The sequence below is a fragment of the Rhea pennata genome, chromosome 20 (assembly GCF_028389875.1).
Source record: "Rhea pennata isolate bPtePen1 chromosome 20, bPtePen1.pri, whole genome shotgun sequence".
In the NCBI taxonomy this organism is placed as follows: Eukaryota; Metazoa; Chordata; class Aves; order Rheiformes; family Rheidae; genus Rhea; species Rhea pennata.
In genome coordinates this window covers 701,959-824,925 of record NC_084682.1, presented here as the reverse complement: position 1 = coordinate 824,925, position 122,967 = coordinate 701,959, and the positions used below count along the sequence as shown (strand labels likewise).

At 51.0% G+C, this 122,967-nt stretch overlaps 1 protein-coding gene, 1 long non-coding RNA gene and 1 pseudogene across 6 annotated transcripts; 1 reads left to right on the top strand and 2 right to left on the bottom strand.

The window, feature by feature from the left end:
- The first annotated feature begins 8,857 nt into the window (after positions 1–8,857).
- Positions 8,858–49,661, top strand: RAP1GAP2 (RAP1 GTPase activating protein 2). 5 transcript variants are annotated; one of them, XM_062592257.1, is made up of 25 exons: positions 8,858–8,964; positions 18,904–18,939; positions 30,652–30,736; positions 34,804–34,839; positions 35,327–35,371; positions 36,014–36,046; positions 36,351–36,560; positions 36,676–36,779; positions 36,981–37,059; positions 37,200–37,253; positions 38,072–38,155; positions 39,148–39,248; positions 39,385–39,514; positions 39,725–39,880; positions 40,434–40,505; positions 40,727–40,813; positions 41,169–41,303; positions 42,105–42,242; positions 42,361–42,479; positions 42,666–42,779; positions 43,261–43,378; positions 43,665–43,788; positions 45,444–45,523; positions 45,794–45,832; positions 46,702–49,661. In XM_062592257.1, exons 2-24 carry the CDS (start codon positions 18,917–18,919, stop codon positions 45,800–45,802), a joined length of 2,136 nt encoding a protein of 711 aa, XP_062448241.1. In that variant the 5' UTR covers positions 8,858–8,964; positions 18,904–18,916; the 3' UTR covers positions 45,803–45,832; positions 46,702–49,661. The 5 variants fall into 5 exon arrangements, with proteins under 5 accessions (XP_062448241.1, XP_062448238.1, XP_062448237.1 ...); XM_062592254.1 differs by lacking the exon at positions 8,858–8,964 and adding an exon at positions 10,706–10,715 and having other exon boundaries at positions 42,361–42,476; XM_062592253.1 differs by lacking the exon at positions 8,858–8,964 and adding an exon at positions 10,706–10,715 and having other exon boundaries at positions 45,447–45,523.
- Positions 49,662–50,416: 755 nt separating this feature from the next.
- LOC134149569 (tapasin-related protein-like) lies at positions 50,417–55,994 on the bottom strand (annotated as a pseudogene).
- Positions 55,995–103,328: 47,334 nt separating this feature from the next.
- On the bottom strand, positions 103,329–107,681 carry LOC134149254 (uncharacterized). The gene is made up of 4 exons (XR_009960386.1): positions 107,593–107,681; positions 104,173–104,275; positions 103,502–103,559; positions 103,329–103,410 (listed from the first exon to the last, which is right to left on the bottom strand). It is a non-coding gene; the product is annotated as an uncharacterized LOC134149254 (long non-coding RNA).
- Between the last annotated feature and the right edge of the window lie 15,286 nt (positions 107,682–122,967).

Here is a 122,967-nt window from a genome sequence, read left to right as displayed (position 1 = left end):
CGGGGCCCCGCTCCCCCGGGGACCCCCCGCACCGGGGCCGGAGCTCCGCTCCCCCGGGGACCCCCCGCACCGGGGCCGGAGCTCTGCTCCCCTGGGGACCCCCTCGCACCGGGGCCGGGGCCCCGCTCCCCCGGGGACCCCCCGCACCGGGGCCGGAGCTCCGCTCCCCCGGGGACCCCCCGCACCGGGGCCGGGGCTCCGCTCCCCCGGGGACCCCCCGCACCGGGGCCGGGGCTCCGCTCCCCCGGGGACCCCCCGCACCGGGGCCGGGGCCCCGCTCCCCCGGGGACCCCCGCCCCGGGCCCAGGCTCTGCCCCGGCCGCGCAGGGCTCCCGCGGGCGCTGTCCGCGGTGCTGAGGGCCGCGGGCGCTGTCCGCGGTGCTGAGGGCCGCCAGCCCGCGCAGCGCTGCGGCGGCCGCCGCGCTCGGCCCGGCCGCTGCAGGCCAGGTGAGCTGCAGCCCCCGAGAGCATCAGCCACGGAAATACACTCAGAAATGTCCCGGGCAGCCAGTGCTTCCTTCAATTAAGGCCTGAGTAAAGGGAGCCATTTTGCATCAGGCAAAAAAGCTGGGGAACTCAACATCTGTTGGAAAATGAGCCATGTTTGTATCTCTTGTGGACTTTTCGGTATTAGCACAGTTCAAAGAGGGAGGGCAAGTTAAATGCGAGACAGTAACATTTTCAGTGAGGAAGTCAGTGGGTAGAAAGAGTTTATAAAAAAGCTTCCCAGAAGCTATGGTCGAAGAGGTGATGAGGAAAGGTTGTTTACTCAGATAGTTAGAGGACAGTAGTTAATAATTCTCCATGCCCTTTCATTTGTTATATCCGGAGCAGCTGGGACTCAACTTTCAAAGATTCATTATGTCTGTTTTACAGCAGGGGAACCTTAGATGAAGTGGCATGTTCCATGTCACATGGTGGTGAAGGAACAGAGGGAAATGGTAGAGTCCTCCCTGCATGTCTGCTGATCAGCTGCTGATTTCAGTCTTATTCCAGAATCTGCTACAGAGTTTGCAGTGTTTGCAGTCAGGTGCTCAGCCGGACTGTGCTGTCACCCTCATATTAAAACTGCTGCTGTTCTGTGTGTATCAGTCTCCAGTGTTCTTCCTACCATTACTTGCACACAACGTAGCACAAAAAATAGCATGTGAGAGGGTTATGAGGTCAGTTGGACAAACCTGGGTGACCTGCAGGATGCTGCCTGTGGTACCCTTTTGTCTTTCCTTGTCCATGTTTGCCCTTGGATGTTTCAGACTTTTGATCTAATACTGAAGTTATAACAAAGCATGTGGTAATATGGAAAGCAGTTTAATTTAAGTCTCAGAGTAGTTAGGCAGAAAGGAAAGTGGTCTAGATGTAATGTGATAGGTTTGTAACATCCCTGTTTATTAACGGTGAGACAATTGGATCTTTACCTGATGCAAACTGGCATGGTACAGCATGGCATGGTGCAGACTGCTGGCAGAGGAAGGCTGAGCTTGGAATCAGGATTCTTCTATGAAGAGTGAGTTACATTTACACTAAAACAGGAGTCATCAAACTGGGAGAAAAGGTGAGTGATCTACACACCCATATGTGCACATGCAGGTTCCTGATCTGCAATGAATTATTCAAACATCTCTGCTTAAGGCCCTAGCAAGTGTATTTGAGAGCTTCAGTGCCTCCTAATGCTCACTCATTCATGCTGACTCCTGTGTAGATCTCCTCCAGACTGGTTTCTCATAAAAAATGAGTTCTTTCTGGAATGACAAGTTGTTATGAGGTGATGGATTTTTGAGAGAGTATAGACTTTCCTATTCAGAGAAGTGTTGTCTCACTGGGATCACCTCTCCTCCATTTGTAATCATCAGATCAACACTTGCCAAGATGTCATTTGTCCATCTCGCTGCGGAGTTAGCCATGTTTTTGTGGGGGTGTTGGTTTTAATGTCTCGCTTTCACTTCCCCTAACACTTAGCTTATTTTAGAAGCAGGGAATTAAAGACTGGGAGGGAAGGGGGAGGGGTAGAAATGCATAGGGTGATTTCAGAGTGCATCATGTTTCACCAGATTTGTACATTTTTCATTGATTTTCCACTGACTAAAAGACAAGCCTGCGAACGATCAAGGTCAGACATTCAGGGACAGACAGCTGCCTCTTTAAATGAGGTCATTGCTCCGGGATACGATCACGCTGGAGAGAGGGAAGGCAGTGGAATACAATGCACCCTCTGCACCCAGAATAGCACGTGGATAAAGCACATTGCCTCTGTAGCGATTACCCAGCAGCTCGGATTCAGCCACCGCGCACAGATGCTGTTAATACTAATAACCTCTCTCTCACACACGCCATTACACAGCGAACTGGTTTAACTGGCAGCCTTTAGCTCTGAACGAGCTGGATTTCAGCTTTTTTGCCTGGGATATGTTCCAGCTCATGCCTCAGTGCCACTCATGCCACTCAGCTGATGCCTCCAGTGACTGTGATCTTCTGCACCCGCTGTCAGGCGGTGACCCTGCGCCATCCCCCTCCTCACGCTGAGAGCTGGGAGCTGCTCCACTGACAGCTTATGATCAACGTAATGAGGGAAATTTACCTTTATAAAGTGTTAGCACAAAACCTGCGCCTCGGAGCAGAGGAGCACAATGAACTTGGTTGTGCGCTGCCATCTGCCAGTGAATACCCAAATAATTATGCTGAGACACCTTCTAATAAGTGTGTGGCAGCCTTTAATCTTTTGACACCTTTTCTTCTCCTCCAGGCTTTGAAGGGAATAAAAACAAACTGTCAGAGATAGCTGGAAATGCCATTTCAGCGTCAGGAAGTTACAGAGTCTCTGCTGCCAGACGGTGTGCTGTGATCAGCTCCGTGCAAAGCTTCCCTCGGCGCCGGGACCGGCCTTGCGGAGCCCAGCCGGCAGAGCCGGCCTGCTCCCTGCCTGTCCCACCCCGGTGATGTCGGACTGCAGTGCCGCTTGAAACAGGGGCGATCCGCACGCTGCCGGCAGGAACCGCGCCGACACGCCGGCGGGCACTGGGACCACCAAGAGTCTTGCCCCGGCCCGGAGAGCCCGGCTGCCAGCGCGGGGTGCAGCGGGGGCCGTACCTGGGAACCCACCTCTCTCCGGACCCACCCATCCGGCTCCTCGCCCTCAGCTGGGTTTTGTTGCAGAGACTCACGGCTTTTTTTTTTTTTTTTTTCTTTTTAGAAGCCGTCTCATAGAAAGGACAACAGACACTAAAAGCATCTAAAGAGGTGTCCTGGCTGTTAACAGCAGCTCAGCCAGCACCGGGGCCTGCGCGCAGGCCCGCTGTCCGGCGCGTGCAGGGCTCCTTACCTGACACTGACCTCTAGCGGCATCAGCCCCGGTTATCGCGGCGGCGTCCGGCGCTTGCACACCCTCGGCTCCGCGCATCGCCCGGGCCGAGGAGCCCGCCGGCGCCCGGGAGGCGCGAGGAAAGACCGCGGTCCTCGTGCACTGGCCTTCTGATCAGTGCAGGGAAACAGGCACCCAGGCAGCAATTCAGGTCACTCCTGAATACATAAATCCCTCTTACTAGCAGCTATGGAAGCAGATGAGGACTATGAGCCTCTGAGAGCAAGGCTCCGATTAAATGAAGGCGTTTAATCAGTTCATTCCGAAAGCGACTAATACTGGAAAAAAAATCCCCTCTGTTCCCAGCATAAGCGTGCATGCACCTATGCACTTGCATTAAGCATGCCTTCAGGTACCCTTCCAGACCAAATGCATAGAATATTTTCAGATCACTGCTTTCCTCTCCCCCTAGATTGCTTATTAAGAGAATTTCTGCATTTAATTTAAAAATGTGAGTTTAACTTTGTCGCAAATATTATTTTTTCAGCCTAATTGAGTTGTGTGTGTGTGTGTCTTTTAATTGCTTTGAGGAATGTAATAAGAAGCTCCTTAAAGTAGTGCAGGGCTAAAAGCCGGAGGGTTTTGATAAATTTAACATTAGCTTAACATTTCCATTGGGACTGGAAAATATCAGAGACTTGCAAGGATATTTGCTTGAGCTAAATAATTCAATTTGTTGTTCTTCAAAGAGACGTTGCTTTGCACAGCTCACGAAGATGATGGACACAGTTTTCCTGAGCAATGCTGGGGCAGAGGGGGACAGGAGAGGGTGGCTTCCTATGGCTGGTCGCACCCTCGCGTGCTGCCCAGCTGAACTGGACAAGCTTGGGGAAATAATGGGCCAAATCTTACAGCCTTTTTTTGGGATGCTGGCCCTGAAGAGAGACCCCAGCTGAAACCAACAGGGCTTTGGTAGCACAACGGAGCAGACGAAAAGATGCCTGATACATTACCATGTATTTGTTATGTGAACATTATTCCATTTTTCTTATTTCCTATTGTATTAGAACTTACTTTCTTTTTCTTTTTTTTTCCAAAATAAAAAGTTGAGTTTATTCTTTGAATTTCCCAGGTCTACAAAAAACTTGGATGTGATGAAATAGGGGTGGGTCACTTCCCATGATTTAGGGGAGGAAAGGAGAGGCTTGTCCTGTCCTGCGTCCCCTCCTTTGGCGTGACTCCGAGCCCAGGTCCCCGCATGGGCCCCTCGCTGCCATCCCACCCCTGGCCTCCTGCAGCAGAGCTGAGCAGTGGCGAGGAGCTGAGGATGAAAGATGAGCGATGGGCGTCCTGGGCGCGGGGGGCTCCCTGAGCTAGGCCCCGGCCGTGGTTGTATCCTGCCAGGGATGCAGCGTCGCCGGTGAATGTCTCCCTGCAATGTCTGGGGGCAGCTAGGGATGAGCTCAGGCCGGTCCATTGGGACCGAAACTCTTCTTGGGCTTACAAGGTAGGAAATTAAGCATGAGCATCAGGTTTTGCAGAATGGAGATCAAATTATTTACATCTGCCCTGAGCTCTGATTCTGATCATGAAAAATATCAAACTACTGCAGAGCTGTTTCCTGAAGTCTGCAGGCAACTGATAACAGAGACTCGCTGAGATGTGATCTCACTTGCTCTTGGGCTCATTAAATCTGATTATTTCAGTACAAACAATTTCCTGATGACAAATTCAGCCGAAGCATCCAGCTATGTGGTCAGGAGAAGGCCCTGGCCACGGCCCCGCGAGAGCCTCCTCTCTGCTCAGGGAGCGGGCTCCCAGCTCTCCGGCAAGTGCCCTAACGCGGCGGATCCGTCTCAGAGAGGCCGGGGGGGCCTGGGGGTGAGGCGCTGCGGACTGCATGGAAGCAGCCTGTTTGGGCAGGTTGTTTCTTTTCAGTCTTCTGCCCATAATTTGAAAGAGAAGGCGGCTCCCTCCACAGGATAGGTCGCTGCCTAAACGTTTCAAGCCCTCCTGGCTGAATCCCCGGTTTTGCTGTTAACATCCTCTTATGTGACCTTGAGAAAGCCACTTGGCCTCTCTTGGCAAAATGGACAGAGCATCACTTTCCTTCTCAACAAGGGTGCTGCTGAGAGAAATGCATTAATGAGTTTTGGATGTATTTGGGTCCTGCAAGAATAGGAGGCCACAATTACCAATAATAGGTACTTACTTGAGGAATTAATGTTATTTAATGTAAACGAAGCTGATGCACTGTGAGTAAAGCATCTGAGAAATGTAGAGTTGTGCAATTATATTCTTAAAGTTTAGAAATCTAGGATTTAGGCCTGGAACATCACTTTGGAGAAATCGCTTCCAGCATGAGTCAAAGCTCCTCGAAATATTTTCTAAATATACTTCCAGTTTGTTTGCTAAACACAGTGGGTCGTCTGTAACTGAAATACACCAAGCAGCTCCCAGGACTTCAAAGTGGAAGTCGTGACTCACTCGGCCTTGGGTCCAGAGAAGTATAATTTTCATCTTCACATTCATAGACAACAAGTATGCAAATTCTGCTGGATTATTCATTTTCAAGGATGAGCAACGGCAGGCGACATAATCAGTGTGCATGGGGTAAATCCCGCTCTCGAGCGCCCGCCCCGGCCTTCGTGGCGTGACCGCCGGCGCCCGTCGTTCGGGGAACGGCGCAGGCGAGCGTCGGCGGGGCCGGGCAGGGTGCAGAGGGGCAGGCGGCGGGGGCCAGTTTCTGCCTCCGCCTCCACCTGCGACTGTTCCCAAAGGACTTCCCGATACTTTGTTCAGACTTGCTGAAGCCTGGAGGCTGGAACATGCACGTTTCCCTGCGGACGTCATTCTGCGAGGGAATACAGCTAGTCGGCGGGGGACTGCTCTCTGAAAAGTTACGTCTGCGAAGCCGAACGTGTTGGACGTCTGCCGGTGAGCACGGCCGGCACGCGGGCAAGCGCCGTGCGGCCTTCGAAACCGCTCGCGTGGGGAAGCGGCCGTGTGCGACGGGTTATGCAGCAGAAACGGGCCCGGGTTTGGAACCGGCACTAGAGCTCCTGCCAGGCGTCTCGGGTGTTTTCCCGCTGCAGGACAAGGGGAAGGAGCGTCTCGGAAACGCCAGGGAGGCCCCGGCGCTCGAGGAGGCCACCGAGCCGCCGTGCGCCCCCGCCGCGGGCCGGGCCGGGCCGGGCCGGGCAGGGTGGTGGCGGGCGGCGGCGGTGCCGGGCCGTGCCGTGCCGGGCGGGGCCGTGCCGGGCTTGCTGGGCGGGGCCGGGCGGGGCCGGTGGCGGTGCCGGGTCGGGCTGGGCCGGGCGGTGGCGGTGCCGGCCCGTGCCGTGCCGTGCCGTGCCGTGCGGTGCCGCCCCGCCCCGCCGCGGGGCCGCCGGGGCTCGGCCGCGCCCCCGGCACCGGCACCGGCACCATGGCCTCGGGGAAGGCGGCGGGCGAGCGGCGCTGGGAGCTGGTGCGCTGGTGAGTGCGGGGCTGGGGGCTCCGGGACCGGGGGAGGACTGCGGGGGGCTCCGGGCCGGCTCCTGCCCGGGGGGGTCGGGCTGGGGCGCAGCGGGAGGGGGCTGCAGTTCCGGCGGGGGGGGAGGCCGCGGCTGTCCCGGGTGGGGGTCCCAGGGGAGGAGCTGGGGAGCCCCGGGCGCTGGATGGTGAGGGCTGTCCCGGGGGTGCTCCGGCATTTGGGAGGCTCGGGGGTCCCGGCAGCTGCCCCGAGTGTTTCTGGCTGTTGAGAGGGTCGGGGGGGCGGTAAGTCCTCCGGGGGGCTGCGAGCGTTGTGCAGGGAGGGGAGAGGTGCGTGCGGCTGTTCCGGGCGCTGCAGCCTGGGGAGGGTCCCCTTGGCCGGGGGGGACGTGCCGAAAGGGGGCTCCCAGCCGGAGCGCTTCGGGGTCCGCGCTCCAGCACCCCGGTGCGTGCCGCGGCGGCCGTGTCCGCGGTGCGGGGCCGGCTGCCACGCTGCGAAGGGCCCTGAAGCGTCGCCGCTGCCCCAGCGGGACCTTGGGCGTTCGGGGTGCAGCAGAGGCAGGAGAGGGTCAGGAGACATCCCGCTGCTGGGAAATCACCCCCGCAGAAGGGGGGACGGCAGTGTCTGGGCACGTGGGCGCCCGGGTGCCGCTGCTGTAGCTGCCACTGGCAAGTCTCGGGGACGTGCACGGGACGTCCTGGAGGCTCGCGGTGGTCCTCGGGGGGCGAGGCGTCGCGGAGGCTGAGACCGCGCAGGCTTCGGCGCACGGGCGAGGCCGGCTGCGGCAGCGAGGTGGGGAGCGGCAGGGCCAGGCTGACGTGGGAAATGAGCTCTCTCTGTATTTTTAATTTTTAATAGTGTAGTGTGTGACGTCCGGAGCGTGTGACTTTTGAGCAGGATGCGGTAGTAGTGCTGCGGTGTGAATGGGATGACTTTCTGGGTTACAACCCTGCCGTGCTTATGTAAGCGCTGGAGCCGGGCCCGGGGCCGGGTCCCGCTCCCCAGTGCCGGCGCAAGGTGAGCGGCACAGCCAGGGCCGGTGCTGGGGCCCCGCCGGGGGCTGCAGCCCGGCAAACGCAGGGTGAACAAGCCGAGCGCCAGTCCCCGAGGGAGATTTAAAGCTGCTTCTGCTTCTTTCTATTTTTATTCCTTGGCAGTCCAGGGCTCTTTTTTTTAATGCACGCTTAGACCTGGAAAGTTTTAATGCTGCTTGGCTTGGCTGTTTTGCCGTCCTTGCTGCCTAGCCCTCCTCCGTCCTTTCCCAAAGCCGTTTGCCCGTCGCTGGCCTGGCAGAGGGGGCACGTGCAGGGCAGCCCTGGGAGCGCGCTGCGCTCCGTCCCTTAGAGCAGTGAAGTTAGGAGGGAGCGTTTCTCTGCCGGGGAAACTCCAGGAGTGCTTCTGCCTTACTTCTGCTGGGAGCGAGGGGTCCTGCCCTCGCCGTGAGACAGCGAGGCTCCAGGCTACGGCCGGGGAGTTCGGACGGGCGGCGGGCGGGGGCTCGGCCCCCGGCTTCGGAGGGAGCGCGAGTTCTTTTCCCTTTCCTCTCGGCTTCCTTTTTTCCAACGAAATGCGCACCAGAGGTGAAGTTACAAAGGTGTGCCGTGCGCGGGCCGCTCCGCAGCGGCGTGCACGGCTGCTCGCGGCTGGCGGCGTGTCCAGCGCGCGGGAGGCGTGCGCGGCGCCGGCGGCTGCTGGGCCTGAGCCGGGCTGCGGACGCGTCCGAGCGCCGGGGGCCGGGCAGAAGCAGGCAGGGCGCTCCTGCGCTGAAGGGCACGCGCCGCTTTAACTGAGACCGTGAGCTCATCACTGGGGATTATTTAATAAGCCGCGGCCGCTGGCCTGGGGTCTGGAATACCGCTGGAAAGACGCTAGCCGGGTCGCGGCACTGAGGACGGCGCGGGCGGGCGCTCGTGGCAGATCTGTGACTTTCCTGCAGCCCTTAAAACGCGCTACGGTGATCGTCCGGCTCGCAGGCTGAAGAGCTTCTCTGAGCCCGCTGCTCCCCGGGCCCTGCCTCTCCCTCTCCTGACACTGCTGCGCTAATAAATATTTCAGCCGTTCTCGCTGTTATTTTTAGGTACGTGCGAGAAGGCCGGTTTCGCATCGAGGAGAGGACGCTGACGGCTTTCCAGTGGCTGCACTCGCCGCAGCAGCACCGCATCGTCAGCCGGGCCGACCTGGGCTCGCCCAGCAGGTACGGCGTCGCGGCGCGGGCGCGTGCCGCCCGGGCGGCCCCGGGCCGCGGCCGGGGGCTGCCGGCTTCACCGCCTCCCGCGCGAGCCTCGGGCTCTGCGGAGACCCGTGCCCGTCCCAGCGCCGCAGACCCTGACAACCCCAGACATCACGGCAGCGGCGAGGGGTAGGAAGCCTCACGCAAGTGGAAACTACAAGTTAACCGCTCCCTCCCCCAAACTTTCTTCCAAATAGTCTCATGCTTTTTGGTCAGTCCCACAACCTGCTGAGGACCCGTTTTACCTATGTAACACGCTTGAGATTTACACTAAAAACCAATGAGGAGCCAGAGGCTGCACGTCTCAGTGACCGAGCCGCAAGGGAAATCTCCGAAAAATATTTGTTCTGGTTCCCCGATTCCCTTCGGCGCTTCAGCGCTTTCTTCCCCGGCCCGCGTGCGTCGCGGCTCTTTCTGCCCGCGACGCGCACGCGTTGCTGTCGTCCAGACCCGAGCGTTCTGCGATCAAACAGCGTTGACTCCACGCTTAATCTTGGTCCCCGCTGCTCCGCTTGGATTTTAGGGGCCGCCTGCTTGCACCGGCGCAGCAGGGAGCCGTCGGTGCGCGGACGAGCCCGTCCCGGCCGTGCGCGCGGCTCTGGGCGCTGTCGCGGATGCTGCCGGCGGGCTGCAGGGAGCTGGCGTGCTCCAGCTCCGGCGGATAAACCCTGCCTAGCACGGGAGACAACGGCCCTCCAGCGCCGCAGCGGGCGGGGAGCCGCTGGCGGGGATGCGGCCCGGAGCGCCCGTGCGGGCAGGATGCCGCGCGCTTCCCTGCCGGAGCGACGGACGGGGAGGGAAGCAGCTTTGCTTCTCGGCAGTGACGGGCTGAGCCGGAGCCGGGCGAGCACGCGTTTCGTGCGCCCGCGTCGGCGCGCGCTTCGGTCCCGCGGGGAAGCGCCTCCGAAGGGCGCGGATCCTGCTCCCCAGGGATTTCACCTCGCAGCCTGCGGGCTGCCCCAGTGCTCCAGCTCCGGCTGCAACGCGGCGCGAAACCGGGAGCGATGCAGCCGCGCGCCGCTTTTAAACCTCTGCGGTCGGCGAGGGCCGCGCTGCCCAGAGCCGCGCGGGCCCTCGCCAGGCGCGTGCCGTCGGACGCGGGCTCCGCGCCCGCCCCGGCCGGGCTGCCCCGCGCTGGCAGCGCCCGCTTGCCCTTTCCTCCCGGCGCTCCGGGTTTCAGCCCCGGCGGCTGTGCTTTTGGCCCGTCCCAGGCTGCGTCGTTCACTCGGCCGGGACAGACCAGCTGCTAAAGGGCTCCCGTGCAAGACGGAAGTCCGTTTCCAAACCTGAATCCGCAGGGTTTTGCTCCCTTGTTATTATCTCCCCGCACGCCGCAGCCCTTCCTGCCTTCCCGCCCACCCGGCAGGTTAAGGGGTTAATGCTCAGCTCGCGGCGCCCTGGCGAATAGCAGCCGCAGCCGCGGCGCCTGGTTTTTCCTCCCCGCCGACGGGGCCGGGGGCGGGCGCGAGCCCCCAGCCCCTCGCCCGGCCGCGCCGCCCAAGCCGCTCGCGGAGGCGGCTGCTGCTGGCGCGGCGCCCGGCGCCGGCGGCGCGCCGGAGCGGCGGCGCGGCGCAGCCCTCCGCAACCAGCCATGCGGTAGCGGCGGCGCGGCGCCGGGGCTGCCGCGGCTGCGGGCATCGCCTCGCTCGGCGCTTACCGGCGCTGGCGCAAGGGCTGCTGCCGCCCTGGGAGAGCAGCAAGGAAACCGAGGTGAGGTGCGTCGGGGCTGCGGTCGCGGCGTACGGCAGCGTTCGAGCAGCCGTGGGGACGGGAGCGTGACCGTGCCGAGGCGGCCGCGAACAAAGGGCGCCCGAAGCACCCGGTCGCCCTTGTTTCCCGGCTGGGCAGGCTCGTCCGAGCGGGGCGCGCGGCACCGCCGGGGGCCTGCTGCGGAGACACTCCGCCGCTCCGCTGCCCGGCCGCACTGCTCGGCCCCTCCGGCAGGGCTGTGCCCCGTGCCGAGCCGTGCCGAGCCGTGCCGAGCCGCGCTCACCCGTGCCGCCGTGCAGAGGAGGCAGCCGGGGCCAGGGACTCTGCCGCCCGGGGGCTGGTCCCCCCCGCCGGGTGCTGCGCGGCGCCGCGGGTGCCGCTCGCCCCCGTCTCGCCCAGGCAGCGGCGGGCAGGCGGCAGCGCCGGCCGGGCGGGCGAGAGCGGCGCCGGCGGCCCCCGCGCGCGGCACGGTGCCAGGCCTGCCGCGGCCGCCCCGCCGCCTGCGCGCCCCACTCTGCTGCTTTATTTAAGGCTGCTTGTTTTGGCATCACAAGGGACGTAATATCTGCCCGCACGGCACGATGTGCTGAGGACTGGCAGCGGGCCAGCGAGTCTAAATTCAGATCCGGCAAGAAGCGTGATTCCCGACAGCAAACTCGGCCCTTGCGTGTAGCAGCTTCCACAGATATTTCTTGCTCCCTTTGCTGTTGATTCCTCCCGAAGGGCAGCTCGTGATAACCACACCACGAGCACTGCTCTTCCTCCGTGCTGAGGTTTTATTGCTCCTTTGCTGTTGCACGGCTTTCCTGGGGCCAAGCCTGCCGGCGCGGTGCAGGGTCCTGGGGCTGCCTGGGAGCCCCTCCGCTTCTGCCGCCGCTGCTTCTGCCCCCGACGTCAGGCCGATCTGCTCGTCGCTGCTGCAGAAACAGGAACGGGACTTAACAGCAACATCACGAGGAGAAAATTTTTCCAGGAGCTAAAATCAGTTGAGCCTGCCCAGACCTCTTTCCAGTTTCTCAGGGGAGATGAATCTCTGCTCAGACTTAACATCTGCCTCCAGGCTGGATGCCAGACCAGAAGGAGCTGTTTGTCGATTCTGGCTTGGATGTAGCATAGATCTCGCAAAAGCCACCCCAAATGCTGTGAGATATAGGTGATATCAGCATGTTCAGGGAGGCTCGAAAAGCCTGAGTCAAAATCTTGTGTCTTGTTTGCAAAATTTGAGGAAGCCGCGCACACGTCGGCTCTGAGCGCTGCCTCGTGGCCGCGGCTGGCGGAGGCCCGGGCGAGCGGGGCGGCCGGGAGGGACCTCCCGGCCCTGCAGCTGCGCGGCACAGCCCCGGGGCGGCGGTGCGAGGGCGCGTGCCGCTCCGCCGGCGCCGAGCCGGGCATCGCCCCGGGCGCCCTCGTGTGAACGGCTGGGGGCCACCGCGGGCCGCTCCGCCGGCGCCGGCCTTCCCCCACCCCCTTTTGCCCCCTTGGGTTTAGTTTAAACGATGCTTTTTCCTCTCTACTGCCTCCCTGTCTCCGTCGGCTGCAGCCGTGTGAATGGGGCCAAGCTCTCTGCGTCGTGCAGCCCGGGACCGGCCTGGCTCTTGGGCTTCTCTGTGCCACGCCATGCCGCACTGCACTGCACCGTGCCATGCTGCACCGCGCTGTGCTGCGCCATGCTGTGCCACGCTGCACTGCACCGTGCTGCGCTGCACCGCGCTGTGCTGCGCCACACTGCACTGCACCGTGCTGCGCTGCGCCGTGCTGTGCTATGCTGTGCTGTGCCACGCTGCACTGCACCGTGCCGCGCTGTGCCGCATTGTGCTGCACCGTGCTGTGCTGCACCGTGCTGTGCTGCACTGTGCTGTGTTGTGCTGCACTGCACTGTCCCACGCTGTCCTGCACCGTGTTGTGCTGCGCTGTGTTCTGCTGCACCATGCTGCGCTGCACTGCACAGAGCTGCACCGTGCTGCGCTGTGTTGCACCATGCTGCACTGCACTGCACCGAGCTGCACCGTGCTGCGCTGCACCGTGCTGCACTGTGCTGCACTGAGCTGCACCGTGCTGCGCTGAGCTGCGCTGTGCCGTGGGGCTGGGGCCACGGCGCGGGCTGAGCGCCGATGTGCAGGTAGCCATGGCGACGGTGCCAGCACTGGCTTGTCTTGCAGAGTGCTCTTCCCACCTGTCATAGCAATCCATCTATAGATAATATATCACATCGTATATGTGTATTAAACACACACGTGGGTGCGTATATGGACATATACAGAAGAAGACTGTTCAGTGCCGACCCTCGGGAGAGGCCCCGTGCGCACAGGCAGCGATGCCTGTTGCTTGCTTGCAGCGTCCCCTGCCAAGCCGACCCGGCGCGGGCAGGGAGGCTGCGGCTGGAGGAGGCGTGGGAAGCGCGCAGGAAAATCGCCACGCTTGAGCAGGCGCTTCCTAAGGAGGAAGTTTCTCTAGGGTTTCTCCTCCCTTCTCTAGCAAGACGCAGCTCTAAGACGGATGGGCCTGAGAAATCAAGGAGCTCTTTACATTTAGTTTAAGAGTTTCGAGTTCAGAGTGAACCAAGAATAATCCGGTTAAGAGAGGCCCGACGCCTGTTTCTCGCAGTCGGCGGCCGGGCGCGGCGCCGCTGGCAGGGCTGCTTGCCCGCCCTGCACGGGGGGCGAAGCACCTCGCCTGCGCCGGCCTCTTCTGCGCACCCGAGGGGCTGTGTCCTGCTCCGAGAGCTGCGCGGCGGTGAGCTCCGGAGCACGTGGCAGGAGAGCAGGGATCTGTACCCGGAGGCACCGGCTGCATCAAATGTTCCTCCTCTCCCTTTTGAAAGTGCCTTGGAAGAAAAAAGATCAATACTGCAAAGAAAAGACGAATTAGCATTGGAGGATTGCAGCCAGAGAAACGGTCAGACCTATTGGTTTCTATTGCAGCTGCTGCCCTGAGTCGGCTCCAGCTTTGAAGGGCTTTGCCGCGTCTTCCTCGACCGCGGTCCTGCCGTGGCCTTTGCGATTCTGCTGCCTGCCGGCGGCAGGTCCCTGCTCCGCGCCCGGGCGACGGCTGGGCAAAGTCCCCGCGACGGCCCCGATGCGTCCCGGCCGAGCCGGTGCTTTTGGGGTCCCTCAGGCGCCCGCGCTCGCCTCGGAGCCGAGGGTGCCGCGCCGCCTCGGCGTGCGGGCTGGGAGGGCGCCGGGGAGGGACCCGGCGCGGCGGCGGCTGCTCGCCGGGAAGCGCTGCCGGCCTGGAGGCAGCTTGCTGGGAGGCAGCGCAGGCGTCGGCGCTGCAGCCGCCGGGATGAACTGTGCCGTGACCGCGGCGCGTGTGTGCACGAAGCGTGCTGTGACTGTGGTGCGTGTGTGCAAAGCTGGCTGTGGCTGCGGTGCGTGTGCACCAAGCACACCGTGACCATGGGGGGTGTGTGTGCAAAGCACACTGTGACTGTGGTGCGTGTGCAAAGCTTGCTGTGGCCGCGGTGCGTGTGCACCAAGCACACCGTGACCGCAGGGTGTGTGTGTGCAAAGCACACTGTGACTGTGGTGCATGTGCAAAGCATGCTGTGGCCACCGTGCATGTGCACCAAGCACACCGTGACCGCAGGGTGTGTGTGTGCAAAGCACACTGTGACTGTAGTGCATGTGCAAAGCATGCTGTGGCCGCGGTGCGTGTGCACCAAGCACACCGTGACCGCGGGGGGTGTGTGTGCAAAGCACACTGTGACTGTGGTGCGTGTGCAAAGCTTGCTGTGGCCGCGGTGCGTGTGCACCAGGCGCGCCCAGGTTCCCCGTCGCGCTCTTGCTCAGCCGGCCCTGGCGCTGGCTCCTCCCAGCCGGCGCTGGCACGGGATGATTTAGCTGCCGCAGGAACTGTGCGTGGCCACGTTGCCGCTGCGTTTCTTGGTAGTGCCTCTGCGATAGATGCATGAGCACAGACCTGTGCAAGCTGCAGCGCTCGTGGGAGCGTCACGATAAGCGCCGAGCGCGCGGAAGCAGCCCGCCTGCCTCGGTCCGCTATCGCTGTCCCTCGCCAGGCACAGGTGCCGCTGCCTGATGACTGCCGTCCGCTCCGCGGGGCGAGGACGCAGCCGCGCCGCCGCCGAGCTCGCCCCGCCGCGCGCCTCGGCTTCGGCGGGCCGGCGCGGCGCCCGACCCGGCGCTCCCCTCCCGGCGCGGGGCGGCGCCGCCGGCTGCGGCCGCGAGATAGCCGCTGCCGGCGGGCAGGCGCCGCGGGCCGGCGGCCCTCTGCGCGCCATCGGCTGCCGCGGCCGCTGTCGCCGCGGCCGCCCTCTGCTCCCCTTCCCTGGCGGTGCCTGGCGCTGCGGGAGGCCGTCGCCTCCCCGGTTCGGTGCCCGGGGGCTGCCGGGGGGCTGCGGCTTCGCCGGGCGAGGGCATTAAGAGCTGCCCGAGTCACCCTGTGCCGCAGGCCGCGGAGCCGGGAGGAACGAACCCGGGAGCAGCCGGGCAGCCGAGGACAGGCCTCGGCCCCCGAGGGCGCCTGGCCGGCGTTCGAGCGCCTGGCAGTGGGTTTGAGTTCCTGCATCCCTGGAAACCGGACCCGGTAATTTCTGCACTTTCATTTAAACAGGGCTCTGACGCGGGCTGGTCAAGAGCCACGCTGCGTGCCACGGCCCCGGCCGGCTGCAGACGCGCGCTTCTGCGGCCCCGCGCGCGGCCGAGGAGCCGCGGCCGCCGGAGCCGCCCGTCCCCGCGGCGTCGGCGCTCGGGCGAGCGCGGAGCTCCGGGGCGGGCGCCCGCCGCGCGCCGCCCCTGCCGCTCGGGGAAACGCGAGCTTGGCCGCAGAGGGTTGCGAAAAGCCCGAGCCGGGCTGGGGGAAGGGGGAGAGGAAAGGAAGTGACATGGTTTTCCTTTCTTTCCCCCCCCGGCGCGTGCACGCGGCTCTGGCGCTGCGGCTCCGGCCGGCAGCACGGCGCGGCGCGGTGCGGTGCGGTGCGGTGCGGCGCAGGCGGCTGCCTCCCGCCGCCGCGGCCCCGCCGCGCGGCACCATGTTCCAGCGAAAGCGCAGCGTCTCCTTCGGCGGCTACGGCTGGTGGGTGGCTGCCGCGTCCCCCCCTCGTCCCTGCAGGCTCCGCGGCGCCTGCGAAGCCCCCCAGGAAGGGCTTCGTCCCGCCGCCGCGCGGCCACCCCGGCCGGCACCGGGCGCGCTGCCGGCTCCTGCGCCGCCGCTCGCCGTGGAGCGCGGCTCGCGCGCCGGGCGGCCGTCGTGGCAGGCCGAGCCGCGGGGACGGGGCGCCTCGGCGTGCCGGCGGCACGGGGGCAGCGCGGCCCTCGCCCGGCGCCCCGCGCGGCTCCCGGCGCCGGCCGGGGCTGGGCTCCCGCAGGGCTCCGGGTGGAAACGCTGAGCGCCAGCTGAGCGGCGCTCCGGGGCCGGCGGGAAGCTCGCGGGGGCTCGCCGCGGGCGGACGCCGAGCGCTCGCTACGACCGAGTCCTTTCCGTTGCTTTTAACGGTTAGGAGGAAGCGCTCGGGCTCATTTGCGAGCTGCTCCTTACAAAACTCGCCTGTGCTTCCTGGGGGAAGAGGCCGCCGGCAGGCAGAGGGCGGCGGCGCGGGAGCGGCACACGGTGCAGCGGTGAAGTGTGCGGTGCAGCGGTGCAGCAGTGCACAGTGCAGCAGTGCACGGTGCAGTCACATGTGGTGCAGCAGTGCAGCATGCAGCGTGCAGTGCAGTGGTGCACAGTGCAGTGCAGCGGTGCAGTGGTGCACAGTGCAGCGGTGCACGGTGCAGTCGCATGTGGTGCAGCAGTGCAGCATGCAGCGTGCAGTGCAGTGGTGCACAGTGCAGTGCAGCGGTGCAGCAGTGCACAGTGCAGCAGTGCACGGTGCAGTCGCATGTGGTGCAGCATGCAGCGTGCAGTGCAGTGGTGCACAGTGCAGCAGTGCACGGTGCAGTGGCATGTGGTGCAGCAGTGCAGCATGCAGCGTGCAGTGCAGTGGTGCGCAGTGCAGTGCAGTGGTGCAGTGGTGCACAATGCAGTGTGCGGTGCACGGTGTAGTGGTGCGCAGTGCAGTGGTGCGCGGTGCAGTGGTGCATGGTGCAGTGTGCGGTGCGCGGTGCAGTGGTGCACGGTGCAGTGGTGCACAGTGCAGTGGTGCACGGTGCAGTGGTGCGCGGTGCAGTGGTGCACGGTGCAGTGTGCGGTGCACGGTGCAGTGGTGCGCAGTGCAGCGGTGCACTGTGCAGTGTGCGGTGCACAGTGCAGTGGTGCGCAGTGCAGTGGTGCGCGGTGCAGTGTGCGGTGCACAGTGCAGTGGTGCGCAGTGCAGTGGTGCGCAGTGCAGCGGTGCACTGTGCAGTGTGCGGTGCACAGTGCAGTGGTGCGCAGTGCAGTGGTGCGCAGTGCAGCGGTGCACTGTGCAGTGTGCGGTGCACAGTGCAGTGGTGCGCAGTGCAGTGGTGCACAGTGCAGTGGTGCGCAGTGCAGTGGTGTGCGGTGCAGTGTGCGGTGCATGGTGCAGTGGTGCACGGTGCAGTGGTGCGCAGTGCAGCGGTGCACTGTGCAGTGTGCGGTGCACAGTGCAGTGGTGCGCAGTGCAGTGGTGCGCGGTGCAGTGTGCGGTGCATGGTGCAGTGGTGCACGGTGCAGTGGTGCGCAGTGCAGCGGTGCACTGTGCAGTGTGCGGTGCACAGTGCAGTGGTGCACGGTGCAGTGTGTGGTGCACAGTGCAGCGCACGGCGCAGTGGCACCAGGCGCTGGCAGCGTGGGAACGCCGTGCACGGGAAGCGCCCGCGGCGGCCGCGCTGCCCGCGGCCCGGCACCCGCCCTTCCTGCGCCGCGGCCCGGCGTTGCCGGCCCCGGCTGCTCCGCGCTCCCCGCCCCGGCAAGGGCAGCGCCGCCAGGGCGGCCTGAGCCCCTCTCCGCTCAGCCACCTCGCAGCTGTGGTTTCCGAAGCAGACAGTTTTCTTGCTTGTTTTTTTTCCTTCTTTCTTCTGAGGCAGAATAACACCAACTGCCTTCTCCTCGTGCTCCCTCCCCGGCGAGAGCCGCTGCGCCGCGCCGAGCGCCGGCGCGCGGGGCAGGTCCTCCCTCGCCCGCGGGCCGCCTCGCGCTCCTGCGGCCGTTAAAACGTTCTGGCAACAGGTTGTTTTGCGCCAAGCTGCCTTAACGCTGAGCTCGGATTAATGATCAACCAGCTCTGTGGACGGGCTCGTTAAACATTAAGTGATAATTAGCGGTGCCCCGGCTCTATTTTTAGGCACGGTCACGTGCCCACGCTCCAGGAGGCGACAACAGGAGCAGATGCGGGCCGGGGCCGGGGCTGGGATCGGGATCAGGATCGGGACCGGGACCGGGACCGGGACCGGGGTGCGTGAGCGTGCCCGAGGCCCCCGCGCCGGGGCCTGCAGCCGGAGCAGGGCAGGCAGCGCTGCTGCTGCTGCTGCCTGGCGGCGCGTGCTGCGAGTGCGCTGCAAAAACTGTGCCTCTTCTTGGGGGTTTTGAAGACATGGAATTAATTCCACGTGGCATAAACACAGCATTTGCAATCCCTGCCAAAAGACATCATTTTACACTTTGAGACATTACAATGATTTGCATTAATTAATATTAATATGCTGTTAACCATAATGATTCTGTGGAGATAGGCACTTATTAGCAGTGCCAAGCAAATAAATGAAATAACCTGGGACCTTTTGCCGCGAGAACGGGGCTGGGGCCGTGAGCTGCGCGGGCAGCCTGGCGCTCACCTCCTGCCTGGGTCCCGGGGCGCTCGCAGGTGTCTGCAGCGACAGCCGGCAAATGTGCTGGGTTGAGTAAAAGGCAGCTTTACACGTGGGGATGTCGAAGCACCGCAGGGATGAGCGAGGCAGCGCCCTGCTGAGCGCTGCAGAGCGCGGCTGCAGCTGCGCCGCGGGCAGCTCCTGCAGCAGGGATTTGCTCCGGCCGAGCCCGCTGCCGGAGCAGCTCCTGTTCCTCTGCACAGTTCGGCTCTCGCGTTGCAGCCCTGCGCTGGCTGCCGCAGGGCACGACTGGTGGGATTTTGCTTTCCTTGCAGCTAAGTTTGCAAGTTTGGGTTGTGTTTTGGCCTGTTTCTTGCCCGGTCAAGTCTTCCGGCGGGGACCCTCGTGTCAGGCGAGGGAGCTGCAGCCAGGTTTTCCAGGAGCCCCCGCGCGACCCGGGCCGCGGGAGAAGACACCCGCCGCGCGCCTCGCCGGTGCCCGCTAACCCGCCTCTGCTCTGCTCTCCCCGCAGGATTGACAAGACGATGCTCGCCAGCCTGAAGATCAAGTAAGTGGTCGTGTTTCTCTGCTGTCAAGCCCGTTCCCTGCGAAGCGCGGGGTGGCAGCCGCGCCGGCGAGCGGGGCGGCGCTCTCGGTGGAGCCGCCGCCTCCGGACGCCCGCCGGCGCGCGCGGCCGGGGGCACGAGGGCGGCGCGGCGGCAGCGCTCGCGGCCGGGGCTCTGCTGAGCTGGCGAGAAGCTACGGCGGTGCTCGCGGCGGCGGCGGGTTCCCGGGGTCCCGGGGGTTTTCTTTTGCCCTGTGGCGCAGAGGGGGCCGCGCCGCTCCGTGCGCACCGCCGCCTCCCACGCGTCGGCTCTGGGGCGGGCACCGCGGCGCGTGCCCGCGCGCCCGGAGCTGCACCGTGCCGGCGGCGCCCGCCCGCTCCCGCTGTGCTGCTGCCGCTCGAGTAAAGGACGTCTTAAACTTTTACATTTTTTCCCAGAACGCATTTTTGATCACAGCAAAACGTGTTTGCTGCCGCCCCCCGCCGCCGGCGCTCCCGGCTTCTCCTGCGCCCCGGAGCGCGGCCCGTCCCCGCTGCCTCGCGGCGCTCCTGCCTGGGGACAGATTGCTTCGCTGCACGATTCTGTAGCTGGGGCCTGGCCAGAGCCACATTAGATATTTGTAAAATATCCGTCAGTTTGCTGCCGGTGTTTCTGTTGTCAGGCGAAGAGTCTGCAGAAAGGGCGCCGTGTCCCGGACCAGCTGGTGCCGGTGTGGTCCTGGGAGGGCTGAGCAGATACGGCGGTACCGTATTTTAGTTTAATGGTGTAGCTCGTGCTTTCCAGGGAGGGATGAAGGGAGCGAGACTGCAATTAAATCAACTTCTGAAGCTGCAAGGTGGCCCGGGGGGGGGCAGTCAGCATGTCAAAGGATGTTTGCATACCAAAAAGCAGCTCTGGGCCAGGTGAGGTTGCATAAATATCGTCTGCATCCTCACAAACACGCTGCGCTGGTCCTAGCACAAGAGCTCCGCGGGTTCCCGGCGGGCTCGGCAGAGCCGCGGGAAGGTCCGCCAGGAGCTGTCCAGCACCCCGGCCGGGCGCTCCGCCTGCCCCCGGGGACCCCGGCACCGCCGCTCGCCGGAGGCCCGAAGGGTGACGGGGACCAGCATCCGCAAGGACCTGCCTCCGTGATCCAGATTCATTCCCAAAGCCTCAAAAATAACCCGGCAAAGTGCTGTCCTAGGCTCGAGGTTGATCAGCCCTTCGCCTGCTGATTGATTCTCAGCCCTTGGAGCTCTGGCTGGTTTTCTTTGGCGTCATCAGTAGGGTGGGGGAGAAACCACTGGTACTAAAAAAGGCCCTTCATCAGACCAAAAGTTGCTTCTTGGACCTTGTGAAGTGAAAATAGCAATGAAATAACCACCTCCCCATGGAACAGAGGAGCCTCGTACCGGCACGAGCTGGCGCTGGCGCGCGGCGTGTCCGGTAACAGGAATGGCTGTGGGAGATGAAGGCGGAACGGAGAGATGAGTTTTCCCGGACCTTTGTAAAAATGAGCCGTGTCTGGGCTTGAGGCTCTTTAACTCTGCCCTGGCCATCAGGTGTTAATGGGGAGAGGTGGGAACGGTTGAGCTGCTGAGCAGGAGCTGCTCTGGCTGCTGCAGAGATCTTCCCGGGACCGTGCCTAGGTCCTGGGAGGACGCGCTCCGGAGAGCAGATTGCCTCCAAGCGGGCTCCACGGCGCAGCAGAGCCCGCCGCCGCGGCGCCTTCCTGCAGCCCGGGTGTGGAAACGTCGCCGTGGCGCCCAAGCAGCCTCTGCAAATTTAAAGCTAGATTATCCACGATTGCATCTGCCCGGAGGACTCGGCAGCCCCTCGTGGGTCTATTTTTAGCTCCGTTTCAGGATTAATAAACTGGTTTGTGTGTCTGGTTCGATGCGGCTGTATTTATAGCTTGTCGCAGGAGGGGCTGTTTGCCGGTGGTCGCGGGGAGGCGCTGGGACGGACGCCGCGGCAGCAGGGGAGGGGGCTGCGGCGGCTGCGGTGGCTGCGGCGGCTGCGGCGGGCGGTCGGCGCTCCGGGCAGCTTGTGCTCGCGGCGCCCGGCGCGGCCCGCGCAGCGGCGCCTACGGGGAACGGTGGCGGCTGGTCCACGGGGTTGCCTGTAAAGTTCAGAGGAACGGCTCGTGCCCTAAAGACTTATTTCCCCCGCTGATCTGATCTAATTTGATCTAATGCCGAGGTCTTGGAACGTGTCTCTTTGGAAAGCCTTGCTCCGGGCTCCCGCCCGGCAGCGAGCCGGCGCGTCCGCTGCTGCCGGCGCGGGCGCAGGGACGCCGCGGGGCCCGCCGCGCCGCCTGCTCCACCGGCCAGAAATCTGCTTTTGTGCTCAAAGCTTAATTCCAGAGCGGTAAATGCAAATTCCGTTTTTATTGCTGTGCTAACTCGGATATGGTTTTTTGGCATGTGCTTTACTGCTACAGCGAGATACGGTGGCATTGAAAGGCAACTGGTAAAACCTCTACATGAAAGTGTCTAGCTCTGCTTCACGGCTGCTGTCCCTGCGCGTCTCCCCATCGCCATCCCCACATCTCCCCATCGCCGTCCCCACGTCTCCCCATCGACATCCCTGTGTCTCCCCATCACCGTCCCCATGTGTCCTCATCGCCGTCCGTGCGTCTCCCCATCACCATCCGTGCGTCTCCCCATTGCCGTCCCCACGTCTCCCCATCACCATCCCCATGTCTCCCCATTGCCGTCCCCATGTCTCCCCATCGCCGTCCCCATGTCTCCCCATCGCCGTCCCCACGTCTCCCCATCACCATCCCCACGTCTCCCCATCGCTGTCCCCACGTCTCCCCATCGACATCCCTGTGTCTCCCCATCACCGTCCCCATGTCTCCTCATCGCCGTCCGTGTGTCTCCCCATCACCATCCGTGCGTCTCCCCATTGCTGTCCCCACATCTCCCCATCACCATCCCCATGTCTCCCCATCACCGTCCCCACGTCTCCCCATCACCATCCCCACGTCTCCCCATCGCTGTCCCCATGTGTTTCCCTGCTGCCGCTTGCGAGAGCCGGGAGTGGTTTGTGAGCGGCAGCAGGCAGCTAGTTGCGTCGGTGCTTCGTTCAGCGGGCGGTTCGTCTCGCTCCTCTGCGCGGAGCAGAGGCACAGCACCGCGGCGGTGCCGAAGGGCTGCGCGCCTCGGCTCCCGGAGAGGAGCGGCGCGCGCCCCTCCGCGCTCCGCGGCCCCTCCTGCCCGAGCTGGGGCCCCGGCGGCCCCGCAAGCCGCTGCGAGGGGCCCGGGGAGGCGCCCGGAGACGGGAGGGGATGGGGAGCGCCAGGCGAAGCCCCGCGGCCGCGGCCGCACTGCCGGGGCCGGGCCCTGCCCCGGGCGCTCGGCCCCCCGCGTCGCCGCGCCGCTTCGTGCCGGCTAACGCAAGCCCGGCCGCGCGGAGGTGTGGGCCATGCACCGTGTGGGGTGTGCACGGTGTGGGGCGTGCGGCGGTGCGGGGTGTGCATGGTGCGGGGCGTGCAGCAGCATGGGGAGTGTGGTGGAGCGGGGTGTGCACGGCGTGGGGCGTGCGGCAGTGCGGTGCGTGCAGTGGTGCAGGGTGTGCATGGCGTGGAGCGTGCAGCAGCGTGGGCAGTGTGGCAGCGCGGGGTGTGCACGGTGCAGGGTGTGCACGGCGTGGGGCGTGCGGCGGTGGGGGGGCGTGCACGGCGTGGGGCGTGCAGCAGCGTGGGGAGTGTGGCGGCGCAGGGTGGGCACGGCGTGGGGTGTGCGGCAGTGTGGGGCATGCGGCAGTGCGGTGCATGCATGGCGTGGGGCGTGCAGCAGCGTGGGCAGTGTGGCGGTGCGGGGTGTGCAGTGGGTTTTGTGGGTTGTGGATTTTCCGTGTCCACCTTTATATTAAAACGTAATGAATCCTCCCTGCCCTCACCTTTTACTGTGCCCTTGACGCGTACCACAGTGCCCGAACGTCGCTCCATGGGTTTTGCACAGCTCCTCCCACGCACAGGGATGTTTCATCCAAAGGAAAGGAAAAAATACCTGCCTGCACTTTGCTGGTATTTCCTCTGTCTTTCTAACTGAAGTCATAAAGTAAATCTGTAATCAGATTACTTGGGGCTGGATGTCTAAATAATGTAAAGCTCTGTTTCTCGTGACGCGTCTCTTAAAACTGGATGTGCTCTCCTCCTCCCGCGGCACATCTGGAAATACCGTAATCGCCTTCTCCCGAGCTCGCAGCTCTGCAATCCCTTCGGAGCCAGGGAACAGGGATGCGACTGCTCCTCTTGCAGAAACTCAGTTGCTATTTTTGTCTTCCTGCGTCGCTCACACCCTTCTCTCGTCCCTCTCCGTCTCCGGCGCGCTGATCGGTCTGCCTGGAGGAGGCTCCGCGGCCCGCTTGGGGGGCCGGCGCCGGGGCCAGCGCCTCTGCACCCGGCAGCGTCGCGGCTCTGCGGCGCGCGGGCACCGGCCAGCTCTGGGTGCGCTTTCCGGGGACACAGGGCAGGAGAGGAGCAGCAGCCGGGAAGCTAAGGGCTGCACATGGGGAAAAATGCGCTCAGCATTGGAAGGTTTCTCTGCTGTTAAAACGTTAAATGAAGCGTATCCTGTTTGCTCGAGGGCAGAAGGTGGGCGAAGCACTACGATAAAAGCCAAAGTGACTCCACAAGTACAGGGGTCTTGAATAATAATAACAATATTAGTAGCATCGTGTTTTCATGGGAGGTTCTGCGATATCGAGGAGGAAGGTCAGGTCTTGTCACAACGTGGTGTTTTCAGATCTTTGTTCCGTAGCGAAGCGCACAGGGAAAATGCCAAGCTTTGCATAAACGATCGAGCCGCCCTGGTGACTTATTAATAACGGCGTGTAATCGTCCAGGGCTGGAAGCAGCTCTCGCCAGACCCTGCGGATTCACATTTGTGGTTAGCTGCAAAACTGTTTCCTCCAAAGCAAAACGTCAGGGCTCTTTGCAGAGGGGTTTGATTCTTCGTGCCAGAGCGGCAGCTGCTTATCTCAAAGGCAGGGCGGCAGCACGTCCAGAGGGTGGGCGAAGGTCCGGGCAGGTCCCGCCTCGGCGCGTGGCGCTCGCCTGGGCGCGCACCCGGCCCTCCAGCTCCGGCGGCCCCAGGCGCCCGGCGCCTGGGCACTGGGTCAAGCTGCTCGTCTCCGGTTTCCTCCCTTTGGCCCCTGGGCAGAAGCATCCAGCCCTCCTCGGGAAGCCGGTGCTGTTGGTTCTCCCGGCTCCCGCCGGAGACCTGGGAGCAGGGCGCGGAGGTGCAGGACGCGCTCGCCCAAGCAGAGACTCGCACGCTGGACCTGGGCGGAGGAGGAAATAGGGCCAAGTGCATCTGCCCCACGGGATCCTCTATTTCCAAATACCAGAGAAATGAGCATCTTTAAAAATCAATACAAAGCTGCTTCAGCATAAAACAAGAGAGGATTAATACTTAACTTGTCTGGAAAAGGGGGGAAGATCGGCGGGGGAGAATGTCTCTGGAGAGAGACCCGGTGAAATTCAAAGCTGTCTGTTTAATGCAATAGGTAAAAGCTTTACAATTAAAACCCCTACCCCTCCATTAAATGAAAACTAATGAGGTGCTGCAGAACTGATACAATTTGGCATGGAAATAGGTTCTAATTGTTTTTTTTTTTTTGTTTGTTTTTTTTTTTTTTTTTGGCAATTGCTTAATTTGTCAGTCTGATTCTTGCTTGAAAGGGAGCAGCCAGGTATATCTGACAAGAGCAGTGGGGTGTGTTGCTTGCTCCGACAGAAGCTTTGCTGAGAGGCTTCAGCGTGAGTTAGGTGCCCTGTGCTGTCGCGGAGGGTGCAGGTAGCATCCAGGTTTATGTGCTTTTCCTCCTCTTCTCCATTCAGATTTTTTCGGGTGCCACAAGGAGTTTGGTGTCGCGTAACGTCGTACCGAGGAGGCAGAAACGGTCGTTTCGGGATCCGTGTTGGGAAGGGGCTGGGCTCGGCGGGGGCTCGCGGGAGCCCTGCTGGAGCCCTGGCGTCTCCAGCGGCTGCCGCAAGCGCCAACCCTGCTGCCGCCTCCGTCCTCACAGGCTCTGCTCGAGAGCCCTTAAAACCTTAAAATGTTGACGTTAAAATGGACGTAGGGTTTAGGTCTTGACCCTGAAGAGCTGCACGTGCGCTCGGCCCACAGATGTGCAGGCTGCGGCCGCTGCCCGTCTGCAGCCAGGTTGTTCCAGGGTTGAATAATTGCAGCTTGTTGACAAGAAAGCCTTGTACGTGCGTTTAACTGTCTTAAAGCGGAAAGTTTAAAGAAGTTATAGCACAGGTGGAGGGGATTTTTATTGGATTTAAAGCATACGCATGATTAGAGCTTGTGCTGAGCTATTTAGATGGAAAAGGCCAGAGCTGAAGTGGTGTTGATCACCTCAACCGTGGCAGTTTCCAGCGAACCGCAGCCGCAGGCAGCGCTGCACGGGCTGCGCGGCCGAGCCGCCGGGGCCGTCGCCAGCCCCTCGCTCCCGAGCAAACGCCTTGATTACGGGCCGTGGCCGGAGGGGCCAGGGCGCTGGCGACGACTGCCCGCCAGTCCCCGGCCGGAGAGGAGGGTGATGGGGAGGAGAAGGGAAGGCGGGGAAGAGCCCTGGGGGGTTGTCGCCACCGCAAGCAGCGCTGCGCCGGGAAGGGTGCTGCGTTCTGAGGCGGATCATTTACAGTTTACTTAGCAGAGGGAGAAAAAGAAAAGAAAGCGACAGCACCCCCCAGATCACACTGCGCCCGGCGGCGGAGCAGCAGGCAGGGCGGAGGGTGGCAGCTCAGGGCCGGCGCTCCCAGGGCCCCCGCGCCGGGCCCGGCGGTGCCGCGTGTCCCACGGGCTGGGCTGCGAGCCGAGAGCGAGAAGAAAACGTTTGCAGTGGGGGAGGAGGGGGACGTCTTCTGTTCTGTTAAGATGTTAAAGTCGCTGTAACTTTATCCCTCTAAATACTCAGCAACACAAATTCATGGGTGACGGGACAGGAAGCTGTCATAAAAACCTCAGCATCAGAGCAATGCTTGTGACATTAGCACTCCACCATAAAAAATTAAGCTCCTGTTCATTTAACATTCCTAAAATTCAGCTAATCCCTCGCAGGAATCAGTAAACGACAGCCCGGAGGAAACGGCACACTCGCACCCCGGTACGAGCCCTGGTCCGTGCCGGCCAGGCACCGGGCGAGCGGCCTCGCGGCTGGCTGCCGCCGTCGGCTCCGCTTCTCCTGCTCGGGAACCAGTCCAGGCTCCAGGAAAAGCAAGGGCAGAGGGGGCAGAGGGGGCAGCGAGCGCCGCCCGCCTTCCCGGCCCGGGGCCGGGGCCGGGGCCGGGGCCGGGCTCGCCCTGCGCGCCCGCGCTGCGGCGGCTCCGCGGCGCCGCCCCCATGGGAGCGCGGCGGGCGCGGAGCAGGGCGCGCAGCGGGACGGAGCGGGGCGGCGCTGCGCGGGGCGGAGCAGGGCGGAGCAGGGCGCGGAGCGGGGCGCGGAGCGGGGCGGAGCTGCGCGGCGCCGCCGCCGCCGGCGGGAGCATGTCGCGCCCGGGCGCCGGGACGCCCTCCAAGCGCGCGGGCATCCGCGCCGCCGTGGTGCTCATCGGGCTGCTGCACAAATCCAGGAGGCAAAATAAGGAGAAAAGGTAAAGTGCGAGTTTAGACGGCTTTATTCCCCTCCTTGTCGAAGGTTTTTTTTTTTTTTTAAAAAAGGAAAAGCCTGGTTGCTGCTCGCGCCGCAGGGAAGCGGCGGGCGCGGGGGCGCGGGGGCGAGCGCGCCGTGCCCGAGCGCTCCCGCAGCCGCCCGCGGTGTGTGCGCGGACGGAGGGAGCTCACCGCGCGCAGCGGCTCCGCTGCTGCGTCCGCCGGAGCGGCGCTTCGCGTCGGAGCCCGCCGCGATCGGAACGGCCTGAACTCGCCTGAACAGCTTTGTCTCGTCGCCGAGGAACAGCTGACAAATGGTCTCGGCTTTCATTGACTAAGCCGCGGACTGTACTTTATGTTCAACTTCGTGTTTTGAGGAAATAGCCTGTTTGGAATATTGTGTTAGCTGGCATCTGTTATGCATGGCTCCCGATTTTTTTTTTCCCTGCTTATTACTGCGAGTTTCCATTTGCTTCGGAGATTTACAGTGCTCTGATTTATTTTGTGTGTTCTCGGTCAGCAAGTTCTCTTTCCACCAGGAGTGTGATGCTCTGGCAACTTTGTTGTTAAAAATAGTAAGAATTATGCACCCAAATGTCAGTAGTGTGCATACCTCTTATTCTGTGTGAAAGCAGTGTGATTGCTGCTGCAGCTTGATGGATTTCTTATCATTTATTTCTATTTTTTCTTATTCCAATTGTGCTTTCATACAAAAAGCATATGAAGAAAAGACTGGTGGTTTGGGGTCTTTATTGTAAAGTATCCCCCCAATTTTTTAGCCTGAAAAAATGGGGCATGAGGCTCCAGCCCCTCTGCCCCCCCAAGGCTGGAAATATTGGGTGGCGGGTCTGTAGCCCGTTTCTAGATGCTCCGGGGCAGCCGGCGCGCTCCGGAGCAGAGCCATGGTGACCGCTCTGCGGCTTCGCGTGCGTGTCCCGTGCCGCACGCGTGTTGCAGTTTTGGATTATTCCTTTCTCCTGCTTTGCCGGGGTTTTAGGCAGAGATTGAGGCGCCCGACGGGGCGGCAGTGGGACAGCTCCCGGTGCCGCTGCCCGCGGAGGGGCCGCGCTTCCCTCCGGGGCGCCTGACCGGTCCGGCAGTGCCTCCGTCTGCCGCGGGTTGCAGGTGCTTCCATGAGGCGAGGTGCCAGCGGGAGGCCGGGACACCCCACGTCGGAGGGTCCGGATGGCTCTGCAAGGCGGCTTCAGGGCGGCTTCGGCCAGGGCTCGAGTCCTGCCTCCGCCGGGAGCCAGGCTCGGCCGTCCCTGCGGGCGCCGCGGCAGTGCCGCGGCTGCCTCGGCTCTGGGCTCTTGTGGCCGCGCACGGTCCGTCTCTGCCCCGCCTGCGAGAGAAACGACCGTCCTCCTCGGGCGTTTCACAGCGTCGGGCTCCTGCGACGCGGCGTCTCGGCGCGATGTGACTGACTCGTGGTGCGGTGCTGCCAGGGACCCCGACACCGAGCGTCCCGCAGCAAGGCAGCCCGTCCCTGCGCGGGCCCGGGGAGGCCCGAGGAGCCGAACCCCTGGGCGCTCGGGTCCCTGCTGGGGCTGGGGGGCGACGGGCAGCGCGGAGGAGGGGCCGCCGCTTCCAGGGACTTCTCTTCGCCCCAGGTACCGGGTTCCTTTGAACGTGCTCAGCGTGGCCCGCGGGGCTGAGAGGGAGATCGCCCCGAAGCCTGGCGGGGGCCTGGCCCGCAACGCACGCGCCTGACCCCCAGCTCGCCCGTCCACGCAGGCTCTCTGGCTTTAATTCTTGCTGCGGGGTTTCCTCCGACGGTGAGAGCCGCACAGGCGCCCCGAGGGGAGAGCGAGGACCGAGGAGCTGCGCTCCTGCCTGCCGCGGGTGAAGGGCCTTCGTGGGAGAGGCTGCAAGGTTTCATGCCGTCCTCCCCAGTGGCTGCCTCACTCGCGCAAGCTGCCAGGGCCGTCAAAGCAACGTGCCCTGCAGGAGGAGGAAGGGGCTGCTAGCGGCGGTCGGGAGGGCTCGCTTCTCCCCCTGCTCCTCCTCTCTCCTTTTTCCTCCCACGTTCACCCGTTCTGTGTTTGCAGTTGAATTTTGCTCTCGCATGAGCCGTACGCGAGCGCGGCAGGGTCGGTGGTGGCCACGGAGTCCCCGGTGGCCCGAGGCCCTCCCTCGTTAGCCACACGGCAAAGCGCAGCCCGAGGCGGGCAGGCTGGAGCGCCGGAGCCGGGGCGATGCTCGCCGCCTTCCCCGGCCCGCGGCGGGCAGTCCGCGGCGGCACCCTGTCCCCGGCACCCTCCGAGCTCCCGCTGGCCCCGGGCACCAGGGACTCGGCAGCAGCTTTTACCCACCCCAGATTCGCTGCGGCTCCCTGCTCGGCGACGGTCTGTGGGGCGACACGGGCAGGAGGGGGGCACGGCCACACATGCGCCTCCCGTGCGTGTTCAGCCGCAGCTGCTCCAGGCAACTGGAAATAAGGCAAATGCCTCTTTTCTCAGTCACTGGCACTAGCTAACTGCGTAGCTCAGCGCGGGATGTCGTCGCTGCTCTGTCACCTGGAGGGACTGGGAGCAAAATCTTTGCACTGCCTGAAATCCACTTAAAAAGTCCTGCTGGCCCCAGTGGGAGCAGGATGGAGGTTCACTCCACGAAACAGCGGTCGCTGCGTTTTCGACCTCTCCCCGCCGCCAGAAATTCTGCCCCCGGCCCCGGCCGGCGCCTTCGGTGTTGGAGGGGCTGCGCTGTCCCTCTGCCGCGGGGTCGGTCCCGTGCCTGCTCGGAGACTCTCGATTTAGGAGCAGGTCTGTGCAATTTCAGAAATTATTGGATCAGCTCAGAAATGGCTTCGGCTTATGTCTCTCAGATAATCCTTACGGCCTTAAGAGAAAAAGCACCAGTCCCTTGGCTGATTGGTCTAAGTGCAGCTGGGGATCACTGCTTTCCTTCCGCTCCAGGAATGAGATCAGAAAACAGAATTTGTAAAAGATAAAAATCTGTTTTCACTATTATTCACGTTTCAAGCCTTGCTTTCTCAAGGGGACAAAGTGGGAAGTCCGTGACAAATTGGGAGAAGTCCGTTTTCTACGTAGCTGTATGTGAAAGCAGGGGCCGGGCGTGCGCGACGGCAGCAGGGCGTGCTGAGCCGAGCCGAGCCGAGCCGAGCCCGCTGCGGCAGCCCTCGTCCTTGGCGCGGGGGCGCTCGGAGCTGAGCGCGTCAGCTCACTCCGCGCGGGCTTCTGCTTCGTCCCCGCGCCAGAGGGGGTCTGCGCGGGGGAGGCGCTGCGGAGGGGCAGCGCCGGGGCTGGGGCGATGCTGCGCCCCGGGCCGGGCGCCACTCGCCGCGCAGATCCCGCTGCGTCGCCGGTGCCGGGCTGCGACTGCGGAGAGGAGGGAAAGGCCAGGCCTCCGCTCGCCGCTCCGCGCGGATGCAGGTGCGCCGGCGCATCCGGGCCGGGTGCGGGGACGCGTTCTGCTCCCCCCGAACGGCCACGGCAGCCGCAGCAGTTTGGCCCCAAACAGGGAACCCGCTGCTGTGCGAGTGATTTTCTATCGCTTAGAAGATGATGCTATGGCAACCTGTTACAAATCCCAGATCGACCAGCCCAGATCAAATTATTCGTATGCATCCCGTAACTTTAATCTCGGCAGTCTGGCACGCGTTACGCCTTGGAGGCTGCCGTGCAGATTAGTGCAATCGGGCCGGTGCCCGGGGCTCGGGGGAAGCAGAGCGAGGGGCGAGGGCGTTGGGGAGGAACATCCCCGGCTCCCGGAGGGCGAGCGAGGGAACGTGCCGGCCCAGCCGCCGTTCCGGCGGGAGAGGCGGGCGCTCGAGAGACGAGGCAGGAGGGCGGCGCGCGGGCTCCCCCGGAGCCTGTGGGGTCCTGCCCCGCTCCAGCTCGGCGGCTGCGCTGCCGGTCCGGAGAAGGGCGCGCGCCGGCGCGCGGAGAGCTTCCTTGGCACAAGGAAGGGGTCCGCGCCGCCGCGGGACGCCTCGCAAAGGGGGCGAGCCGGCCAGCCGCCCCCGGGCCACGGCGCGCGGGCTCCCTCGGCGGGGCCCTGAGGTCTGGGGGCAGCGTTTCCCCGTGCCCGGCACGCCGTGTCCTCGCCCGGCCCGGCCCCAGCGGGCGAGGGGGCGAGCTGAGGCCGCTCTCTTCTGTTTTGCAGGAAGCAGGAGGCGCTGAGCAGCGCCGAGGCGCCTCTCCCAGACCGGCCCCTCTCGCCGCCGCTCACCGCCCCCGCGACCATGAAGGTAGGTGCGCGGGCAGCGCAGCCCGGCGGGGCTCAGAGCCCCCGGCGTGGGGCGCCTCGCAGGGCGCCGGGGCGAGGGGAGGGCTGCGGCCCGCGGCGGGCTCGGGGCCGCCGGCGCTCCCAGGCCGTTCAGCGCCGCCCTGCTTTCGGTTGCCTCTGCGCCGGCGCGGATCCGGCGGCTTTGCCGTCCGGCAGCGCCTGCCCGGCGGGAGCGTCCAGCAGCGCCAGGACTGGGGCGGCTCCGGTGCCTCGTGCCGCCTGCGCGGGCGGCGATGCTCCGCAGGAAGGGGGCTCGTCCCCGTGCTGGCTAAGGAGATTTCCCGAGTGCCCCGGAGGCGTCCGTGGCTCCGCAGGAAAGCTCGCAACCTCTCCGCCGGGCGGGCGTGCTCCTGCTGCGCCCCTGCGACAGCCACGGCCGGCTCCTGCGCAGCCCCGGTGCTTCCCGGTCCCCGCGCCGTCCCCATCCTGGTTCCCGCGCCATCCCGGTTCCCACACCGTCGCCATCCTGGTTCCCGCGCCGTCCCGGTTCCCACACCATCGCTATCCTGGTTCCCGTGCCATCCTGGTTCCCACATTGTCCCCGTCCCGGTCCCCGTGCCGTCCCGGTTCCCACACCATCCCCATCCTGGTTCCCGCGCCGTCCCGGTTCCCACACCATGCCCATCCTGGTTCCCGCGCCGTCCCGGTTCCCACACCGTCGCCATCCTGGTTCCCGTGCCATCCTGGTTCCCACATTGTCCCCGTCCCGGTCCCCGCGCCGTCCCCATCCTGGTTCCCGCACCGTCCCGGTTCCCACACCGTCGCCATCCTGGTTCCGGTGCCATCCTGGTTCCCCCATTGTCCCCGTCCCGGTCCCCGCGCCGTCCCGGTCCCCGCGCCGTCCCCATCCTGGTTCCTGTGCCATCCTGGTTCCCATGCCGTCCTGGTTCCCACACTGTCCCCATCCCGGTCCCCGTGCCGTCCCGGTTCCCGTGCCGTCCTGGTTCCCACACTGTCCCCATCCTGGTTCCCGTGCCGCTCGGCTCGGTGCAGAGCCGCTGGCAGTGGAGCAGAAGAGGGTGTTTGACGGAGGGCGATTGCGGCCGGTAGCTCCTCCATCTCCTGGCCCAAGGTTTATCCCAGGCGACTTTGCCACATTGAACTGCAAGCGATGCCGAGTGCGTGGCCCGGTCCGAGGGGGATGGGGCGAGGTGGGGAACCAGGCTGGGGTTTGGCCTCGGCAGGAGAAAGTGGTTTCAGAGTGAATTCTACAGGAAAAATCAACTAAAGACATGGAAATAAATGGCAAAGTGGCAGAAAACGCAGTACGGTTTAACCAAAAATAGCTTCTGTCAGACTGCACAGAGAAATTTCTGCAAAAACAGAACTTCCACACAGCAGGAATTGGAGTCCTTCTCTACGGGTTGCTGCAAAATATTCAATATATTGCCACCTGGGAAATTACTCATTAAGCTGAGGAAGATGGAGATCAATATAGGAATTAGAAGATGGATCTGGTTAAATGGCGCGAGCCGTGAGCCTTGCAAGCGGAGCGGGCTTGGAGCTTGGACGCTCTCCCGAGGGCTGGAATCGCTCCGGTGCAGCGGAGCTGTGCTGTAAAGCTCAATGCGGAGCCGGAGCCGGCTGCTCCTGTGGGCTCTGCGGGTGCTTTTCCCAGTTCCTGCTGTGAAGCCTGAATTTTGTGGAACGGGGCGACGAAAGGGCAGCAAAGGAAACGGGGAGCTGCCGGGGCTGCCCGCCGGGGAGGCGGCAGGACCCGACCCGCTCCCGCGTCCGTCGACTGCAGCGAGGCCTCCGGAAGGTCGATTGGAAGCCATCGATCCCAGGTTCCTAACCGAGACCGTGAAACGTCAGAAACTGAGGAAAAGGGAGGGGAAACGAGGCGTGCAGCTGGGAGCGGTGAGAGGGGAGGACTGGAGGCGCCGATGGCCCCCGCTTCCGAGGGCGCTCCGGAGGCAGGGTTGAGGAGCCAGCGCTGATGTTTGCCCGTGGAAATTGCAGTTAATTTGCCAACGTTTGCCCGAGCTTCCTGGAATTAACGGTCTCTGGAAGTCGGTCATTCTTCACGTTCAGCAGATGTTAGATGGCAATGTGTTTCCTCTCCTGTCCCCTTTGCGAGAGGACAGCGGCCTCGGCGCCGCAGCTCCGGCTGCGCGTGGCCAAGCGCCCTCGCGGTGTGCCGAGGCTCGTCTCCGAGCGGGAAGCCCCCCGGCTGCGCCCACCGTGGCGGGGACGGGGCTTTTGCCGCGTGGACCGTCCGCGGCACGGGCACGGGGGCTGCTCGCCGCCCACTCGGCCCCGGGCGCAGTTCGCAGAGCCGGCGCCCACGGCCGGCCGGGAGCCCGCACGGCGCCGACGGCTCCCACGGCAGACGTGGAAACTGGGTGCAAAGATCCTGCTGGCGCTATAGGAACCCGGCGCGGAGGAAAGTGCACAGGTGCTGCTGCGTGTGCTTTAGATAACCCAAGTGCCCTGCAAACAAGCCCCGGGCTCCTTCCGCAGCGCGCTGGGCCCCGGACCTCCGTCCCCTGCCAGAACGGCGGCGCCCCGGCTGCCGCTGCTCGGGCCCGCCCGCGATGCCGCGGGGTCCGTCCCCAGGGCACGGCCGGGGCTTCCCGCCTCAGCGTCCGTCCCGCGTCTTCATCGTTGCGCAGTTACGGCGACTGAAAGGGGCTGACGGCTCGTCCTGCTTTGCAGCCGGGTTAGAGGACGCCGAGATGCGTCACGCATCGCGCGGGCCGGCCGGCGGGCGGGCGGAGGCGCCGGCGGTGCCGCGGCGTGCCGCGGGGTGCCGGGAGCCGCTGCAGCAGCTGCGTGGCAGCGACGGGACGCTTTCCTTCCCTGGGAAGCCCTCTCCCGACTTCCTGCCCAACCTGTTCTGGGCGCTCTGCCTTCCCGGAGCCTCCCCCCGCAGCGCCGCGCCGCGCCGCAGGCAGCCCGGCCGTGCCCCGGCGTGGCCAAACATTAACCACGGGAGGCGTGGGGCTCCGCACGGCCGGCCTCGCGAGCCGCGTTCCCATCAGGAAGCTTGGTCGCCGCAGCAGCTTTCGATGCGTGCAGACGGTCCCGGCCGAGGCGGCGGGGGCGACGCCGGGGCGATGATGGGCTTCTTGAGGGGCGTCCTGGTGAGCGCGAGGCGGCGGCGGCGGGCGCAGCGCGGCGGAGAGGCCCCGCGGCGCGGCGCGGCCCGTCCTCGGCCGCTGCGCCCGCCGCCGTGCCACGCTCGCGCTGGGCGCTTTGCGGCCGTGAGCTGCTCCGAGCGGCTCGCGCGGGCCGAGGCGCCCGGGAAGGGAGTTGCCTTGGGTGGAGGGAAGGGGCAGGCGCCGTCCGGAGCAGAGGGCGAGCGGGTGAGCGTGAACTTGCCGCGCCGGCTGAACCGCCAGCTGGTGACGTTGCTTCCTGCCGAGCGTCCCGCAGCGGTGCCTGTCCCCGCTGCCGTCGGCCGAGCACTCGCTGCCCGACAAAGCTTGGCTGAAGCACGCAGAAGCTGCTCACGGGTGCCGGACCGGTTCATTGAGCGCGTGCGCCTGCCGCGGCAGCGCGGTTTGAGAGGTGGATGAGCGTCGCTCAGGAGCCGGAGCGGCTCTTGCCGCGCGGTTTGGCCTGCCTGGCTCCGGCTGCTGGCAGAACGGGCCCTGAAAACTGCTTGAACGGGCTCGCAGGGCGCTTGTCCGCTCTTTGCAGAGGCCTGAGCTCAAACCGGATTCTCAAACAAGCTCGAGTCAAGGAGGCGGCTTTCGGGCGCCGCTCCGGCCCTTCCCCTGCCTCGTCTCCGGGCCAAGCCGCTCTGGCGCTGGCGAAAGCAAACGGGGCGCCCGCAGCCGGCGGCGGTGCCGGCCGCACGCCTCTCCCCGGGCGCCAGCTGCTCCGTCCCCGCGCCGGAGACGCGGCGTCACGCCAGGGCCTCGGCTCCCCCGGCAGCGTTTCTGCCGCCCCGAGGCCGGGCCGGAGCCCGGAGGCGCCGGGCAAAGCTGGGGCCGAGGGTGTCCGTACCCCGGCGTGGGCTATGCGGCCGGCCTCGTGCCCGCGCTCGTCAGGCGAGGGATTTCTCTCTCTTTTCTTTTTCAGTCGGCAGAATTCTTCGAAATGCTGGAAAAAATGCAGGTGAGCAGCGGCACGGCGTCAGCAGCGCCGGCGCGGGCTTCGCGCCGCCCGAGAGCTCCCGGGGCGCCGCCGGGGCGAAGCTGCCTCGGCAGGGCGGCCCCAGGGCGCCCGGCTGGCGTGCGGCGCTCCTAGCGCAACGCGCTCTGCGTTCCCGCTGGGTCGCCGAGGCAGTGCGATTCCCACCGGCGGCACCGGGAAGACGCTTCCCAGCCCAGACGTAGCGTAGCGAAGCCGCGCAGACATGCCCCGAGGCGTGCCCGGGAGGAGCGCGGTGGCCCCGGGATCTTCCGTCGAGGTTATTCCGCGTTGCTTTGAGGAGTGTTTTAGCAGAGGCTTTAGCTCTTGCTCTGCATGCCGCCTGCGCTCCGGCGCCGTCGGAGACCCCCTCTCCTCGAGCCGCTCGCTTCGCGGAGTGCAGCGCCGCCGCGGCCTCGCCTGCGCGGCGGGAAGCGTCTCGATCAGCCGCCGATTGCTTTGTTTCCAACAGGCACCAAAACTTGAAGACCAGAGAACCGGGAGCCAAAAGCATAAGGTCAGCTGGATTCCGCTTCCCGTGCAGATCTGTTCCGCGCCCCCTCCCTTTCGTTAGTCCCCAGAAGTCAGGACTTTAACGCGTGCAAAGACAGTTGCTAAAGGAACTAAGAGAAGGATTTAGATGTTTTCGAAAAGCAAGGCACTGATTAAATGCAATGATACGGTAGCGGTGCCTGTAAATCCCTAATCCAGCTTTGTGCCTCGGACCCGGGTATTTCAGCGGTGAGCCACGTACAGCAGTTGCTTTTATGTGTGGCACTGAGAAGCTGAAACTGATACTCAGGGGAGACGCTGGCTGTGTGAAAGGCTTAATGATCCGGAGCATTTTCCTGCGAGACTCGCCGGGAGCGGCGGCGCCTCGCCGGAGAGAGGGCTCCCACGGCGCCCGTCCCGTCCCGTCCCGTCTGTCCGTCCCGCGGTGCCGGCCGCCCCTCCGCCCCGCGCGCCCCTGCTCCGCCGAGGTCCCGGCTGCAGCGCTGCCCAAAGCACGCAGTGGGGTGCAGCGCAGGAGGGGTCGGCAGAGCCCGTGCTGAAGGGCAGCTGGAAAGCGCTGCCTGCCTTTGGAGTGAAAAGCTGTGGATTTAAGGAACCGCTGATGGCAAGAAGGAGTCATACATGGCATCTTCCTTCCTTTCTGTAGGAAGACTACATCCCGTATCCCAGCATCGACGAGGTGGGTGCTCCAAAGCATGTGTGGGTGCCCCCAGGCAAATGCCTCTGCCAAAGCAGTGGGAGCAGGGGGCTTTGTGGATCCTGCTTACAGCCTCCCTGCGTGTCGGGCTTCTGGGCTTTGCCGGGATGAGCTGTGCAAGGCCTGTTCTCGCCCAGCGCGTGCTCCTTCCCGTGCTCGGCCGGGGGCCGTGCAGCGCCTGCTCCCCGCTGTGCGTGCCGGGTTTCCAGCCGGGTCAGCGGCCGGCCGGCACGAGCTCTGGGGATGCGCCGGTGCTGCCGGGCAGCTCAGGGTGCCTCTCGTGCAGGTCATCGAGAAGGGAGGCCCGTACCCCCTCATCATCCTGCCCCAGTTCGGGGGGTACTGGATCGAGGACCCTGAGAACCTGGGCACCCCCACCTCGTCGGACAGCAGCGTCTGCGAGGAGGAGGAGGAGGGCCCGAGCCCCGGCGCCGGCGGGTACCGGCTGGAGTGCAAGGGGGAGGCCAGAGCCTACCGGCGGCACTTCCTGGGCAAGGTGGGTGCCGGGGGTGCGGCGGCATCGGCCGAGCCGCCGGGCAGGGCCCCCGCGTCCCCCCACGCAAAGCCCCGAGCTCCTTGGCTCGCCGCTCACGCACTTCCTCCGTTTTTAGGATCACTTGAATTTTTACTGCACAGCCAGCAGCCTGGGAAACTTGATCCTTTCTATTAAGTGTGAAGAGGCAGATGGCACCGAATATTTAAGGATTATACTCAGGTATGGAGGAAAAAACCCTGCGCGCCCCTTCCCTCCGCCCCGCGCCCGTCTCGAGAGCTGCGGCGATGGGAGAGAAACGGCTGCTGGGCGCGTACGGCGCACAGGGCGCGGGAGAGCACCGCGCCGGTGGCGGCAGGCTCCGGGGCGGCTCCGCTTCGCCGTCCCGTCCGGAGCGGCTGCTTACTTCCTTTTCCGCGCTAGGTCGAGGGTGAAGACGTTGCACGAGAGGATCCCGCTGGCCGGGTTCAGCAAGCTCCCCAGCGTCCCGCAGATCGCCAAGGTGAGCCGGCGCTTCGCCGGCGCGTCCTCCCGGCGGAGCCGTGAACCGCTGCGGCGGGAGGCTGGGCTCCGTCCTGCGGGAGCCGCCGGCGGCCGTGCCGGCTGCCCCGCGCTCACCGGCGCCTCTCCCCTCGCCGGCAGGCTTTCTGCGACGACGCCTCGGGCCTGAAGTTCAACCCGGTCCTGTACCCCAAGGTGAGGCCGTGTGTCAGGCAGGGCTAGCGCTCCGCTTCCCGGCGGCGGGGCGATGCAGTGCTGTGGAGCAGGGTGCTGGTGCACCCACGGTCGCACAGGGGCGCGGGGCTTGGCCCCCCGCGCGGGCCCGGCCGGCCGCCGCTGCGGGAGCGGGATGCGCCTCCCATGCGGCCGTCGTGCAGCCTTCGCTGGGCGCGAGGAAGCAAAGCCGTGGTCTCCAGGGGCCTTCTGAGCGAGGCCCTCCGCGCGGCCGAGGCCCCGGCGCGCTGTGGGGCAGTCGCGCTGCCTTTTGCTGCAGCCAAGGTGGAGATGGTTGCGCTCGCCCACGCCGCGAGTCGCACAGCTACCGGCTGGCCAGGGAGGTGCGAGACACCCCTCGGCCGCTCGGGAAGGGAAGAGCCGCGTCCTCGACGCCCTGCCCCGACGGAAGGGCCGCGCTTGCAGAGCTGGCTCGCTGTCGGCAGCTGCAGTTATTTGCACCCCGAAAATCCCAGGCTTTTCCACCGAGAATCTGGGGGAGGATATCTGGATTCCCTAGCTTTTCTAATACCTTTTCCCCTGCCTGCGTGCACCCTCGTGCCCCAGTTGTGCTCGTGTGGCCCCTTTGCCAGCCCGTGGTGTTTAAGCCCTTTCGGACCATGACCCGAGCGTGTTTGACTGTGGATTTCCACTCAGCGAGCCGTAAGCAGCCCCCTGTTTTGTAACGGACTGTGAATACCTTGCCCAGTCAGTAGGACTCGATAGCTTAGATTTTCCTCTTCTAGGTGTCAGGGTTTGTGAAGTGCCAAGTGAGACGGTTCACGGTTTGTCTTCTCCAGGCATCCCAGATGATAGTGTCCTATGACGAACATGAAGTGAACAACACTTTCAAGTTTGGTGTGATCTACCAGAAGTCCAGGCAGGTGAGTAACCCCGTTCTGCTCTGCTTAGGCGCGTGCTAGCTAGGCAGAGGCCAGCTTTGCAAAAGGCGTGCGAGACCTTCGGAGCTGGGAGGTGGCCCTGCAGCTAACTTCTCACGTGCAGCGCGCTGTGTCTCAGGGTGTCCTTGCTAACTATGTGCATCTTACTACTTGGATATTTTCCTTGGCTCATTGAAAAATGATGTGACTGTAAAATCAGTATGTAAACCAGCCCACAAGCTGCTGTGGGGAGACGTGGATGTGGATATGCATTTCAGCAGCCATGGTATTTTAATCTGATGTATGCTTAGACAGTCAAACAGTTAGATTTGTGTTGGAAGACTGCAGGCTATGAGGACATGGGTTTGCTGAAAATGCTTTCATTAGCTCAGAAACTTCAGACGTGAAACAGAGAGACAGATGAATCTTATAATTTATCAGAGATTATTCTGATGGGCGTTCTCATTATCTTTACAGATTGCTTTTTATTTTCGATTGAATAACTAATGCAAGATCACAACTGAGGTCTCCCTGTTTTGAAATATACCGCACAAGAGATGGTTAAGACTTAAATTTTCCCAGCGATTATTAATTCGTATTTTGATATTACCCATGCTTTACCTTCCCTTTGGTCAGCAGCTGCTCCTGCCGGCCAAGCCGAGTGCGATGCCGCTGCGGGACGTTCCTTGGCCTTCGCCCGGGTGGCAGCAGAGCCGCTCGCCAGCAGCGACCGCGTTGCCAACGCTGCCATCAGCGCGGCGTTGGGCATGTGCCGGAGCTTCACGGCGCTGGTCCCCGCTGCGCTGGCCTTGGCCGCGCAGCTGCAGCCCCCAGGGAAGAGCAGCTGGGGACGGGAGCCCAGGGAGAGGCTTTCCCAGGCAGAGCTGTAGATCTGCAAACTTGTTGTTCTTTATAGCCCTTTGGAAATAGCTTTAAGTTCGAAAGTAATTTCTAATGCTTCTTTATTTCATGTTCTATATCCATGTGTTCTGCAGACGCTGGAGGAGGAGCTGTTTGGAAATAACGAAGAGAGTCCTGCCTTCAAAAGCTTCTTGAGCCTGCTGGGAGACACCATAACACTCCAGGACTTTAAAGGGTACGTGCAATGAAAAGAACGATGTTACAAGGAAACTTAACAAGCGATCGTGTAGTGTGTAGAAGCATCTACTGTGCAAGCTTGGAAGTCGTCAACCGTGCTTCTTCGTTTCTCCCGCCCCTGCTTGGGCGGGCAGTTTTCGCGGCGGGCTGGACGTCAGCCACGGGCAGACGGGCGCCGAGTCGGTGTTCACCACGTTCCGGGACAGGGAGATCATGTTCCACGTCTCCACCAAGCTGCCGTTCACCGAAGGGGATGCGCAGCAGGTAGGAGAGGCGCTGCGCTTGGGCAGGCGTGCGCGCGTGCGGCTCTTCGGTGCTCCGTTTGCCCCCGCTAGCCCGGCCGGCGACAAATGCCGAAGACCCTGCGGGCGGGCGGCGGGCGCCGGCTGGGCTCCCTGGGGCCGGCGTTTGCTCCCCGGCGGCCCGAGTCGCCTGCTTTCCCAAGGCGAAAGCTTCTTTCTGCTCCCTGTTCAGCTGCAGAGAAAGCGGCACATCGGGAACGACATCGTGGCGGTCGTATTCCAGGAGGAGAACACGCCGTTTGTGCCAGACATGATCGCCTCCAACTTCCTGCACGCCTACATCGTCGTGCAGGTGGAGAGCCCGGAGGCAGACAGCACCTCGTACAAGGTACCCCTCGCCGGGCCTGCTCTCCGCCCGCGGGGTCTCTGCTGCCGCCGCTCGGTCCCTGCCGCTTTCTCGCGGGCCGGTTTCGTGTAACTGGTTTATACGTTAGCTTCCCGGTGGCACGTTCGCTCCAGTGTGATCAGCAGCGTAACCGCGCCGCGCGTAGCTCGAGTGTGCGTGCGTGTATACACGCGCTTACGTATGCACCGATGCGTGACGGAGGTGCGTACGTGTGCGTGTCAGTCGAGCACGCCTGCCAGCGTGCTGGTACCGGGGGAAGTGCTAAATTACGGTGCCGCTAAACGCCCGAACAAGCCTGGGCACCGCTCACCCCCTTCCGAAGACGCTGCCCGAGCGCCGGCGGCGTCGCCTCCCCGGCCTCCGCTCTCGGCGACGGGGTCCCGCGGAGCCCGAGCAGAGCCGGCGCCGCGCCGCTGCCCGGGCTCCCGGCCGGTGGCCGTGAGCAGCTCTGCCCGGGCCGCGGAGGTGGCCCTCGGGTTGGGGCGCCCGCGGCGCTTCCGCCCCGTGCGGTGAAGGTCTCCTCCCGGCTCCGCAGGTGTCGGTGACGGCGCGGGAGGACGTCCCCGCCTTCGGCCCCCCGCTGCCCAGCCCGCCGGTGTTTCCGAAGGTGAGGCGAGGAGCGGGCACGCGCGGTCCGAAACGCAGAGGGGCGGCCGGCGGCGCCCAGGCGGCGGAGGAAGGCTGCGGGCGTGGAGCTCGCTCCTTCCCCGGTGCTCCCGTGCCTGGGCAGGCTGCAGGACGCTCTGAGCTGTAGAATTACCGTGCCAGAAATCTCGGCGTGTGAAGCTGGCTTGTGTCCCCCAAGCTTGCCTGTGCTCCTTCTCGCAGAGCCCGGAGTTCAGGGAGTTCCTGCTCACCAAACTCATCAACGCCGAGAACGCCTGCTGCAAGTCCGACAAGTTTGCGAAGCTGGAGGTAAAGCTCTGCCGCTCCTGCCCGCGCCGCCCTCCCCGCGCCAGGCGCAGGCGCCCGGGGCAGCTGTGCGCGAAAGCAGAAGGCGCTTTTCTGTTTTCCTCCTGAACTGCTGTTTCCGCAGTGCTGCGTGAGGTCGGCACCTGAGGGCAAGCGCGGGCCGCGTGGTCAAAGCTTCTAAGTGTCGTAACGCGTTTGATGGACGCCGCCCCGGCGCCCGGCGGCGCGGAGCTGGGCGTCCCCGGGCGGCCGGGCCGGGGGAGCCGGCGGGTGCGCGCTGCTGTCCGCGCTCTCGGCGCGGCGCGCTGCAGCCCCTGAGGCCGCCTGCAGACAGCAGCGGCTCTTTTCGCTCCCGCAGGACCGGACACGGGCTGCGCTGTTGGACAACCTCCACGATGAGCTCCATGGGCACACCCAAGCCATGCTGGGACTGGGGCCTGAGGAGGACAAACTTGAGAACGGAGGCCATGGAGGCATTTTGGAGTCATTTAAGGTAAACCTAAGTTCCTTGCCAAGAGCAAAGTTAAAATGCACCTGGGGTTGGCACAATGCTTTAATGGAAGATGCAGATGAGTGGTTTTGAGGAAGAAAAGCTATTGCTTGAAAGCAGAATCCCAGGATGAGGCAGGAGTCCATCTGCATCGAAGCCGTTTCAGCTCAGGAGACACCTGAGCTAGTCCCGGTGGGAGCGCTCGAAGGTCCGACGCACGCGCGGGCACCGCCGCTCTGCTGGGTGAATGCCACGCTCGGGGAGACGTCTCCAGAGCTCCTGAGCGTGGACTCGTGGAGTCCTGAAAGTGGTCTTTAATTCAGGGGTCGCCCGGGGGCCGAGCGCGTGGGTCCCCCCCGACGCCTGGGGCCGAGCGCGGCTGCCCCGCGGCCGTAGCGGCCCCCGTTTCCTGCGGGGGTTCTCGGCTCTGATGCGCGCCGGTGCCTGTTCCCGGCTCCGCGGGGGACGCCCGGCTGTGGCGGGGGCTCGGCGTGGAGCGGCGCGGGGGCTCCGTGGGGACGCCCGGCTGCGGTGGGGGCTGCGGGGGCGCGGCGCGGTGCAGTGCGGCGCAGGGGCTCCGTGGGGATGCCCGGCTGTGGTGGGGCCTGCGGGGTCGTGGCGCGGCGCGGGGGCTCCGTGGGGATGCCCGGCTGCAGTGGGGCCTGCGGGGTCGTGGCGCGGCGCGGGGGCTCCGTGGGGATGCCCGGCTGTGGTGGGGGCTGCGGGGTCGTGGCGCGGCGCGGGGGCTCGTCGGGGACGCCCGGCTCTAACGCGGCTCCCGCGGCCGCGCCCGGCGGCGCGCAGCGAGCGATCCGGGTGCGCAGCCACTCCATGGAGACCATGGTGGGCAGCCAGAGGAAGCACCACGGCGGCGGCATCCCCGGCAGCCTCAGCGGCGGCATCGCCCACAACAGCGCCGAGGCCGCCAAGACCGCCTTCTCGGTGAGCGCCGGCGCGGCCGCCCCTCCGGCGGGCCGAGCCGCGCGCTCGGTCCCCTGCAGCCCGCGGAGCGAGGCAGTGTCTCTGCTTTCTCTAAACCCAGACCGCTCCGTTTCCGCAGCCGCCGGTGCCCGTGGCGGCGGCCAAGAACCAGTCCCGGAGCCCGATTAAGCGACGTTCGGGGCTGTTCCCTCGCCTGCACACGGCGTCCGAAGGCCCCTCGGAGAGCAGGACGAGGTGGTGAGCGCGCCGAGGCGGCCGCGCTAGGCCGCCGTCCCGGGCCCCTGCCCCGGCTTTCGCGCGGGCGGCGCGGTCGAGGGAGCATCGCCGTCGCTGCGGTTTGGCCCGTGGCGTTAGGGATACGGCTGAGCAAACGCTTTGGGGCCCTGCTACAGCTTGTGCCGCCTGCCCTTTCTGTGCCCGCAGCGACAGCGTTTCTGGAGCCCAGAAGGCGCCGGATACGGGACATTCCTCTCAAGAGGTGAAATCCGAAGCCTCCTCCAACCCCAGCTCCCCCGAGATCGGCCCCAGCAAGGACAGGTGAGCGGCGGCGGCTGGCGGCTCGCTCGCGCTGCCGGCCGGGCGCCGCTCCGCGAGTCGCCCTGCGCCTTGCGGACCTTCAGGGACCTTGTCGAACAACACCTGCCGGCCGGCCTCGCCATAAATAAGTTCGATGTTCAGAGAGGGGGGGAAAAAAAAAAGATTCTGGCGATGCATGCGCAGAGCCCCCTTGCTGTGTGAAAACAGCCGTCTTTGGAGAAAAAAGGACAGCAAAGAAGAGTGTGTGACGGGAATTGCCCCAAGCCTCGCGGCGCGGGGCGTGGAGGGACTGCAGCGGCCGGTCCCGTCCTCCCGTGGGAGGAGTTAGCCTGACCCGCCGGTGCCCATCGGCGCCGCCTCTGGGCTGCTCGCCGGCGCTCGGGGCGGTTGTCCACCGGCACGGCTGCGCGGAGCCCCGGCGGCGCGGGCGCGGGCGCGGAGCTCTGCCCGCCGCCCACCGCGGCTCCTTCGTGCTCCGCAGGCCGTTCATGAAGCTGAAGGAGAACGGGCGGCCGAACATCTCGCGCTCCTCCTCGAGCACGAGCAGCTTCAGCAGCGCGGCGGGCGAGAGCGAGACCCTGGAGGAGTACGACAGCCTGGTAGGCGCCGGCCCCCGCGCTGCGCCGCGGCCCGAAGCGTGAGCCCGAGCGGCTTTTCTCGTGCCCGGCGGCGATGCGGGGCCGGGAGCGCCGTGGGGCGCGCCGGCGCGCGTTGGCCCTTGCCGTCCGTCCGTCCGTCCGTCCGTCGGGACAGCGCCTCTGGCGTGCCCGCCCGGGCGCACGGAGGGCTCCTGGATGAGCCCAGCGTGGTGGAGCGCGCGCGGAGCACGGCCGACCGAGGCCGCCGGCGGAAACGCCCGGCCTGGCTCCATCTCTCGCGTTGCAGGGGAGCCAGCCGTCCACCGCGTCGCCCTTCAAGCAGGACGTGTTCGTCTACAGCGCGTCGCCCGGCGGCGAGAGCCCGAGCGGGGCTGCAGCCACCCCCGTGATCATGAGCCGGAGCCCCACAGGTGGGTTGGAGCCGCTGCTCCCCGGCCTCCCCTTGCTCCTCGTCCGCCTTGTCCACCACCTCGTGCCCTCCTCCACCTTGTCTTCCGCCTTGTCCTCCACCTTGTCCACCTTGTGCCCTCATCCACCTTGTCCTCCACCTCGTGCTCTTCATCCTCCACCTCATGCCCCTCACCCATCTCCTGCTCCTGCTCCCGGGGCCGCTCGGCTTCCCCTCCTCACTCTGGCATGGGCGCTGGCCCCAGTAAGCCCCTGGCCGGACAACGGGGAGCATCCCCCGTGCCCCACTGCCCGCGGGGAGCCCACCGGGCTCTGCTGCTGCTCCCAACCCCAAAACCCTGGGAGCTGTTCCCGAGCGAGCCACACCGAGCACACCGAGCCCAGTTTCAAGCACTATTAACTTCAGTAAATTTAGGAGCCGTTTGCTTAAAATTAATGGGGCAGAACAAGCAGTTCTGGGACTAGAAATGTAGCTGAATGGTTTTTCTTCTGGCTGAACTGTCTTTGGTCTGAGCAAGGAGCCTGCAGAGAGCCAACGAAGCCTTCGCTCCCTCCGAAAATACTGATGAGAGTGGTGTTTTGGAGATGCATCCTCACTGCTTTGCAGGCTGGCTAACATGCTTTATTTCTGTATTTCCATGGGGAATCTGTTTCCCTTATAAATTAGAGTGCATAGGTGGCTTTTGTTGTGGTTTTGTTTACTCCTTTCCCTCTTGACAGACGTTTCCAGTAGTCTTGGAAACTCACTGTCTCCAAGGAATGAGCTATGACTCACAGATTATTTAATAAACAAGCAGCTTTCTTTGGCCTTGCAGCTATTACACCTGCCGGTAACGCACTCTGCCACTACACTATCCATTTTAGGAAGACAATTTACAAAATAAGTACACGTAAAATTGTCAGAATGGGCCCTTTGTTAATTCATTAAAATAATAATGACACTGTTCGGAGCTGGAAAGTTTTGCACGTTCAGAGTATCTACATCACTCTCTCCTTACCCACAGACCGACAACTGTTTTAATTTCCTCATGCACCACGAAGCCTGCTGGAAGAAATGATGATTCAAATGAAAAATGCACACTACGAACTTACGCCCTGTTTGCAAAACAGCCAGGCAGCTGCAAATTCACCTTTAACAATTCAGTAATTGGGAACAACTCTAGGAGAAAAATTGAGCTGAAAAATAGTCTGGTTTGCTTTGTTTTTGTAGCTCAGCACCCCACAAGTCCTCCTCCGTATTGGACTATTGATTTTCTGAAGTATTAAAACAGTCCTTTTTAATATTTCAAGTGTTTATTTTGTATTTTCCCTGCCAAGAACGTAGAAATCCACCCATACATTACACTGATAAGTCATTTGTTGTAGCCTTTTCAGTGGCATTTCTATTAGAAATATTGTGTATTATAATTAAGCCTCAATTTGTTCCATCAAAGACATTTAATGTACAGATTTTGCCAAGCATTCAGCCAAAACAGACTAAACATTGATAACATTCATGACAGTGTATTAAACTGCCTGGCTGTCAAGCTGGTCTAGCAGCAGTCAGCATTACAGCTTAAACAAATATTCTTGTTCACTGGGTTTTTTTCTTCTTTTCTTCTTTTTTTTTCTTTCCTTTTTTTTTTTTTTTTTTTTTTTTTTTGCTTTTCCCCCCCAGCAGATATAAAGAACAGAAACTCTCCAAGGTCAAATCTGAAGTTTCGCTTCGATAAGCTCAGCCACTGCAGCTCCAGCACGGTAGGTCTGCGCCGCGGGACGGGACGGGACGGGACGGGACGGGACGGGACGGCCCCGCGGGACGCGCGGGAGCCGCGGCGCAGCAGAGCTCCTTGCTGCCGATTCGCAGCGCTCGCCGGCGTCGCGGGCTGCGGGGGCCCCGCCGGAGAGCTGCTCCGCCGGGGCGCAGAGCCGCCGCGGGCGCTGCCGGCGGCGGGGGCAGCGCGGGGGCGTCCCGGGTTGCCTGCGCCCTCCTTTGCGATTCCGCTCGCCCTCTGTTTCTTCGTTTAGAGCCACTAGCAGGATGAAGAGGTCACCAGCTTTGAGGAGGTGAGTGTTTGCGAGGCTGTGTAGGTGATCTCGCTCTCCTGTGGTGAAGCATGCATCCTTTAAAGTCCGCTAACGCTGGGTAATGGCACTGTTCATTAAATACGTGAGCAAAAATATATCTTAAAAGAATCTAAATGCTCTTGTGAGATGGGGACAGTATCGAACGAGAAAAGCTGCAGAGGTTATTGCTGATATGAAAGATCTGTGCCCCCTAAGTGCAGCTAAGTAGTATTATTATTATGTATTACATGTAATACATTATTATGTATTTCTTTCTGGAGTAGTTTTAAATGTTCCCAGCATTGCCTCTGCCACTTTATTTCAGGGAAGGTGTGCCACAGCCTAATAGATTTTATTTTTTCGCAGCTAACGGTGTTATAAAATGCTGGTGCTTATCTCTGCAGCGAGGCTAAGGCTCGCTTTGCTTTACTCTGTCCGCAGTAAGCGAGAGCAGAGAATACTCGGGTTTTTCCCATCCAAAAAGAGATGGATGGAAGCGGCCAGTTTACGGGGCGGCTTTAGCGAGCGGAGACGCTGGAGCTGGGTTTGGAAAGCGCCGGGCTCTCGCGGTGGCGGTGACGGGGGCTTCGGGCCAGCTCCGCTTCCCGGAGCCTGGCTGCTTCGCAAGATCAGAGGTTTCGTCAGGAGCTCCTCGCTGCGCAGAAAGAGCCCGTAGGACGTGAAACGAGAAGCGCCTCCGTTTCCAAAAGCCGCTCTGGCCGGTCGCCCGCGTGCTGCGTGCGGAGGGAGGCCGCTCCCGCGCCCCGGCCCCGGGCAGGAGCCCCTCGAGGGGCGGGTTGGGGCGCGCCGGCGGGCGCCGCGCTCGCCCTTCGCGGTCCCCGACGCCGCTGCTCTTTTTCTTTCCGCAGAGAGTTTCTGGGTCGGCAAAGGGAAGCCCCTTCCCTCCAGCATCCCACGGAAAAAGGCGCGAGCGAGGAGCCGCCGGCGCCCCGGCCGCACCCCGGCCGGCTGCCCGCAGCCCTGCTGCCGGCGCTGCGGGGCCCCGGAGCTGCTGCCCGGGGCTCCGGCACCCCGCCGCGGCGGGAGGCAGTCCCGGAGCCTGCGGGCGCCCCAGCTCTCCGGGGGGAAAGCTCTCTGATTTCCTTTTTTCCCTTCTTTCCCCGGTTTCCCCTTGGGCTTAGCTCCAGCCTGCAGGCTGGGTCTACAGGCGAGCGAATGCGTGAGTGCCGGAGACCGCGGCGGCGCTGGGCTGCTTCGCCCCTCGCGGGTCTCTCCCTCTGCTTTCAACGTGCTTTCGTCCGCGTTGGAAGGCAGCGATTGCAAGTCCTGCAAGGCCGCTGCCCGTGGCGCCCTTTCCGAGGAGTGCCCCCCCGGAAAGGCCGCCGGCATCCTCCTGCTCCTGCAGAACGATGCCTAAGGCTTACTGCAGGCTGCCCGGGAGCGTCAGGACGCTCAGAGATTCCCCTTAGCAATTTTCTGAAAGATATGCTGCAGTTTTGCAGAGATGCTCCCTCCCACTTACTTAATTAACATTAATCTGGGATCTTTGCAAAAAATATCTCACAAAATAAAGGTTTTGATTTCAAGTGAAAACCAGTTTTTAGTAGGAACCCATCCTGAATGAAAACAAAACCTTGAGTCCCAACGTTGATTTTACATAGTTGGAGTTCAGAGGGGCACAGAAGTATGTGGCAGCTAATTTTATGGTACAGACACAAAATTGCACGTCTGGAGACATGCAATGTCTCCCAAACGCTAGAATCGGGACCGTGGCAGCCAGCTCAGTGGATGATTTTTGGTGCCACTACCGGAGTTTCCCGGGGTTGAGCCGCTCCCCTGGGATGCCGCGGTGGCTCGGAGAAGCTGGGGAAGAGCTGTGAGCTTTTCTGTCCAGGCGAACGCCTGTAGGACCAGCCCGTCGGCCCCATTCCCTCCCCCCGGCCAGAGCAAACCAACCCAACCCCCTTTGCTAACCTAGGGCTCTGCATGGTACTATTTAACAACCTTAGTGTGCGGTACATACGGGTGCTCCCACTTATGCATGTAATTTATCCACTTGAAAGGAAAAAAATGTAGTCCTAATGGGAGAGGAAAAAAATACAGTGTGAAAAAGGTGGAGAACGGCTTCATGGCACCGACTGTGTTGTACGGGGGCATCAAGCACAGGTAACCACCAGTGATTACACTCCCTTCGGCTTTCGCTGAGTCGGATTTAAACAGAGTTTAAAGCTCAAGATCTTATTTGCCGGAGGAAAAGCACAAAGTGTTTAGCCTGGTTTGTAGCTAGCTCTAGATGTCTCAGGTTCCAAATATTTTGGTGTTCAGCGCTTCTATCTGGGTATGCTTCAGCAGCTCTTTCAAATCCGTCCCCACTTCTTCCTCTTAGAAGCTATTTTGTTTGGGTTTCTTATGCCAGGCAGTGAGATACTGATTGTTGGAAAAACCTGTTTTGGGGTGTTTTTTCCTAAGAAATTGCTTGATGTCATCGTGCTCTTGGGTGTTGATCTCTGTGAGATCTTTCAGCGGAAGATGCAGTGTCTGCTGGGGCTGGGTGCATTTTCATTTTGTTTTGTTTGTTTGTTTGGGTTTTTTTTTTTTTTTTTACTTGAAACTGACTTTCCTTTTTGACCTAGATTGATTTTTGAGTTACTTGAATGTGATTTAAAGGGGCGCGGGACAGTTTGAAACTACAGGGAGAGAAATGCAGCGACCCGGCCTCGTCCTTAAACGTGCCAGCCTCCCGGGGAGGGAGAGAAGCAGGAGAAACGAGGCCTGGGACAAAGTTTCCGAGTTGCTCCTGAGTATTTTGTGCCATTTGCAAAAGCATTCCTCATAGCTCGTTGTACAAACCTGCTGCAGGACCCTTGGTGACCGCTGGGCTTTTAGTGCTCCCGTCCTAGCTGAGCTTTAGTGTGGTTTCTGCCTTGCGGCCGTGAGCACGCCGCGTTTGCCCTCGCGCGTCCTGCCTGGGCCGTCGCCGCGCCGTGCCGGCACTGTCGCGCTCCCGGTGGTGGGTCGAGATGTTCCTGTATATACTGCAAAATGTCTGGGCTTAAGTGATATAGATTATATATATTTATATATATATAGAAGAAAGGATCCTTAATCAACACTAAAACTATTGGGCAGTGCATCTTTTTCATTTTTGCTAGAGAAACGGGTATCATTTTTCAGGGACGGCTGGGGCTGTTTCAGGGTCCGTTTCATCATGTAGCCACCCCCGGGGGCCGCTGCGGCCGGGCGCCGGCCGGGGCACGGGCACGGCGGCCAGCACCCGGCCGTGCCTGTGCTAGCGGGCCGCCGCGGCCGTGCGAAGCCTGGGTGCCGCCGCGCTTCCAGGAACGCGCTCGGAGCCGCAGCTCTGCCGCCACGGGGTTACGCCTCGGCCCAAGGGCAACGTGCTTTTCCCCCCCGAGAAAAGGGATGCTCCCGTGCACATAGCTCATTTCTTCCCAGGAGCGCGGGGGTCTCGAGGGGTGGCGGGCCCGGGGCGGCTGCCGATAGCGCCCGCGCTGCCGTGCTTGCCCGCGCACTTCTGCCCCGCGAGACCTGGCGACGGCGGCTTCATTTCTGAATCTTAGAGCATGCTTTCATTATTTTTAACAAATGTAGCACTGCTTACGTCCTGCAAATGAAAATGCTGAATTTATATCATTAGAATGTGAAGAGAGTTTATAGAAAGAAAAAAAAATCTTGAAGAAATGTACCTGACAAAATACTATTTTTTTTGTAGAGAGGTGGTGCTTTGTGGTTCCTGGTGGCCTATGTCTGTTGTAAATAATGTACATTTAATTTATTGCTATGGTAGCAGATTGTATTTGTTATGTATAAAACTAAAGGTTCACAAATGTATATTTTGTTGCTTAAATGTGTCTTTGCAAAATTCACAATAAATAACATATTTTGTGTCCATATGTGTACTACGCTGTATATGTCCATAAAGCAGCAGCTTTTCCTGAGCCCTTTGGGAAGCCCGTGATCTTCCGTACATGCCTGTAAAGACCACGAAGCAGCAAAGGCCAGGGGTGAAGTACTGCTGATTCGAAGCTGTGTGAAGTCAAACCCAGTTGCAAGCAAAAGCACAAGTGTCATAGTGGGGAAGGTGTAAATCGGGACATTTCTGCTGATTTTAGTAACGCGAGGGCCAAATCATTCTGTTTCAGACACAGTGATTGCAGACAGGCGAATATGCTTTCTGAACCAGAATTAGTGCCACATAAAGCTTCATCTAAGTCACTCCATGATAGCGTTAGAAATAAAATCTGTCCCTGTCACTGGCCAGGCCACATGTGGCAAAGAAAACAAACAGTTCAGCTTGCCCGAAGCAGCTTAGTTTACCCCACGCTGTTGGCCTCTGGCGTCGCGGCTGTCTTATGGACGTCCTCGGTGAGCTATGTATGAAATTGGATTTTCTCTCTCGAGCTCCTCAGGCACCCTTTCAAATCCCTGTTATTTCCCAGACCTCCTCCTCCTGGCACGCTGAGAAAAAAGCTGTTTTTGTTTGGAGGCAGCCCGTCTGGGAAATTTCCCCACGGCTCAGTCTGAAGGAAGAACAAAACTATTAGCCAGTGTTTTTGTTTTGTTTTGTTTTTGTAACGTTTTGTAATGAGGGGGACGACGGCACTAGGACGTATCTGAGGGTAACACAGGCTGCGGCGTGGGCTCAGGACCGCACCAGGCGGGGGCTCACAGGGGCTGCTCCCGCCGCCGTGCCGGGGTCCTCGAGCTCCACGCAGACGGGGCCGAGCGGCACCTCTGCCCGCGTGACCCTCGCCCCACGTTTCCCACTCAAACCCATCCTAACGACGCTTACCGGCAGCCCGCGTGCACGGGCTCGTGTCTACTCGGAACGAAGCAGCTGTGTCGGCTTCTAGTTCGCAGAACCCCTTGGCTTCTGCCAGCAACGGCAAATTTGGAGTACAACACAGCCCGGAAATGCCAGTGCCTCCTAACGAATCTTCATGGTAAAAACTGTTCTTACAGCTCGTCACTTTGCCTGTGACAAAAGTTATGAAACTGACAGGTATATCTTGTTTGCATTGGTACAAAACGATAAAACAGTCTCCTGTCGCTTCTGAGCACCAACTCCAGTCTTCTGCAAGAGTGACCAAACAGCCAAAGCCAGACACAGGCCGACCCCATCTTTGCCCCTCGTAATCTCTTGTCCTCAGCCAATTTCAGTGGTGGTTTGGTGCAAGAGGCAAATTTCCAGGTGTCCAGACCCTAAACCGCTCGGGGCCTAACCCAGGGAGGCTCTGGGAGTTCTCCGTGCTGCAGACAGCGGGATGCCACCTGGACACAGGCTGCATAACGAACCAGCTGCCCGGTCCTGGCTCCTGCTACCTGATTTTGTGGCATTCCTATCTAGGATGTTTGAAAAGACAATGGTTGTACACCACAGGTTAAGTAGAAAACTATTCCTCCAAGTTTCTTCCCTTCTTCCTCCCTGCTGCTCCCATCCCGACAGTGCTGTAGAGTTACAGCAATTCACTGCAGATGGTTTCCTCCCCACCATGGAAAGCAGACAGCTTGTGGCAGAACACTGCAGAGCACAAGTGCAAGGAGCGTGTTTGCATGCTACGTACTTTACAGCACCTTATTGCTCTAAGGGAGAGAAAACCAGGTAGAGGCAGACTGGCTGCGCGGGAGGCAGCAGCGCGCACCGCTGGGAGCCCTGGACCGGAGGGCTGGGTGCCCGTGGGGACGGAGAGACGTTGCGGCACGCGGGACAGCGCGGGCAAGCGTGTGCGCGCGGCCGGCAGTGCTGCTGCAGTCTCGGTCGCTGAACTGCGCTGAGTCACACAGCTCCTCAGAGCGACGCGTGCACGAGAAAGCTCCCTGGCAAAACCAGGAACAGCTAGTGCGTGCTGGCAAAAGTGACTACCTAAAATATAGGGCAACACAGTACTCCGTGACTGCAGGTCAGATTCACTAATGATTTTGTCTACATGCGTCGTACAACCTCAACCACACCAGTGCAGACAAGGCAATGTTAGCTCAGATTACACTGCTGAAACCTGTTACTGTGTAGAAACAAGAAATGAGTATGTGCAAATATCCCCAAAGCATCTACTGCCTCATTAAAAAAAAAATATTAACTAATACAGCTCATCCAATTTAAAACCTGTATGTAGAATCCATTGGGTCCAGCTGTGCATTCCTCTGAAACTTTGTGTCATTATTCCCAGCTGTGAAATCTGCAGGATATTTTACCAAATCCAGATTCTCTGCTTGCCCAGAAGAAGATTATGAGACAGCACTGAATCAGAATCTGTGTTTAGCCAGATCTCATCTCTGGCTGAAACAAAGTGAATCTAGTCCAAGATGAAGCCACCTCTTTCCACTATCTGTCCTGAGTTCCTGTTTTCCTGAGGAGAAGAGCAAAGTCAACTTGAAACATAAGCAAATACTTTATAAAGGGTTGGGAGGAGGAAGAGCATCAGTCCTGGTGTATGTACACATAGCTAGTGACTGATTTTACTCTAACTGGTATTTGCAGGCAGAAAAGTTTTTTTTTTTAACATGCTGGAGATATTTCTCTTGTCTCAAGCTTTTCATTGATACTTTTTCTTGCACTGTAGCAATCGATCAAAATAAACACTCATGTCTTTTTATGGCCTTTTTCTCCTTTGTTCAGAAAACCAATCTTTCCCCTCTTAAACCTCAAGTAGAGCAGAATAAAAGGGAAGAAAAGAATTAAAACGAACAAGTTTGTGTGTTGAGGCTGACTGATACAGCAATACAGCACTGACTGAAGTTTTCCTGTAAGAAGGAAATCTATTAAAGGTTTTCCCTGTTCTGCGTGTGTTTTCCCATTTTTTTCTCCCCTTACCTCATGTCAGCTCTCTGCTGTGTAGTAACATCTGAGCTCCTGCTGTGTCCCCTCCCTTGCTAAGGCCTTCTTCCTTTACATGACTAGCTATTTAAAACAAATGACCTTGCAGAAACTTCATTATATCTGAAATCTGTATCCTTTTGTCAGAATTAGCCAACTGGTTCTGAGGAACACGCACACATATACATACACACACACCCCCACACACCAGTGCAACCTTTGACATTTTCTATTTGTCACTTAGGGATAAAATTTCCCTCCTTCCGTTCTTAGACTGTTTTTGGCCAAGGTCAATGTGCAATGACTAGCCCAAAGAAGTCTCTTGCTGGCTACTACAATAGGACACTGCTCCTGGGATACGCTTAATGATGTCACTAGTGTTACATACTCAGGCAAGGGGACAGTAACTGCCACAGGGAAAGAGGTTTCTGAAGAAAAAGACTGAAGCAAGACTGAATGTCATAAAGAGCTGTAGATCACATCTCCATCTCATCCTACACTGCATGAATGCTTATTTTTACTGTCTTCTCTTCCCTGCTTTACATGTTTTTTGCATCCAAGAGACCCAAGCCTACTGCCATGGTAACCACAGTTGCAAGGAAAAATGTTGTCTCAACTGCGCTCTTCCTGCTTGTTCCAGCAATCCTCGTTCCAGGATTGCATAGTTTTGACAAGGCATCAAACTGAAGTCTTGCTAACTATGAAGCCATTTGAGACTTCATAGCGTGATCCTTGCAGGCAGAGGGTTTGTTAAACTCGTGTATGATCCAGTTCAGGCTAGACTATCTTGTCTGACTGCAACTGCCACTGCAGTTTCCATGGCAGACAGTGGTCTTTTATTTTCCATCCTGCTTCTCAGATTTGGCATGCAGCCTTTTTTTGTGTGCTCTTTAGACACAGGTTGCTTTCAATCTCTGAAGACTTCCTTAGCTAAGATTTTTAAAGGACAATGACGCAACACTGTAGGGCTCTTGCAAATAGAACTGTGGCCATGAATCACCTCTAACGCATGGTGCCTACGTTAGTATATAACATAGGTATTATAAACAAATCTAGCTTGTAAAACACATGCAGGATTATCATCTGATTCTATCTGCAAATGGAAGGGTAACAGGACAAGTAAATATTCTTTTACGTCTTTTCAGGAGTAAGTGGAAAGAACTTAAAACAGATAGCATTTTCCAACCAATTTTGGAGTGAAAGCTTGCTACAGCTTAGAAATGCAAGTAAATATTCTTTTCCTCATGTGTCATAAGGGCCCTGAGAGGATAGATGACTTGCTCACAGTGGTGCAGGCTGTGGAAAATCCGAACCATTTGCCTACCAGAACAGGGCAATCCCACTAACAAAATGAGGTGCAAAGTGCTCTGCGCTGGTGTAATTCTGCTCCTGTGTGCAAAGAGCCAGCAGCTGCCATTGGAGAGCATCAGCCTTTGCTGACTGGGGAGCAGTCTCAGCTACTAAACATGAGGACTGCTCTACAAATTTCAGAGCAGTTCTGTTAATTTATCCTTCCCGAGCCTCTTAGGTGCATCTCAAATGGATGGCATAGAAATACCACCACCCACAGATTCCCCTCCTTCCCAAAGTTTGAGCCTGGATTTTTGTACATGTGAATTTACTTCACCTTTGTGAAGGTAGTTTAGCACAACAGCAAGGCATGCAGAGAGGCCAATTAGGAGGAGAAGCAGCCAGATGATGGAGGATAGAGAGGTACCTCTCTAAAATAAAGTCTGTGATGTCTGATGCCTGGTACAAGTTATCTGTACTCATAGGCGAGACACACTGCAGTAGTACATCATAAAATTCTAATGCAAAAGGATAAAATATGAACAAGCCTAGCTGATACTCAATAATCTTGTAACCACAGTAGCACTGCAAGACATTTTATCAGAGTTCACTGATCCAACTGAATTAAAAGACAAATTCTGATTTACCCTCAAATGCCATGGCTCAAAGTTTCCGCTGATATTTGATGACTGTAATGATGTCTTCATTCAACCTTCTCCGTAAAGATTATCTCCCAGGTTGCCCAAGACAAAAAGAAAAACACCACATATTTCAAATGTGTTCTGTTGAGGGAGTTCTGTATGTTTTGCTAAGGGCATCTGTTAGGCAGTTCAAAAGAGCCACTGTTCTTCCTTATGAAAAAGAATGTTAACTATGGGGCAGAACTGTCTGGGAACTGACATCCCTGATGAATGGACATCTTGGTCAAAAACCATGGTTTGCCTCTTTTATTTAATTTTTTATCAAGAGTCTGTTTTGTTGTTTTTTATCAAGATGACAGTCTGATGAACAAAACTGAGTATTTGCAGGAAAATTTAGTTGGAAATTGGTTTCTTTGTGGGGAGGACAGCGGTGAGAGAGGAAAGACTGACAAAGGGTAAAGATCGGTGGAAAGCTCCCCTATCTGCTCTCCCATGGGTTAAGTGTGTAGAAGATAACAAATGTCCTCAGGGGAATGGTGTACCTCTCACTTTCACAATCACGCTTTTCCTGGTGGGGGACTGCAGACTCTGATGGCTGACCTGGCACGTATATGTGTGCCCGTTGTGCTTCAGGGAGGCCGTGAGCAGGAATTATCGTGAGAAGCTGTATGTCCTGTTGCTGCTCTGTCTGTGGCTGCTCGAGAGAACATTCTTCACCTCATCAGGCATCTTCCTGGATCCCTTCAGCTCTCGGACCCACTGAGCCTGAGCATCAAGCAGGTAATGGTTTCTGATCTCGCAGATCAGCTTGTGCTGCTTTCCTTTTCCACCAGGGAGAGGGAGTTAACGTTGACGATAACTGTGGGTTTTTCTGTGGAGTGAAAAATTACTACAGTGCTACATCTCTTAATTCATAAAGTCTATCTCCATCACCGAACAAAACTAAATAGTTTTATATGCCATTTGTTCAAGCATTCCCCATCATACTTAAATACAAAAACCTATTACCTTCTATTTGCAGCTGGGTTGTCTGTTCTCCAGTAAGAGAAGACACTGACACTAAGCAAGAGTATGTTCCTTCATCTCTCATTCCCACATTTCTGAGTAACAGAGAAGCATTTCCCTGGGGGATTTCCTCTAGGAACATCTCAGCTTGGTCGGCCATGTGTTCCACCTGCTTGTTGGATCCATTGTAAGTGAATAGGACTTTCTTTTGCCCTCCTTTCCAATGTAATACCCATTGGATGGTCACATCTGCTTTTTGATCGATGGAGAAGGCACAATCAAATAAGACATCCTTAGACAAGGCTGACTGGATTACAGAGGGTCTTGTGTGCACCAGGAACACAGCTGTGAGACAAAAGCTGTAGTATGACTGATTGATTTGGGGCAGTTGTGCAAAGGTAGGGGGATACAAATGAGTACAAGTTGCCATCTAGTGAACTGAATCTGTACTACAGACCATGAACGTTATGATCTGCTTCAAAGCAAAAAAAGAGATTCAGCTGCTAATTTGCCTATGACTTATTTGACTGCTTGCTGCAAATGATGAACTCTTGCCTCACATCTTGCAGGCCACAAGCCCTTCCCATATTCTGCACAGCCATAGGAAATTGCAAGTGCTGATGAGGGGCTGTCATCCTTGTGGCCCTGTAAGAAGGGCCACAGTCAAATATTCTCTAAAGCCTTTTTATAGCACTTTTCTTCTGTTCTTGGGCTACTGTCATTAATCTTTGCTCTTGTCTCATTTTATGTGGTGGAATAATAGATGCAATAATTACTCCATAATTCTTAATTATAGCAGAAAATTTAATGAAGCAGTATTTCTTTCCCTCCACACTGACTGCTGCTTTAGTAAGTCAACATGACCCTAAAAGCTGTAGGGAGGATGTGCACAGAGGACTATGGGTGATCTCACCACAAGCTACAGGGCAGCCAGCCACCAGCTGGGAAGAATAAAGAGTATCTGAACAGTTTGGATGGCCAATCGAAGCCAGGTGATTGGCCTAATTAACCTGCTGAGTAGGCTATAAGAAACAGCTGGGTGACTACAGCAAAGCTGGTCGTGCTGCCTGGAGGAGGGTGCAGGAAAGGGCTCTCCTTCTCTGGATGTTGTGATTTCCAAGTTGAGGCTCTGCCACGTTTTATCTTCTTGGATGTAGTGAGAGGTCTGTAGTTGCAGTAAAGTGTCTGTTGCTGTGGTGAGTAATAATTTAAATCCACCTTTAATAAGGGAGGGGGCATTGCTGTAGGCCCAAGGGAATGGGAGAATATGAAAAGGCTGAAATGCAGACAGAGTGAAGTACCTGTGATATGCTTTGCAGCTCTCTCTGAAAATGTGTGGTGCTGGACACTGTGGCTATCTGCTCTTTTGTCTGTAGTGCTGTTCTTGTACTAAATCCAGCACACTCTTGTGTGCTTGGCTTCAGAATCCTGTTTCTGCTATTTCTAAAGCACTGTGGGTGTGTATCTTTCCACTAAATAACAAAAGATCATGGTAGGGTGGGGTGTGTTAAATAATATGCAAGTTTGTGGTTTGGTGACAGAAACTGGGAGTGAATTTTCTTGTTCTGACACTGACTTTAGTGTCCTTTTGGGCATGTCAGCTAACTATGTTCAGCTTCTTCACCTGAAACTCCTCTCTAACCTTAAGAGTAGCTCATGCTGCAGAACTTATTTGAATATAAATGCTATGTAAGCATTCCTTGTGCTGAAAAACTAATGCAAGTCTTAATGCATGTGGATATATGAAGTCTTTGTTGGTTTAAGTGCTTGTTAGGGCTTTTAGGGATAATGGTATGGAAGTTTATAAATAGAAGATAAATATGCTTTTGATAAGCTGTTCTGAAGCTAGTTGTTTCTGTAAAGTAGGCATTATCTTCAACATACGGGAGAACATATGTTTTTCAATAAAAGCAGTTTGTCTTATAGTATGTTAGAAAGCTAGCTTGAGCTATCTGTAAACTCATGAGGCTTTTTAAAAGTAAACTGAAATCCATAATCACAGGAATCTACAACCTAGGCATGTGAAGGAAGTAACAACTGTTGCAGCATGTAAAACTACTATGATAGTTTTTAACATCCTGGCATGGATGAGAGGGAAAGGCAGACTGTTCTTATGCCTAACTCTTTTGAAAGTGTCTTGCATCTGAAGCTTCAAAGGATACAACTGAAATATCACACTGTTAGTTACTCACCAAACTTCTTGTACTGCAGTTGCAATGTCCTTGATAGCTGTATTTGTATAATAAAGTGTAAAACTCTCTAGGGGAGGATTCTATGGAAATGCAAGCTATCACCTCATTAATGAATGTTAGCTGAAACATGTGATTGCTCTGCAATTTGCTGAGAAAGTTGTCCTTGATTGTGGTTCTCATTTTTCTGGTGGATTTGCACAAGAAAGGCTGTAATTGCATATTTTTCAGCTGGGTGTTTTATGGTGCAGGTAAACCAAGAGTTAAAACTGCTGGCTCTGATTTCTATCCCAGACCCCATGATCTGAGTGTTAGCTGTAAAATATGTGCTGATCCTACAGTTGAGTGCATTGATATCCTCATTTGCATGCTGAAGAATATCCACTGAGGAATCTATGAAAAAGTACACACAGATTTATTTTGCTGTACATTAAGATTAACTGGGATTATAAGCAATCTGCTGCTTATGCATGAAGATTCATGCATTTCTATGCAGTCCTGCTCTGTACTTAGTATAGCCTGTCTCTTACTCTAGGAGTTCCCCCAAAAGGGAGCAAGTTCCTCTGAGTTAAGATGTGCCGTTCTGTTTGACTCAAGTAAGGTGCAGTAACCAGCTGAGTGAATGACGCAGGGTCTGAGGACTTAGGTTGAAAGGAGGTGGTGCCTGACTCTCATTCAGTGTCTAGTGGGGGGGGAGGCAAATCTGGAAGATGTGACTTGCCCTGTATCACAGGGCAATGTTCAAGTGCGAGGACAAATCTTTAGAGGAATCTGAAATCTGGCCGGGTGCTGAGTTTTGAGATGCTCAATATTCTATGCCTTTAGTTCCCAAAATACAGGAAACATAAGGGTAAAAATATTCCAAAAGGCAAATATCTCCTCTGAATCTTGCAGTTAACCAGGATGCAACTAACACCACCTCGGTTTAGGCACTGAAACTGATACCATTCCACCTCAGGGCAAAAGGGACTGGAGAGGGACCTTTGCTATTCCCCAGAGCTTTGAGTGCTATCAGTGGTGAACAGCCTGAGAATGCCAAGTGTGAGATTTGTCCCTCTTTTGCTGGATATTGGCTATTGTTTGCTCAAGGTGTCTGTGATTTCTCACAACAATTGTGAGCTAAAGTTACTTGCTTGACTGATGCAAATCTCTCACCTTCTACAAAAAATGAGAGAATATTATCCTGAGGATGATTTTCTGAGCGAGATCTTTGAGTGTCTTGATTCAGCTTCTCTCAGCAGGAGCCTAGTATTCAGCCTAATAGTCGTGATCCCTTTCGACAGGGGGATGATTTTGTTTGCCTTGCACATGCAGGAAAGCTGCCTGCTTTTCCTGAAGCTCAAACCTGATGTGTCAATTCCATTTGGGCTTCTTGCAGTTCCTGAAAGGCAATGGCCATGCACGCAAATTTAAAAATGTTACTTGCTCTTAAAATGACGCTTGTGCCGAGTGATGGAGTTGGACTCGGGCAGTCAGGCACCCCGCTGAGCGGGGAGCTGTGCCTTCCGTCACCTGGATGAGTGATGTGAAGGGCTCTGAAACACGGCAACGCTTCTAGTGCAGAAGTCACCTTTTCTCCTCAGTAATGAACAGCAAAAAAGTACTCTAGTTTCAAATGACTTCTCACCTGCTGAAAATGTATTGTCAATTCCTTGAATCCCTTTTGTGTAATGAAGGGGCCGTGGGGGGGGGAGGGGGGGAAGGGCGGGAAGGGGCCGTGGGGGGGGGGGAGGGGGGGAAGGGCGGGAAGGGGCCGTGTGGGGGGGGGGAGGGGGGGAAGGGCGGGAAGGGGCCGTGTGGGGGGGGGGGAGGGGGGGAAGGGCGGGAAGGGGCCGTGTGGGGGGGGGGGAGGGGGGGAAGGGGCCGTGTGGGGGGGGGAGGGGGGAAGGGCGGGAAGGGGCCGTGTGGGGGGGGGAGGGGGGGAAGGGCGGGAAGGGGCCGTGTGGGGGGGGGGGGAGGGGGGGAAGGGTGGGAAGGGGCCGTGTGGGGGGGGGGGAGGGGGGGAAGGGCGGGAAGGGGCCGTGTGGGGGGGGGGGAGGGGGGGAAGGGCGGGAAGGGGCCGTGTGGGGGGGGGGAGGGGGGGAAGGGGCCGTGTGGGGGGGGAGGGGGAAGGGCGGGAAGGGGCCGTGTGGGGGGGGGAGGGGGGGAAGGGCGGGAAGGGGCCGTGTGGGGGGGGGGGAGGGGGGGAAGGGCGGGAAGGGGCCGTGTGGGGGGGGGGGAGGGGGGGAAGGGCGGGAAGGGGCCGTGTGGGGGGGGGGGAGGGGGGGAAGGGCGGGAAGGGGCCGTGTGGGGGGGGGGAGGGGGGGAAGGGGCCGTGTGGGGGGGGAGGGGGGAAGGGCGGGAAGGGGCCGTGTGGGGGGGGGGGAGGGGGGGAAGGGTGGGAAGGGGCCGTGTGGGGGGGGGGGAGGGGGGGAAGGGCGGGAAGGGGCCGTGTGGGGGGGGGAAGGGCGGGAAGGGGCCGTGTGGGGGGGGGGAGGGGGGGAAGGGGCCGTGTGGGGGGGGAGGGGGGAAGGGCGGGAAGGGGCCGTGTGGGGGGGGGAGGGGGGGAAGGGCGGGAAGGGGCCGTGTGGGGGGGGGAGGGGGGGAAGGGCGGGAAGGGGCCGTGTGGGGGGGAGGGGGGGCGGGAAGGGGCCGTGGGGGGGGGGAGGGGGGGCGGGAAGGGGCCGTGGGGGGGGGGAGGGGGGGCGGGAAGGGGCCGTGTGGGGGGGGAGGGGGGGCGGGAAGGGGCCGTGTGGGGGGGGGGAAGGGCGGGAAGGGGCCGTGGGGGGGGGGGGGAAGGGGCCGTGGGGGGGGGGGGAAGGGCCTGGCTGGGGGCTGTGGGTGGCTGAGGCGGGGGGGGGGTAGGCCCGGTGCCTGTGGCCATTTGGGGAGGGGAAGGGGCTGTGGGTGGCTGAGGCGGGGGGGTAGGCTGGGTGCCTGTGGCCATGGGGGGCTGTGGGGAGGGGAAGGGGCTGTGGGTGGCTGAGGCGGGGGGAGGTAGGCCGGGTGCCTGTGGCCATTTGGGGGGGGGGGGGCTGTGGGTGGCTGAGGCGGGGGGTAGGCTGGGTGCCTGTGGCCATGGGGGGCTGTGGGGAGGGGAAGGGGCTGTGGGTGGCTGAGGCGGGGGGTAGGCTGGGTGCCTGTGGCCATGGGGGGCTGTGGGGAGGGGAAGGGGCTGTGGGTGGCTGAGGCGGGGAGGTAGGCCGGGTGCCTGTGGCCATTTGGGGGGGGGGCTGTGGGTGGCTGAGGCGGGGGGTAGGCTGGGTGCCTGTGGCCATGGGGGGCTCGCACCCCTGTTGCCTATTTACCAGCTGCCCCGTTACCTTCCAGTTCCTCCTTGCCTGAGCGTGGCGGTTCCCGTTGCTCTTGGGCTGGAGCAGAGTGAGGCGATGCTGTGTCCAGGGCGTCTGGACAGGGGAAGGAAGGTCCTCCCTGTCCTCACCAGGTGATCCGACCTGGTGTTGTTGCAGTGCGCCTTGTCCTTCTGATGCTTCGCCTTTCTGTTGGAAAAGGTTTGGGAAAGGACATTTAAACCACTTATGTGGTGTGTGGTGCTCTTGCCTAGGGAAGTTTTCCGCTTCTCCCAGGGTTTGCGGGGTGCCTCGTGTCTTAGGGCCCTGTTCGCAGTCTCTCACCTTTCCTTCCCCTCCGTGTCTGCTGCAGGAGCAGTGGGAAGTAGCGAGTTGTGAGCAGGTGGGTTATGCGCAAGGACGAGCTGTGTTACTCTGTTGATCTTGCTGTACCTGCAGATCTGGAGGTGCAAGCAATCCCTGTGCGGGGTGTTCCCTCCTCACCTGCAGGCTCCTGAGGCATGCCTTCCCTCCTGTAAAAGACACATCCCTCCAAGTGCAGGAGGCTTTGCATGGCGTTTGCCTGGTGGTGCGTACTGTCACGGTCCTGCTCTGTGAGGTTAGGATTAGCAGCAGGCTGCAAGTGTTCAGTGTGGATGAAGACACTTAACATTTCCTGCCAGTAGAGCTGAAAGAAAAACGAGTTTCCTCCTGGCATACAGGGTTTCCCCAGGTGTTCATTTTCTCAGTGAAGCAAACTTGTGAAGTACAAACACATCCATAAAAGACATTCCTAGACCACTTCTCTTTGTAAGGCTACAGAAAAGTGGAGATTGGGTTTAAATTAATTCAATTTAGAGTTTGCCAGAAGAATTGGAGAGCCTGGTTTGTCATGTTGCTCTTAAGCAAACTGCCAACCAGACTGAAATAGCTCTGGCTTCCAGATGCACCCTGCTCTTGTAGAGTATGTAGGCTGAATGCAGAATGGTAAAGCCACATGATTTCAACTGAATGCAATAGTGATGTAACAACATGCTATTGACTTTCAGTGCATGTGTGCACCTCTACAGTTTCATGTTTAGGTAAAATGCAGAAAGGCGCTGCATGACTTCTGTAGATGCCTGTTTGGACAGTTGTGCAAGCTGTGTGATCTCTGCACCTGAGTTTCTCTTTGCGGTGGGGTACTGCTTTGCTGTGCTGGGATCTTGGGGGAAGAAAGGTGATCCTTCTGTGGCAGGCCCAAAGCTGACCATGTAGCTTATCCTGTGTCAGCTTCTGGGACTGTCGTCTTGTTACTGGATAATAACATACAAAGCATTAAGTTGCTCATCTCCCCTTAGTTTTCTAAAATGCTAACTTCCTGATTGTCTGCAGAGGAAGAAGAATAAATACAAGCCTGTTTCAAGTGTCATGCATTCAGCATAAGCATCAATGAATGTCTTCTCCATCAGAATCTTCCCCATTTTGTACATTCCCAGGGAAGCAATACAGTCTGTCTCTCTGAGACCTTAGGTCTCAGGTAGAGTCCTAGAATCAAGGAAGGCAGACATGCTTTGCTTTAGCACAGATAAAGGCTTTGCTGCCTCTTGCATCTTCTACTCAGAGCATCAGAACTTCTCATACATCTTCAGCAGAACTCATAAAATTCAGTTTTGCTGAGAAATTTTAAATTTTTTAGTCTGAGTTAAAATTGGATTGCTTGGGAATCCCACTCTCCTCAGGTCTTTCAAAGTAAGCTTGAATGGTCCAGTTCCACTGATTGACACACTCCCACACTGGCATGTAAACTGCTTCGGTACCATCTCAGTTCATGCTGTAATTGCTTCCCAAAATGAAGACAGATGTCTCCATTAGTCTGATCTGAGCATTCAGCATGTTTGATGTGATTTGTAGCATGTGCTTTGTTTATGGTGCTCTCAACTTTGTCATTGTTGGTGTGTGAATGAATTTCACTCTAATGACAATTAAATGTTAGATATTTTAAAGCTGTTTCACATTATCTTACTAGCTTTGGCAGAAGTGTGCAGTATATCTATTAGGGAAGCTGATAAGGCCTTGTCTGTCTTTTTAATGAAAGTCTGTGTACTAGATTATCATGTTGAGTTTGTCATTAAAACACCTCCTAAATGCGATTTATCAAGCAATTTTCCAGCCACTGTTGGAAGGTAGAATGAACAATGAAATCAAAGCATCTCTTCTAGGTCACTGGTTCAGCTGCAACTCTAATTTGTGTGGCTTAAGTAATAAAGGTTGCTGCTAATGGAAAGGATGCTTGACCTTACTATTTAAATTTGGAACTAGGGTCAGGAAAATCCAGTTAAGTATTCATTTCATGTCTGCAAAGTTTTGATATAATATGAAAAAACTAGTTATGGCTGATCTTTATAGCAGTCATTTGTATATATTATTAGATAAAGTATTTTAAGAATGAGGTGTGTTTCAAAATGAGATGCTGGGTACTATAGATATGAATTTCTACAATACGTTGCTATGCAGTTTAATGGAACTCAAAATCACTTAGAACATTCTCTGGGAAAAGACTTGGGGTGACACAAAGAAGAAAAATAACTATCCCTGTTCAAGTTATGGTCCTGTGGATTTGTTTAACTGGCTATAAATGTCAAAACCTCTTGTTATATTTCCATTAGGTTTTTTTGATAATAACGGATGCTTGTTTCTCACCTATGAAACATCTCAGAAGGTGTATGAATTTGTGGAAAGCACAGTGACACTGGTGTACTTCCTTTAAAATTGGAAGTTTTTGGCATATGTAGGTCTTTCAAACACAAAACTCAGTAAGCTATTGAGCTACTGAAAAGATAAGTCTTCCAATATTTAATTTCAGCAGTATTCCAAAGAGTGTGGAAGAAAACCCAAAATTCATCAGTTTCCAAATTTAATCCTTGGAGGTTTTGAAACTCAAAGGATTCCTCCTCTGGGCAGAAGGTGGCACTGGTAATACAGAAATGAAAGCATATTCCTTTGCTTTTTTTTTTTTTTTTTAAAAAAAACTTGATAAAACTCTTGTATTTGAATAATGCCTTGGAGGGTTAATTCCCACTCTTAAAAAATGAGCATTACCCCTTTCTCAGTTACAAAGGGTTCTATTCTGCCTCTTGCAGGGAATTATTCTACAAGTTGTCTTGCATTGACTTCAGAGAAACATTTTAAGATGTAGACTGCATACTTTGGGTCCAGTCTTGTCAGAATATAGGTTAGTGGGGACAGGTTAACCCAACTCATGGGTTAAATGCTTTTGTCTGGAAGGCAAATTATACAACTGTGTACACAGATAACATTCAGATAGCATATTTGAGCAGTTGAATGAAATGCTCTGTATCCACAGAGCTTCAGAACAGAACACAAAGACTAATGGAAACTATCAGCAAACATCTTAATATCCGAGCTCCGTAGATGAATTAGCATCTCATGTAAATTGTCATAGTTCCAAAAGTTCAAGATAACAAGACATGCAAAAGTGACTACAGTTCATTAGTGCTTTCTGATGTATTTGCATAACCAAATTTACAGTGGTAATTTGATGTCTCTTGCCATGCATCAATTGTCTTATTTCAGTAGTTCTTCAGATGTGTTGTATTTTCTAGGTAGCAGACAGGGTTCCTTCTGCAGAATGCTCCTATAAAATCAGAAATGATATGATTAATAGCTTAAGCAATGCAAAGGAAAGATAAATAATAGCTTCCTTGCTGTTACATTGTTGGGCAACAAGTATGCATTGGCAGTGTTGCTTGGCTGTAGAATTTTTTAGTTTCAATTGGGCTGAGGTTTTCCTTATTATAACAGTGCATCTTTATATGTACTAAGCAGAGTAGTTTTATAGGTATTGATGAACTGTTACAGAATTTGGTGCCATATGCAGAAAGAGCGGTCATTATACCATTTACATTACTTTATTAATTTAATGAATTTGGCTGTATTCCTAGAAATGATGTTGCCATTTTTGCTGTCTCTGCTGATTCAGAATGGCATTAAAATAGGGATGGGTGGAGAGGTGACATCAAAGAATGAAATAGGTTTGGAAATTGCGTGTGTGTAGATGTGTTATAGTACTTTCTGCCAGAGACAAGTGGTTTGTTTGTTTATTTTTTTGGACTGAATCAGGTGTAGACTCTATGGCACTGCCAGCCCTCAGGGATTTTTTTTTTTTTTTTAATCTGAAGTTTCCAGCAAAGATCCTATTATTGCCTGCTGGTTTAGAAACACCACTTTGGACTATTTTTTCCAAATGAATAACTGAAAAGATTTTTCTGTAGCTACTTCATTTGTTGCACTATTTATGACCAAAATCAATGTTTTCTAGGGAAACTCCTGTTATTTCTCTGTTGTCACCAGAGATGACTATGCTTTTGATGTGCATTGCTTGTCTGTTCTCTTGCAGGAGGGAAAAGTGAAGGAGTAATTCCTGCTCTCCTCCCTGCAGTGGGTGATAATGTGTAGCATCTGCAAAAGCACTTTCATGACTTGACCCCTGTTATCAAAAATGTCTTAATGCTCAGGAGTCAATAATTCCCTATAACCTCTAGGGTGCCCATTGAAACTTTTGGCAAATAGCAAGGGTTGTCTGACTTTGTATTTTTTCAATGCCAGCAAGTTTTCATTTTATGTTACTTGAATGTAATCTCCAACCTCCTCCCCCACCAAACTCAAACTGAAATACCCGAAAACAAAAGTACATGTTTCATTGTAGATGATGTGAAGGATGTATGCACAGATTTTGGGCCTCTAAACTACAGTTCAGGCAGTCTGCCTTGAAAAGAGGCATCTACTGAGCAAAAGCAGAGAGAGCAAATCTGTTACCACTGTCAGTGGAGACCATCCATTTGGATCCCCACTGTAGGTATGAATGTTGCCTTGGGTGAAGGGCAATAGATTTTTTTAAAGGCCCAGAGCAATTGTTCTGAAAAGTAATCTATTCTTTCTTGGAACACCAGGCAGAGATTTTTATTCCTGCATTAAACACAGTACCCTGATACGCTGAATCTGAATTCAAGTGCAGTGTTTTTGGAGGGAGGGGTGGGCAAGACTAGCTTGAGTGGAAAGCTCCCAGTGGTAGAGAACTTCTCACCTCTTTGGTACTGTATTTGGGATGAGGATTAAGTGCTTTATTTGAAAACAAGCAATTTTAATATAAAAACCAAACTGAATTACAGGTGGTGGCTGGCTGTGGTTGTTGGCACAGGAGCCACAGAGTGGCAGTATTGCTTTGTCACTGAACAACTTTCTGCGCTGGCTCTTGTGCCAGTGCTTTGTACCAGAATCACAGAGGTTGGGAGGGACCTCTGGAGGTCATCTAGTCCAAGCCCCCTGCTCAAGCAAGGTCACCTAGAGCATGTTAGACAAGGTTGCATCCAGGTGGGTTTTGAATGTCTCCAGAGAAGGAGACTCCAACCTCTCTCTGGGCAAACCTGTTTCAGTGCTCTATCACTCCTGCAGGAAAAAAATTCCTCCTTGTATTCAGGTGGAACTTCCTGTGTTTCAGTTTGTGCCTGTTGTATCTTGTTCTGTTGCATGGCACTACTGAAAAGAGTCTGGCCCTAGCCCCTTGACACTCTCCCTTCAGATACTTGCAGCACACTGGCATGTAGATCCTGAAAATGAAATAAAAATCATTTTAGTTACAGGAGCTTAGAGCTCATGTGCTTGGCTAAAAAGGGGAAAATCTTTGTTTGCAGCTTTGGAGCTACTGCAAGTAGACCTCAAAACTCTCACAAAATAAGAGCAACTTCTCCAAAATTGAACTGCTGTGCTCATCATATTAGGAAAAATTTAACATCAACAGCATGCTTTGCAGCAAGCTAGAAAAGGCACTTTTTGATAGTATTAATGTTTCCTTTACAACTTTATTAAATTCTACAATTTCAAAGAATTTTTGACCCAATTAGAAGGAATAAATTAAGTTTGCTTGAAATCTTTCCATGTTATATATTTGAGATTTAGACAATAAATGGTAAAAGAGCATTCAGCTTGGATACACTGTTGGAGTTCTTTGAGAATCAGACCACTGCTCTCAGGTCCTCAGTCTCGTGAGTGAGTTGCATGCAGATCACTAGAGCAGTGCTCATGTTGTTGTTATTCCTAGTTTTGTATTGGTAGCAGGGAACCAGTATCATATTTGCAGCACATAGAGGTTGATAATAATGACTTGGATTTCAGGACACATCTACCAGTTGCTGAAGCAAATGGATGCACACCTAGTGGAGACAGATTCCTGGAGTAGGAAAGGAGCATTACTGACTCCAAGGCCTGTAATCTCCCTCACTGTATAGTGACTGTTAAAATATTCAAATCATGGACTAGCTAGTGTAAGTAGACTCAGTTTTACAATGAGTACCATGCTGGTTTAAATTAGCAGAAGACCTTCCAGCCATTTGTAGTACTGAGTAATACTTGGGAGAAATTGTCTGTAGCTGAACATCCAATATAGCCTTGAAATATGGATGCTTCCATTTTTCAGTGTTCAGTTTGGATGTTTTTAGGTTCTTACCTAAAAAGGGCCAAAAACCCATCACCCCATGGGTAATCAACAGGAGCTGTAAGTACTCACTGAGCCTGAAAAAAATTCCTTAGGGACAGGATCCTAGACTGAGTTGTCTTTTTACATTGGGGCACCCTGATTCCATTTTGTAGTAGGATTTCTGCATGTAACCAGAGGTTGAAGACACTATTGAGAAGCTGTCTCAGTTCAGCTGCTGAAATGGACTGCCCCAGTACAAGAGCCTAGAATAAGCCTTCTTTAAAAATAAAAGCAACAAAAGCATGATTATATTTCCATTCAAAAAGATTTTAAAATATACACAAATGTGACTAAAATTAAGTCTGAATTCACACTGGCTGTAAATCAGTCTCTCCAAATGCCCTGGCTTTGGGCTCATCCAAATGAGGATCTGAGATGTTCAGATTTAGGAGCAAAAATATTTGGAGATCAGTACTAAGCACAGTACTTTGGATAACATAAAGTGATACACAGACCCAAGCTAGGTTATGTATATGAACACTGCAGGGCCTTGGTTGTTGCTTTCTTGGGTATTGCTGAAGGAGTTAAAAGTGCTCTCACTTTCTGCAGAGAGGCTACTGCCCTTTGCAGTGAGGGCTGTGTGCCTTCCTCCAGTTTCTCTCAGGGAAGACCTGGAGCCTTGGCATAAACCAGGAGGCTTAGGAGGTCCTTCTGGCTGTGTGCTGGAGAGGTTAGTCCCTAACAGAGGGACTGCTGGAGGCAATATCATCTTAAACTACTGTAGGCAAACTTGACAATGCTGCTTCTAGGCTCATGAGTGTAACTGCTGTGTCCTCCCTCCCCCCCCCCCCCCCCCCCCCCCCCCAAAAAAAAAAAGCCTTCCAGAGTCCTCCTCCCTTTGCATTTGTCTTTACTGACTGCAGTAAGAAAAAATGCTGCCAATTAACCATTAACAGAGAAGCACTCTTTGAAGTTGGATGAAGCTTCCCCCCCCCAGTTTGGAAAAAGATTGGTGACAGATTTTTATGAACTTTGATTTTTCTGAAGAGTTTGATCTAGAGGTTAATCCCATAAGCAGCTCAGCAAAAGGGAAAGGGACTTTCTATGGTGAGGATTCTCACTGCTTCATAGTTTTCCACTTAAAAGCATGATGAGCAATGCTTTGCATGTAGTGAGAGCTTCCTGCTTGGATCTAGGTGCCCTGTGCGAATTTGTAGTGCGACTTCAAGACAAAATGGGCCTTTTGGGAGATTTTTTTGTCTGCCCCTCTGGTAACTAGTGACTCATTGTTAATGAAAACAGATTCTGGAGAACAGGACAGTACTATGATCAGAGAGGTGCTGGTACAGCAGATGAGTTAGGCTGTCTGCATGCTGCTCAAGGTGACAGTTACCTGCAGTTCTCTTAAAGAAGCCTTGGCCCTACCTGAGATACAGAAAAAGGAAAAGGTTGCAGCTGATGGGAGAAATGGTTTATCTGTCAGCAGCACTGACATCTGCTCCTTGGGAAGGAATGGGACTATTGATCAGATATTCCCTTTGGCAGGTGTAGTCTTGCTCCTCTGTGCCCTCTGGCTTCAGTACCCTCTGGCCCTCATTCGTGTGTGTGTGTACCTTCAGTGAGCCCTCTTCCTCATTGTCACTGCATAAATTAAATAACCTCATCAGAGAAAAGCTTCTATTCTGGGGAATCTGTGGTTGTGCTCTGCTAGTGCTGAACCTGTCCCCTACATCTTGAATCAGTAGCTGATCTCTACCTATCATGTCATCAAAAAACACTTGGTATTCTAGAAAAAAGATGTTTATACAGAAGCAACAAACTTATGGAAGGAAGGGAGTTCTCAGCCAGATCTTTTGCTAGTGCAACACTGCCTCAGAGTGCTGGAAAATTCTAGGAAGGCCTTGTTCCGTGGAGTTTGTACTTTTCTTCTGAAAATGGATATTGAGGTGAGAACTTCTGTCATGTCAACAAGAGTAGAGGCATACCCAGGATGGACAAGGAGGTCACATAGCTGCAATAGTGTTGCATAAGTCAGAATATAGATAACATACTAGACAAGGATTACCACAGGGGACAAGCAGCCTCTGGTCTTCGTGCATGTAAATTTGTGCTGGATTATCAAAAGAGAAATAGAGTGACTGAATTGTTAATGGAGACTGCCTGTCCTTTTTAAAGGACTTGGCCTGACATTTTGCACTCTCCTGGTGGGCGTCCAAGCTAGACTGCAGCCAGGATTGTTAAAAGTCCAGATCTCTTGACTTCAGTTTTCAAGCATAGCTATCTATGGTGTTTAGAGTGCTAGAGGAACTGAATGTGGTGCCATCTGTACCTGCTACTGAAAGCTACAGAGAGAAAAAATCATTGAATAATTGTGTATTTTCAATAATGACAAACAAAGGTTGGCTAAGGTTCAATGGCTGACTAAAAGTCTGGCAGTTCCCATCGTCTTTGAGCTAGTTCCATGATCTCTAATTTGCATGATGTTTCTAGCTATATTTCATATGTCCAATAGGAAAGTAAAGTTTGGAAACGAAAGATAATAGATCTGTCTTCTGTGCACACATAGTACTGAGGTCTATGAGTTAAATTGTGTAGCTGTGTAGTAAAGTGCTGGACAGCATGATAAATTGTGCTGCAAAATTATGCTCTGTCCACTCATCTATCTTCACTTTGACTTCCCCCCCGATAATATAACCCCCCCCCCCTTCCCTGCAGTTTCAAACAACCTTTTTCCATGAAGAACTCCAGATAACAGCAGGAAAATTCCAGCAGGAGGTTAAAGGAGGAAACTTTGGTAGCAACTCAGGAAGCACATACTGAAGTCTGAAGCAGGCTGCAATTTAGAATATAGAAATGGCCATTCTGGGACTCACCAGTCATTCCTCTGGTTGTCTGTTTTCTCTAACAGGAATAATATTACTTTTCTTTGCTTTCCTGCACTTAGAAAATGAAGCAGAAAAGCAGAGGTTGGGCTGAATTTGGCATGGTATGTCCTTTGCTTGTTTTACTTGATGCCTTTCTAGTGTATCTTTTATTAAATAAATTCAATACAATAGAAATAAAACCTAATTATGTAATTACAGCGTAAAGGTGCAATCACATACCACTGAAACCAGTGGGGATGTTATAGTTCCATCAATAAGCACAGGAACTTATCTAAAGAGTATTCTACTACATGTGGCTCTGTTTCTGAAGTGGCCACATTTACTGACAAGCAGAATTAGTCTGTTGCATGGATTTTGCAGGAGTAAAATCCAACGTGTTTTCTATTTCTGCACTGAGAAGTGTATTGATTTTTTTATTCACTTCTGATTGTTCACATTACTGGATTGCTTTTAAATAGTTGACAGAGATCATTCATTTTCCTGCCTCCACATATTTTACAGTGCTCCCCCTCCAATTATATATTGTGTTGATCACATTTTACAAACTGCAGCCTGTGTACATGTGGGAAAACTGTTCCTCTGGGTTTTTTCTTCCTTTCCTACCTTCTCCTCAGCAGCTTCAACGTCTGCTTTTTGGGCTCCTGAGTGGGATATGTGAGGCAAGGCTCAAATAAAACTTGAAGCCAAAGATCAGGAAATGCCAAAGAAAAGTGGTGATCACTGGTAAATCTGGAGAACTGTAAGCAGTGTGCATAGCAGCAATATTGAGTTTGGCCATCTAGGTTTTGCCATTTTAGAAGCATTGAGTAAAGGATAGTTGTGCTCTCTGGTGATTAGGAAGCATTCTTCCAACCCAGGTGATACCATAATTGAAGAAACTTCTAGATATCTTTTCAGTGTATAATCCACCAAGCTTTGTAATAGTGTCCTAGCCCAAACATATACCTATTCAAGATACATGCCTGCAGGTGCAATGTCTTGTTCAAAACCAGCAGATGGTTTTGTAGCATGGAAACAAAACATTTGACGGTCGCAGCAAAGGAGTAGATACCAAGTCTCATTTCTATTTGAAAAGTAGCATTAGCACAAATAAGTATAGCAAAGGATGTATGTAGCCTAAGTGGCTGTACTCTTAAATACTCTTGTGCTGTGCAGATACATTATTTCATTCCTACTACTTACCCCAGGGAGTTTTTTTACGTTTGAAGATAGTGATAGTAAAACCCAGGCTACCTAAAATAAGCAAGCTTGTCCTGCATGGAATTTGTCAGCCTCAGCAGGAATTGTGTGTAGGAAAAGCTTTTGCCTAGAAGGGTTAAAATTAATGTGCTGTCTATTCAGCAAGACCATGAGTGAACTAGAAATAGCCTAGATGCCTGAGGCAGGAGATGGTGGGGAAAGAACTAAACTGCTGAGTTGATTCAGAAGAGGATAAAAACTTTCCTTTGTTATATTGTCTCATCCTTTTCGTGTGTTTCTCTGGTTGCTTATTTTATCCTCCTTTTGCTTTATAGGACAGTAGACTTCATGGAAAGAATATTTATTTCTTAAACTTTACAATGAAAAATTAATGGGGCCTTCTATGCTTATATTAATATTGATAAAAGTATCATTACTCCTATTAATCAGTACTATCATGATTTAAAAAATACTATGGCTGAACAGTACCTTTCTCCCTGTTGCTCCTTGTAAGGAAAACTTGTGTGTCCATGACCATCCATGCTCCCTTACAGACTGTGTTTGGGTAGCTGCTGGTTTTGACTGTCTGTACCTCCTTGAAGGCTGACTTTACTTTTGCATTAAGGGTTGCAGCAGTTACATGTTCAGTCTACTCAAATATACCTGCACACTTACAGCACAGATGATCTGAAAATTAAATGGCAGCATTTCATACATCTGACTTACGCCCTCAGCGTAGCTCTAGGCTACAAGATATTTTTTTTAATGAGATTTAAATCATTAGCTTATTACAGATTTGCAATGAGTATGTTAATCAAGGCTTGCATCACAAAACTTCAGTGGAAATGTCTGCTACTTGGCCATTTACAGATGTTTATGAATGAATTTTTTTTTCCAGGGGCTACTAACAGGTCTTCACCAGAGAAAGAACAATAGGTTGGAGAATATGTTGCCCCATCCCTGTCTGTGTAGTCTTCTCCTGTCAGTCTAAATGAAGCATCTAAATGTGTCAGGCAAAACAACTTTGCTAGAGGAATATGAATTGAATTTTTGAATGGCCCTGCATGCTCCATGTGCTTGTTGCTTTGTTTTTAGGGCATTTTTCAGTGGACAGATTTAATTCAGTTCTACAACATCATATTGCAAAGCACTTAATGACTAATGCAGCATTTCTCAAGAAAGATGACAATGTGACTGTGCTGTATTTATTCCTGTCAGTACTTGCCCAGATACCTAATTGTGTGATATGCTGTCTCCCTTCTTTCAGAGGGTAGTTCTCAGTAGTGTAAGTTGCCACAGAACTAAACCTATGAAAATTTAACTAGCCTTCCCAACATCTAACGTGTTTGGGGAAGTACTCTACTTCACTAAATACAACTGGAACCTAGAGGGACCACTCTTTAATTTCATGCGCATTTAGAGACTTAAAATTTTATCTGAACCTGAATATTCTTGAAACACTCAAAACTAGCATAATAATAGGACATAGTACTGGTAATAGCTTTTCACTGGAACCAATCACCAAGAGACGTGATAAACGTTGTCATGTTCTTTAACCCATGTCTAGAGGTCCAGAAATTCAGCTGTATTTTATTCATAAGGTGTTGGATTTGAGGCATGTGGATTCCCTGATGGGACTTCCACAAGGGATGTTAGATGATAGCAGTGAATTAATGTCCTCTTGGTCTACTTCTGTTGCCACAAATGCAACAAGCTGATTTTATGGTTCAGGTAAAAAGCCACCAGCAACTCAAAACAGAGGCTCTGTTGGGCAGTCACAAGGATACAGCAGTCCCTTCTTGCTGTTTCTGCAGGTTTTGTGGACTGTATGATGAATATGGAAATGACCAACTGATACAGAAGGCAGCTGAGCAGTTGGAGTAACCATTGCTTGTGGGGAAGCGAGATGAGCTGCAGAGGTGTTGCAAGGAGCTCAGACGGCCAGGCAGCGCAGAAGCCAAGCGTGCATGTGCTCTAGTCAAAGCTGGTCGTCAGTGGGGTGAGTGCCCAGCGCTTGTTGACACTCAGCCTTTAGGAGCTGTCCTCTGTGATTACTAATCCCCTCTTTCTACATCCATTTCTGTTTTTTTTTTAAAAAAAAAAAAGCATACACAGATGGGTGAAGGGAGAAGCAATCTGTCTGTGGAAACTAGGCCCTTCCCAAGGAAACTGTAAGTGCACAAATGAAGTGAGAAGAAATCATGCCCTTAGGTTTCCTGCAGAGATGCTCAGGGAGACCAGTCAGAGGACAGCCCTGCCCTGCCATGGAGGGCTAGATGCAAGCTAAAACAGGTCATGCTGCCTCTTTGTGTCCTTCTCTCCCCTCCTTCCCCCCCCCCCCCCCCCCGCCATGTATTTAGGCTGAAAGCCCTTTGGGAGAAAGAGCTCTCTCTTCCTCTTTGCTTATACAGTACCTAATGCAGTAGGGTCTGGGTTTCAGTGAGGGCTGTAGGTGATAGGACAACAATGCTAATAATGAAAATTAATAATTTATCACTTTATTCTCAGTGAGTAATCTCCAATGATCATGTACAATTTGCTGCTTCAGTGAACATTCTGATAGTAAACAGATCTGTTAGAATAAAGTCACATGAAATGAACATAAAAGGAGTGAGAAAATGGTTGAGACTAAAAAATGCAAAGGAACATTTGTGCGTAATTGTTTGCAGTGTTTTTCCAGATCTAGTAATGACCTAGATAAAATAAACACATGGGGCAGCAGACAAAAAGAAGAGTTGCTCAATCTTTTACATAGTCCTTGTTAGCCAAAAATGCACCTATATTATCCTGCAAGGAAGCTGTCCTCTGCTTGCAGGAATAAAGACTCAGTGATCTAGGAGGTCCTTTTGCTTTAACCTCATTACAGGGTGAAGGAAAAGCAGTAAGAAAAATTTGCTTGCCACTGAAGCAGTTATGTAGGAATTAAATATTCACAGGGTCCAAATGATTGGGGCATTCAGCTTACAGATCAAATTCAAGCCTGTATTGGAAATGCAGAGAAAATTACCTTTTCATATGGTATTGCATTCAGCTCAAGTAAAGGTGAGTTTGCATATAACTATTCATAGTAACTAAATTACATAGAAAAGTGTCAGTTATTACTATAAAGCATGCATGGTGGTCTCTTACAAACTTTTCCTATTTACTCCTCTTCCCCCCCCCCTTTTTCCTTTGATTACTGGGTTACTGGATTCCTAGGGCTGTGCAGATTTATAGCTAGTTGTAGATCTGGCCCTTATTTTTGTGTTCGTTGCAGAGCTTTTTGTAAAAAAGATGGACTAGCAGCAATGAGATTGTTGGGCTGCAATGTTATTACTGGAAACTGTTGAAACCTCATCTCTGTTACTAAATGTAAATCTCCTTCAGAAACAGATCCCACTTGAAATGTATTGTTTTATTTGTAACATGGTGTTTACAGTGCCTGTTTGCATTATTCCTTCACTGATGTATAGTGATGATGCATAAGTTAGATTTCACAATGCTGAGAAAACTAGTGCTTCAGAAGAGTTTATCTCCCCTGTTATTGATGTTCTGTCACTAGCAGCATTTTAATATTCTCTCCAGAGAGACTAATGATGCTGACAAAAATCACTGAACTTCTGTTCTTGTCTAAATACCTAGATAAAAGATTTCATTTCTGTATGCGAGAAACAGTATTAGGTGATAACAAACTGTTATCTGTTTTTCCCTTTGTGAATAACAGGATATTTGCTATTTTTTTTTCCTGGCCAGCTTTCTGAAACATGATTTGACAGATGTTATTTACTTGTGCTCTGGTTTCTTACATCTTTGTCTGCAGAAGTATTACGGCATTTAGCTTTCATTTAGGCCATTGATTCTCATTATTTCCAACTAGAAATAACATGTCTGAATACTTAGGAGTCTCCCTGCTGATCTTTACAGTACTTTGGTTGCTATCCAGCTTGTTTCCAGCATGACTTAGTTCTGATGGACAGCAATGCTACTTAGTGATCAGTTAATAATTTAGCGTAAGAATGCTAAAACAGTAAAGCTCTGATCTTGAATATAGTTTGCAAATCCACTCCAACCAGTATTTTTGGAGAGATGAAGCCCAGCCAAAAGCTGGATCCAGCTTTATCCAAGAATGGGTTTGCACTTGAGGTTAGCTTTATTTTTGTGTTAAATGTGATCATAAAGACTTAGTTTTTCCTGTGAAGAGTAAGTCGTCTAACTGTTGTCAGATAGTTTAAGCTCGTTTGAACATCACATGTGCTAATCACGACTTTTAGGAACATCCAGACTGTAATCTGGAGTTTATCATCACAAGCTTAGGAGTGTTTGCATATATTTTCTTCCATTGCACAGCAAAATTAAATTCTGAGATTAAGTCTTTCTGAAGTTTTTCTCATTGCATTTGTCCCACTAGCAATATACCCTTTCTTCCTTTGAAGATCAGAAGCATCCTGAGAACATGACATCAGTGTTGCCAGATTTGTGGAATGGTTTTCATTCTTTGAATAGTTGAGAATAGATTTTCTGCGCACAGTGCAAATGAACTAAACTTTTGCAAAATAAACTCTCTGCTAACTAGTAAAACAGTTCTCACTGAAGATGAATACTCCAGCTAGTGGCATAGCTTGTGGACTGCCTGACAAAGTTAGTTGTAATACAAACGATGTCTGTGTTCCTCAGCTGTGTTAGAGAGGATGGAAGAACGGCTTGAGTAATAAGTCATTTGATTTCTGGGCGTAGGGGTTGACTTCTCAAGTATATTAATTAGTAGAAATGATGGAGACAGTCTGTCCTAAGCAGACTATTATTAATTGAAATGTGAACACTAACAAACTTCATATGGGCCAGACAGCAGTCAGTGGATAAAACGAATGGTTTACCATCGTGAGCTCTGATCTGGAGCGGATCAGGAGGTCCAGAGAGCAGCAGTTGCTTCTTACAGCTGATCCTGGGGACAAAGCAAGTTCCATCCTCCTCTCAAATGCAGCTTTCGAATGGGCTGTTCAACTGAGGTTTCACCTAGCTGTTTTTCGGCAGTAGCTCAAGTCTTGCTGATGCTGTGCTCTGTGAATGTTTCATTCAGTTGCTCTTTGATTTTGTTTTTAACCAGTTTTATTAAACAAATCCCCCCAAATGAATATCCATCATTACATACTCATAAACTTGTGAATAAAAACCTGTTAGTGGGAAGAACTGCTAGCAGCTTTCTTATGCATTAAAAGCATATGTGTTTCTAAAAATAAAAATGAGTATAATATTTTAAAGTTATAAGGAATTTAAATATTTAATAACTTGGGCAGCAGATCTGAAAGTAAAAATCCAGGGAGGCATCTGCTCGTTTTCTCATTAAGCTACCTAAAGCAAATCGCTATGGCTATGCAAGATGCTTTCATTGAAGGATGCGAACATTTGCCAGTACTGAACAAAACAGCGCGGGCTTGGGAATATTGGTGTTCTCAGAGTTGGCAGAGCAACAGGGAAGCCTGCCAAACCAGCATGTTTGCTGGATCTGCTCTACCGTGGAGCAGCAGAGGGACGGCATGCACAACAGCAGTAGCATAGCACAGCCCTGCTCTGGGAGCAAACCCTCCCAGGCCCACCTTTCTCTGAAATATCCTTGGTGACCAGCTTCAGCCTCGTTCTTGTGACTGTGTTGCCATGAGAGCAATAGTGTCTTGTTCTGGTGCATTTAAGAACTTTCTTCTCTTTTGCATGGGATGTAAACAATGCTTTAGAAGTCGTATGATCCAAAGCCTCGCACTCCTAGTGATCTCCTGAGGCTGTTGTCCCCAGTGCTATCCATTGCTAAGTGAACATTTCATCTCCATCTTAGAGGCGTGTCATGGGGCTTAATTAATGCTTCTGAAGTACTTTGAAACTGTTGGATGAAAAGCATGTTAAAATATTGCTAGTCTCTGGGGAGCTTTTCCCCTTCAGCAGGGGGTCTTGGCTTTTTTATTTAGTGAGCAGTGTTGTCTGAAGACTGTCCTGACTGATTATTTTTGAGGCAGAGCAGCAACACATTTGCAAAGTGCTGCTGAATTTTTAATAGACTGCAATGGAGCAAAGAATCCTTCTTGCACCACAGCAAAAAGCCTGGCTTGAGATTCTATCTCTAGAAATTGCTGCACAACTTAATGCAAAAAAAAAGGCATACACAAAAATCACAGTGCAGTATGATCAGGTTCAAGAGGTCGCACTTTTATGACTGTGGATGTTCAGCTGTGCATGAGAAAAAATGCAAGTCAGACATACACATATTGCTAGAGATAAGGTATATATGTGTATGTGTTAATCTTGCCACATATCTTTCAAGTTGAGTAGTATTCTCACTTTTGGAGAGGTTCAGGGCTGTTCAACAAAGCTAATAAACAATATTTTTATAATGTAGATCATGTAAATACACCAGTTATTCAGCCATTTCTTGTACTACCCATGGGAGCAACTATTTTTTTGGTGTGCAAACAGGCTGCAGAACAGAACCCTCTTCCTTTTTTAAAAATGCTTTACAAGAACAGAAGTGTCTTCAGAGGTTTACTTGTCTAATATCCTAACTAGAGACTGTGAGCAGAGCACCACACTGTGCAGAAGCCAAATAACCCTCCAGGAATTCTTCCTATTAAAATAATTGCTGGGGCAGAGGAATACTGCAAACAGCTGTGGTTCATCCCATAAACATTCTCCCTCCTTTTGGAGCCTCAGCTTCTAACTTATGCCAGAACCCATCAGCTGTAGAAATAGTGGAACATATTTCCTTTACAGAAATGGAACGATTACTGTCAAATAAATGTTATGCATAGACCTGAACTATCCAGCGAGTATTGCATATGCAAAAGGGAAAAAAAGTGACAGTGTTTTACGCTGAAATGAGCTGAAACGACAGTTCATCTGCATAACACGATGGCAGTGGAGTTGCCTTGTGTTAGCAGCATAGCAACACTTAGTCTAATGAAAAAATTCCCCTTAAATCAGCGCAGCGATGAATGGCATGATCTTGCCATTAAAGTGCACTTGCATTGACTGGGAAGCCATCTGTAAAATGTCACATGGGATGTGCCTGTAGAGAGAGTTCCCCTACCAATTAAGTTTTCTCTTTTTCTTGACAGTCCTTTTTCCTCCATAGGAGTGTGTGCATCCCAGTCCGGTGTGTGTGTTTGTGGGTGAGGATATTAAACCCCTTAATGTCTCTATGTTGCTCTTCTGCGGCATTTGGGAAGACTACCTCAGAGAGGAGGGTAAGACAGAACGTGTTCTCCTAAGCCATGTGCTGATTGCAGTGAAGAATACTTGGGCTACTTGAGCATATTTCTTTTTCTTTTTCTCCCCATCTCCCCCCCATTTTTTTATCTGTCTTCCAGAAGCTGTCTCAAAATGGAAGCCTTCCTGGTTAGTCTAGGATATGTGACTGATCCCGAGTCAGTTCACCTTTGCTGATAAGTTAAATTCTCCATTTATTTCAAAGGGCTTTGCCCTCTTACCCTAATGTGCTGAAAATCTTAAATATAAGGAAATATATTCTTCTCTAAAATTGTAAATTTTAAGCATCCATTACTTGCTGAATTGTAACACTCTTCAGGAAGCTGGTGGTTCAGTTGTCATTTTTGAAGTGGGGTATGCTGAGACACATCTGTAAGCTGCTGCGTTTTCACCTGTCACTTGGGAATGTGCTAAGTGACGGAGCCTCAGTATCTCCTGCAGGAGATAGTAGCTCCTGGGGTGCTGGTCACCTCTGTTGTTTTGCTGCCAGAGGAGCAGAGACAATGAATGATGCTCAGTTAAAGCAGACCAGGTACATCCCAGCTTATATCTTAAGCAATCTGCTAAATTCATCACCTTAAAATGCCAAACCATTTGCATAGGTTGCTTGCCTGATTAATGGGACAGAGCTGTAATGATTCCTTGTGCCTTCTGCTGGAAGACTTCCAGAGCTGGGCTAAACATAAGAAGTTGAATTATTCTGGAGATAGCCAGGTACTTGACTCCCCTAGGCTCTAGAAAATTTTTCTCAATCTTTTTCTTTTATCCTCTAATTTAATGTCAGTGAAGCTGGAATGTTTTTTAAGAAAAATGGAAGGGCAATGATAGATTCAGTGTTCTTTGTCCATCATATTGTTGCTGTTTTGAAATTCACCCCTTGCACTGCAAGACTGGTTTAAATGCAGCGCTGTAAAAACTTCCTGTGAAGAATCAGTATATGGTGTCAGTGATTCCTTAAATCCAGGTAGCCTTGGAACATCTCTGTTACAGCCTTGCAGAAAAACAAGGAGGACTTGTGCACTGATTGTCACTAATTATAAGGCACTATAAATGCACTTTAGTGTACAGTCTGATGTAACCTCGAAAAAGCTTCGGCAGTTCTGCTAGTGGGGTAGACTACTTTGACCAGAGTTGGCTTTCACAGATGCTTCAGTCTGGCTACCTGGTCTGCTTTCAACCTGGACACAGTATTAGCCTAGCTATATGTATTTTTCACAAATATCAGCTGCCTTTTGTTCTATATTTCTTTACTGTTTTGACCACGGATTGGTCAAACTGTAATCTAATCTTGAATAATTTACAGATAGGCATTATTTTAATCTCAGCCTATGGAAAAAGGTAAAATTCCTTAAAAGGTTTTAAATTGCCTGTCTGTTTTACAGTGTATTCTGAAAAAAGGCCTCACTTTGGAAATGCGTAAGCCACTAGGCGCTTTTGCTCCCGAGCCTCTCTCCGGGGTGCAGCGCTGCCTGCCAGGCTGCTGGGCCGAGGCTGCGGGCGCACCTTGTCTGTGCAGATGGCAGCAGTGTGGGCCAGGGTGGCAGCTCAGCAGGAGGGCAGTCTCCACTGAGAGCTCTCCAGTTTTTAGACCACCAGCCTGGTGCTGCTGGGCTTTCGTTTCTGACACCATGCTCCACGGATTCCCTGAGCGCAGGGAAAAGGAGTGTGAGGGGAGCAGAAGGAAAAATGCAGGTGGTATTGGCTGGGTTTCACCAGACAAGCTCCCCTCCTAGACCTCTCGCATGAGCTCAGAAAAGAACATGAGCCACTTAAATAATTGATCCACCACAGAGTGGCTGCCTAGTGCTAGGCACAGAGAAAAGGAGAGAGGGGAAAATAACAGTACAAAGCAAAACAAAAAAAACCTCCATCTACAGTTGCAAAGAGAGATTAGGGAAAAATGCAGAGGCCAATGTGAACTGTATTTGCCTTAGTTTTATGGGTTTGGTATTTGTCTGACAAACTCTCTGACAGGCCCATTTATCTCTTTAATTCACGTCCAACTGGAGGAGATGAGCAATGGACACAGCCACCTATGAACCTGATGTATTGGCTAGCTGTCATCAGCCTTTACTGTCACAACTGTATTTCTTTCCACTCAGTGTGTGGAAAGGGGGGAAGGTTTTGCAGTGAGTGGTGCTCTCCAAGAATGCTGGCTCCACAATAGTCCTGTTGTGCTGCTAGAACAGACTGCACCATATTTGCAAAATATTGTTAATCAAGAGACACAGTTCAAGGCTTTTGACTGGCACATCCAGTTAAGTGGTAGCAAACACATGTTGTAAAACTACTGTGCTGAGGCCACCTTCCTAATGAATGCAAAGTGGGAGCAATCAATCAGACTCGAGCAGTCAGCGCTCAGCTCTCTGCATCTGCAAACACAAATTGAATGAACAATAATGAATGTTATCTAATTAGTCCACACAGCTGCAGTGTTACAGCCCCATATAGGACATACCTTGTTAAATTTCATGATATGTATAATAGAGTGTCTAAGTTAAAATGATTAAGATTCACCATGTGCATGCTTAGTACAATAGAGATAGGTAGAGTCTTAGTAATAAATATGTTATCCTCAGCAGATGGCCTCTGGATTAGCTAATGTAAGGATTGCTTTACCAGCAAGCCAGTTAAAGTGCAAATTAGCTAGAGGTAGCAAAATTGCTTAGTGTGTAAGTGCTTTTGCCCAAGATCATCAATAGACTGGAAACTGAGGTCTTGACTTTTCTATGAGGAGCAAATTCTCAATATATTTACTCATGTAGCCAGTTCTCCAAAAATTATTTGGTTTGCTGGGTCTCAGGGGTGGATGGGGAAGAGAGCTGTCTTGTTCTGTGTTGGTGCATGGAGTTGTCAACCATATGCCTTTCAAATTCTGTGATGGGTAGCCAGAGTTTTTAAGCTGGCTCCAAGTGCAGTTGGAACCATGCGTGGAGAGATGGTGCAGAGCAACATTGATGTTGCATCTTGTTGTCCAAATGAATGTGGTATGACCTTCCTCCAGTCAGATAGGATGTATAGGCTGGTGGGATCATCTGGTTCAAAGCTTTTGTTACTGTCTGTCAATAACTTCTAGGCAGAGGAGTGGACATCCTACTTCCCTGGAGAACAGGTGAGTGTTATATGTAGTGTCCAGAAGGCATGGCATCAAGGACCAGTTGAATTAGGTGCTGCATGTGAAAGCAGCCTGTTCCACAGTCGCAGTCAGCCCTCTCCGATGCAGGAGCTGTATATTTGTATTAGTGCTGTGCCTGAATTGATATGTCCAGGTGCTTAGAGTGGCTAATGGGAGTGGTGAGAGCACATTAACTGCACTCGCACAGAGTCCAGGCTGGTGGGTAAGGCTTCCTGGGAAAGCACAAGCTCACTCTGCCTGTTTTCAGAGGCATACTGCCTGACCACTTGCACACATCCACTCTGGCCCTGCTGGGTTTCCAGGTTGCATTAGGAAGAGGTCTTTGTGCCATTTTGGAAGAAAGAAGACTGTTTTCCACATTGGGAGTATGGTGACATCCTTGAGAATGTGGCAACATAGCAAGTTCCAAGTCAAAGAAAGAGCAAACCGTAAGCACAAAACTGGCTGGTGCTTCAGTTCATGCTGAAGGTGAACCCCGTAGGTGAGAGAAACTGTCATTTTGGGAAGCATTAACAAGAATCTTACACGAGTCACAGGAGGTAATTACTGTGATTTACTTGACTGTAGCTAAGCCTCAGCTGGAGTGCTGTATCCCATTTTGGCCATCACATTTCAAGAACTGGAAAGAGTTCAGAGAAGAAAGCAACAAGAAAGATTACTGATTAAGAGGAAAGATCAAAAGAAATGAGCTTGTTAGTCTGGAAAAGAAGCAACTGAGAAGATACATGGTATCAGCTTTCCAGTACCTAAAACATAGCTATCATAGAATCAGTAAGGTTGGAAGGGACTCTGGAGATCTAGTCCAAACCCCCTGCTCAGTAGGGAAACAACTGGCCTGTACAGAGATTGAACCCACGACCTTGGCATTATTAGCACCATGCTCTAACCAACTGAGCTAGCTATAGAAAGAATCAACAAAATCTCCAGTTAGTGGAAAAACAGGCCTTAATCCTCTGTGAACTGTGGAACGATGTCATTTGCAAATAAGTCTCAGAAGAAACGAGTATGTCACCTGAAAATAGGGTGGGAGTTGTGCAATGTGTTGAGGCTTGTGCTGTCTCTAAACACATCTTAGTGATAGTCTCTGTCTCTTGATGCAATCATGGAGAAACTTTTCTTTCACATTATCCATTATATTATGCTGGTGTTTTGAAGCATTTCGTAGAAAGTGATGCTGGAAATCAAATGATAAATGATTTAGGGATGACCCTTAAACTCATTCTCTCAAGCAGTTTTTGAATGGGATGCAAACTTTGTTAATCATCAGGGCCTAAGAGCCTCCTCAGAACAGAGTGGGGGCAATTTTTGGAGTTGCTTAAATTACTCAGTCTTAATTGCATTCGTATGTGACTTATGTACTTGAAATCATCCAAGAAACTCTCACCTTTAAAATCCCATGGAGAAAATTGTGTTCCAGGGGACAATTCAGCCTCTCTCCACTGGCTATTTTCATGACCTGAGTATTGCTGCCACAGGCACCTGGATTGGTGCAATACCTGCCTCAGGGTATTCTCACATAATATAACACAGCAATATGTAGAGATACTCAGGCTTGCTCTTACTGGCCTAATATGTCCATGGGCTGCAATGCAAGTGGCCATTTGGGTGCTAGTAGCAGTATATTTTCATTGCTAAGGTGCTAAAATTGAAAACTGATTCCAAGCGTTTGCCTGGCTTTGACTTTACCTGCATGGAGACTAGAAACGAAGAAGCGTGCCACCCTTCCTTCCTCCACATCCCCTCCCTCCTATGCTGGAATGAACCAAGGTGGGGAGGGGGGGGAAGAAAAAAGAGAGAGAATACCTGGGGCCAGAGGCAGTTTTATTTAAATCAGTGTCAAACATCTGACCAAAGAAATGCTTTAGGCAATTCTTACGTCTTCATCATCTCCAAGCTCAAGAGTATCTTTTTTTCCAGCAAAATCTGTGGTGACGCTACAGGGGATGGTATTTAAATATTGATGTTTTAGCCAGCTTCTGCTTTTAATACATTTTAAATTATGTGCTTGCTTATTGGACTCACATGTTCATCATCAATTTAGTCTCTTCCAGCTACACAGTAGGGTGTTTAGTTGTTCCATATTGATTTCTGTTTCAACCTTTGAGTTCTTGTGCCTGGATGCATCTTAGTGCTTCAGCAATGTAAACAGATCCACAGGCCTTTATTTGAGCACTGCTGGTTAGTAGCCATAAATGTGTAACAAACAACTCAGTATACCTGGAATTAGAACTTTTTAGCAATCATTAGTTTCATCTCTTGCCTTTTTAATAAACCTCTTGGTAGCAGACCAGACTCAATTACATTTGTGTTTAGAAAATTATAAAACAAGGAGAAAAACAGTGTGTTGTGCTCGAAGAAGTGAAAATTTTAACTGGCTTTAGACATAGGCACTTGTGGTACTAGTTTGTCTGAAGGTCAGAATTTAGTACTGGAAATAATATTAACAAAATCTGTATTTATATGTATATTGATTCTTCCATCTCATGCTAACTCAGTATCTCTGTGCATGTGTTGAATAAAAATATATATGGATTTCTATATACATTTATAGAAGAGGTATACCTGGTATGAAGGAAATATATATGTGAAGTTTTACATTAGAACAACTTTGCTGGGCAGGAAGATACTGTCCAAGAACTAGAGACTGGATCAATATATAAGATTCCTAGGAACTTCTATAAAATAATCTGGAATTATCATAGTAGAAAAACAAAGTATCAGATCTTAGTGAGACAGTGCTAGCTAGAGAACTAGAGTCTTGCTTTGTGAACAGGTGTCCTGGATTCAAAATCCACTTTCATTTCAAATTGGGAATAAAGGGTTTCCCCTTGCCAAAAAAAGAAAAAGCTTGAGAAATTTAAGATAGCCTGGCCAACGATCAACTGAAACTGAGGATGACTGTTGTGATATCATGATAATAATTACTTATAATCATTTGAGAATGCGAGCACTGTGGACACTTGTCATTAAAGCACAAGTCTGGGAGTCTAAAGAGCTGGCTTCTCGTTTTCAGCTCTGGCCCTCTCTCCTGCAACCTTGGACAGATCACGGAGTGTCTCCCAGTGTCAGCTCTTTGCCTGTAAGTCAGGAGGCTTCTGCTAAGCTCAGAGAAACTGTGTAAAGTTTTAATTTATTCTGAAGTAAAATTTATTCTTGTCTATTAGCATGAGCACAAGGCCTCTGCACAGCCCAATACAGCACCTGGGGAAGGAGCTGCATGACTTTCAATTGCTCTTTTTATTTCTGCTGCAATAGTCTAGTGCAGTGTACTAGCTGCTGTACAAGGAGAGGGATTTCACTCCATGTGAACAGTTTACCCTCTGAAAATGAGGAAAGTGTTGTCATCCTTTATGTAAAGGGGGGACACTCCTATGTAACCTGCTTTTTCTTTAGATTCAGTGAAATAGCCCTGTATCATTCAGTGGGACTTCTGCAAACTACAGTGAGAAGAGAAGATGTATTTGTACTATGTACAATTATTGTGTGGGCTCTTCCTACAAGAAAATCATTAATAAAAGATCCATTCACTCTTCTCCAGGCAGTTTTTCTGCCATCATGCACAAGATACATTTTTGGAGCAAAATGATAAGTTTGTAAGATGCAACATCAGTTTTACAGTAGAGCCGCTGGCATTAGAGGAGAATGGTAGCATAAACCATAAAAAATAACAGATGGATGGCAGATATAATAAAATTGGGAGCACAGGCAAATTATAAAGCTATTCAAACTGTTCATGCAGATAAAACAAGGAAACAAAAACACATCCAAAATGACAAAGATTGGGTGTCTGTTGGGGAAGAAGTCTTTGATTTTGTTGTTGTTGCTGTTCTTTGCAGAGTGGAGCCATTAAAGGACCTGAAAGATAAGCAGTGATTCACGTTGCAGATGAAACTTTTGCTGTGACAGCGTCATTTACTGGTGAGGATCATTTTCTGTGTGGAGGTTTAAAGATGTTTTCTTTTTTTTTTTTCCTCAACCCACACTGCAAATGTTAATGTTCATCTTCTCCCAAGTCAGTTACTTTATTACAATACTAAAGTATCATCTAAGTAATTTAAGAAAACATGAAGTGAAAAAACAGCCCTCAGCAACCTAAAGGGTAGCTGAATATGAGCGCAGAGACATAGAATCGTGCTGGGATACTCCTGGAGTATTCCTGATTTTTTTTTTTAAGGGATATAACTGTGAGGGACAAAGTTGCCAAGGTAAGGAGCACTAATGCTGCAGAGGTGTCACCTGCTCAGCTGGTGCAGGCTCCTGGTGAATGCCAGGAATGTGGAGACTGGTAGCTTTAGGATGGAGAATTGCAGGCAGGTGAGGTCAGGTAGCAGTCCTTGTGGGGCTGTAGGTCTGGTGGAGTGGTGGTTTTTGCCATGCTCCTATAACAGAGCTAATAAATCTGGCTGATAATCCTGCTGCTGGGGTCAGTGTGCTCAGCTGACCTTGCTGGCCTTTGTGCATTGCTCACAGCACACATTGTGCCACTGTGCTTTCAAGAGTGACAGTAACTGATCCTGAAATCTTTGTGGTTAAACACCTCTGCTCTGCAGGTCAGCCCACTGACCCTCGCTCAAGGGCCTCACTGGCAGGGGAGCTCATGGCCCAGTTCATCCTGACCTTGGGACAAAGGACAGGGGAGTCTGAGTACCCTGAGTGTCTGGTAAGACTATTTTAAAGGACACAAACATAAGACTAGGTATGTTGGAGCATTCAAAAAAATCCTCTAGCCTGGTACCTCATCTCCAGTAGTAAGTGGGATAGGGAAGCTCAATAACGGGACAAATCCCAAGTGATCCATGCCTTCAAATCAGCCTCCCGGTTTCTGGCATTAGCAGATTAGAGACTTCCTGAGTCAGAAGTTGTATTAGGACCATGAGGCTTAACAGCTGCAGACAGGCTTCTCCTCCCTGAATTAACTGAATCCCTTTTTGAACCCCTTTATCCTTCTGGCTGTCACGCATCCCACAATTTAATTACACACCACCTGATAATTTAGCGGGTTCCCACTTTCCTATTGTGCTGAGAATAAAGAATGATCGTTCATAGTCTCTCACCTTCTTCACACCATTTATTCAAAATCTCACTGTGTTTCTACATAGGTTTCTACAGTATCTGATATTTAATGGCTCAGTTTAAGACTTGACTGAGAATCTGTTTACTTTTTCTTAATGCTTTATTTCTGCATATAAAAGGGGAAGAAAGAGATCTGAGTATGTTATAAAAACTCAAGCTAGTAGGAAAAAAAAAAACCTTCCAGTGAATTTCTATTTTGAAAACTTACAATTTTTAAGCTAATCTCACATTTTTGGCAGAAGGGAGGGAATTGTTTTATGGAAATACTGCGTATTTAATAGAAGATCAACCAGAGCTAGTGAAGACAAAACAATATGTGAGCTCCATGGAACTCTAGTGTGATAACATGTTGATGAGGCCTGGAAATTATTCTGGTTTCCATATGTTCAAAAAGTTTAGAATATTATTTGTTACAGAGACCTCTCTGTATGATAGATGTCATATACGCTACATGTATTATTTCGTCCATACTTGTGGAGCGTGCCTAATAGTTCATGAGAATGTCCTAGTAGTGGGAGCTCAGGACTATGTTGTGCTGTATTTGAAGGACCAAAGCCATTTGTTTGCCTCAAATGTCTTCCTCTACTCAGCTCCCAGCCCTTTCTGCTTGCTAAACATACTTCTAGGAGATGAGTTATCCCTAATTATTTTCTCCTGTCAAGGCCTGACCTTAGTAGCTGCACCCTCATCTTCAGCAGTATGTAGTAGAGAGTGGGAATGTTTAAAAAAAAAAAAAATAAATAAATAACAGCTTACAGTGACAGCCCTTTGCAAAAACAAGCTTGTGCCAGCTAAAGACACAGGGATGAAAAAATCCTCAGGATGAAGGTTTCAGTTCTACTGAGTCCATGCAAATGGGTGATAAATATTTTAAAAGTGATTTGATACATACTCATCAGTAGTGGGGGGGGGGGGAAGAGCACACAATATGGTATCTTGATTTATTCTTAGATATCGTTGGAAAACCCTTGAGCTGTATAATTCAGTCTCTTTGTTCTCAAAGATTGGCATTATTACCCTGAATTTCATAATTCTTCTCAATATAAAACTCAGCATTTGGAATATTGCACTGAAACGTTTGGATCATTACGGTGAAGCTAGATGTTATAGCTAATGATTATGTTTTAATCTGCAGTGGGGTGCAATCAGAGCTACAGCTTCAAAGTAAAATGTAGGAAAACAGAACTGCTTGGGGGGGCAAAGGGAAGGAGAGGAAAAAGTATTGACTAGAAAGCTGATTCTGCATACATGAGAAGAGAAAGGTTCAAGGCTAGTTCATCAGGATGAAACCTGGAGTGTACCAGATGGGTCTGTCAGTCTATTTCAGGTATTTTTAATACACCATTTACCGTAGTTTGTATGATAGGTGTCAGAACACAGCAACGATTACAGACTTCTGTGAGTGCTGCTGCCTCTCAGCCAGGCTTGTGTGGATGTGGGCTTCCCCCAGCCCAGGGAAGCTGATGGCTAGGTCCCAAGGCTGGAAGGCGATGCCTGTTGGTGACGGCACCACAGAGGTTTCCTTCAGCCTTTGGCTTCAACCTGCTGATGGACTTGCCTGAAGTTCAGTTTTCTCAAAAATCTTGAAACTTTTGGGTCTCAAGGTGTCAGGGCAGGGTGAAGGAGTCAGAGGTGCAGACAAGGACATACACTTCTAAGCAGCATGAGCCTGTCAGGATGCATTTATTACCTCCCCTCCCTGCCCTTTCTAGAGGGTTTTTTTTTGGTTGGACTACCGTGGGCTTTTCTTGTCCAAATTTACCATGCATTTTCTTTAGTCAGCTCACAACAGCAGAGCCTGTGTAAATGCACAGTTGTCCCAAAACATGTTGCTGGTTCTCCTGCTGCTGCTCCGTGGATCGTTCCTGTGGCACTGAGCCAAGCCTGCTGTGGGGGCTGGATTTCAGCTACAAAGTGAGGTGGCTTGGGCTGGGAGCAGCCATCCACATTCACCCAAAATGCAGGAATTGTGAACTAGAAGAAATCAAGACAAAGATGTGATTTGACAACTGTGTCCATTCCCAACACAGAAGAGATTCCCTTTTTTTCTTACGCCTAAAGCAGCGATGTAAAGCTGCTTGGGACTTACAGGTTCAGAGAGATACATGTTGTCCCTGGGAGCTGATGGCAAAGAACAGAGCTAGGAAAAATCAGCCAGTACCACCTCAGTTTGGCTCGCTGTGCCCTTTGTTGGGACAGCATTGAGATGCTGTGGCAAAGGATGGAGTTTAACACCAGAGAGCAAAGCTACTAACATTTCTTTGCTGGGGTCATTCTGGGTCAGCTTCTGAGCTCACGCATCCTGGCACTGCTGTCATCCCCTGCACCTTCCAGCTTCAGTCAGGTGAGGTCTCAGCCTTTCAGCTAATTGTGCTCCTTTTCTTGACAGGCAAGCTGTTTTCTGCTCCGCACTGTACTCTTCACCTGAACATCTTCAGAGCTGTATGTCTGTGGCGAACGAGGTAGGAAAACTGAGGCTTCGTGAGCCCATGCCTCCTCTGGGAAATGCACAGAAGCATCAATTCAAGCCACAGCCACTGAGTGTCCCCCACTGTGCAGGAGGCCTGGATAAAAGGTGTTTGTAGAAAGATTTTCCTCTTTCTCTATTTTACTTATGTTTATGTGGATTTTTATCACCATGGTAACAGGACCACATGCCTAATCGGCTGGCATTCACCCAGACAATACCCTGTTTAATAAATAATACTTTGCTCTTAGTATTTTTGTTCTTGGGCACAGTGCTGTGAACCTTAGGAGATACTGCTATTTGCAATGCTACCACAAATTTAGCAAGTGCTTCTCCTTGCTCTGGGCAATGTGAAACCTAATAGATCCTACATGTCCAGCTGATGCACAACCCTGGTATCTGCTTATTTCTTCTCCCATCTGAGAGAGATAAGAAGGGCAGATTTTAGCTGGCATTAGCTCTTTCATTTTTTTTGATGGTACTTCAGGGAGCAGGTTGCCTAATTCTTCATTCTAGCTCAGAAGAGAATCAATAAACATTTGCTTATGGGACTCTCTAAGTCTTAGTGTAGGTAGCCTGGAAATAAAGTGATAAAACACACACAAAGCTCCTGAGTTACAAAGGGGAACTGAGGCAGGATTTCCCTGTCCTGGCCCCTTTCTTGCTCTTGCAGGAGAGGTATTCAGTTTCTGGAAATCCCCAGGACAGCTCATCACCTCCCTCACTAATCCCTTGGCTTCTCTTCCAGCCCTTCTCTGAGCTGCAGTTATGTGGGGTGCCATGTATTGCTGATGCTCTTTGGCAGAGTGGCTAATAACTCTTCAGGCCCCTTCTGTTGTGCAGTAGGGGACCACAGGCTTGGCCACCTAGCTTGCAGCTAAGAGACTCAACCAGATCCTGTTTTATAAGCAGCAACAGCAGAGGCTGGCATAATTATAGGTTTGCGACTATATGACTTCTAGCAGCCGTTTCTAGTGTCTGCTCTGAGATGTTTCTGACTCTTGCCCAAAGAGATGTAGTGCCACATCTTACAGACTTTGCCTCATGGACTTTGGTCGCCTACCTTGTACAGTATTGAGAGGACTCCTGCAGTTCTATTTGGTGGAGGGGTTGCGCTTTCCATTTTGCAGAGCTTAGGGGGTTGAGAATCTGCCTGGGGTCATATGAGGCTGGCTATGATGTTTTCTTATTCTCTTCCTGCTTTCCTTGTGGTTGAAATCTTTTTTCTTTTTTTTTGTTTTCAGAGGGAGAGAAAAGGACTTAAACTATGATCTCTTACTGATTTTATGCACGAAAGTTCTTATTTATACAACATCAGGTCAGAATTAGGCTTTTTCTGCTAACGTTTATGATGATGCATAAAATATGCAATCAATTTTATGAGTCCTTGTCTTCTAGAGCAAATGAGTGATTCAAGTTTTCAGTGATCTCATTGTAACTACAGTTTTTTTGCATTTCTCTCTGGAAAGAGATTGGCCTTCATTTTCTTTTTCTTTCTTTCTTTTTTTTTTTTTTTTTTTGGACTGGGATTACTAAGGATAATACTTTATCAGCAATCCATAGTTTCCTGAGATTCTTAAAACATTTCAGTGTATTTTACATTTAAATGGAAATGAGGCCTCCTTGAAACAAATTCATTCCACTTGTATTTCTATGCTGATGATTAAAGAACCTGGTTCAATTTTTTTCCCTCATTCTGAGCAATGTCTCATTAGACTTGCTTTTTATTGCTTTTTCATATCCATCATGACTTGTGTCAGCAGAATGGTTATATAGATGGACAGCTTATTATCAGCTTTAAGTGAAGAAACAGAACACAAGAATGGCTGCTAAGAAAAGAGAAAGGTATTTAAAGCTGGGTGCTGGAATATAAATGGAGCTTGACATTTTCACTTTGTAAATCCAAATTAACCTGTCTTAATGTTATAGGATGCAAGGGAGGATACTGCACCTCTGCATGCTTCTCTGCAGCCTTTACTGGTGCTGTGTTTGTTCTGAAATAGAGTGGCACAGCAGGGCAATGCGTGGCTTGACATGAGTTGCTCTTGTGGACTGATCTGGTAGAGATATGGATGGATAAAGGATGCAGAACTTCTGTGCCTATATCTTAAGGAGCAGTAATTGACTTTGGTCGCCAGAAATAACTGTGTGCAGAGAGGGAGGGGGCAGCAGAGGATTTTTCTGCAGACCAGGAGGCCTGAGTTTGAAGCCCTCGGCCTTCGCAGAGTGTGCACAGCCCACCTCGTGGCAAAGTGGCAGGAGTTATCAGAGCGGGGATCCCAGTTCAGTGCGGGACCATTCCCATCACTCCTCAAGGACTGCAGCCACTGTCCTGCCATAGCCATGCCCAGGCCAAGCTGTAGCTCAGAGGGGACATCTCTGGGGCATGCGGGGTTCTGTTCTGGTCCCTCATGGTGGCGTATCTGTCCCTCCTCTGTTTGGGTTTCCCCAGCTTCTCAAACCCATCTACTCAGCCATCACCTTTTAGTATTGCAGCAGTAGCAACAGGCAGCAGACTGTGATGAAGGTTTCATTCTGTTTGGCACCTTTGCTATGTGTAGGGAACTGGCCGTCTACATCCAACCTCAGCTGCTGTTAACCCATTGTGAAAGCTCTTGGTCAGCAGGGAATTAACTGTTTTTTCAATGCACTTCGCTGTCCCTCTGGAGTTTCTCATCCTAATGTGATATGTCTGCAAAGTAGTTAGGTTTTGCTGTTTGACTTATAAAGTGCTAGCAGGATCAAGGGCCAGGGAGGACAGATTAAAGTGAATTGGGAATCTTTAAGTGAAGAGGAAAGAGGACTAAAGGGAGACATGATAACTCTTTACAAATACTTAGAGGCAGATAATAAAGAGGACAGGGGACCAATTATTCTCATTAGTCAATGAGAACTGAACAAGAAGTAATAGGCTTTTACTCTGCAAAAGGGAAAATGTAGATTATGATGGAAAAAATCTAAGAATAACACCACAGACTGAGTTGCCAAGGGAAGCTATTGATCCTGCTTCTCCAGAGACTGAGCAAGCTAGTTTTTCAGAGGTTTTTCAGCCCTTAGAGAGTTGTCAAGTGTCCATTCATGTTTGATGCCAAACCTGCACAGCAAGCAGTGCAAGACAGTGGTCTGTCTTTTGCACTTCTAAGTTGCTAAATATTTTGAAAACCTGAATAAGTACTCCCTCTTCTTTTCCTAGTGCTGATTTAAAAAAAAAAAAAAAAGCTTAAAGTTTTGTCTAAATGTGTGAAATCTGCACTGGCCAAACTTCTTAACATGCTGTAAGCCAGAGGCAGCTGATCCTCCTTTGGAGATGAATGATTCAAAGACCTTCAGGGAGAAAAGGCCTCTTTAGTACCTGTAAAGTTTGAGCTGGAGAAATTATGAAGTTTGCCTGAGGCATCCAGTTGCATCGAGTGGGAGGGGAACTCTGGTCTCCTAGGATCATGGGTCAGTAAATTTATGCCAGTGTCTGAGAGTTTTCTCTATGAGGAAAAGTTGCGGGCTTCTCCCTTTAATGCTATGTTATGATGCCAATGTAGTGCTAACATAAGCCCTAAGTACAAAGCCCTGACATTGGGCCATTGCAAAGTTGAAAATGCCCTTAACACCTTTGAAAAGTAACTAGTAGAACCACTTTATTGTCTGGTAACTGAGCAATTAACTTGTGTCACCACTGTATAGTGTTTCTTTTGCTGTAATATGAGCTTTTAACAGGAATAAACCTGCCAAGCATCATTACATGACAAGCCTACCAAGCAAGCAGCTATTCAGATTTCAGTGACCATGACTGAAGAACCTGGTAGAGTTCAGACAACTGAAAAATGTAAGTGTCTGGCCAAACTCCAGATAATTTACTAGTACATTAGAGAGAATTTTATTTTTTTTTTTTGCTGGATTCATGTGTACTTGGTGATTCCCATTCCACTATGCAAATGTTTTCTATTCTTGTGTACACCCTCATTATTTGCAGGTGACACTAGGTACTGTCTGTTGCTCCCTCTACAAAACAAGAGTCCTTATGCCAATATACAAATCTTTCCCAACTCCAAGTCAGTGATGCTGCTCTGCTAGGAATTTGCAGATGGGTAGATTGCTATCAGTATTGCTTTAACACTGTTAAGAAGGGATAAGACAGTGCTGGCTGGCTCCTCTCTGGCCTTTCTTTTCCTTTCCTTCAGAAATATATGATTCATAATATTATAAGGGCAGAGTGGTCCTTCTGGTTCACAGGGACAACTCACCTTTGCCTGTTCTTCTCCCGAGCTGTGGGTATATGGCAGCGATCTCTTGGGTGTCTCACAGCTCCAGAGAAACATGAGATTGGCTGCCGGACAGGTAACTGCCGATCACCGGGCAGCAGCACCAATGTGCTTGCTTACTGGGCTGCCCCATCTGCCAGCAGCAGCACAAGCGGCACCATCTGTGCCTGCAGTGGCACCACTGATCTTGCTCCTTTGACTGCTGGGAGGACACAGTTCCATGCTTTTGCTCAGTGTGGCTGAGGGTTTATTTTTTTTTAAAATGTATTTTAGTCTAAAATGCATCTTTTCCTTTTTTAAAATGGGCTAAAGATGGCCATGTTTGGCTTCCAGCTGCAGCACTGCAGTCAGGGGCCTGGGTGGTGGCGTCACTGTTGTGCTGGATTTATTTTGGCCAAATAGTAGTTGCCTGTTCTCCTCTGCAGGCAGTTGCTCTGCTTCACTGCTCTTCTCCCACCTGCTCCAGGAGGGATGTGGGCTTCAGGGCTGTCTGCAGACCTGGACCCTCTGAGGTGTGTAATTGCAGCCACCTGTGTGTGACATTATGTGTGGGAAGACTGGCCACAGGTTTCCTCTTATCTGAACCCTCAGTTATTCCTTGGTAAAGTTGATCAACTTTTACTTAGTTTTTAAATTTTTTTTAATTACATGTACATAATTCTGCTGGAAATAATAAAGAATTTAAAAAGTTCCTGTCATAAAGAGCTGTGCTGTAAAGGCAGCAATAAGCAAAGTATTGTTGTCTGCACTATGCAGAGATGCCTGCATTTCCCTTCCTGGTTGTATTGGGGCTCCTTGCCCCTCTTAAGCCTTTTGAGATGCTTTGATAGATTCTAAGAAATCCTCCCTACCATGGCACCCTCCATTGCTTGCTTGTTTGTTTTGAGTCATTCAGCTCTGCAGCAAAACAATTCCCTTTTTGGGTTTTTTTTTTTTTTTTTTTTTTTGCTAATTTTCTCATTCTCTTTTGTGGCCACTGTTGGAGGTACAGATTTCATCACATACATTCAGTGGAAAGAGATGATAAAAACTGAGAGAAAGGCAGGAAAATGCCATTTAAGAACTAAATGCAAAGTTATGAAGCCTCTGTTTGCCTGAGTTTTTTTTATATATATATGCAGTTTTTGGCATTTACAAATCCTTTGTGAAAAGGTCACCCCCATACTTGGAATCTTATTAATACTGAAGAATGGTCCAGAAAATGTCATGTCTTTTTACCATGATATTTACACAGAAAAGTATGACTAGGCATATGAAACTTTCCAAACCAGCTGGCATTAACATGGCCTGTAATCAAGCCTGAAACCATGGTGACTTGTGTTCTGGCTTTCTGCAGGGCAGCTGCGATGCCCAAGGCGGGGCCGTGTCCCCTGCGCGGGCGCCGGGGCGGGATGCCCCGCGGCATCGACACAGCTCCCGCGGGCAGGATGGTGTCCCCGTGTGGCCGGGGCGGCCTGGCCGTGAGGTCAGCACCCACTGCAGCCTGCCGTCCTCGGCCACGCTGCCCGTCGAGGGCTCAGGTTCGTCTTTGGTCCTCGTGTCCTCCTGGGATTGCCACCTCCTTTTGGAACCACTGCTCCCCTACTGGGGATTTTGGACTTTTTTTTTTTGGTGAGGAAAGATGAATTAATAGCAACATAGTGTTTACAATAGTTCAGAAAAGTCTGAAGGAAGCCAAAGCACATGCCATCTGGCAGCAGGCAGCCACCTTGAATGCTGCCAGTCTCAAAGAGACATTCAAGAGCAGGTTGTCTCCACTTGATAAATCATCTGCTGCTCTTTGTGGCCATATCAGTAATTATGTGTCAGACACCGTACATCATCTGAATGGGGAAGAAATGAAACTATTTTCCCAAGCCCAGTGGAAGGGACAGAGTGCATTGTATCAACCCATGTGTTTCAAGGAACAAAGGAAACACAGTCATCTTCTGCCAGGAAAGCTGTGACTGTGCTCACTGGGTGCAGAAATGGCAGAAGCCGGCGTGCTGGATGCAGGGCTAAGCGCCGGCTTTCCCCCCTCTTTGCAATCCCAGACCTTTGCCTGAGGACTTGGTTCCTTCTTCCTTTGAGTTTGAAAAAGCTTAAAAAAAAAAAAAAAAAAAAAAAAAAAAAAAAAAGGGGGGGGGGTGTCTGTAAACAGACTTGTTTTGGGCATTATCCATTACAAGCTGTATAGAATAAAATTACTTTTCTTTATCATAATCACCATATAATAATCATTTCATGAAACAGACTAAAGGTAGGGCTCTGTATTTAGAATTTCTATTATTAATTCCTCTTGTTTTCATGGCAAAAGAAGGGAAAAATAAAGGTTTTTCCTCCCTTTTCTGATTTTGTCAGTAAGCAGATTATCTGCAAGTCCTCTGCAGGAAATGCCTGTGTCCAGAGGAGAGGATCAGACTGTGCATGAGGTCACTGGATGCAAAAAAAAAGAACCCTGGCAAAGTGAAGTTGGATTTCTTGCTTCTCCTCCTTGGCCCCAGTGCTATTTCCTGCCAAGCTGCTCTGATGTTGCGTGGGTTGGTAAAGGTTCAGAGACGACCTGCGATCGGCTGGCAGCAGGGGCGCACGGCTTGCTGCGCTGCTCCTGGATGCACAGGTATGTTCCAGACTTGCTGCTGAATGGGTGCAAAACCAGCACCAGTGGAAAATTTAGGGTTACCAGTACAGTGAGTAATTTCTTAACTCCTATTATGTTTGATGTCTTTAAGTTGCTACGTGTACATGTCTGTGAGAATCTGATACTAATTTTCAAGAAAAGGTTTATTTCCAGCTTCAGTTCTATGATGAAAACCTTGAAACAAGGCCTGAGGCATCCTAATATCATAAAACCAACCTCTGTCATTATTTTTTCTGGTTTCTTTTGATTCATATGATTATTAAGGAAATCTCATCATTATTTTTTGAAGCCTGACTCATGTTTTATTAAACACTTGATCATCAGTGTTCAGGAGCCTATTCTATAGGACAAGACACTGAATTCTCAATGATTTATTTTCTTTTATTTTGAACGATTACTCTGGATGTCCTTTTACCTAACTGGAAATGTAGAGTGCCTTTAGAAATAGTATCTTACTAATTGTACTAGAATAATTTTAGTGCATGAAACATCTTATTTCATAAAGATGTGAGTGGTGCAGTATAATGAATGCCTGTCCGAGGAAATTAAAGTAATCCATTGCCAAGACCATCGCACTTTTAGAACAAACACAGAAAAAATGTAGATAAGGGCTTTTAAGCCGTAGGGTGGAAAATATGCACGTAATTCCTCAACCTGTTTTAAAATGCTAACAAATGTAAATTTATTCACCAACTATGGAGATTTTTTAAAAATCTGGCTATACAGAGGAGGGTCTACTACACTCTTTTGAAAAGTGCCTATTGCAAGAATCCACAAAAGCTATTTCTTCATGTAATCTTAGCCCCACTAAAGCCATGGCAACCCTTTGCTGACTCCTCTGGCCCATGCTTCCATATGATATTTCTTGAGGATATCAAACACTTGATTTTCAGCTGCAGGGACTGCCATCCTGGGTAGGACCCAAATTCCTCCAGATTTGGCCCTGCCTGCAGGAGGTGCTGTGCTACAGGCAGAGTGCAGAGATCCCCAGGACCTGGATGTGAGAGGCCCTCTATATAAGGGAATATTACTACCTATTCAACTCAGAAGGATGCTGTGAGGTTTAATTAATGTTTGCAAAACACTTAAGATGAAAATGTACTCTAGAAGTGCTAAATATTATTATTATTCTTGCTGCCTCACAGGGATATTTTGATGAAATTTGCTTAAATAACTTTTGTAAAGCACTTTGAGCTCTCTGGATGAAAAGTGCCATGGAAGTGCCAAGTGCTACTGCTTCTAAGTACAGTTCTCGAGGCAGCAACCACCTCATTGTGTGCGCAACCTGCAGACCGGGCTACAGCTTTGTGGCTGAAGGCATGCAGAGCAGGCTGCAGTGCTGGTAAGGACCAGAGCAAATGCATCAGCATGAATCATGATGTATTCTTGCCTGTACAACTGGCTGATATATAGGCTCTATTACTTTGGCTCTTTCTAAAGAGCATTTACATTTTTCTTTTTAAAATGATTTTCATTCTAATCATGCTGGACAATTTGAACACAGTACATATTTTAATGAAGGCATGGGACATCCATAAAAGGCCATGCAACAGATAAAATAGGGGATACATCATGTTTATTACTTGTTACATCAAACTGCGTTGCACTGATGCAGATGATCTGATGCTGAAAGCCAGTTGGAAATGAGCTATTGTATGTGATTTCAAAACGTAAGTCACAACAGCATGTTTGACCTCTCTGCCTTTCCTGATTCCTGGCTTTCTTTCTAAACAGACACACTTCAGTAGCACTTCTAGACAAGGAGAGAAGCAGACAGGATTGTTTAAAGTGTATGTCTACTTAAAAAAGAGAAAAACATTACTCAGATTCTTTAGCCTTTTTTATTTTTGCAAAGCTCAATTCTAGCCCAAACCTTACTCTTGAATCTAATCCAAAACTAGGGTAGCTATCCTCGTACCAAAACTAACCAGAAGTTCCTGTGCTCTGTCAGCCACATGAGCACCGTAAGCTGTTTAAGGTCTAGCAACAAACTCAGTTTTTCAAACCTTTTCTTCCCATGCCAGTTGTGTAAACTCATCAGAACCTTAACTGCGGCCATCAGTTTGGAGTGACACCTTCAAAGCATGCATAAGACATTGTCTCATGCTGACAGCTGTCGTCTTCCTAGGTCATCAAACTTGAGCTCTTCACTCATTTTCAGACTCCAGCAGCCTGCCTGCCCTGGCCACAGCCAGGTGCCCAAACCTGCACCACCACAAAGTATGCTGGTGAAGGGTTCCTGGCCAGAAGCTGTGGGGGGCATGTTTGGTCAAAGGCTGAAAGAGAATAAGCCTTCCTTTCTGGCATTACTAGGTGGCTTGAGGAAAAACAGCCTAATGGATGGGAAACCCCCCTTCTGCCTCCTCCTCCCACCCCACATGTCTAAAAGTTCACAGACACCAGTAGCTCCCCAGGACCATTTTCTCACCTATGACACAGTGCTGGGGAACGGAGGAGTCAATCCGTGGGAATCACTATCTCAAGAATGAATAAGCTACACGATTAGTACAATGAAACTAACAACCTCCAACCAAGAAGGTTATAGCGTTATTTCTTCTCCACAAATCTCTATTGTTTCTTTTCTCTCCTTTTCTGTATTTTCTTTTTAAAAACAAAGTCACTCTGTCATTTACTTTTGGTGACATCATCCTGCAGCAATGAGTTATTGCTGTTGAAACTGTACAACTGCATAGTAAGAGGCATTCCTACTTTTTTGGCTAGCACTGGTAATTGCAGATAGTTGATTACTCTCTTACAGGCATTACCTTGCAGCTTTTCCTTTCCTGGGCAGCTCTGGAACTTAGCAAAATGAAGGTGGGCTTTAAGTCTGAAAAGAAAGCTCCTTTTCTGAAATGCCTAACTCACTTTTCTGGTTCAAGTAGCGTTCCTCTATGTGCAGGCCTCACAGTAAATGGGGTGACTAGCGGCATTTCAAAGAAGATCAGTTCTGCTGGGTAAGAATCTTAACTAAACTCTTCCAGTCTACCACAGAATCAAGAACAAATATGAACTGGTATTAGATAATCAGTATTACAAATCATTAAAAGAATTTGCAGTGTTATGAATCTCGTTTTGCATACTGTCATTAATGATGCAATGAATCATGCTTCAAAAATCGAGTTTTGAAACTCAAATGCAGTTGCCAGAGATGGATTCTGGTTCCCAAGCGGATGAAAGCCTCACTAAATCTCAAGAGAGGTAGTGCTTTCTTTGGAGTCACCAGTAACTGGTTACATTTTAGAGAGCCAATGAAAAACTTATCAACAGGCAGCATTTGTTGGAGACAAGCAAATACCAACCTGGAACAGCCTGTCCTGCACTTGCAGGAATCGAGAACACCACGTATTTTCAGTACAACTGCCTACTTCAGCTTTCCCTGTAACGTGGATGGTTTGTGTATACTCTTTATTTCAGTATTGTTTCTGCTGACTGAGAACTGCAAGAGCAGTGACACGCTGACTTGGCAGGGTGCCTTTGGCCATGCAGCTGCATCATCTTCACCTTGGGAAATCCTTTAGCTGGGGGTTTCTGGAAGACTCTGAAGGGAAACTATGGCACTTTGTTTTCTAACTCATGTATATCTTCTCCAAACACCTGCAATTGACTGCTGTCACAGATTTTTCTGATCCTGTTTTACAAATTCTCTCAATCTCATGGTATTAGACTGATGCATGCTGGAGTTTCGGTTCTGATCAGATCCTTGTTTCTGTTGGGCCCTGAACTTCTTTTCTAGATATTTCTATATGCTCAGACCCAATTTCCCAGTAATCTGTTCAAGATATCCATTGCTAAGCACTATTTTAAATTATTCATGTTTCTGCTCACTAGTTTACAATTACTATGGACAAGGAAGTTTAACTGTTGCATTCATGAAACTTTTTAACAGTTACTTGAGCAAGGAATTGAAGGTATGGCTCATTGTAACAATGATGCAGTTTGCACAAAGGAGCTTTCTGAACAGTGAAGGACAGATTTTTATATATATAAAAAAAAACAAACCTGATTAAGACTATCTTAAATTATTAGATTGTGACATCTGGCTGTCCAAGTGCTCTGATTGCACATGTTCTTCCTAATAGTTTAAAATTTATTTTGATCTTCTCTAAATTCGTTAGAGTAGGGTCTTTATTGGACAAAGTTTAGCTGGCTTAAGATGTAATATTATTTTTCTAAGTTCTGGTAGCTCTTAGTTCTGTGCTCAAAAACCAACATTGATCTGCTTTTTCCCACAGCCTTCAGATACAGGTATGTCCTGACAACAGTTGACAGCAAGAAAGCCAGCGTGCACCGCTGCTGTTAATGTGGATAGAGGGTGCCGAGAGAAGGCGTTTGCTGCCAAGAGAGCTGTGCTGCGAGGAGTTTGTTGGGCGTGCCAGAGCTGGGCTTTTTATGTAGGTGAAAAGATAGGTATTTGGGGGGAGGGGGCCAGATTTTGCATGGTTGTGCTCTGGGTTTCCACCACTGTAGCAAAACTGAGAGAAGATGAAGAATCCAGGCAAAACAGAGAAGTTTAAGATGAAGAATCCAGGCACTGAGGAGGGGTGGCAGAGACTTACTACTCTTTAATATTAGTATCACCTGAGTGCCTGGAGGCTCTCCTGAAATCACTGTTCCTGTGTGGTAGACATCCTGTGCATGTATGGGGACAGACATTCTCCAGAGAGGCTTGTAATCTAAATAGATGCAGCAAGACGCAGCTGGAGAGAGAAATGATTATCTTCAATTTTAGAGTCAGGGAGCTGAAAGAAAGATGCATTAAATGATTTATTCAGGGTCACCTGGGGAAACTTGAACAAATGCCAGTACAGTGCCTGAACAAGACAAAGTAGCATGTTTTACTTCTTTCACTAATGTCTCACATCTCTCATGAGAAGCCTTCTTGACTTCAGGGTCTCCATCTTGTTTGATTTCCAACTACTTTGGCTGGGGGGAGAGGTCAGGGCATATGAGGGGCTCGAAGTGGGCAGACAGGAATCTGAGCTTTGAATCACTTGGTCTGAAACAAGATGCATCAGGCTGCTTGTGAGCTCTGCAGCTCCCCGTGCCACTAACCATGGCACTGTACTGGAAGCATGTAGAGCACGCCACAGCATTTGGGCTGCATGCAATGTGCTGCTTCATGTGGCTTTTTAATGAGGGATCAAACACTTGGGGTAAAAAGGGTGAGTATACCTCAGCTCCTCCTGAATTTGGATTTCTTTATGTTTTAGGCTCCCTGAGAACTTTCTTGTGCGCCCTGTGCTTACTACCAGTCCTACAGACCTCGTACAGATGTTGTTCTTAATGTGACTTCAACCGAATAAAACATCTCAGATCATGAATCAGGCCAGCAAAAATCCTTGAGACTAAGATCTTTGATCGCTTCTTGGGAAGAAGGTCTTTCCTGGGTTTGCCAAATAGAGCCTATCGTAGCCTATTAAAAACCAAAGGATTCCCCCCCCCCCCCAAAAAAAAAAAAACAAAACAAAACAAAAAAAAAAAAAAAAACCAAAAACAAATAGCAGAAAGGCCAGAGCTGCCTGTGAGTGGACATGCACAAATGCAGTGCGAGCTGGACAGAGCATAGTCTCTCACTCAGAACCCATCATTAAACAATTACATGTTTTTCTCCATCTACAAGGAGCTCCTTTTGTCCCCGCTGACCCTTCAGTTACTGGTACTGTGCCTGATGACTGAGACACAAGGAGATAAAAGACTTAGTGCAGGTCACCGCGGTATGAACATGTGGCAAGAAAGGACCTGGCGCATGCTATGGGTTTGCTGTGGCTGGCCAGGTGCTGATGGGTGGCAGCAGGATCTTGTCTGGGTTCCCCCCAAGTGTTGCCTGACACTGCTTTCATGAAGGCTAAAAAGGGCAGACTTTACAGACCGAAATACAACGTAAGTGCTCTTCCTATAGAAAAATTACTAAAAGTTTGTTCCTTCTGTGCAGTTTATATTTCAATCTTTAATCTATACCTTTTAGTTATGTTTGTAGCCAGCTCAGAAAAGGAAGTAATTTAATTTTTCAGACGAGAAGATAAGAAAATAATAAATTCACAAAGGAGAGATTAAAGATACGGCAATTCATTCTAAATTCTCCTTGATTTTGTAAAAAGAAAGAACTTGACAGGAAAAAAAATAAAGCCTTTTCAAACTCCTTTGCATATTAGAGACATTCAGGAAACTTCACATCCTTGTCTTTTCCTGAAGACTTGAAAGTATTTATAGTTACTTCAAATTTATTCTCATCAGGAGCAGATGCCTCTAGCTAATTTATGTTAATCAAGTTTTCTAAAAATGAGGATGCTTGTCGCTGTCACTGAGGAAAGAAGGCTATTTGAAAACATTTGAGTTCATGAGGTTATTCTATCCTCTACAGATTTCACCTTTTGTCATTTTTTGGAAGCTACTTTGATATTTGTTAACTGAACATCAGAAGTGCTCCTCTAGCCTCAGTTACAGGGATTTATCCTGTCTGTGCTTGCATTTGTTCTCTAAATGAGCAGGAACAGCCTGGCACCAGGCGAATCTGGAGACTATGCCAGGGAGAACCACAGCCAGGGTAATTACTACTTAACACTGCTTTCCTGATTCGCTGCAGTTCTGTCTGCAGCGGCACAGGGAAATTGTTTTAGTATAGGTGTCTTCTACAAGAGATGGGTGTAATACTTGTCAAACCAGCAAAGTGCTGCTGATTTGCATCAGGTGATGTCCATTTCTCTGTAGTCTTCTGTCACTGGTGCCAAAGTCTCTGGTGCTTTTGTTGTACTGCTTAGTCTTAATGGAGAAGAAAAGCAATGTCCTTAGCTCTGTGGGACTGGGCCCAATATATGTACAGAGTAATTGCCTTTCATAAGGTACATTTTATGTATTTTACAATTGCCCACAGCCAAGGAAGGGAAAAAAAAACACAGACTCCATTCTTAAAAGCTTTTTTTTTTTTTTTAAAAAAAAAATATTTTTAAATAAAGGAAAACTCTTTCCCAAGCAGTTATCCTATAAACTCTCACAGAAAGAAATTGTTCGCTGTTATTCTCATCTGCATTTGGCTGGATGCTCTCTCTCCTTTTTCTCATTTGTCACTTCTAAACAGTAAGGAAGAAATAGGCATCTGTAAATTCAGGTTTCCATGGAGTTTGACATTTTTTTTCAGGCTTATGACTGCCAAAGATGTACCTGTTTGATAGCAGTGGGTATCTGCTGTTAAAACTTCTTCCTGGGTAACAGTTCAAACCTGCAAGTCAACCAAGTGCTGAGCACTCTGTATCGTGAAGATTTAGCTATGTGCTTTGCAATGTTTCTGTAAAACTGGTTTGTTTAAACACTTCCAACTAAGCTGGGCAACTTCAAAAAAAGGACTAGAGGCTGTTCTGCAAAAATCCTCCAAGTTCTTGTTCCCCCCCCCTCACACCTATCAATTTACATAGGAAAAGGAAGGTAAGGGCATCCACTGGTGTTTTTTGCCCCTTTTCTAATGTAAATGGTATCGATTAAAATTTCTCTTATCTTAGTCTCAGGCTACTTTAATTCTGCTGTCTACAGGCCACAAATATTGCAGTGCTTCTGCCTTTGCCTGTCTTTCCTGAGTAATCTGTAACACAGGCCCAGAGTCAATGAAGCGTGAGCAGGTATGGTGAATGGGCCACAGCTAAGTGAGCCAGGCTGTGATCTAGGTAGCTGGCAAATGAAGGCCCTGGGATAGCCTGAGCAGCTCGTGGCGCTTATCTCCCAGTTTCGTACTCTATTCACTGCCCCAAGTCACTTTTTAATTTGGAGATAGCAACTTTCTTTCCTACTAGTTCAGGCTGGGACACAGGTCATCCCCCTGTGGCTGTCAACACACTCACCTGTGAGTGAGGTAGCTTTGATCCTCCAGGGGTGTCTCCAGTCCTCACTCTCCAGCATCGGGAAAGCTAACACTGGAATGCTGAGACTGGGATTGGGATTTCTCTAAAGAAGAAAAAAAATTGGATACTACTACTGGGTAATTCAAGCCCCCTGTAGAAAACTGGGTTGACAGAAATGCAGAGTTGGGTGTGCATGCAGGAAGGATGCAGTACCATGCAAATGTCATGTGACACATTAATGTGCAGCTGCTATTGCATTAAACCATTAAAATTCTACCACTTCAAAAAAAAAAGACCCAAAAACCAAAAAAGCCTACTAACTTTCTCTTCTAAAGTCTGTCTAGTATGGCCAAAAGCAGAGTGCTATGAAAATGCCTATTTTTGAACTGCTGAGATCATATCTAGAAAGGCATCTGGTAAATATTCTGAGATTGTTCTTTAGAAGACTGCACTTAGGGTGAATCTGTAATGCAGGAAACTAGATTAGCAGCTAAATGGCACAGAATGGAGATGCTGAGCTTCTTTTCAAAAACTTAGTAACCGGGAAACCATACTGGAAAATCTTAAATTAACTAATTATGGGTAGAACAAATACAAACCTTCTTAAATTCACCTCTGAACTTAACAATGAAAGGTTAATAAATGTTATCAAAATGAAAATTTTCCATTAGACAGGAGTTTAACATGCAAGATATTAGACACTGTATTGCAAAGACTGTTTTTGAAGATATTTCTGATGAAATTTTAATACTGTTTTTATAGTAGCCTTTGAGCACAGGCCCTCTTTTTACTGGTATTCCACAAATTCAGAGCAGCAGACACACCATCTGTGGAGGAATGCATGCTCTAAACTGGCAAAATACACAAGAGAAGGAATAGTCCCTATTATAGAGGGAGAACTAGCAAACTTCACAGTGGATCAGAGATTTCAGAGCAGGGGGCAGAGATGAAGGGTCAGCTGAGTGTGTGAATGAGGAGGAGCGATCTCAGTGTAGTAGAAGGGAAGAAGAAGCAGGAAAGAAAGATTAAGAAAGCGGTTCAGGAAGTAAACCAAATCACTACCCAAGGGGAAAATCACAGTCAAAACTGTGGCAAATGAGAATCACAGAAAACACCCACCTCAGTGATGCTAAATCCTAGTAAAAATCCTCTATCCGTTAACTAGAAACATCCTGAGCAGATCTAATCACAATAGTGCTAGAGCAATGGACAGAGTTGATGTTACGGCTCCTTTTGATACACCTAAACCTTACAGGATGGGCGACGCTGAGCCTCAGTGAGGCCTCAGTGCAATGGTGCGCAGCAGCAGGGCTGCTCCAGCAGCTGTTGGCTGGCAGAACCCATAAACTCTCTGTGGGCTTGGGAACTTGACTTCCATTTCATGATCCTAATGTGACCTTTACGGAAGTACTGGTACAGCGACAGCCATATTAGAGCTCACTGAACTGGGGACAGTTTCTGTTCCTTGGTCACAGCACTGTCCAGGAGACCACTGGCTAAAAGAACTTGATGAGAGTGCAGACTGAACTACTGAGTCTCTCTATAAAGGTTCTCTGCCACAGTAACTGTCTGTTTTCCTGCCACACATGCAGTGCCTGTTCCCTGAAGCTGTTATGCCTCTTTAAATAAGCAGCCCTTTGCATTCCATCTTGTTCCCATAACTCATTTGTGGGGAATTTTGCTGCGATAGTGAAAATTTCTATTCAGTGCAGCTCTGCAAATGTCTTAAGTGGCATTTTTTAGGGCTCTCTCACTTCTCTATTACCAGCATCTGGTTTTTATGCTTTGTTTTTCTCCCTCCCCCTTTTTTGTTTGGCATGCAAAAAAAAAAAAAAAATCTAACTTAAATCCACTTAAGATGAGTGTATGTAGAGAGATAATGCTGCAAGATTGGACACCATCTGTTCCATTTCAGATATTTGTAGCACATAAGTAAGAAAAGAATCTCAGTGGAGGTTATTTAAAGTATAAGACTGTGGCTATCTCTTGCCTTTCCAAAGAAGGAGTTGCTCTAAGAAATTTCTCTGTATGCCACAGGACAAGAGGTATTTGTACAAAACAGAATTCTAACTGAACCATGAAACGATTTTCTAACACTCTTTTCCATATATATATATTATGGGGGCAGGGGAGGGAGATGGCAGGGAGCTCTGGTCCCTGTCCAAGTGAAAAGTGAATGAAATCTTGCTGAGTTGTCTCAGAGAGTTTTGCTATTTCTCTCTCTCTCTCTCTCTCTCTCTCCCCCTCTCTCTCTCCCCCTCTCTCTCTCCCCCCCTCTCTCTCCCTCTCTCCCTCTCTCCCCCTCTCTCTCTCCCTCTCTCTCTCTGTGCATATATAAGCAGCTGTGATTTTTCCACAGCAGTTCCAGCTCCTACAAATTCAAGACATTAAAAGGCAGATTATTTTGCCACAGATGCCTCTGACTCAATTAATAAAAGCAAAAAAATCCTCCAGCAAATCTACCCAGAAAGGAGAAAGCTCAACAGTTTTGCTACCTACTTAGTGGGACAGTGTACAGGGAAGCAGGGATGATCTTCGCCTTGTTAAGTAATTCTGCAAGTTGTTGCTGAGCTGTTGTAAAAGAAGAGGCAGAGCTGGGGAGGCAGAGTTTGCAAGTAGAGCCAGCATGGGAACTATCTGCCTCCTTCTCAAGTCAGCTAAAGCAGGAAGGGGGAGACCCCCCCCAAGAATACCAGTGACAACCGCCACGCAGTGGTATGGTTCCCATGTGTGCCACAGCAGTGCTGGATGGAGCAACACCACGCGCAACACTGAGCTGCTCTACGTCTGAGCCCTGACATGGAAGAAACTTTCAAACTGTACTTCTCTCGCTGTTACAGAGTTCATGGGACTTCGTTTCCAGAGTACAGAGGCAGGCAGAAGGCTAGCAGGTTGTCTGGATTTCTGATCGCCCATGCCTCAGTTCCAGGCAGAAATCACAACCAGCGAAACTAGCTATCACTGGAATGAACATCTAGCATAGGAAACGGGAGGAGGGGGTGTCCAGATATTACCTACAAATGAAATTTAAGAGATTACAAAGAGGGAACAGTAACTGCCAGAGAGTCTCTGAAGTGTCCCATGGAGTTCTGTGTTTTCATCAGTATCTAGTCTTCAAAACAGCTACTATTTTATAACACCTTCCACACTGCAATAATGCCTTGGCCCCTTAAGAAAAGAATATAAGAACTGAGGATGTGGACAGAGATGTTTTTCATAATCAGCCTTCCCTGCTTAGGAGACTCCCAAACCAAAGCCTAGTTTCACACCACAGTTCCCTCATCTTTTCAGTTTTTCTGTGCACACTTGCATTTTGGTCCCTATGACAGTCTGCATCAAGGAGGTGCATAGGTTTCAAGGGTTATTAACAAGAAGTAAGAACGTCATCTTCCCCATAAGAGCAAAGCCTAGAGATCTTACCTGACGTGGAAGAGCCTCCTCCTCGGTTTGCATAACCAGCTGTTTGCTATCTCTTGCTTCATTCTTGCTGCCTAAAAACAGAAAAAGTATGAGTCTTTGTCAAGATTCTGTCATTCTGCTCCTGCAAGGGATTTTTCTCTTAGTTTCCCTTAGTTGTGACTCATTTTTCCTTTAATATGTTTTGGCAGGACTGAGATATTTCTTTTAGTAAACTAATGAAAATAGTTTCCAGCATGTTAGCAATCTGTGCAATTCTTGTCAAATCATTCCTTTTTTTTTTTTTTTTTTTAATACAGTAGTTTGGATTGATCTGACTTAGCTCTAAGCGTACACAATCAATCAAGATCAAACTTTACATTGCATACAACTTACTCATTTTTAATAACTTGCACAGTGAAATATTTTGCCAGTTTCGACATGTCACAGGCTTGTACTGAAAGCCAATGGCTTGTTTAGCTTTCTCTAATCCATTACATCATTTTCATTTCACTCTTCATAGAAGTCAACTGGCTATATTAGACCTTAAAGTGGATTTTTGATGCCATAACATATCATAATGATGAGTGCCTAGAATACATCATCTCTGACTGCAGCAAGTTCCTAAATAATATCCCAGTGGTTACTGTCCCCCCCCCCCCCCCCCGCCTTGTGACTTAAGATAACTATTGTCCTATTCCACCTTGTGACTCAAACATTGATTTCTTATTAAGAAATGGATCTATTCTCAATGCTCATAAAAAAACACATGTTCTTCCTTAGCTGCTCACATACTGCTGTTCATTTTTAAGCAGTCCAAATTCTGAAACGTCACTGCTAAAGCTGTTCCAGAAGAGGAATTTTTAATGAATCTAATAATACACAATATTGGAACAAGTTGAAAAGCATCTACAGAAGAACACTGAATCCAAACATAGACTCAGACGTGAACACCTTACCTCTTTCAAACTGATTCAGAATCCCATTTTACTCTGGGAAAAGCTGTATTTTGGAAAAAAAAAAAAAAAAAAAAAAAAAAAAAAAAGTGCTTGTGTGCTTGTTCCTTCAGGGAAATGTCCCGCTGTCTTCCATTCCTATAGAGGGGGCACCTAATTTAATGTCTTGCTCAGGTTATACAGACTGGCACTGTACGACTGATACTGTAACAATAAGTTGAGAGTGTTCATAAAAGCCACCACTGCTTGGCACCATCATCTTTACCATGATTCATTCCAGTACATTTTACGGGAACTCAGTTATATTAGAGGCTAAAATACCACCAGTCCAGGTTTTGAGAGTAGCATTTGATTCTCTAACCAGGTACATATTCCTTCTGCTAGAGCTTTAGTGTCTACATGCTACATTACTTCTGAAATCTGTTTTTAATTGAAGTTGGTTTTGTGATTCACTTACATGCGCATTGTTTGATAAATGTGGATTGTAGTATATGCCCTTAAGCCAACTCTTTAAAAGTGTAGTGTAAGTTTTATAAATGTGCTTCATAAATAGCAATATTTTCTCATTTCATAGAATAACAAGTCACCAGTTTCTTTCAGAGATGGAGTATTTCCCTGTAGACAATACATTGATTCTAACAGATTTCCATCTCCTTTCAGAACTTTCAAAGAACAACTATTATCATTCAATTATCATGCTTCATTAAACAAGTTAGAACCTATATATTACATGCTTCTAGTTAAAAAAAGGCTCAATAAACGTGTTTATGGAATATAATGCAGTGGTTGTGTAGAGAAATCTGGCACAATAAGCCTATCATCATGCAGCATTGTTAGAACAGTATGCTGGTAAGAAAACACTAAGTGAAAATTGGATTCCACTGTCCTTGTTTATTATGTTTGTCTGCTGATACAAGGTCTCGTCCAAATGCTGTTAGGATCAGCAGGAAGACTCCAAGGGACTTTGAATAAGGATCCTAAATAAAAGATGCCAAATTATACGAAGAACTGCAGTTTTGGTAATTTCTTTGCTCCCAAGGCGGAAGGAGCTGAACCAGGGTAACACTGGACGTGGAGAGCTGTTTATTGCCTTCCTCTGTGTAGAAGCCTCATACACGACAGCCAGGCCTGGGTGCTGATATGGCTGGTCTCACTAGTATCCCAACAGTCACCTCCTGTTCTTCCACAACATCAAGAAGAGTATGATTGATAGGCTTAGAGACATTTACCAGGTTTTGAAAAGGACATTTCTTTACCTTCCTTGAACATGCAGCATGCAATGCGTCGTGGCTTAATCAGGGCTCATAGATCCTCCTCCTTGTTGCATCAGGGCTGGAATTGCATTGGGAAGGCGAGCTGAGGACAGACTCTCTGGTTGCCCTCTGCATGCATCCTAGAAGTAAGCAGGAAACATTCATTTGCAGTCTGGCAGCTTTCAGAGGTGTGCATGTTAAAGCATTTCTCCTGACAACAGATAACCCAAACCAAAGGAAGGTAAAACATCTGTGTTCAGATGTTTGTAGCTCATCTGCAGATACGGACACAGTATGTGACCACAGGCCATTAGCATCCATCCTAATCCATCCCTCCTCTGGAGACAAGTAAGTCACTCTACAAGAAAATATGGGGCATTCACAAGTAACTGCACACTGCCTCCTGCACAAAAGCCTAACTATTGCTGACCACAAGAAAAAATGAACTTCTGTCTATCACTGCCCACTTCAGTGTATCTCCTGGCACTGAAGCAGCTAGAACACTAGGCCATTTAGCAGGCAGCTGCAAACAATTTTCAGAACATGGAGTTTGGCAGGTACTTCACCAGGGAAATATAAATATCCTTCCATTGCCGATGAACATTCAGTGTTCTCACATTACAGCAGAATGTGACTAACTTTGGACTCCTACAGATCTCAGAGTGACACCCAATTTTAGTGCAAAACACTAGGCACTGTGTAAAACTTAATAGCCCCTGTGTGTTGTAAACCCAAAGACTGATCTTCAGTCAGTGTTTGCAGGCACAGCTCAGGAATGACATTTCATTTCTATCATTCTTCCTCCCTTTTTCTCCAGCCCATCTTCAGTGTGTCTCATGTAGTTAAGTCTGTTTTTTAACAGCTATGCTGTTTGAAACTGGAACAGGATCTGGTGCTGTCACCTGTGATGTTTGGGGCTGTAAAAGGCTGGTTTGAAATCTGGAACAGTGCAATAGCACTGCTGAGAGCAAAACCTGCAGGGAAAAGGAAAACTTCCTATCCTCACTTTAGAAAAAGGGAAATAAAGAGCCATAGCGCAGCAGAACAGGGTATTTCAGCATCTGACTCATCTCATATGTTAACTGTTGTGACTCAGTGCCTTGCTGAAACAGATCCCCAAGATTTTACCTGAAATCACAAAGGAAAATTGAGAGAGAGATGAGAAGCGAGTCCACGATTTCTGAATCTCACTCCAAAGCCTTAGTTAAAGGTCATCCCCCACCTCTACTTAGAGGTTATTAGTTTTCACCTTGTGTAGTCTTTCACAAGTGTTACAAGTGATGAGCAGTGTCAGTTTTTGTATATGTGTTTGCATATAAATACACACATAAATACATACTCCCTCACATCTGAATACTATGCCAAAGAAATTATTTTTCACATCATTTCTAGTGTCATCTTTGATTAATTTTCATCTCTTTCCTCATTATAGCTCATCCCTCATTTTAAAGGTGTCCTTCAACCAGGACACTAGGAGAGAATTGAGAATGAACAAGGAATAATCTAAAGGTAGAGTCCTGGAAAATGTTTTGAACAGTAGCACCTTTGGCTTAACACTCCTATCTCCAAATTGCTTCTTACTATGTACAATTTATTCTTCAGTGAATTAGCTTTAACCAGAATTGATCCATTGCATCCCAATAGCTACATATAACCTCTTACATCTTATTAATCAAAGAATAAAGGTATATATGTGTAAGTCTGAGAATACAGTGGGGCGCATGACAAATAAATGGAGTCAAAATGGACAGAAATGCAAACATCCACATGCAGCCTGTCCACTTTCTTCGTCTCCCCCTCACCCCCTGCACAAGGTCTGTGGGTGACTACACATTTGAAGGTTAAGCGAGTCCTCTGTTGTTTCACAGTTGGGGCACCATAACCAAAGGTCAATAAAATGGTTGCAGGGAACATCCACAGCTCTGCAGCCCCCCGGGCAAAGAGCGGCCCTTCTGCCAAGTTACCGGAGGATAATCTTTGTGATGAGGGCTGTAAATCACAGGTAGAACTCAGTCCAGTATCACTATTAAAATAGTCTGAAAATATAAACGGAACCCATCTGGGCAGATATTTCATCTTAAGGTTTGATGACAAGGTCAGCAGCACTTCATCGACTGGGATCGTCCCTTTCTGTACATTCTATTTTTAAGTCTGCTCATGTGTAACACTGCCCCCACACCCCACTCCCATGCCCTTGAAATACGGCCTCAAGACCTGTTAGGTTCACATATTGCCTTGAAATCCTGCTCTGTGATACAGCTAATATATCTTCAAGGGATTCCAGCTTTCAGCTATGTTATAGTAAACTTTTGACAGTCTTTGACCTTCTGCCTAACCCAGGAAGATTTCTTTTTTATATAACATCCTATAATGGGTCATCATCTTGGAATCCGACACAGGGATACTGCTGACCTGGATGCAGGTCCTTGAAGAGCACAGTCTGACAGCTGTTGCAACACATTAGAAGTTTATTTTAAACCAAGATTAGTTTATTTTAAACCAAGATTAGTGTTATACCGCACCTATTAAATAAATGGAAAACCAATGTACATAGAGCTACTTAACTTCTTTTACGACATGCCTCAATTACAGCATTTGAAACATCAGAAATAACCACAGCTTACTGATAAGAATATACTGCTTTGGTTAGAAAATAGTTTTCCACATTTGGATGTCTACTGCAGAGAAATCAGAGGACTTGATAAGAAGTAGGCCATGTACAAGAAAAACAAAAAGGTCAATGTGGTCCCTAAATGTTTTTCTCTTAAATGTTAGCAAGTCTGCCCTCAAAGTGTCTCCCCATGGCAAGACCTCTGTTCACTACCACTGGGACTGCAGATGACCGTCTATGACTCACCAGAAAAAGTATCTAGAAGCTACTTTACAACCAGTGCTTCATAATTCTTTTAGTCCACATGCAGTATAAGAATATTTACATATATACAGAATGACTCAGGCTAGTTAATTATGAAAGGGACCCTTTCCCCCCCAAATAATGAACAACTTTTCCCAGATTACTGAAAGTCTTTAAAAACAGACTTTCAACTGTAGTTATCAACTTCTAATTAAAGTCAGCTTTAAGAGCTTTTCCTGAAATACAGACAGTAATAGAAATCTTTTAGTAAGTAATAAAAATATGTTGTCGTAATCATGTGAGCAAATAGTTTCGATCACATTGCAAAGAATACCTTTTGCTGACTCGCAGCAAATGCTTTCTTCCTAGGGTGTGCATTCACAGTGAACTGAATAAGGAATTCAGTTCCACCACATCTCATTTTTCCAATCATATTTTTGCAGTAATTCAGTGGTTAAACCAATACAAAATAAACCTACACCAGCAGGAGAACATGGTATTCAAGAGCAATAAATGAAAAGAACATCCTTCTTTTTGTTGAAAATCTCTTCTAATTTTGGTCAAAAAGATAGGTTGCAATGAAAATTTTCATCAGAAATGTAACGTTCTGTCCAGCATTGCAGACAGTAAAATGGAAAAATGTCATCACTCAATGGCATATGTGACTGCTCAGAAAATGAGCACTTGCCTTTAAGCATGTAAAAAGACTCACTGTGCAACTGTACAAGAAGAAACCAGTTTGTTCCTTCCCTAATACAAAATTAAACATTATGAAACTCAGAGAGTGATAGATTTTGCCCCATGAGAGATTAACTTCAGTACTACAGAAACAAAAATACTTGTCTTTTATTATCATGCCAGGTTTCAACAGCTGGGAAATACATCTTCTTTCCTCAAATGAGTAGGCTAGATCAAGACAATATTCTGCCTCCCTGTACGAACCACACATTTTTGTGTGAGGAAAAAGGAAACTTCTTTGTCACAGAAATTTTCCATTTTGATTAAATTTCCTCTCTCTACCCCTACTCTCCTTTTCGTTTTCTGGCTCATCTTCTCTTGCTTAACCTTTTTTGTCCCATACATCTGTTTTTTCATTTTCTTCCATGACCACGGGAAACAGGAGAGAAAAGCTGGGAAAATCATCTGATAAAGAATGATTGTTGGAAACCTGTAGGGTTTCATTGTATGCTTAGAAACATTAGAATTTAACAAACCATTAAGAGCAGCTGAATTGGTTGAAAAGTTATTTTTATGGGGAAAAAAAGTTTTTCTATTTTATTGGGAATCTACTAAGAATTAGTTTAAGTCCTTAGTCCTTTCTACTTTCTTACTGTGCCCAAAGTATAAGAGGGAGTTAATCCCTTGCTGCTAATTAAAGCCACTGCTCAGTGTAAAACTTTTTATGGAGAAAAAAAAATAAGCAAAACCAAGTACTTTCTGTTTTCTAAGCCACTCTCTATGGTACATTTATTAACAGCTTTTCATCTGCCACATTGACAAAAGGGAGACAGGCTGCCTAGCACGTGCTGGGTCTGCAAACTCTTCCGCCACGTGCACACAGGACGCGTGTACGAGAGCACACAGTAGTCCTAACCACGGCTTTCAAACCATGCAGAGGCCTTCCCCAGCACCACCACGTGGCTGTGGCCCAGCATTGGTCTGCTGAGATGAGTCAGGGGAAAACAGGTTGTCATTTTTACTTTCAGAATGAGTCCATGGCTGCTTCTGCAAGGACAGATGGTTGTTGTGTATTTTCAGGGTGAGTCCTTTGCTAATTCTGCAAGGAAGAATCGTTGTTCGTAAACAAGATGGAAGACAGGGCAGAGATATAAACCAACGGATGCTTTTCTGGAAAGACCCAGGCTTAAATCAACCTGCAGTTCCACGTCTGTTACCAACTACGAGTTAATTTCTTAAGCTCACATAAACAAGGCTCGAGAGAGTTATACTATAGGAAGGCTAGTATAAAGGGAGAGCCTGGCCCATGATTTCTGCATTTCACAGATGTATTTCAATGCTCGCATTTGCATTCACAATCCAATGAAAAATTTATGACTGTTAAACTTATCCTGTATGTCATAATTAAACACAAACAATCATTTCTAAATAAGTGTTTACCGCATTGCATATTCAATTGAGCAATTAATCTCAATGACTCTTTCTCCTTGTAAATAAATACAGGATGTAACATTTTCTGTCGTAATGCGTTTATAACTGTATCCAGAGGAAGATGAACAGTCAGACTGACATTTCAAGAGAGAGGTTACCTGCTTAATAAATACACCAGAATTCCTTTCATTTTCAAACAGATGCCTTGTTCTCTTGCTAACTATTTGTTCTGAGAAAAGCCTCTGAGAGAGATTTACGGGACAATGGTTGTTTGAACATTAATCTTAATACAAAGTAGGAAGCAGTTTGCTATCAGAATTTTACCAAAGGACTTGAGATCTGAGAAGGGGACATACATGAGCTAAACCTGCACCCCCACCTCCAATCCAGTGATCCAAGATCTATGACCAGGCACTACTCACCTCATAGTTTTTTCCACAGACCACAACCTTCCTTCTTCCATGATCTGCCAATACAACTTTCAAGTGTTAGTGAAAGGTAGAGCATCTTCGGTTTCAGAAAAGGCCTTTGGCTGCAGAAGGCATGAACAACAATACTGGCCTTCACATATTTGATCAATTGCCTAAAAAAGAATAGGAGAATGGATATACTTGCAAAACTTAAAGAAGAACTGGCAGTGTAAAGAGGCCTTAGCATAAATGAAGATAAAGTCCAGTATACATACATATTACTGGGCATATCCACCTTCGTAAGTTCAAACACCACTTCTGTTCCCAGAAGCCGCGATAGTCAGCAGTGCAATGACCTCTTTGCATGTGCAAACAAGAGATATTGTTTGGAGCTGTTAACTGAGAAGCTGGCCCAGGTTGTCTTATTCTGTTTATTCTTATTGAGTCAATAGCACTTTAAGCAGTGTATCTTCAGGATTGAGCAGCAGCCCATTTCCTTTCAGGCTCAAAAAATGAAATAGCAATAGGTTCCAATTGGTAGAGGTTTCAAATGAAAAAGCGTTTCTCCTGAGAACAAGGTGAATAAAAAACTTAACGGAATTCAGCGGCGCAACACAGATAACAATGTCCCTTTACATTAACAGTAACACATACTGCACTCTCTCTGGATCACTGTTCTCTTGAAAACTCCACTAGGAAGCTTTTTGTAAATAAGATGTCTCTCTCAATGTCCTCATCCAAACATCAAATTAATTACCCTTTAAGAATGCATAGTCTCCGGGAATAAGGATTATACTTGGTGTTAGGAAGACACAGATTCTAATTTTAGCTTTGCCATAAGCTGCCAAATGACTTTCAGCAAGCCATTTATCTAAAGTTGAGACCACAGTACTCATCTGCATGGGGCTGCTGTGGACCTTAGAGAAGATGTCACCAAGGACAGGTATTTCCCAGGTACTGCAGAAGTGCAGGTACTATCATTATTGTTAAACAACTACAGCCCCTTGGTGTTACGCTCCAGGAACACCCTGCAAGGCAGGAACTGCTTATCTCCTAACCAAACATGGAAGATACAAGTGGTGGTAAACAAAGAACAGGAGGGAGGAAGATAGGAGCTGTTTATTGGGCCTTTGGGCTCTGCAGCTCTGTGTGAGAAAGTATAAAGGAGACTGAAGGGTACTTGATAGCTCAAGAGACTGCTAATTGGCTATGAAGGATTGGCTATGAGGAGACTCTAGATTGCTGGTTTCAATTGTCCCCGGGTTGGTACTAGTGATTGAAAGCTATTTCCATCAAGAAACCTATGTGAGTGAAGTTGAATGATTGTCCCAGCCTGGCTCCTGGCAGACTGAATCTTGCTTCCTGCAAATTGTCATTAGTACTTAGGCAGAGAAGGAAAAGACTGGAATCGCCACTGAGGAATTAACCATGCTCTAACGCTCAGCCACACAGGGACAGATTTGTCTCATGCAGGCAGGCAAGGTGGTATCATTGCTCTCGGGGCTGTCAGCTTGCCAGCTTTCATGAGCACCAAACTCGCTAAAGAAATCAACCTCTTTAGAAGTGCTTAATTTTACATATGTTAAGTTTTATGCTAGCACTGTGAGTCTTATATTCATAGTTGTTTATCTTCAGAGTGTTTACCTGATCTTTGCTGCAAACACATTTTCACAGGTCAAAAGCATAACATGAAAACTATCAAATATTTGTACCATGAAGATTTTCACTTCTACAGTAAAATCAATTTAAAAATGTATGAGATATAAACAGAAGTTGCAATAGGAAAACTGCTGTTATTCCAGTCCCCCTGCTACACTCACAAGAGGACTATCCCTCTTGCCAGTTCTGTTTTGATATAAAATTAGTATTTCACAAGAAAAGAAATTCAGTATCATTAATGATTTGTCTTCCTTGCTTTTAGCTGCCCAAATTGTCTGTCAAAACCCTCTCTGACTAAACACGGGAGGTAAACATCTTGGGTAATGCCACCATTAACTCCAGAGGCTTCCTCTGAGACCTGGGTCCTTGGGTCCAGATCCTCAAGGGTGCCTAAGCCACAGTTCCTGCTTATTTCAGCTATTTCGAAGTCTCCCAGTGGCCTCACTCAATATGCAACTGCACTGCTGTTGTGTACTGACCTGCAGCATAAAACACTTACCACCCTCATTTAAGACAAGATCAATAGGAGGAGCTAAACCAGAACACGAATGAGATGCAGGTTCTATGGCCCATATGTCTGTAAGAGCCAGAACTGTAGCCCTGCATGCCTCCATCAGAATATACATCAAATACAATTTTAAGAAAGAAATAGATTTACATGACATAGCAGTATAATAGCAATTAATAGCCAAGGTCTCAACTGCAAGCACTTTCATCTAATCAACAGCAGATGCAACAATGCATGTTCATTCTGGTTTAGTATCCATGTTCAACATTTATCAGTTTTGGAAACTGCTATTACAGCTAAATTTGTCACTGCCATCCCACTTAAGACTCCTGCTAAGACACGTACAGCAGAGCACAGAGACTAACGGCTGAACGGCTGCGAAACTTCCTGAATTCAGAAGCAAAAGATATCTAGGTATTTTAAATTACCCTAGAATAGCTTCCTTTAACTTTCAATTAGGATCCCTTGCATGCTTGGCTCGGAAGTTATACAAGGCGACAGAAAGCTACAGGAGAAAAAAAGACTCTAGAAAGATAACGGTCAACTCCTCTCTGGATTGAACAGATTTAAAGTGCTCCCAGTGGAGACTCAAAATTGTGTCAAATAAATGCAACTTCTTGTTTCCCCCCCTGTCTTGCAGACCATAACAAAGTTGTTTTCATTACACGGTAGCATCTTAAGTAGCCCTTGTAAGTGGAACCAAATTGGGAAAGTGAGCACACAACACAAACAGAGAAAATAGATTTCATTTTCCGTGTATCAGTTTCCATTAGCTTCTAAGATAGGTCTCTCCTGCAAGCACTGTTTGGCCATGATCAGAGTGCATTCAATAAATTGAAACTGAAATGTGTCTACTGATAGACTGATACTGTTGCTAGAGTTAACTACCAATCACCAACTGCATGAAATATAATGCAATTCATTAAGTAGCAGTCTTACAGACATTTAAACTAACTCCTGTAAGCAAGCCAGAAGACATGCTCTCTGTAATGATTATTTGGAGACATTTTGGAGGGTGTGCCTCCGATATGAATACAGGTTAGATTTTTAAGAAACTTGCAGAAATTAACATACAGTAGCCTAAATCTTTATGCTAAAGACCTTTTAAGCACTTTTGCATTACTCATTTCAAAGTAGGCAGAAATGTCTCCTGGAAATAGTGCTTGCACAGGAACTTTTTTCCAGGTGACAAAGTTCTATGTAGTGCTCTCGTCCATGGTATATGGTGCAGACATGGCCTGAGACATCTCATCTTATCAGCACTCCCAGAAGCTCAGAGCAGCTCCCAGAGCAGCAACAACATGCAGTCTGCAGTATCCTCACCCCTCCCACAATGCTGGGACTGCTACACATGTCCCATGGCTCTAAGATTGCGTCACCAAGGCCTCACAACCAGGGAACTGCTCTGCAGAGACTTAGAAAGCACTAGATGTTTCCTGCCGTGTGGGAGGTGGATAAATTCATGTAAGGGACGTGGATGACACACACAGTAAAGCAACTGCAATACCTATCTAGACTGTGTTATCTTGCCACACAAAACAGGTAAAGGCAGGCAAATTCTCTGGGGGCAAGAAAGGTAGTAAACTAAGGTGAGGGTATTGGAAAAGAGTAGGGAAGAGTACAGCCACACATTTTGCTTCCTAAAGGTCACTATATCAGGCTGGAATATCCAGCATTGTTTAAATGGGTTCTTCCTGCATGTGCAGCTATAGAGCCCCTTCACTCATCCCCAGCTCTCTTCTTGCATTTGCAAAGGATCTTTGAGTAAATTGCTTAAATAATTACTGTAGTGATTTACCCATCCCTCTTTGCAACTAGATGCAGTGATTAGGAAGTCTTCCCTATCACATTACAGATTCCTCCAAACAGAAGCAGCCCAGAAAAATCTTGCTCCCGCCCTTCCATTTTATACTCTCATTCTTAGGACCCCTAGGGACTTCCCTATAACTGCTCTTTATAAAAGGTTGTAATTGTCACTGCAACAGTTTTTTGTATGTCACCTATCCTGGAAACAGAAGAGGGTGTCTGAAGCTTCTCTCCAAAACACTGTGTCCTGACAATGGAGAAAGTACATTTTGTGAGTGATAGGGAAGAGTACTTGCCTTCAAATTGCTAATGAACAACATACTTCCTTGCTAGCCTGTAAACAAGGAAATTTGGCTTTCCTGCTGCATAATGTGACATGTGAAAAATAACTTGTAAGGCTAGATTATTTTTTCCAGGATAAGCCAATGTTCCAATTATCAGTAAATTGCTAGCACTTGAAATGACTGCATATTAATTCAAACCTAGTGAACATAAGCAGGAGTGCAACCCTGGACTTCAGGAGAGCAGACTTTGGGCTCTTCAGAGACCTACTTGGAGGAATCTCATGGGTTAAGGCCCTAGGAGGAAGGGGGGTCCAGAAGAGCTGGCTAGTATTCAAACATCACTTCCTCCAAGCTCAAGAGCGGTGCATCCCTATGAGTAAGAAGTCCAGCAAAGGGGGCAGGAGACCTGCATGGATGAGCAAGGAGCTCCTGGCCAAATTCAGACAGAAGAAGAAAGTACACAGACTGTGGAAGAGGGGACAGGCTACTTGGGAGAATTATAGGAATGCAGTCAGAGTACGTAGAGATGCTGCGAGGAAGGCTAAGGTCCATTTGGAGTTGAGGCTGGCAAGGGACATTAAGGACAACAGGAAGGGCTTCTTCAAGTACATCAGTAGCAAGAGGAGGACTGGGGAAAATGTGGGCCCACTATGGAGGCCCCGGTGACGAAGGATACAGAGAAGGCAGAATTACTGAATGCCTTCTTTGCTTCAGTCTTCACCGCTAAGGGCAGCCCTCAGGAATCCTGGAGCCTGGATATAAGGGAGAAAGTCTGGAGAAAAGAAGACTTTCCTTCGGATGAGGAGGATAGGATTAGAGATCTGGGCAAGCTTGACATCCACAGATCCATGGGCCTGGATGGGATGCACCCACGGGTACTGAGGGAGCTGGTAGATGTTGTTACCAGGCTGCTTTCCATCATCTTTGAAAAGTCATGGAGAACTAAGGACTGGAAGAAAGCCAATGTCACTCCAGTCTTCAAAAAGGGCAAGAAGGAGGACCCAGGCAACTACAGGCCAGTCAGCCTCACCTCCATCCCTGGAAAGGTGATGGAACAGATCGTCCTGGATGTCATCTCCAGGCATATGGAGGGAAAGAAGGTGATCAGGAGTAGCCAGCGCGGATTCACCAAGGGGAAATCCTCCTTAACCAATCTGATAGCCTTCTCTGATGGAATGTCCGGCTGGGTAAATGAGGACAGAGCAGTGGACGTTGTGTACCTTGACTTCAGCAAGGCTTTTGACTCTGTCTCCCATAACATCTGCCTACATAAGCTCCGGAAGTGTGGGTTAGACGAGCGGACAGTGAGGTGGATTGAGAACTGGCTGAAAGGCAGAGCTCAGAGGGTCGTGATCAGTGGCGTGGAGTCTAGTTGGAGGCTCGTGGCTAGTGGAATCCCCCAGAGCTCAGTACTGGGTCCCATCCTGTTCAACTTCTTCATCAATGACCTGGATGAGGGGACAGAGCGTCTCCTCAGCAAGCTTGCTGATGATACCACGCTGGGAGGAGTGGCTGATGCAGCTGAGGGCTATGCTGCCATTCAGAGAGACCTGGACAGGCTGGAGAGCTGGGCTGAGAGGAACCTCACGAGGTTCAACAAGCGCTAGTGCAGAGTTCTGCACCTAGGGAAAAATAACCCTCAGCACCAGTACAAGCTGGGGGCTGACCTTCTGGAGAGCAGCTCTGCAGAGAAGGACCTGGCAGTCTGGTGGATGACAAGTTGACTATGAGCCAGCAATGTGCCCCTGTAGCCAGGAAGGCCAATGGTATCCTGGGGTGCATTGGGAAGAGTGTTGCCAGCAGGTCAAGGGAGGTGATCCTGCCCTTCTACTCAGCCCTGGTGAGGCCTCATCTCGCGTACTGCATCCAGCTCTGGGCTCCCCAGCATGAGAGAGACATGGAGCTACTAGAGAGGGCTGGAGCATATGCCCTGTGAGGAACGGCTGCGAGAGCTGGGCCTCTTCAGCCTGCAGAAGAGCAGACCGAGGGGGGATCTTATCAATGTGTATAACTATCTGAAGGGAGGGTGTCAAGGGGATGGGGACAAACTCTTTTCGGTCGTCCCATGTGAAAGGACAAGAGGCAATGGGCAAAAATTGAACCACAGGAAGTTCTGCCTGAATAGGAGGAGGAATGTCTTCCCTGTGAGAGTGATGGAGCACTGGAACAGGTTGCCCAGAGAGGTTGTGGAGTCTCCTTCTCTGGAGATACTCAAGGCCTGCCTGGATGCAACTCTGTCTAATGTGTTCTAGGTGACCCTGCTTGAACAGGGAGGTTGGCCTAGATGATCTCCAGAGGTCCCTTCCAACCTTACTGATTCTATGATTCTATGAATGTTCACTGAATTACCCAGAACAGTAAATAGCTCTTTGTGGCCTATATAAATATTCTCCAGGTGTCTAGGAAATTAGAAAAAGAGATTTTGAAAACTAATTTGCCTGGGTGGAGTAAATATGCCCAAGTAAATTAGTAAAAGAAGGGTTATCAATGAAATGGTTATTCTGATTGTTGTCAGCTGGATCATATATTTACGATTAGAAAAGTACGGTTTTCAGACAGACATAAACACACCTTTCAAATTCAACAGTACTTATATTCTTTTCTTCTACATAATTTATTAAGCATCAACCTTTTTGCTCAATATTAACAGCAGCATTTAAAATCAAAGTTTCTCCTCACCTCCCCCTCTCACTATACAACCAGGGTGACATATCTGCAATAGCTAGTGAGATGCCACTCAAAAGCCATCTTGTTAGGGTGGGCTTAAAGGCTTTGGAAACCTCACCAGTGAGGGAGCAATGAGGCCACCATCTCCATAAATGACATATGCTGAGTTTAACTCCAGTGCTCAGTAACATACAGTACTGACCCACCCAAACTGCGCAGATAAAAGTGGGAGTCTCCACAGCTTTAGGACGTTTGCATTGTCAGCCCTTCCCATGTACATGGAGACAGCAGTGCATGGAGGTGCAATGCCTCTGCCTGCTACGTTCCAGCAAAGAAATCTTTCTTTTTCACACTGCACAGGACAGAGCCACTGCACAGCCTCTTCTCAAACCACACAGGAGAGGAGGCACAATCCTAGCTCTGCCTTCTCCCAGCCCAGCTTTGCTGGGCTCTCATGAAAAGTGACAGAATAAATACTTCGGTAAGGTAAAAAGTAATTCAAGGGTTATAGTCTTTTTCTCATGAATACTTAATTCTACTGTTCCTCACCATTGGTTAGCTATTATGTGAGTCTTTGCTTAACAAAATTGAAGTTTTAATAAATGGACAAGAGAGTGGGTTTTTTCCACAGTATTTTTTTTTTTAAATCTAGCTCCCTCATCACTGAGCTAATGCACTAACGGACACTCAACCATTAAGTAACTTCCGACCTAATGGGCACAGCAAATAAGGGAAAGACTCATAAAATCAAATTTACTGAGCATCATTTCTTTTGTTCTCCATTAACTGAAACTGTTTATAAGGTTAAACAAATCTCAGCCATAGAGATACATTTGTTTTGTATTAATGATGTTACACAGATGCTGTAGGATCACAGAAACTCTAGTAATGCA

Bases quoted from the DNA above. Each gene is read 5' to 3' on its own strand.
- RAP1GAP2 (XM_062592257.1), top strand. From the start codon at position 18,917: ATGCTCGCCAGCCTGAAGATCAA. The intron at 30,737-34,803 runs GTAGGTGCGCGG...TTTCTTTTTCAG, and splicing joins CCGCCCCCGCGACCATGAAG to TCGGCAGAATTCTTCGAAAT. The intron at 39,881-40,433 runs GTACCCCTCGCC...CCGGCTCCGCAG, and splicing joins CAGACAGCACCTCGTACAAG to GTGTCGGTGACGGCGCGGGA.